The 122,870-nt window shown below is 46.3% G+C and overlaps 4 protein-coding genes across 4 annotated transcripts; 2 read left to right on the forward strand and 2 right to left on the reverse strand.

The window, feature by feature from the left end:
* Positions 1–22,233: 22,233 nt before the first annotated feature.
* On the forward strand, positions 22,234–57,756 carry SORD (sorbitol dehydrogenase). The gene is made up of 9 exons (XM_060149155.1): positions 22,234–22,515; positions 32,774–32,807; positions 36,691–36,855; positions 44,080–44,239; positions 48,696–48,814; positions 51,654–51,719; positions 52,687–52,862; positions 56,430–56,551; positions 57,470–57,756. Exons 1-9 carry the CDS (start codon positions 22,234–22,236, stop codon positions 57,633–57,635), a joined length of 1,290 nt encoding a protein of 429 aa, XP_060005138.1. The 3' UTR covers positions 57,636–57,756.
* Positions 57,757–88,575: 30,819 nt separating this feature from the next.
* On the reverse strand, positions 88,576–107,123 carry LOC132520419 (dual oxidase 2). The gene is made up of 33 exons (XM_060149170.1): positions 107,054–107,123; positions 106,677–106,766; positions 106,261–106,425; positions 105,475–105,662; positions 105,119–105,320; positions 104,854–105,020; positions 104,414–104,474; positions 104,170–104,266; positions 103,636–103,726; positions 103,259–103,361; positions 102,609–102,772; positions 101,899–102,074; positions 101,579–101,697; positions 101,079–101,216; positions 100,743–100,856; positions 100,343–100,545; positions 99,862–100,047; positions 98,845–99,070; positions 98,673–98,766; positions 96,886–97,073; positions 96,295–96,364; positions 95,787–95,870; positions 95,083–95,261; positions 94,695–94,925; positions 94,435–94,534; positions 93,680–93,729; positions 93,261–93,388; positions 92,856–93,009; positions 91,346–91,578; positions 90,961–91,119; positions 90,454–90,609; positions 90,175–90,303; positions 88,576–89,898 (listed from the first exon to the last, which is right to left on the reverse strand). Exons 1-33 carry the CDS (start codon positions 107,121–107,123, stop codon positions 89,776–89,778), a joined length of 4,638 nt encoding a protein of 1,545 aa, XP_060005153.1. The 3' UTR covers positions 88,576–89,775.
* An 885-nt stretch (positions 107,124–108,008) lies between these two features.
* LOC132520408 (dual oxidase maturation factor 2-like) lies at positions 108,009–111,744 on the forward strand. Its single transcript, XM_060149162.1, has 6 exons — positions 108,009–108,392; positions 109,460–109,517; positions 109,812–109,946; positions 110,206–110,419; positions 110,778–110,992; positions 111,349–111,744. The coding sequence occupies exons 1-6, from the start codon at positions 108,246–108,248 to the stop codon at positions 111,540–111,542; spliced, it is 963 nt and encodes a 320-aa protein (XP_060005145.1). The 5' UTR covers positions 108,009–108,245; the 3' UTR covers positions 111,543–111,744.
* LOC132528433 (dual oxidase maturation factor 1-like) lies at positions 111,564–115,995 on the reverse strand. The gene is given in 10 exon segments (XM_060164302.1): positions 111,564–111,637; positions 112,797–112,969; positions 112,971–113,034; positions 113,737–113,925; positions 113,928–113,947; positions 114,197–114,387; positions 114,389–114,411; positions 114,666–114,803; positions 115,472–115,529; positions 115,849–115,995. Coding segments are annotated over 10 exon segments (1,077 nt in total).
* Positions 115,996–122,870: the final 6,875 nt, after the last annotated feature.

The raw sequence follows: 122,870 nt of genomic DNA on the forward strand, positions 1-122,870 counted from the left end.
ATGAGATAAATTTGACCAAATTTATGCCAGTAAGTTTGAAGATTTAAAAGAACTGTCTAGGGCTTCCCTGGTGGCACAGTGGTTGAGAGTCCGCCTGCTGATGCAGGGGACATGGGTTCGTGCCCCGGTCCGGGAAGATCCCACATGCCGCGGAGCGGCTGGGCCCGTGAGCCATGGCCACTGAGCCTGCGCGTCCTGAGCCTTGCTCCGCAACGGGAGAGGCCACAACAGTGAGAGGCCCACGTACCGCAAAAAAAAAAGAACTGTCTAAATTCCTAGGAAATATATTTACTAAAACTGACACACAGAAAAGAGGAAATCTGATTAGTCTTATAACTATAAAAAATATGAATTTATAAGATAAAAAACTTCCTACAGCCCCATGAGTTACTAGTGTTGTGATCTTGCCAAGCTATGTACCTGTTTCCCCATATGAGAAATGAAGATAATAACATAATGTCATAGGTAACACTGTGAGGATTAAATGAGATAATGCCTGTAAAAACACTTTGCCCATGGCCTAGTAGTTGTCACCTGCTCAGTGTAAGCTAGCCATTGAGTCTCCTTTACAGCTCTGGGTGTGTATCACTGAATGCAAAAACGTGCTCTGCAGGTGCCCTAGTATGCGTGTTCTGAAAGGTAAAAGGGCCTGGTCTCTCTTTTTCTGAAGTAAAAGTGGTTGGGGGCACTAGATGCATTTGAAATTTTAAAATAAAATTGAAAGTAAATCAGTTTTGTCCTTAAATCAGATTCTTTCTGCTTTCCTTTTGTACACCTGCCTCAGTGTACAATTTTTCCTGCCACTGTGGGTGCAACTTATATTTGTGTGCAGAACTGCCTACACACCTCCAGGCATGAATCTCGACTTTAGTGGCTTGGAATAGGCTGTCAGAACTTGTAATTTATACTCCAACCCAGTCAATGGCTGTTTCCATTCTTCTTCTGTCTCCCAGGCTGTTGTCTGATTCTTGTTCTTACTGCTCCTTGATCTCCGGGCATTCAGTACTTTCTAGCTAAAATATCGCCCACGTCACATAAAGTTCTTTTTGCCTTATCTGATCTCTACTCATACTTTGTCACTCTGGGGCTTTGCTCAGATCTGGTTGTGTAACATTCTTTAGGAGATTTCCCTTTCCTTGGTCGGAGGGCTCTTCATACCTCTAGTCCCTGCCTCCGCCGCTCTGAGTTTGTGACACAGACTTACCTCACCACCTGGAATTCCCAGCTTTGCTCCCTCTCCAGGCGAGTTCTTCTTTGCAGCATTGCCTTCTTAAACAAGAGTTTAAGAAGGAGGTGTTTATATGTCAATCCCAATGTCCCAATTTATCCCTCCCTCTCACCGCACCGCACCCCCCACCCGTAACCATAGGTTTGTTTTCTACATCTGTGACTCTATTTCTGTCTTGTAAATAACAAGATTGTAAATCAACTATATTCCAATAAAAAATTTTTTAAAAAAAAGAAGAAAGGGGCTTCCCTGGTGGTGCAGCGGTTGGGAGTCCGCCTGCCGAGGCAGGGGACACGGGTTCGTGCCCCGGTCCGGGAAGACCCCACATGCCGCGGAGCGGCTGGGCCCGTGAGCCATGGCCGCTGGGCCTGTGTGTCCGGAACCTGTGTCCGCAATGGGGGAGGCCACAGCAGTGAGAGGCCTGCGTACCGCAAAAAAAAAAAAAAAAAAGAAGAAGGACCTCTGGAGCCCTAACCCCTCTAATGGGTTTTTTTTCTCTGCCACCCTGTGATTTCTTCCACCCTGCTCTTTGGAGTCCATTTCATTTCCTTGTCTTAATTAGTCTCTTCACCATACCTCCTCTGCATTGTGTTTCTTCCCATCTGTCAAATTTTTAAAGCTGTTTCTTTCCCTCCCTCCATTCCAACTGTTCAAATCCTGTCCTACCTTCAAGTATCATCTCAAAGGATAAGTCTGAATGAAGCTTTTGCAAGTGCCTCTTCTTACCCCCTCTCCCCACAGGACTATTTATTCTACTTATAGAACTTAGTTTACTCAATCTAAAATTATAATTATTTGTGTATAATTATTGTATATAATTATTTGTGCTCTCTACTAGATACTTAGGGACTTGAGGGCAAGGATATTTTTTACTCATCTTTGCAGCTCCCAAAGCACCCAGCATGGTGCCTGGAACATGGGAGCTGTTCAGGGACTATTTGTTAAATTGAATTCATGAATATGAGACCCCAGAGGATAAAGGCAAGTGTTTCCCTCAGTTTTCAGGCTGAGACCAACAGTGCCCTGAGTGGCTTCATTGTTTAATCAGGAAATGGGTTGTATGAATCTGGAGGTCCCAGATGAAACGAAGGCTTCCATAAAGCATGTTCATCAATCTTGTAAGAATTGTCTCATTCATTCATCAACAAACACCTATTGAGACTAAGTGCTAAACCTAGTGAAGAGAGATTACAGGGAATAGGAAAAATGCCATTAAGACATTAGTAATCTTGTTTAGAAGTTTGAAACATAAACATCTGACTGTAAGGCAAAGTGAAATAGGTACTATAATAAAGTATAGACCAAATTCTCTGAGAACATTAGTCCTTGATTTCAGGAGGGGGAAGGTAGGGGGACACTGGAATAGATGATGATGGCTCAGAAGACGAGCAGCTTTGTTTTTCCTATTGGACTCATAGCATCAGCGTGACAACAAGGCCCCTGAACTTTTCTGGCTCACCCCTCAAATCCCTGCACCTGATGGGAATAGGAGGTAAGAATAGGAAGGAGGAAGCAAGTCAGGTTACTCTAGACCTGAGCCGTCTAATACAGTAGCCACCAGCCAGATGTTGCTACTACTGGACGCTTGAAATGTGGCTAGTCTGAATTGAGATGTACCTAAGTATAAAATATTCAGTGGATTTTGAAAATTTAGTACAAAGAATTAATTTTATATTGATTACATGTTGAAAATAATATTTTGAATATATTGGGTCAAATACAATATATTCTTAAAATTAATTTCACCTGTTTCTTTTTACCTTTTTTTTTTTTTTTTTTTTTGCTGTACACGGGCCTCTCGCTGTTGTGGCCTCTCCCGTCTTCCCGGACTGGGACATGAACCCGTGTCTCCTGCATCGGCAGGTGGACTCTCAACCACTGCGCCACCAGGGAAGCCCTCTTTTTACCTTTTTAATGTGACTACTTGACAATTTAAAATTAGATACAGCAGGACTTCCCTGGTGGCGCAGTGGTTAAGAATCCGCCTGCCAATGCAGGGGACACAGGTTTGAGCCCTGGTCTGGGAAGATCCCACATGCCGCGCAACTAAGCCCGTGGGCCACAGCTACTGAGCCTGTGCTCTAGAGCCTGTGAGCCACAACTACTGAGCCCTTGAGCCACAACTACTGAAACCCACGCGCCTAGAGCCAGTGCTCCGCAACGAAGAGAAGCCACCGCATTGAGAAGCCTGTGCACCACAATGAAGCATTGCCCCTGCTTGCTGCAACTAGAGAAAGCCCGCGCACAGCAACGAAGACCCAATGCAGCCAAAAATAAAATTAATTAATGAATTAATTAAATAAAAAAATAGATACAGGGTTTGCATTATACTTCTTTTGGGCAGCACTGTTCTGAAGTCTGTTCCCCAGGTTCAGGGAACCTAGAAAATTTGGAAAACACATAGACAGATTTTGATACTGAACCAGGACCCAGGCCCAGTGGTATTTACCATTCCTGACCTGGATCCAAACCCTCAGGGACTTCAGTCATCACTTAGGTCTGGGCTGGGGCAGAGTTAGGCCACAGATGGGAAAGTTGGTTCTCTCCCTACTGCATTTCCTTGTGACTAAGGTCACAGGGACAAACATGACAGGGAGTTGGTTTCTCTTCTGTGTTTCTTTCAAGCAGCTTCCTTGAAGTTTCTGAAAGGCAAAGATAAGGGGCTGGTCTGGTGGAGTCTTCCATAATAACAACAAGGCCTTTGATCATTAATCAGTTAGGTTGGTATACTGCTTGCCCAAGGTGAGGGTGGCACTTATATCAAATTGCTCACTGTTCTTTAAAGAACTTTAAGATGATATGCATTACTAAAATAAAACCCTGAGGGTGTGAGAACAACAAAGTCTTAGTGGAGGAGCTTCAGCCCTTGATAACACAGTAAAGCTACCCATCATGGGCATCTAGGTTCCCAAGTGCCCTACCCTACCCTACTGCTTTTACCCTTTGGTTCTGATCTCCCACAGCCCTCTGACTAATGCTTTCAGATTCTGCCCACCACCCTTAATATTCTCTCCAAGGTATTCCCTGTGCCAGGAATAGTTTCCTGTTTCCCTTAGGCCCCACTATTTCATGATCCATTTTTAAAAATGAGATGAAACTACCACATGGATTCTTTTTGTTTTAATTAAGCTCTTTTGTAAGAAATAAGGATTAATAGTCCAGCTCAAGTAATAGGAGTTTTTTGGGTTTTTTTTGCGGTACGCGGGCCTCTCACTGTTGTGGCCTCTCCTGTAGCGGAGCACAGGCTCCAGACGTGCAGGCTCAACAGCCATGGCTCACGGGCCCTGCGTCCGCTGCATCGGCAGGCGGACTCTCAACCACTGTGCCACCAGGGAAGCCCAGGAGTTTATTTTAAGGTGGCATGTAGCAATAAGGAAGATAGGCGAACCATGGAAATCCAAGAACAGGGAATCTTCTGGGTGCAAGATGGCTCTAGGAATCTCAGTGACAGGAGTTAATAGATCTTCACTGTACTGTTCTTCTGTTTGTGACTCATCTACTAAGACTTTGCTTATTAGGGGAATTACCACCTCTCCTGACTTCATCAGCATCCATTCGATATCTCCTCTTGACCTCACTACTCTTGTATACTCATAGTTTCTGTTTCGTCATAACTTAGCCCTACTCAAGAACCACAACTTGCTTCTGGCCCCACAACTTCCTCCCTCTTTATGTCTTTTTAGCTTCAGTTCCTGCCCCTAATTTCTTGATTCTCTTCTTACTTCCCATTTCAGATTGTAGAGAGCAACCTGCTGCCACCTTACTTTTTAGGCAGAACTTTCTCCACTAAGCTACATCATTAGTATCTGATCAGCCTGTGGATCTAGCTGACTTTGGGGAATTGGGTGCCCACACGTGGTCCAATCAACTGTGGACCAACTAGGCTGCCCAAGTTCTTTCTCAACAAGGGCTGTAAGTATACCAGTCACCATGATTGCCGTGTCCAAGATACTTTCACTTATGTCATCTCATTTTAATCCTTATAATAATCCTGACAATAGATACCATCCTATTTTCTATAGATGAAGAATCTAGGGAACAGAGAGATTAACTAAGGCAAAGTCAGCATGCAATCTTAAATCTGCCATCAGAAATCACCATGCAGAAGCCTCAAGGAAGCATGTTAAGTGAATTCTCTTGAAACAAAATTACAAGGCAGAGAGATGTCAGAGGTTGGACAGCACTACTGCTGCCCTCTGTTCCTCCCACAACTGCATAAAGGACAGGTTTTCCTAGGAGAACTAACCCATGGTTAGTGTGTGTGTGTGGTGGGGGGGCATCCTGTGCATTCAAACCCGGGATATTACTTAGAATAAAGCCTGATGGATAAAGTCTAAGACAGATCCGTCTTATACCATAATCCACCTTAAGGTAAATAGTAAATACAGATGTAATGTAAAAATCCAGATTTACAAAACAAGTCAATGAAAATATAATTTTTTTTCCTGTTTCAAATTCTTTCCACCTTATTCTGGACCCTGGGTTATGGGATTGGTGTAGGAGTGGTGTGAGGGAAGCCCTAGGCTTAAGGCCCTTCAGATTTCTCCCTATCCCAGAATAAAAGTCAGGAAGATTCTGCACATGTGAGTACAGGGTGAGTGTAGTGGGACAAACTGAGGGTGGTAAATCAGTAAGTATCTACTTACTAATACACTTCTCCCTGACAGATGAGGAGATGGGAAAAGGTGAGAGTTGGGTGAAATAATATAAGGGAAGCCTTTAGAATAATGCCTGGCTGTATTAGTTTACTATGGCTGCTGTAATAAATTACCACAAACTTACTCACTTAAAACAACACAGATTTGGGAGTGACATCACCAAGATGGAGTAGGAGATTCCTGCCTCCATTCCCCGACAAAGATCAACAATTAGACAGCTATCCATGAATAAACACAGCTCTGGAGAGCTCTGGAGTCCACTTAAGACTACTGAACAAAACACTTGAGAATAACCACACGAAAAGGGAAGGAAGACAGCTTCATTTGTCTGCATGAACCCATCACCCAAGCTAGCATTGCTCAGCACCAAGACAGAACTCTCCAGCTAGGACTCACCAGGAAAGGAAGAACAGGGTGAGCAACCAGCTTCTGCAGCCTTTTGGGGAATCACATGAAGGACCTGCTTCAGTTCACTCCACTCAGAGACTGGCAAAGCTGAGATGTATAAAGATGGCTAGGAATAGGGAAGAAAAGTGGGGATTCCAGTAGCAGTCATGCAGTCAGAGCAACCACAGTTCCCAGGTCACCCCTGCTCCACAGGTGACCCCAACAGCTTTCAACACTGAAGAAACCAACAGCCCCAACATCTGCTGGGGATCCCCTGCAGATTTCACTGGCTTTTGTTCACAGGTAGTTGCATTTGCTAATGCCAGCTTCCTGAGTCCCTCCCCTTGCCCGCTGGAGCCCGGGAAGTACCCTGGCAGCCGGTCCAGGCCTCTGCAGCACATGAATGCAAGACGCCAAGCTAGACCTCTGCAGCTGACCCCTGCCACTGTGCATGCACTTGGGGATAGCCCCTCCATCTGTGTACTTGCATGCCACTGGCCTGACGCCTGTCACCAGACTCCACTATTTTATGGATGTCCATGAGGAGACTATGCAGCCAACGGACAGCACACCAATGACTTGGGACCATGCAGCTGCTTGTGGGCCTGGATCAGGCCCTGTCTTCTGTCACTGGCCTTCACCACAACACTCATCTGCAGCTAGCCCCTCCAACTGCGTACCTGTGTGCCCTTGGTCCAATCCCAGGTGGGCTCCACTGCCATGTGCCCACGGTGAGACCCAGCAGCCATGGTAGTGCACACAGACAGCCAGAGCCCCTGCAGGTGTCAGTGTGTACACAGTTGGCCCTGGCCCTTGCTGCCTGCCCTGGTCACAACCACTACATGTGTGTTTAATTACCCCCTGCCACTACAGGCACCAGCAGCTGGCCCCCACAGCTGACTGTGTGCATACTATCAGCTCCAGCCATCACTGCTGCTTGCCCTGGTCCATAGCTGCTGGATCTGGAGGCACTGCTGAGACCCCAACAGCCCTTGCAGTCTCTGCGGACTCCCAACAGCCTTTGTCAAGGGCCATGCAGTTGTAGATGATGTGGACCCCAATGGCCTGAGTCAGTGAGTCACCATGACCCCCAGACCAGGTACCACCAAAGGGAATTCATCACCACTAGGCCTGCCTTATAAGAAATGCTGGAAGAAGTTCTTCAAGCTGAAATGAAAGGATGCTAACTAGTGTCAGGAAAATATATGAAAATAAACATCATACTGGTAAAGGCAAGCATATAGTCGGATTCAGAATACTCTAATACTATAATATGGTGGTATGTTGACCACTTTAATATAAAGGTTGAAGGACAAAAGTATTAAAAATAGCTATAAGTACAATAATTTGTTAGTGGATACATGATATAAAAGATGTATAGGGCTTCCCTGGTGGCGCAGTGGCTGAGAATCTGCCTGCCAATGCAGGGGACATGGGTTTGAGCCCTGGTCTGGGAGGATCCCACATGCCGTGGAGCAACTGGGCCTGTGAGCCACAACTACTGAGCCTGCACGTCTGGAGCCTGTGTTCCGCAACAAGAGAGGCCGCAATAGTGAGAGGCCTGCGCACCGCGATGAAGAGTGGCCCCCACTTGCCGCAACTAGAGAAAGCCCTTGCACAGAAACGAAGACCCAACACAGCCAAAAATAAATAATTAATTAATTAAAAAAAAAAAGATGTATAGTGTGACATCAAAAACCATAAAACATAAAATGGGAATAAAAGGGTATAGTTTTTGCATATGATTGAAGTTTAGTTATCATCAGCTTAAAATGGACTGTAATATTTATGTTTCAAGGAAGCCTCAGGGTAACCACAAAACAAAAACCTATAATAGTTACACACAAGATAAGGAGAAGGGAACCAAGTATACCACTATGGAAAATCATCAATTCATAAAGGAAGACAGCAAGAGAGGAAGAAAGAAACTTCATAACAGCCAGAAAACAATGAATAACATGGCAATAGTAAGTCCTTTCTTATCAATAATTACTTTAAATGGATTAAGTGCTGCAATAAAAAGGCGTAGAGTGAATGGATGAAAAAACAAGATCTACCTATATGCTCCCTATAAGAGACTTGCTTCAGCTTCAAGGACACACATAGGCTCAAAGTGAAGGGATGGAAAAAGATATTCCATGCAAGTGGAAATGAGGAGAACAGGGGTAGCTATACTTATATCAGACAAAAGAGAATTTAAGTCAAAAACTATAACAAGTGACAAGGTCATTATATAATGATAAAGAGGTCAATTCATCAAGAGGATATAACAGTTGTAAATATATACATGCCCAATATTGGAGCACCTAAATATATTAAGCAAATACTAACACATCTGCAGGGAAGAATGGACAACAATACAGTAACAGTAAAGGACTTATATACCTCACTTTCAACAATGAATAGATCATTCAGGGGCTTCCCTGGTGGCACAGTGGTTAAGAATCCGCCTGCCAATGCAGGGGACACGGGTTCGCTCCCTGGTCCAGGAAGATCCCACATGCCGCAGAGCAACTAAGCCTGTGCGCCACAACTACTGAGCCTGCGCTCTAGAGCCCATGAGCCACAAATACTGAGCCCACATGCTGCAACTACTGAAGCCCGTGCACTCTGGGGCCTGCGTGCCGCAGCTGCTGAGACTGTGTTCTGCAACTACTGAAGCACATGCACCTAGAGCCCGTGCTCCACAACAAGAGAAGCCACCGCAATTAGAAGCCTGCGCACCGCAACAAAGAGTAGCCGCCACTTGCCGCAACTAGAGAAAGCCCATGCACAGCAACGAAGACCCAACAGAGCCAAAAATACATTAAAAAAATTTTTTAAATAGATCATTCAGACAGAAAATCAATAAGGAAACATTGGACTTGAACTATATTTTAGACCAAGTGAACATAGAGGACATGTATAGAACAATCCATCCAGTAGCAACAGAATGCACATTCATTTCAAGCACACTTGGAACATTCTCCAAGATCATACGTTAGGTCACAGAACAAGTCTCATCAAACTAAAAAAGACTGAAACTATACCAACTATCTTTTCCAACTGCAATGGTATGAAACTAGAAATAATAGGAGGAAACTGGAAAATTCACAAATACATGGAAATTAAATAAGAGTCCTGAACAACCAGTGGGTCAAAGATAAAATCAAAAGGGAAATCAAAAGATAAATTGAAATGAACACAGAATGCCAAAACTTATGAGATGCAGCAAAAGCAGTGCAAAGAGGAAAGTTTATAGGCATAAATGCCCACATTAAGAAAAAAGAAAGATCTCAAATAAACAATCTAACTTTATACCTCAAGGAACTAGAAAAAGAAAAACAAACTAAACCCACAGTTAGCAAAAGGAAGGAGATAACAAAGATCAGAGCAGAAATAAGTGAAATAGAGAATAGAAAAACAATAGAAAAGATCAACAAAAATGAGTTGTTTTTTATTTTAAAAGATAAACATAACTGGGAATTCCCTGGCGGTCAACTGGTTATGACTATGCACTTTCACTGCTGAGGGCACAGGTTTAACCCCTGGTCAGGGAATTAAGATCCCACAAGCTGTGCAGTGCAGCAAAAAAAAAAAAAAAAAAGGATAAACAAAACTGAGAAACCTTTAGCTAGATTTACCGAGAAAAAAAGAGAGAGGACTCAAATAAATTGAACTATAAAAGGAAAATGAGACACTGCAACTGATACCACAGAAATACAAAGGATCATAAGAGACTACTATGAAAAATTATACACCAACAAATTGGATAACTTAGGAGAAATGGATAAATTCTTAGGAATATGCAATCTACCAAGTCTGAATCATGAAGAAATAGAAAATCTGAATAGACCAATAACAAGTAAGGGAACTGAATCAGTAGTCGAAACCTCCCAACAAAGAAAAGCCTAGGACCAGATGGCTTCACAGGTGAATTCTTCCAAACATTCAAAAAAGAATTAATAACCTTCTCAAAATCTTCCAAAAACTTGAAGAAGGGGGTACACTTCCAAACTCATTTTACAAGGCTTACATTACTATGATGTCAAAACCAGATAAAGACATTACAGGAGGGAATTCCCTGGCGGTCCAGTGGTTAGGACTCTGGGCTTTCACTCCCGGGGCCCAGGTTCGATCCCTGGTTGGGGAACTAAGATCCCCCAAGCCGCACGGACAAATTAAGAAAAAAAAAAAAAAGACATTACAGGATATGAAACCTATAGACCAATATCCCTACAGACCAGTTGAATATAGATGCAAAACTTCTCAACAAGATACTAGCAAACCAAATTCAACAGCATATTAAACATAAGGCAAATCAAAATGAATAAGTTTTGGAGATCTTAATATACAGCTTGGTGACTACAGCAAGTAACTTGAAGTATACTTGAAAGTTGCTATGAGAGTAGAGCTTTAATGTTCTCACTATAACAACAACAAAATGGTAATTATATGAGCTAAAGGATGAGCTAAAGCTGAATTAACCCTATTGTGGTAAACATCTCATAATATAAACATGTATCAAATCATCACATTGTACACCTTAAACTTACACAGTGTTATATGCCAATTACATCTCAATAAAGCTGGAAAAAAACACCAACACCAACACACATTTATTCTCTTACAGTTCTGAAGGTCAGTAGTATGAAATCAGTTTCTCTGGGCCAAAATCAAGGTGTCTGCAATGCCACACTTCCTCCCGAGGCTCTATGGAAGAATCTATGCCCTCATCTTTTCCAGGATCTAGAGCTGTATCTTTGGTGGCACATTCCTCCATTCTGAAAGCCAGCAGTGTAACATATTGCTTCAGTCCTCACACTGATGGTAAAATCTCCCTCGACTTCCCTCTCTTAAGGACACCTACAATTACATTTACTGTCTACCAATTTAATCCAGGATAATTTCCCCCATCTCAAAATCCTCAGTTTAATCACATCTGCAAAGTCTGTTTGCCATATGAAGTAACATCCACAGGTTCCAGGGATTAGCACCTGGATATATTTGGGGGCCATTATTCAGCCTGCCACATTGGCATAAAGTAAATGCTTAAGAAACATTAGCTATTATTATTACTGTGCTAAGCACTTCATAATGTATTACCTCATTTAATCCTCAGTACAACCCTATGAGGTAGAAACTATATTTATCCCTATCTTACAGAGAAGAGGTTTGAGAGCTTATATAGTTCCTAAAATCAAATGGTAAGTGGAATTCCAATGCAAGAGACTAACTCCAGAGCCCATGCTCTTGGCTTCTATCACAGGCTGGCTTTGAGGAGCATTTCTATTACTCCTCTTGCAATAACAGTGACGCTCCAGCCTACTTTTCTATTTGAGTCATTTGAGTTGATGCATATTTTCTTGGGGAAGGGAGATCCTTCCCCATGGACTGTCATCTTTTTCAGGACAAGGGAGTCTGTCATGCACCTTGTCTTGTGGTTGGTGCTCTGCATGTACTGAAAACAAATCAATGCTGATGTAACTGCTAAAGCTGGAGACCATGAAGATAATTAAGTGCAAACAATACTGATCAAACAGAACAAAATCTACATCCTTATTGTGCCACCCTTAGAAGCTGACATAGTGATGGAGGGAGTTGAAACTGAGAAGTTTATTTTCATCTTCTAAAAGTCAGCAGGTATATTGGTGTCTGGGACATGTAGAAATTAGAACAACCACTCTTCAGGAAAACATCTTCTCATTTTGTTCTATGAAGAATACATAGTGGTTTTGTAAAAAATAAGTTTATTTATTTTTGGCTGCGTTGGGTCTTCATTGTTGCGGCAGGCTTTCTGTACTTGCAGTGAGCAGGGGCTACTCTTCGTTGTGGTGTGCGGGCTTCTCATTGCAGTGGCTTCTCGTTGCAGAGCATGGGCTCTAGGCACGTGGGCTTCAGTAGTTGTGGCGCATGGGCTTAGTTGTTCCGTGGCATGTGGGATCTTCCCGGACCGGGGCCGGAACCCGTGTCCCCTTCATTGGCAGGCAGATTCTTAACCACTACACCACCAGGGAAGTCCTACATGGTGTTTTGTTAATGCAGCATGTTCTGGTCTCTCTGGCATGTTGCGACTGTGGTTAACTCAGTATAGCATGGGGCTGGGTAGGAGATGGACATCGTTCAACAGAAGACGGTCAAACCAGGAAATGAACTATGAAGAAAGAGGTATCCACAAGATCAACGTGATAAGTATTCTGAGTGACAGTGGGGAAAAGCACTGTGTGAAGGAGAAGAAAGGTAATGGAAGTATGTGATGTTGGAACTGCATTCTCAGGAGATAATGAAACATGAAGAAAGAGAAGAAAAGAGAGGCTTAGAACTAGGCAATGAGAAGGAGAAAGAGCTTGGTTAATACAAGATTTTTATCTAAAACATTAGAGAAGGAACCAGCAGTGACTATATAAAAATTAATAATCCTGTTTTCCTTCAGAAGGGGTAAGGGCTGGTTAGTATTTTGTAACTCTGAAAAATCATCATCACAACCTTGTCTTTGATGAATCATGTAGCAGCCACCCCAGAAACCTGGATCACCAAAGCCTCCTCTTCCCTCCTTATTTTCATGTAACTTGAGTAGATTGGGGTGGGAGGAAAAGATGGAAACTACAAACAGTAACCAAGTATCCTCACCAGCAACTCCAAGGCACTAGGGGAAGTGAGGTGGACAAGGTCCTGGTCTAGGATGTTTAGATTTCCACCCATACAGCTCTAAGGGAGTTGATTGGATACACTGTTGGCTCACCAGTACCTCCCCTTCCTGTGGGCAAATCTGTGTGGAAGTCAAAACGTCACCAGAAGATGGTTTCAGAAGCATGAAACCAGGGAGTGGGGGAGGGGATGGTTCCAGTGGCTGATGCCAGCCTGCTTTGTGGCCTGATGCCTCTACATCTGTCATGGGGCTGTCCCATCTATAGAGACTGGCTCCTCATACTTTCAGGTCAGGAAACTATCTTTCTAGGGTGTTTTTGGAAACAAAGTACCCCTTCTGCTGGCACATTTTTTTTTCTTCTCACATTACTACGCAACTGATTTAGATTCAAATTTAACCTAATCCAGTCCCATCCTATTTTTCTGAAATGACAGTATACCCATGTCACTTTAATTTGATCTGGGTGAGACTCATCTATTACACATTCACAAATAATCCCTTTGTCTGTGTCGTTTCTCCTGGTGTCTGATCTCATCCCTTTTATCTGGATCTTATTGATTTTATCCTAAATTCGAGGATACACTGGGATGTCAACCCAACATACTGTCCATATAAGTACTGTCTCATTGATTCCACAAATGATCATTATGGAGTAGTGTTATTCTCATTTTAGAGCTGAAAAAACTGACTCTGGGACTTGTCCAAACGTGTCCAAAATAACATAACTGGTAAATTATAGAATTGTGACTCCATTGCAGATAAGTCTGATTTCAAAGTTCAGCCTCTTCCTACATAATATGAAGTAACTATGAAAAATGACTGTGAAAAGTCAAGCTTCCAAACTGACATTTCAATTGGAAATTTACTATTATGTTGCCTGGTGACAACATCTTATACCACGTAAACAGTGGTTCAAACCTGACTGCATATCAACTCATGTTGAGCTTTTAAGAACCACACATGCTTTTAATGTATTATTGAAATTAAATTTGCTAATATTTTGTTCAGTATTTTTGCATCTATATTTATGAGAGAGATTGGCCTGTAATTTTCCTTTCTTGTAATGTCCTTGTCTGATTTGGGTATTAAGGTTATGCTGGCCTCATAAAACAAATTAGAAAGGGTTCCCTCTTTTTTTATTGCCTGTGTTTGGAAAATGTTATCTATACTATTTGTACCATTTGTACTTTACACAGATTTTCTTTTTGGTCTAATATATGGTCAGTTTTTGTGACTTATTTATAGATACTTAAAGGAAAGTGTATTTTCTTTTAGAAAATGTTATCTATGTTATTAATTATGCATTTTAGACCAAAGTCTTTAAGGCTCCTACTACTGTGTTTCTGTTTTTCCTTGTATATCCTGTGGTTTTATGATTTAATTAATATTCATGTTGATGCTATATTTTTTGGTACATATATTCATAACTTTGTAAACTTAATGTGAATTGCATTCTTTATCATTATAAATGACTATTATTTGTCACCTTTAACACCTGTTTGTCCTGATGTTAACCTTGCCTGATGTTAAAATTACAACCTCTGCTTTCTTCTTGTTTGCAATTGCAAAGATTTCTAAATTATTTTGTTTTGGATCCCTTGTATATGGAATAAAATTGGATTTTGCTTTGATTCAGTAAATTTCTTTTATTTTAGTAAATTATTTTGGTCCATGTATATTTATCAAATTGACATATAGTTAGTCTTAGTTCTGTCACATTATTTGATATGACGCCTTCTATTCATAGATTCTTTAAAAACTCTGAAAATGTGGTATGTGTTTTTATTTTTCTGAAAATTTGGAAAGCTTATATTTTTGTTTCAGTGGGTGTCTTTATAACTTATACACCTAATCTTCATTTCTTAGTCATTATTTTATCAATTCCCTAATTTGAACAAATAATAAAATTAGTATATTTTCTTTCTTTTAATTAATTTATTTTATTATTTATTTGGCTGCATCAGGTCTTAGTTGCAGCACATGTGATCTTCAGTGCAGCATGCAGGATCTTTTTTTGTTGTGGTGTGTAGGCTGTTTGTTGTGGCACGTGGGCTTCTCTCTTGTTGTGGCATGTGGGGTCCAAAGAGCACAGCCTCAATAGTTGTGGCGTGCAGACTCTCTATTTGTGGCGTGTGGGCTTAGTTGCCCCGTGGCATGTGGGATCTTAGTTCCCTGACCAGGGATCAAACCCATGTCCCCTGCATTAGAAGGCAGATTCTTAACCACTGGACCACCAGGGAAGTCCCTGAAATTAGTATATTTTCTTTTCTTCTCCTTCTCCTGCCCTCTATAGCCCTTTTCTTTTTGCCATAGTTTTCTCATTCATCACTCGGTTGGCTTAAGTTCATCTTCTAGTAGTTACTTCAAGAAAGGCTCATGGAAACAATATTTCTTGAGTTCTTGCATGTTCAAAAGTGTCTCACTATGCCTTTTTGGGTAAACCACAGTTGGCTGGGTATAAAATATATGGGCGACACTTACTTTCCTTGAGGACTTCCTAGGCATTGCTTCTAGCAATGAATATTTCTATGGAAATGTCTAAGCTAAGCCTGAAATTTTCCCCCCTTTTAAATGACTTGATTATTTGCCTAGGTGCAAAAGGATTCTTTATTTATCTGTGAGACCAAGTAACTGCTTCTCAGAGTTGACCTTTCCATGTTAACTTTAACTTGGATATGGTGTGATCTTTGTAGATTCAAATGTTCTTTTATTTTTGGAACATATTCTTGAATTATACATTGAAATGATTTTCTGTTCTGTTATTTTGGTTTTCTTTATCAGGAAATCCATTATGCAACTATTGGATCTCTTTTGCCTATCTTTCATATCTATCATTTAAGCTTTAATCCCTTTAAACTTCTCATTTCCATTTCATTTTGCTTACTGTCCTCAATCCTGTCCTCTATGTCCTTTGCTGTGTTTTTGGCAGGGTCTTTCTCCTTTGTGATACTTCCAATTTTGCTTTCTTTCTTTTTTTTTTTTAATTTATGTTCTTGTTTTATTCTACTTTCCTTCCTGAGGTCTTCCAGCTCACATTTCATTTCTTTCTAATATTTCAGGATTGCTTCCCTGAGCTTTTCATCTCTGCTTTATGCTGTTTTCTTATAAAGGCAAGTGCATTATTAAATTTCCCTTCATCTTTACTTTTAAATTTTTATTTCTGGAAAAGTTACAAGTACAATACAAAGTACTTTATTTCCTAACCCATGGAGTATAAATTGCCAACATGATGCCCCCTCAAAATTAGGATATTAACATTGATATATAGTATTACTATCAGCTAACCCTCAGACCTCATTCAGATTTTACCAGTTGTCCCAATAATGTCCTTTATAGCAAAAGGATCCAATTCAGAATCCTGTGTTGCATTTAAGTGGCATATCTTTTTAGTTTCCCTCAGTCTGAAATATTTCCTCAGGCTTTCTTTGACTTCCATGACATTGACATGTTTAAAGATTAAAGACCAGTTATTGTAGGATGTTGCTTAGTTTGGTCTTGTCTAATGCTTTCTCATTATTAGATTCATTTCATGCATTTTGGGCATGAATATCTCAGTAGTAATGCTACTACTAATGTTTTCTTCTCATTGTGTCCTATCAAGTGGTACAGAATTGCAATTTGCCCCATTCCTTATGGTACCAACTTTGATCACTTGATTAAGGTGATATATGCCAGTCTTCTCCATTATAAAGTTACTCTTTTCCCTGTATAATTAATTAACACTTTGTGGGTAAGTGCTTTGGATTATGTAACTACCCATTCTTTGTCAAACTTTCAAAGTGTTAATTTTTATCATTATGGAGTTGTGGTTTCCTATTTTATTCAATGGGTTATGATCTGTTACTATTATTATTTATTTTTATGCTCAATTTTTCTCTAATTTGACCAGTAGAAGTGTCTTCAGTCTGGCTTCTGTGACCTTTAATATATTTCATCATTCTTGGAATACTTCCTTACTTTCTGCCACAACAAGTTCACAGGTTCATCCTGTATGTTCCTTTCTCAGCATACTTTTCCTTTCTCAGCCCTAGATTAAGTCATTTCTTCAAGGAGACCTAGTTTCTGTTAGTGGAGAATGGTATTTAGAAGCCAAGATTTGGTGTTACATGTGCTTTTTGCTGTTGAGTATCACTGTTCCCAAGCTCTTTCAGTAGACAGAACTATGGAGTGTGTGTGTACACATACAGATATTTATATTTATTTGTCTGTCTGTATTGAAAACCATAAGTTCACACTGATCTCTTCAATTTTATCCAACACCACACAGGGTTCATTCTGTTTTTCTCTCTTTCTGTATTTGTTTTTGTTGTTGTTTTTTTGGCCACGCCACACGGCTTGCGGGATCTTAGCTCCCCAACCAGGGACTGAACCTGTGCCCTCAGCAGTGAAAGCCCAGAGTCCTAACCACTGGACCTCCAGGGAATTCCCTCTCTTTCCATACTTGTAACTTCCTTCTCTAACAGTGAAACCTTTCTCCCATCATCCTTGATATATTTACTTATTTGCCCCCTCACCAAAGCACATGCTGTCCCCAACTTACCCAGGCTCCCACACCCCACACTGGTTCCTCCTCATGGTCATCCTCTTCATCATACTCAGTCTCCCTCACCTCACCCTGAGCTGTGCTCCCCCCAGATGGACTCCTCCTCACCTTTCTAGGGCTTTGACACTCCATGTTACTACCACTCCCCTGTGAGGATGCCCTTCTCATCCCACTCAAGCTGCCACCCCCTCATTTACCCCCTCCTTACCTCCAGTGTGTAGTATGTCCACATTAGATGCCCTCAGTTTTATGACAAACTCTTCTATCACAAGTTTCATTTGCCCCCCAACAATATTTTTCTGGTGAATGTTCTTTTCATTTTTTCCCTTTCCTTTTTTCCTGTATGATGTTTGTATAGTTCCTATTACAATCCTTTATGGATAAGTAATTTCTGAATGAAGTAAATTATTCCTGACCAGCTATTTGTAGACATGACATGAAGGAAGAGGACAAGGCTAAGTTCTAGGCTAACAGGAATTTCCCCTATGACCCAGATTGTCTATAAGAGCTCTTTTAGCTCCTACTTCTCCCAGCCACAAAGATAGGCAGCTGTTGAGATGTTTATAACAGAACCTACCAGTTCTTTCCCATTGCCTCCTTGTCAACAGGATTCCTTATTCAACCCATCTTCTCTGATTCTCAGAACCAAACCAGTTCTGGAGCTTCCACCACTAAGCTATGCTCCCTGTTCTTGCTGCAAAATGGACTTTGTACCTTAAAGTGAACTCCTCACCTTAGAGAAGTATAATTTTCCAGCTTTTTCCCTGAGGTCTTCAGCCACAGACATTCTCACATTTCTTCTTGCACTTCTGCATTTTTAACAATGTGAAACACTGGAAGACCTATATATACCCCTGGGTTGGGTCCCCTTGCTCAATGTGGCCCTCCCCCACTGCTGACATTTAATGATGGTCTCCTCCCCCTTGAGGATTCCATGTGTGTGGTTCCTTCAGCAGGGAATATACACTCTCTCCTTTGTCTCACTGCTGTGACTACCTAATTCTTTCAAGTACAGCTTATACATCACTGTCTTGGAGCAAACTTTCCTTGCTTTCAAGCTAGACTGAGTTTCCCTGTTACACACTTTTGTGGTATGCTTACCTTTTTCTTCATAGCTTTTACCATTATTATGGATGAGTCATTACTTTTGTGATTATCTATTTAATAGCTTCCCCTCCCTAAAGTGGGGATTGTGTTTGTCTTGTTCATTGTCTCCCGAACACCTTGTACCTGGCATGTCGTAGATATTTATTACATATTTACTGAATGAATGGATGAATGATCCCAACCTATTATGGCTCCTATTCCCATCTTTGCACTAAAACCATTTTCCATGATCACCAATAACTTCCTTGTTGCTAAATCCACGAGATACTTTTTGGTTTCTACCTTGACTTCTCGTTAAGTATTCAACAGTTGGCCACTTCCTTCTTAAAACACTGCCTTTTCCTATTAGGGCTTCACTAATTCTCAGGATCCTTTGCTGGTCCCTCTTTCTTTTCCTCATCCCTCAGTGTTGGATGCTCAAAACTTAGACCTGAGCTGTCTCTTTTTTCATGCTACACCCTCTCACTATGTTATCTCGTTTCTCTTATTGCTTTAAATATAGTCTATATATCAGTGATTCCAAATTTAGTCTAGACTTTTCAAGCCTAGACTTTCCCAGACCCTTATATTAAACATGCCCTTATATCACGTGGTCATTTCACCTGGATGTCTCATAGGCATCTCAGACTTGGCCTATCCAAAATTACCTGCCTGATCTTTCTCCCAAACCTTCTCCTCCCTCAGTGCTGTCTATATCAGATAATTATATCTCATCCCTCCAGTTAATCATGTCAGAAATCTGAGAGTAGACCTTTCCACTACATTCTCCTCAACTTCTATAAGCCAATCCCCTACCAAGTCCCATGGAACCTACCTCAAAAATAAATCTATCCTCTTCACTCCATCTCTACTTCTACCATTTGTCTAAGTCCAAGTTATCATCCTCAGCTGACATGTGGGAGTAACCTTTAACTCCACGTCCGCTTGCTTGCACTCTTCTGTGCCAGCAGCACGGCCACCACTACCACCAAGCGCCTCTCTCCCCTGGATAGTTCTAGATTAAAATTCCTGCCCTCTTAGTTCCTTTTTCTAACCCTTCTTAATCCTTTCTTGAGATCTGCTAAAGGCAGGTATATTACTAGTTCCTTGGGGAAGCCCATTAATCTCATCCATTACATATGGATTTTACTAGTTTAACTCTCATTGGTAACCTTATTTCCAAGGTCTACAGGAAACCTCATGGTTTCTTTTTGGGTTTTTTTTGTTGTTGTTGTTTCTTTCTTTCTTTTGTTATAAATAGCCAGGTTTGAGTAATTGAATAGTTGATGACCAAATGGAGAAATCCGGAAATCAGAGTTTTATAACTGTTCTGATCTTTGGAACACTAAGGCGCCTTAGCACACTGATTTTTCTTGTTGGTATACTGTGTAAAATTCCAGATCTGAAGTAACCCTGTATCAGTGATAGGATGTTCCGTGGGCTAATGTGTCCCTTTTTCTGGATATGTGCCCCCAGAAGATATGCATCCTGTGATTTAATTTTTTAATTCCAAATACGTTTTCACAGCAGAATTTTACCGACAAGTTGTTGAAGTTATATTCAGTGGAGAGAGTGCCTAAAAGTGCCGTACTGTTTGGGAAAGTTAGGCAGAAGCCCAGAGAAGCTGTGCTAAGCAGGCCACCAGCAAAGGCAAAGCCAGCATTTTATCCCTTATTCAGTAAAATGCCTAAAAAACCTGTTGCTCACCATTGTGGATGCTGGTCTCTGTTAGGAAATTATGTAGAAATATCACAAGTTTAAATACTATAATAACAACTTGCTTTTTTGTTTTAAAAATGTCAGTTTCTTAAGAATCCTTATCAACTCACCATGTTAATTTTTCTATAAAGGGCCCTAGTCATAGAATATATTTTTGAAGGTATCTCCTGCCCTTCCAAATCTCTTGGTCCTCAGCCAACAACCTTCAAGAGAGTTTCAAAGTCCTATTGCTCAGGAGAAAACAAATACCACTCCAAGTGTGGCAGTTGTGTCATTATTTTAGTGACTCTTGCTTTGGTTCTGGTGTTCTGTTTTCTTAATTTAAAACTCAAGAAGTGTCTACTTCAAGTAGCCCTCAGCTCTTAAGCCATTCCTGGGGCTTTCTCCATCTTCAGCTTTCATTGGAAACACATTCTGGGAGACTGTGATGAAACTCCTCAAGACAAGGAGGGGAGGCTGAATTTTAAATTCAGGTGCATGAGCGAAGGCAGGCAACTCCTAGTCAGTCATCTCTCCGAGGCCTGCTCAGGAGCTGAGCGTAGGAACAACCTGGGGAACAAGCCAAGCACAGCCACACCTTGTGGGAGGTGTCTCAAAGCAAAAACAGGACTAACTCTGCAAGTCCCCTGCAAAATCCATCCCACTGCCTGTTATACCTTGTAATACGCCCCCGCTCCCCCCGCCACTTCCCTTTTTGTCGTTATTGGCATTCCAGAGCTTGATCCATGTTCATCATCCAAAAAACAATTTTGTTTTTGAGATCCTACACTGTACAGAACACTTTACCAGGTTCTGTTTAAGAAATGAGGCCTGGGACTTCCCTGGTGGTCCAGTGGCTAAGACTCTGTGCTTCCAGTGCAGGGGTCCCGGTTTCGATACCTGGTCAGGAAACTAGATCCCATATGCTGCAACTAAGAGTTCACATACCGTGACTAAAGATCCCACATGCTGAAACTAAGACCCGGGGCAGCCAAATAAGTAAATAAATAAATAAAATATTAAAAAAAAAGAAAAGAAAGAAAGATATGAGGCCTTAGCCTCAGTGGTCTTCCAGTGCATCTTCGGAAGGGATGAGTACTGGTGAAAATACAGGCTGTGTCCCATATGTGAGGCCTGCAGTAGGTGCCGCACTGAGACATCTTCAAGGCATGAGGTGCTGGGGAAGGTGTCCAGGAGGAGGTCAGAGGATCTGGTAGAGTGTCTGGAGGAGGAGGAAAGGCTGTAGGGAATGAAATCCCTACACTGTCTTCAAAGTCTGAAAAGGAGGGTGGGGCCTTTGCAGACTTAGGCCTTTCTAGAGGGCAGCTCACTCCCCTTAGAGTAAAACTTCACTATTTGTTGAAGGGGAGAGAGGCTTCAAGAAAAAATCTGGGCAGAAATCCTGCTTCTAATATAAGAAGCAGAGCTGGTTAAGAGAAAGTGGCTCACAGATTTCATTTCACAGCTCCTTTACACTGATGTGTCAGGCCTGTGGGATGACGCACCAACTCGTTCATTCACTTCTGGTGCCAGGCACTTTGTGGATGCTGGGGACATGGGGCCAACATGGACACTGCATCAATGCAGGGCCTGTTTCCCACTTGTAGACCGTGCCCCACCTGCAGCCTCAGCATTATCAATGCTAATAATAGGCCTCAGCTGCGACTAGACTTTACTGCATCAAAATCTCGGTGCTGGTCCTGAGAAACTGCCCCACATTGCCCATCCCCCTTATTCTGCAGCTAAAGTTTCAGGACTCTGGTCTGGGGGGGGTTGCCTCTGCAGACTACTTTCAGGGCAGATTGGACCCCTTGGATGTGAGATAGACAAACAGTGCAGGTGGATCTGGGTTGGCCTTTGCCACCCCTCCCTACCCCTCCCCACCCACTCCCTACTCCCTCCCTACACTCTCTACCCCTCCTTACCCCCTCCTCCCCAGCCCCCGGCCCCCCTCTCCCAATCCCCTACCCCCAATCCCCCACCCCACGCCCTTCCCTGGCTTGCCATGGGGAGGGAGCAGGGCAGTCCCGCCCCGCCCCGCCCCTCCACGCAAGCCCCGCCCCGGCTGTCAGGGACTAGGAAACCCCGCCCCGGGCCGGGCGCGCGCTCCCAGGCAAAGCCCAGCCTACCGCCCCTTATCCCCAGCTCTGCACGGGGTCGCCAACCGAACCACCTCAAGAGCTGCGGATTGCAGCCTCGGCGGACCCAAGAGGTAGAGAGCGACATGGCGGCGGCCAAGCCCGAGAACCTCTCCCTGGTGGTACACGGACCCGGAGACCTGCGCTTGGTAAAACTGGAATGGGAGTGGGAAGTCTTGCCCGTTCCTGCCCTATTCACTTCCAAGCGCAGCCGCGGTCTGAGCTGGCCAATTCCAGCGCGGTGCGGGCCCCACACTGCGCGCCCAGGCCGCCCAGATAGGATCTGGTTACCATGTTGGGGGGAGGGGCACGGTAGGCGGTTAGTTTTAAGGTGCTAAGAGCAGGGTTCTTGTCGCGTGGCCTTCTGGAACCGAGCCCAGTGGCCGGCACGTGGCCAGAACCCAGGAAGGTTGCAAAATGATTGAAGCCTTCTCCCTCCTTTGCCAGCTGCAGATTCATAGTCCAGCCTCTTGTCATTGCACTTTGCAGAAGAGATACCAGAGAGGCTGCCTGGTTTAGAGGACACGTACTGAACTTCTCTGAGTAGACAGTGCAGGGCAGAAAGGGGGGCCATAGGGACATTTAAAAGCTGTGGAACTCGTATTTAATCTTTCATGCTTGGGGCTGATAAAACCTCCTTTGCAGGATTATTATGATCAGCGGAGTACCTAGCACTTAATAGATACTCAGAAAGTGCGAGCTCCTTCCACTTTCCTGCCAGCACAGGCCTCCATCTCCAAGACTCTTGGTGTTCGCCATGCCTGTTCCAGATTTCTGGATCTTTGATAGTCTTCATGTTCTAAAGCTCCTTTCCTCCTTACCTCCCGTAGTCCACATTTGGTTCATGTTCCAGCCATTTTCCTTCCTGATGCTGCTCCCCTGTCCCTTTAAGAGCATTATGTGTGTGTCTTCTCCACTCCAGATCCTGCCTCTGCTCAGTGGCTCATGGGGCCAAAGTTCTGGGAGCTGCAGAGTCAGCCCTGTGGTTGTGCCAGGGCTCCCTTGACAGAGCCCTTCGCAGGCGGGCCTGGGCAGTGGGTATGTGGGACCAGTGCCGGCCATCTCTGCTGTTCCCTAGCACTTCCTTCCCCCTCACAGAGAACATGCGCCAGGGTCTAGATTGGAGAGACTCAGAAAAGTATCCAGATTAGCAGTTCTTGACTGTTTGAGAATCTGTGGTCTCTCTCCCCACAGAATGCAAACAGATGGAGTTTGGCAGCAGTTTCAGAGAGTTCATGGACTTCCTTTAAGCCTCTCCTTCATAGACCCTCTAGAGGTCTCTGAACCCCAGACTAAGAACTCCTGCCCAGAGCCAACTCATCATTTCCTCAGCTGGGAAAGTGCCATCTCCAAGCTGACAGGCTTCATTAGTTAACAGAGCCCAGAAAAGAACCCAGAAGTTCAGACTCCCATTCCAGTGTTCTTTCTACTCCCCTTGGAGCTTCCACCCAAGGTCCTGAATTAAAGTGACACTATTAGTTTTTATTGCTGCAAATGCCAGATGGTATTATGAAGAAAGGAAAGTGGTACAGCTCTACACAGCTTACAGAGTGATTTCAAGCTCAGTCCTGCATTCTACAAACATTTACTAGATGAGAGGGTGCCTGCCATGTGCCAAGCACTGGGCTGGGGGTCCAGAGAGGAGGAGGAGAACACAGCCCCTACCCCCAAGCTGCTCTAGGGAGTCAGACAGATGCTGTAAACAATAAAACTGTGTGAGGGTTTTGATGGAGCATAGAGAGTAAAGGCCTCACAGGGTGCCCTTGGCCCAGGGTAGAGGCTCTGGAAGAGATGGATGCTACTTAGCTGTTTCTTGGACGGAAACTGGGGGTCATTCATGTAAGTGGAAGAGCAAGTGCAAACTAAGTGAAGTACAAAATCGCAAGTCTTGTTTACCGGTCCTGTAAATAGTGTGATGCACTGAATGCACCGGTGGTGAAGCTGGAGAGGTAGATAGGCCCTGCCTCTCCATCTGCTCAGGGCCTGCCTGAAAGTCATGTACCTAATAATGAGCAGAACTGTAATTACAACCCCAGTATCTGCTTTACCTTAATTCCTAAACTCAGGCTCTCCCACTGCTCAGCCACTGTTTATGTGGCTCAGTAGAACAAAGCCTTGAATAAAGAAGAGGGAGGGTGGGGAGGCTCACCTACAGTTGGTCTTTTCAGCTGTGCCTTAGAATCCCCTCCTGACTGAATTAGGGGCTGGGTTGGGGTGAGTGTATCCTAAAGAGATGAGAATGTGATAGGCTGGAGAATGTAGCTTATGGTTGTGGGATGTGTACGCTAACTGGGTGAAAGGGTTCATTCAGGGTGGATTCAGGAGGACCCCAGCTCTGTTGGAGGTGATGGGGTTCATTTACTAGACAAAGGAGAGTAGATTAAAATGATGAGATCAGGCTTGAATTTAAGATGTCTCTGGGACAGGACATTTTGGGGTCTCTGAGAAATTACCTTGGTTCTAGGGATCTGGAGACACTTGTAACCCAACACAGACCCTTCTGGCCCTCACCACTCCTTCCTGAGCATGGTCGTCCCCCAGCGCCTCCATAGGGAACTCCCTGGTAGGGTATCTCTGCCCTTGCACCCCCTTCCTTAAAGCAAATAGGCTAAGTGGTTTGGGGTTGAAATGGAGTTAGACCTGGGCCACTTGAAACTTGTCCCCTACCTACCAGGAAGGAAATCTGACACCCAGCCTTCCTCCTACCTGCCTGTGGAGAAGGCAGGATTCCCTTTTCTTTCTCCAAGCTGTGGCTGCAGGGAAGGAAAAATTAAACTCCTTCACTACTAGGTAGCTAGTGATCACCACAGTCCCAGCAAGGGCGGAGGCAGTGCCCCGTGGCCTGGGGACTTGGGCCTGCACAGTGGTTTGGGCCTTGGGGCATTTATAAGTTGGGTGGTAAATCAGAGAGGGTGGGAGTGTATATACACATGTATATACTGAGAGACTGTCCATTTCTTTATATCATTCCTTATCATGAGGACTTAGGACTCCTATATCCCCTCTTCCCCACACACACACCATTTTAAATAGAGAACGTGTGGACTTTTAAGGAGCAGTGGAAGAGGCGACCAAGCTGATGCATAGAGACGAACAGCCTATCAGCAAACAGTGTCAGCTGGCTGAGATCTCTTCAAATGGAAACAGTAACGAGGTCACAAGCCAGGTTGGGGCCAGAGTGGAGTTTAGCCCCAGCTCTACTGCTTCTGGTTGTATGACTTGCCAAATTACTTTCTGCTTCAGTTTTCTGTCTGTATGATGGGGATGATAGTAGTACTCACCTCTGGGTTGTGTGAGGATTAGATAGTATCGGGGAGTAAGAAATTTTCCTCTACCCTTCTAGGTTCTTCTGGCAGGTCTAAGAATTAAATTGACATGAGACAGGGGAAAAACAAAAATTTATTAACATGTATACATGGGAGAGGCCCAGGAAAACTGAGAAAGTTGCCAAAATGTCCAAAGCCCTCACCCTAAATACCATCCTCAGCTAAAGAGAAAAGAAGATGTTGAGGGCGGGGAGAGTCACTTATGGGAGGTTGCCAGGAAAAGCACAGAAAACAAGGGTAAGGTTGTTATACAGTTTTAAGTCATTGCCTTCTCCACTGATGAGTTTCTAGAGATTAGGTCATACTCCTCTTTTTGGTACTTTGAGGGAGACACCCTTATAAGTGGAGATTTCCCTTACAAATCTGTCACTTGGGTTTTCCGAGCTTTTCCCAAATCTGCTGTTTCTTAAAAAAAATAGCCAGCTTAAAATAATTAATATGCCCTAGAGACATATTTTGGGATGGCAAATTCTGCTCCCCTACAGAATTCTCTCTCTGAATTACTAGTTCATAGAGTTGGGATATCAAATAGTCAAATTAGTTTTTCTTTGAAGAAGCTGTTTGATGGGATAGTTTGTGCTTCACAAAGTATCAGAGATGAAGGACCAATTTTATTTTTATTTCCTGTTGGCCATGGACCAATATGTTTGTACCAACATTTGGATGCTGCAGCAATGTCAGAATGCTGTAAACATTTCTAAATGCTCCTATCAATTTCTGTGCATATTGCATCACCTATCAGGGCCAGTCCATGGAGCATACTGAGTACACGTTATCTCCCTTATTCTTGATGGCCAGCTCTATCCGATTCCAGGCATCTGGACAGGGAGAACAGGAGCAGCGAGGTGGACACCATGCAGGGGATGTAGTCACATTTTTGTTTTATGATTAGCTGCATGAGAAGAGAACAAGTTAAAGGGAAAAGAATCATTTCAGAGTGATGGGTTAATGTTGTTTAATTACAAAGGGCAGAGAAAATAGTGTGTCAGCATCAAGTTTAAACATTAATCAGAGTACCATGAAGATATTTCTTAGAGGTTTTGCTCTGTGAGGAAATGTATTATGCCAGGTGTCAAAAGAATTGCTTTGAATCTGTAATGATATTTCAAAAAGTAAGATAATTCTGTATCTGTAATACAGCACATTCAAGGCATCCCCTTCTTGCATATACACATTGCTGTTAAGATTTTGGGTGAGGAGGAGGGGATTGTAGAAAGAGGAATGGTCCTAAATGTCAGGTCTCTCCCTGGTTTTGCTACTAGTAGACAGAGCTGCTTGCTTCTATAGAATCAAATTAAAGGGCCCTGAAAGGCTTCAAGGAAAAGCTGGGTTAAACTGGGAGATTACTGTGAGTGAGGAAATGCAGGCCACTTAACCCTTTAATACCTGAGCTAGACTTATAAGTCAGAGGCAGTTGAGGCTGAAAACAGAATCTAAAACTCCTTCAGAAAAAGAGAAAACTAGGTAGTAGCAAATAGCCTAAAGAAATGCCTCTTTCACTTTCATCTTAATTATGTTTCAACAATAAAACAAAACCCAACCAGATAAACAATAGGCAGTTAAATCCAGCAAATACTGCCATCTCTGCCAACTCCTGTGGAAGGGCAGTGCCTTTGTCTGCAAAAGGCCAAGATGTAGAAAGCTAACATTTTCCCCTAAAAGCAGGAGGAACAGTAAACAATACCACAAATAGGATTTTAACATTTTATGTAATAAGTCCCAGCACTACTAAGAGACCTGGTAAAAGTAACCCTGTTCTGTGGGGAAAACTAGAATTATGGATGGATGTGGGGAAAATTTCTTTTAAAATTGCATGATAGAGAAATTACGGAGGAAAAATACGTACTCATGTATACCGTATTGGCGTCCACTTGTTAAGTCTTTTAGTGTGGCTGTTAAAGCTGGCAGTTTTCCCCAAACCAGATTTACAAGAAGAACATTAATTGTTGGAGAAAATATGGTTGGATTTTGTGAAGTGATATTCAGCTCAATAATGTTTTAGAAATGTAAATGTTCAGTTACATAGACCTGAACACAATGAGCACTTAATCAGTGATACTAATAGGCTAGAGCATCCAACCAAGCTCAGAGTCTTCATATTTTCGCTTTAAATAAAGAAGCATCTAATAGGTTCATGTATAGTTATGTTCATACATTTTGAATTAGGAGGAATTTTTTTATAGTTTATTTATCACAGCTGAGAAATAATCCTTTAACCATCCCATAGGGATTCAATTGTAGGTGCTGGGGAAACTCAGGAGAGGAAGGATGGTGAGGATAGGGAAGGCTTTTTTCAGGAAGTCATTGTTTCTCTCCATGTTCGTGATTCATGTTCATGAGTCTCTGTCCCTGACCCATGCCTGATCCCCAGTCCCAGGAGTACAGCGACCTATTGGACAACCCCACCTGGATGTCCCCCGACACCACAATCCCAACACACCCAAACCTAAAATCTCCCTGAGTTCCCACAGGAATTAGAAAGTCATTCTAGATGTCTCCCTTCCCCTCACTTCCCACCTCCTGTGCCATCTCAGTGAAGAAGGAGGGGAATCGGCCAGTGGAGAAATGGCCCCCTTGAGGTGAGGGAGTGAGTGTGCGGTGGTTTGGGAATTGCAGGAGGTTTGCAAGGAGGCAGGTAGCCCGCAAAATGAGGGGTTTAGGATTTTGCAGGGCCACTGGGCACTTTAAATGAATTTGCATTTTAGAAAGATTGTTATCAGCAGGAGGCTGGTTGGAGCCCAGAGAGCCTGGGCTGGAGGCTGGAGACTGGCTCAGTGAACTTTGGGAGAGTGTCTGACCCTTCTACTTTGACCCCGAGTTTGCCAGGACAGGACCAATGCGGCTAGAACAAAGCCTTTTAGGATAAAGTGGCCAAATGGGAAACCTTTGGATTTTCCTCCCACCTTCAAAACACCCTTCAAGCCCTGAAGGGAGGGGGAAAGTTGAGGAGGGAGGGAAGCAAAAGTAAGATTGTCTGCTCCGCTCTCCTTAAGGGTGTAGGGCAGCCAGCCAACAGGTTGACAGGAGACCTGGCAGGCAGAGCAGGTGGCAAAGGTGGGCTGCAAGGACCTAGGGCAAAACTGGCCGCTTTCTCCTAGCCCTGCCTGTTGTCCCTTACTCTAAGGCAGGGAGTATGGCTTTTACACTCAACTGATAGAATCAAGCCTAAAAACACTGCTGGAATCCTACTTGACTTTCTTCTGAATTCCAGCCTTTTAAGGAGCAGTCAAGTTCTCTTAATATAGACGTGAAAACAAGAGAAATACAGCTTTTCCCCAAAACAATTTTTAAAAACTACCCTTTTCAAGAGGAAACGGTCAGGGTTGTCCAGAGCTGGTTCAACCGTATTGTGAGCTGATTATACAGAAAGGATTTTGATTTTATTTCTTTTATAATAAGAGCTAATTTATTTACTGTGAGTCGGGCACTGTTTTTGTTTTGTTTTGGCCGTGCTGCATGGCTTGTGGGATCTTAGTTCCCTGACCAGGTATTGAACCCTGGCCCTTGGCAGTGAGAGCGAGGAATCCTAACCAGTGGACTGGTGGGGAATTCCCAAGGGCACTCTATTTTATGATTATCTTCATTATACAGGGGAGGAAATTGAAGGCACAAAGAGGTTATGTAACTGCCCCGAGGTCACACAGCTCCTGGAGGGGAGCCTGGGTTTCAGCACAGACAGCGATTCCAGAGTCTGAGTTCTTCACCACTGTACCAGCTATGTTGTCTGGAGGAGGGAAAGGGCATCTTCTAATTTCTCCTCATGTTGAGGCCATTGCTGCAATCCAGGCAAGATGTACTGAGGGTGTGAACTCAGATGTGCAGCTGGAAGTTGAGGAAAGGGGGCCAATAGTGTATATTCAGGAAATATATATTTAAGCTAATTTGAGAAAATATATTTAGGAAAGGCAAGATAACATTTAGGATGTGAGAGGCACTTGAGATGATTCTGTGTTCCCACAGAGAGTTCTTTCTGAAGTATTTCCGTGATTTATTTGTGGTGGTGGTGCTGGTGGTGGGGAGACCTGAAGGTCATGGAAAGGAGAATATGTAAGTTAAGTATTTCAGTGAAAAATGCTGTAAAACTTACATAACTCAGTAAAGAACGATTACTCAACTCCTCTTTATCCCCTTGTCACTATCACTCACAGAAAGATAAGAAATCCTGTTCAGGAAACTATGAATATGCCTGATTACAAAACCTTTGGGAATGAAGAAAGGGGGCAGGGGGTTAAAAGTGAAAGTTCCCGATCTCAGAGGAGCTAAGAAATTTTGATACATGAAAAATAGGATAAATGAAAGAATATCACCACCGTAATCTGAGACAGAAAAGGAGATTAAGTAAACAGGATTTAGCCAACATCATACCAAGGAACCATAAATGAAAAGCAGGGTTTTTTTAGTAACCATGCTGTAATAACTTTTGAAGACCTTGTGAGCCCTGCAGCCACGCTTAGGATAATATTTACAAACTTAGAGACTGGTCTTAACATGGTCTAGTGCTTAGGTGGCATGTCTCCTGCAGAGAAGGGAGACAGGAGCCAAGCTGAGCTGTAAGGGTGATTAGAATCAACAAGAAAGAGAAAAAAAAGTTGGTTTTCAGGGAGAGGTATTTAAGTTCTCCATAATGTGTGTTCTGCTACTAAGGAAAAACCAGGTTATCGGCACAGCACCCTCTGGTGTCCAGGAGAGACGCTGCAGCTTTGCCCAGGTGGTAAGGGCAAAGTTGGTCAGCTCCGTTAATTCCAACAGACATTTACAGTAGTAATCTCTAGTGACCCAAGGGCAACTTGGTGTCCCCAACTGTGGCTTTGAGTTTGGATCTTACCACCTTTCCACCCCAAATGGGGTGTTTGGGCCTGGCCTGGTTGGAGCCAAGGATGTGAAGAGTATGCTGTGGAATTCCCAGTGCCCGGGAAGCTGCCTACTAGTGTCTTTAGGGGGCTATGAGGGTGGGGGAGAGTACAGTTCCATGTTTGAAACAAAAGGCCTTACTTACTCTTTAGTTTCAATTTAACCTGCAATTTAAAATTTTACTCTGTGTAACAGAAGCAGAACTTTACACAGCAGTCCCTGATACTGTGTAATGCCAGACGTGGAACCAGCAATTTTGAGAAAGGTTTTGGTGACAGCCAGCTATCCGGAGTTGCCGGTCCTAGATGGATTCCCTCCTTCCCTCCCTCCTTTCCTTCCTTCCTTCTTTCCTCTCCGCCTTCCAAATTTATTAAGAGATGAAAAAGCTGCCTCTTGACCCCACGTGATGCTGCTTTGGATGCAGCTCCATCATTTACTACCTTAGTGTTACTATAGACAAATTGCTAAATCTCCCCATTCCTCAGCCTCATCATACAAAAAATGGGGTAATAATAAAGGCACTACATAGGATTGTCCTACGGATGAGCTGAGGTGATGCATACACAGCACTTAGCACAGGACCTGACAAAAGGAAGTTGGTCAGTGTTAGCTAATCAGCATTAGCATTATCCCTTTGACCTTTGTTTCACTGGAGACAGGGAGTTCAGATAAGCATTGAGCTGTTACAACAGAAAGGGCTGGTAATCTCCAATGAGCAAGAACCTCAGACTTCCTGTGGAAATACTGTTATGGAGGGTGATTATTTAACCAGTGCAAGCCCCCCAGGTTTGGAGCAGGGCACTGTACCTGGTGCCAGAGATGGAAGGCATAGTCTTTGGTAACTAGGTACTTATCTTGCTAGCAAAATAGCCCTAGGATTATTATTATTTTTTTATATTGGAGTATAGCCGATTGACATGTTGTGATAGTTTCAGGTGCACAGCAGAGCGACTCAGCCATACCTATAGATGTATCCATTCTCCCCCAAACTCCCATCCCATCCAGGCTGCCACATAACACTGAGCAGAGTTCCCTGTGCTATACAGTAGGTCCTTGTTGGTTAACCATTTTAGTGTACATGTCGATCTCAAACTCCCTAACTATCCCTTCCCAGCCCTACGATTATTTACTGCTACCCATAAAAGTATCTGGGGGAGGCCTTCTGAAGGAGGCAAGGTTTGAGCAGTGCTTCCTCCCAGAGCAGTGTGCATTAGGCCCAGTTCCAAAATACTCATCCCCTGATTGACTTTCCTTACATCACCACTGAAGGAGAAAAGGCAGATTCTACCTTGGGGGTGCAGTGGGATGCAGTGAGGCAGACTTGGGAGTCAGACACACCTGGGATTAGACCTGGTTTATCCACTCTGGCCATATGACCTTGACCAAGTTATTTAACTTCCTAGCCTCAGGTTTCTCATCTACAAATGGTGGCCATGTGCCATGATGTATGTAAAGCCCAGTAGACTGTCTGGCACAGTATGTACAGTGAACACTTTTTTACATCCCTTCTCCCTCTTCTTGCTTGGCTGCCTTCAAAGAATTAATAAAATGAACACTTGGATTTGGCTACTCACTGCCTTTCCTCCCTGTCACCAGGAATTTCCTAGCCAGTTGGCAGTGGGAAAAAAGCTTGGTAAATTATCATCATCCTCATCATAAATAGCTGTGAACACTAGATTGCTTTTTAACTCGGTGAGAGTGGGCAAAATGCAGGTCCTATGTGTTCCCAAGGGGCCTCTAAAACACCACATGGGAGGTTTTGGAAGAGAGTAAGTAACAACTATTGGTCTGTGCACTGATGTGAATGAGCGGAGCACACACACTTTCTCCAACCTGTCTAGAGACAAAAACCCTCCTGTGCAACTGCCAGAAACACCTCATCCTTGCCCTGTATGAGTTTGCCAGACCAAACAGATCAGTATTTAAGGATATATTTTCCACATTCCATATTAGAGACCCAGAAGCATCCTTTCTCCCAGGGTGTGCAAGTAGTATACTTTTTCTTGGTCCACGGCAAATTGCACCAGTGGGTGGGATGAGGTCAGAAGTTAGAGTCAGCAGTATTCAGGGTAGCCCCTCAGGCATCCACCCAGCAGCAGTATGGTCTGAGTCTGTGTTAATTATAAGAAGAATTATTTGAATGAAACTTTAATTTAAAAAAAGATTGAAAATGTTCATAAGGTAAAGTTGTTGTGCATACTAAATGGTTTTTCTATTTTGTTTCCTTTAGGAGAACTATCCTATCCCTGAACCAGGCCCAAATGGTAGGTCCTGGGAATACTTGCCTTATATTTTATTGTTCCTTATTGTTTACCCTGGAGACACATGTGCATTGCTCATTTAGCCCTCTTTTCCTACTGTTTATTACTTAAAAGCCTCCATTAAAAACTATGCTTTTGGGCTTCCCTGGTGACGCAGTGGTTGAGAGTACGTCTGCCGATGCAGGGGACACAGGTTTGTGCCCCGGTCCGGGAAGATCCCACATGCCGCGGAGCGGCTGGGCCCGTGAGTCATGGCTGCTGAGCCTGCACGTCTGGAACCTGTGCTCCGCAACAGGAGAGGCCACAACAGTGAGAGGCCCGGATACTGCAAAAAACAAAAACAAAAAAAAACTATGCTTTTGTTAGGCTTTCAACGTAGTCCATTGTCCCCAGCGTGACTGGATAGATTCAATCTGGCTGCTACATGAAATAAAAGAAACAGTGGTAGAACCAAGAGAGTTACCGTATCAAACTGCTGACTTCTCCCAAAGAGTTTTTGGCATAAAATTCTTCAATTTATGGACCAAAGGCAGAATTGTTCCTGTTTTGAACTAATGACAGAGTTACTCTGTCCTCTTTAAGCCAGAGGTTGGCTTATATTTGTGTGGCTTATATTTGGGTGGCTGAATCATGTCCTAACCCTAATCCAAACTTTGAAATGGAGTGAGTCTATAGATCTTAATCTTTTAATTACAAAAGGGAACACCCAGGAAGGTCCAGGAAGACCAGGACCTTCTGTCCAGTGGGGATGGGAGGGGCTCCATGCAGTCCTACCCTACTACCCTAATCAACCAGGAGCAGAAATCGGGTGAGCACACTGGGGCAGGGTTCCCTTCACCTTTGCTCCACTCCTTCTGGCCGAACCTGCTGAGCTGAGCTGACATGCACGTTTCCTGTACTTTTGGAGGTCATGCCACCCTCTTAGCTATGGCAGATCACAACTGACAGTTCTCTAATTCCTTCCATCTCTGGAGTCCCACAGCAGGAAGTGAGGCTGGTGGTAAGGGGCAAAGTGTCTATAGATAGCTCATCCCACACCCAGCCACTCGATTCTCTTTCTGTCCTTGATGAGTTGGGGGTGTGCTTCCCCACCTTGTCCCACCTTACCCCAGAACTGTGGCTTCTGTGTGAACATCAGATTGAAGGCAGCTTTCTTAGAGCCTCTAGAGCTTTGCTACTCAAAGACCAGTTGGGTTACTGATCTATAGCAATAAGAATACAGACAATAGCTGTTTCTATCAGTGTTTACCAAGTAATGTATATTTAAGGCTCAGTGTTTTTACTGAGATATTACATTCAGAGAAGTGAAAGAGACACTTCATTGTGTTCTGAAAAGTTGGTGTGGATTCCAGAGGTGGCAAAAAAAAGGGGTGTGTGTGGCTGTTTTGGATCCAAAGGATCCTTTACTGTTTCTCTCTCTGGAGCAGCATTCTTCTCTCTTTCTTGCCGTCCTTGAATTGGAAGGGGAAATGATGGTAAATTTCAGCTAGAGTTCTAGCAACTCAAATTTAATCTCTTATTATAAATTGGTAACTTCACAAGAGGAAACTCTGAGGTAATTTTCCTAACTTGGATGACTTTTCCCTACCTTTGAACTCAGGATCCACCCTGCTACTTCTTACTCTGTTCACCAAAGCCAAGGATGAAGGAAGTTCTACAGAGCCACACCTGTTGGATCTCCCATGGTTTGTGGCAAGGGCAGTGTGTAAGACATCTGAGTGCAGAGCAGAGCTTTGGGTATCTTTGTCTTTCTAAGGCAGAACTTTTTCTCAGGGAGATATTTTGTAATGTGGTAAACTCAGTCAGACTAGACCAGTAATCCTTTGGGATTTAATTCAGCAAAGGGGCTCAGTAGCATCATTATTGTAAACTTGGAAAACTGACAAAAACAATATCACCAAATCTCACTGTATTCAAAGCTGTGAAGGAGAAATGCCAGTTGAAATCTTTGGATGGTTTAAATTAAAGGTGCACTTTTGAACAAAATAACAGGCATGAAGAACTCAGCCTGATAGCACACAAAGTATTGGCAAGCCTAGATTGTGCCAACCTCTCATGAATGGTTAAGAATCAAGCATAGCATATTAATTGTCTGGAAACAGTTATCTCCTAGAAAACAGTTTTTTTCTCTTAGGTAGTTGACACACTTCTTCCTACTAATAATATCTTTCATTCGGTACTAATCAGAGTTCTCCAGAGAAACAGAACTGAGAGAAAAGTTATTATTTATATTTATTTATATATAGATTTACTTTGATATAGAGAGAGACAGGGTGGGGGAAGCTGCCTAGTCTGAAATTTGTAGAGATAACCAGCAGGTTGAAACTTCAGGTAAGTCTTGTGGAGAATTCCATCTCCTTCAGGAAACCTCAGAATTCTTTTAAGCCCTTCAACTGATTGGAGGAGGCTTATCCACAGTGTGGAGGGTAATCTGCTTTACTCAGAATCTACTGGTCTAAATGTTTGTTTTATTGAGGTATAATTGACATATAACGTTATATTAGCTTCAGGTGCACAACATAATGATTTGATATCTGTATATATTGTGACGTGATCACCACAATGTCTAGTTAACATTTGTCATCACAAATAGTTACAAATTTCTTTACCTGTGATGAGGACTTTTTTTTTTTTGGCTGCATTGTGCGGCATGTGGGATTTTAGTTCCCCGACCAGGGTTGAACCCGTGCCCCCTGCACTGGGAGTGCAGAGTCTTAAACATTGGACCGCCAGGGAAGTCCCAACGAGAACTTTTAAGATCTATTCTCTTAGCAACTTTCAAATATGCGACACAGTATTATTAACTATAGTCACTATGCTGTATATTACCTCCCTATGACTGATTTATTTTATAACTGGAAGTTTGTTCCCTTTGACCTCCTTCACCCATTTCACCCACCCTCCACTCCCTGCCTCTGGCAACCACCGTTTTCTGTATCTATGGAGCTTGGTACGTTTTTGTTTTGTTTTGGTTTGGGTTTTGGTTTTAGATTCTGCATATAAGTGAGATCATAAGGTATTTGTCTTTCTCTGACTTACTCACTTAGCATAATGCTCTCAAGGTCCATCCATGTTGTTGCTTTTTTTTTTCTTTTTTTTTAAAATTTATTTATTTATTTATTTATTTTTGGCTGCATTGGGTCTTAGTTGCTGTGCACGGGCTTTCTCTAGTTGCAGCAAGCAGGGGCTACTCTTCGTTGCGGTGCGCGGGCTTCTCATTGCGGTGGCTTCTCTTGTTGAGGAGCATGGGCTCTAGGTGCGTGGGCTTCAGTAGTTGTGGCTCGCGGGCTGTAGAGTGCAGGCTCAGTAGTTGTGGCACACAGGCTTAGTTGCTCCGCAGCATGTGGGATCTTCCCAGACCAGCACTCGAACCTGTGTCCCCTGCATTGGCAGGTGGATTCTTAACCACTGCACCACCAGGGAAGTCCCAAGATTTCCTTTTCTTATGACTAATAGTCCATTGTGTATATATGCCACATTTACTTTGTCCATTCATCCATCAGTGGACCCTTAGATTGTTTCCATATCTTGACTATTGTAAAGCTGCAATGAACATGGATGTGCTTAAATGTTAATCACATCTAAAAAACACCTTCACAGCAACATCTAGCATTTGACCAAACAACTGGGCACTGTATCCAAGCCAAGCTGATGCATAGAATTCACCCTCACATGCAATTATTTTGCTCTGTGGAAGCTTTCTTGCCTTACAAGACTTAATCAAGGTTGCTGTTTAGCTTGTTTTTCTCTGTGATCTAAATCTTGTACCTGGCCTTTGAAACCAAGCCCTCTCCTTCATCCAGAGGAAAAACTCCAGGGTGCCTCAGAGGGACAGAGAGGTCCTTCCCTCCCTCACTTGTTTTTTCCTTCTCCTTTATTTTATCAGAGGTGCTGCTGAAGATGCATTCTGTTGGAATCTGCGGCTCAGATGTCCACTACTGGCAGCATGGTCGAATTGGAGATTTTGTTGTGAAAAAGCCAATGGTGCTGGGGCATGAAGCCTCAGGAACAGTCGTAAAAGTGGGATCATTGGTCAAACACCTAAAACCAGGTCAGCAAAGCCCTTCAGCCAATGGATTTGTTTATTCATTCAACAAAAATATCTGTACGTGATTTCTCAGGGTCAGGCCCTCTGTTAAACACTGGGGATACAGCAGTGAACAAGACAGTCTCAGTTCCTACACACATGGATCTTATGTTCCGCAGGAGAAGGCAGCTGGGACAGACAGTAAATTAATCAAAATTGTGTTGAGGGCAGCAGAGGAGAATACAGGGTGCGATCAGTGTATACTACCCTCCAGACGCCTGGCTTGTCTGAGGAAGGACAATTAGTTCAACACCTGAAGGCAAGTAAGAAATAAGCCAAGTAAAGGGGAGGGGAAAAACGTTCCAGCCACAGGAACGACAGAATGCCTCTACATGCTAAGAACCAGGGCCTTCTATGCAGCATTGATCTTATTGGATGACTGGGAAACCACCAATATTTTTCTAGATTTGCTTAATTCAGGGAGGAATTCTCAGCTGTGGCAGATTGTGATGTTCCCCAACTCAGTGAATTAAATCCAAGCTGTCTTAGAATAGCCAGCTGTTGACTTTAACCTTCCTTTCCTGATGAGGCCACTTAATAGCCTGGGGATGATGGATTATTTGGGGGAAGGAGGGAGTTCTCAGGAGGTGCCGTCCTGTGTTATAAGGCTCTCTGAGCCTGGCTGCATGGTGAGGGATCCACTAGCTCTGAAGAAGCTAGACATGTGTCTCATTTGGGAATGTTAAGTCAGGCCCTTCATTTGTCATCAGTGAAGTCGAGAAAGCCCCTGAAGTTTTGCAGGGTTATCCCAAAATGGAAGGTTCATAGCTTCCAACAGCCACTGATTGGTTCTTACCTGTGGGACAAGGTCTCTAAATATAAGTCGTAATAGGAAGTGGGCTTCTCTAAATTTAAGTTATAACAAGCGCTTAATCAGCATCTACAATGGGTCCAGCTTTGTGCCCAGTGCTTTGGAGGATATAGAAAATTGAGAAGGTATGATCCCTGGATGCTTCAGTTTAGTTGAGGAGACCAGATATCAGGATATACATAAATACTTATATACATAAAAACCTATATATATATACATGTGATTATTTTAAGTTGCTGATCTCTTAAGTTTAAATGCATTTTAACAATCCTTCATTTTTACTCCCCCAATCCAATGTTCAATGTTTTCAACATCATATTTTACATATTTTTGTTTTGTGTATCCCTTAATTTCTCATTATGGATATAGATGATTTTACTACTTTTGTCTTTTAACCTTCCTCCTATCTTTATGAGTGATTGATCTACTATCTTTACTGTATATTTGCCTTTAACAATAACATTTTTCCTTTCATAATTTTCAAATTTCTAGTTGTGGTTTTATTTTCCACTTAATGAAGTCCCTGTAACATTTCTTGTAAAGCCATTTTAGTAGTGCTGAACTCTTTTAGCTTTTGCTTGTTTGGAAGACTCTTGATCTCTGTTTCAAATCTGAATGATAGTCTTGCCAGGTAGAATATTCTTATTCCTGGTTGTAGATTTTTCCCTTTCATTACTTTCAATATATCGTGTCACTCCTCTCTGGTCTGCAGAGTTTCTGCTGAAAAGTCAGCTAGCTGATAGTTTCATAGGAGTTCCCTTGTATGTCACTAGTTCCTTTTCTCTTTAAGTTTTGCTTTGGGTTGATCTTGTTTGAGAGTCTGTACTTTCTGGACCTGCATATCTGTTTCCTTTCCCATGTTAAGGAAGTTTTCAGCTATCATTTATTCAAATAAGTTCTCTGCCTTTTTCTCTCTCTCTTCTTTTTCGAGGACCTTTATAATGTGAATGTTAGTATGCTTGATGTTCCAGAGATCTCTTAAACTATCCTTGTTTTTTAAAATAAATAAATAAATTTATTTATTTATTTATTTTGGGCTGCATTGGGTCTTCATTGATGCACAGGGGCTTTCTCTAGTTGTGGCGAGTGGGGGCTACTCTTTGTTGCGGTGCATGGGCTTCTCATTGCAGTGGTTTCTCTTGTTGCGGAGCACAGCCTCTAGGCATACAGGCTCAGTAGTTGTGGCTCGTGGGCTCTAGAGCGCAGGCCCAGTAGCTGTGGCACACGGGCTTAGTTGCTCCACAGCATGTGGGATCTTCCCGGACCAGGGCTCGAACCTGTGTCCCCTGCATTGGAAGGCAGATTCTTAACCACTGTGCCACCTGGAAAGTCCCAAACTATCCTTTTTTTAAAGAATTTTTTTTTCTTCTACTACTCTGTCTTCCAGCTCACTGATCCATTCCTCTGTATCATCTAATTTGTTGATTACTTCTAGTGTTTTTTGGTTTTGTTTTGTTTTCTTTTTGGTGGAAAGGAAAGCTTGCTTTATTTTGGATGCGGGCAACCAAGGTGCGGGGAGGGGGGGGGAGGGCGGACGCCTGTCCAAAGGCCGACTCCTCCCTCTGACAATCAGTTGGCTACAGCTTTTATAGACAGAGGGAGGGGGCTACATGCAAAAACAGCACAGTCGGCTCTGACAGTCATCTTGAAACTAATCATGAGGTGGTCTGATCAGGGTCATCTTGATTTAAGTACATTTAGGCTTCAGTTCCAGGGTCGGTTTGTTCCCATTTCCTTGAAGCCAGTTCTCGGAGTTGTGGCAGCTTATGTCATGGCTTCAGTCTGGTCATCATGTAGTTAATATTTTCCACCTGGAAGGGGGTTTCAGTATCTATAAGACAGCTCACAGGATATGGCTCAGAATATTACCTATAGCCCTTGAGAAGGAACTAAAGTTCCTTGAGTATGCTTAATGACTAAATTATTATTATTTGTTCTCCTTTGACTGTTTTCCTTTGTTTCTGCATTTTCTCACTTCTCTCATTAAACTTATTCTTTGGCTGAAGTTTTTCCACAGACCAAAGGTAGGCTGAGGACATGGGGAGAAGGACCATAGTAGGGTCCTGCTCTGTTTCAACATTGTCAGATCATATTAAAAAATGTTGTCTATAGGGAACCCCTTTTAAAATATAAATATTTAAATAGATTACAAATAAAAATATATAAAACGTTAGCATGCACACACTACTCAAGAGAAAGCCAGTGACTATATTAATATCATAAAACATGTAATTCAGAGCAAAGAATATTACAAGGGATAAAGAGAAGTATTACAAAAATTCACCAGAAAGACATAATAATTCTATATTGATGTACCTAGCAGTAAAACTTCAAAATATACCAAGGAAAGACTTACAGAATGAAAGGAGAAATAGACACGTCTATATTTATAGTTGGAGACTTCAGTATTCCTCTCTAAAAAACTGATAAAACAGGAAGATGGAAAAATCAGAAAGGATACGGAACACCTGAATAATACTAAAGTCAACTTGACCTAATTGCCATTTTTAGAACATACCACCTAAAAGCAACAGAATGCACATTTTTTTTCAAGTACACATAGAACATTCACCATGATAGAACATGTTTTGGGAAATAAAACCTCAACAAATTTAGAAGAATTTAAGTCATACAAAATACATTTTCTGATCATAATGGAATTAAACTAGAAATCAATAACAGAAGGATATCTGGAAAACTCCCAAATATGTGGAAGTTAAATGACACTCATCTAAATAAACCACATGTCTAAGAAGAAGTCACTAAGTAAACTAAAAGAAATTTTTTTGAAATGAAAGGTAATAAAAAAACAATGACAGTTGTGGGATGTGACTAAAGTAGTGTCTGGGAGAAGTTTATAGCATTCAATTCTTATATTAAAAATAAGAAAAGTCCCAACTCAGTGATGAATACTTCCACCTCTTTTCCTACATGAAAATAAAAGTCAGATGGAGTAGTAAATAACTTTATTCAGAAAGGCAAATCTTCTAAAACTATTATAAGGAAATTTGGGAGGGAGCTCAAGGGAAGATTGTAGGGGTACAGCACAGTTTTTGATTTTCCATATTACCCTGCTAGTGTTGGAGAGTCTCCTGCAGAGGCAGGGGGCGGCTGTGGCTCACCGCGGGGACAAGGACACTGGCAGCAGAAGTTCTGGAAAGTACTCCTTGGCGTGAGCCCTCCCAGAGTCCGCCATTAGCCCCACCAGAGTCTCTAGTGTATTTATTTTTAATTTCAGTTATTGTATTCTTCAGCTCTGTTTGGTTCTTCTTTATATTTTCTAACTCTTTGTTAAACTTCTCACTGTGTTCATCCATTCGTCTCCCAAGTTCATTGAGCAACTTTATGATCATTACCTTGAGCTAACTCTTTATTGGGTAGATGCTTATCTCCACTTCACTTAGTTCTTCTGAGGTTTTATCTTGTTCCTTTGTTTAGAACATAATCTTCTATCGCCTCATTTTGCCCAATTCTGTTTTTATTCCTATACATTAGTTAGATCAGTTTCATTTCCCAATCTTAGAGAATTAGACTGATGTAGGAGATATACTGTGGGGCCAGCAGCACGCTCCCTCTGGTCACCAGAGGGATGTCATCTATGTGGGCAGCATGGGGCCTTCTGTTGTGGCATGCTGACTACTGTGGGTTGGTGGGTCTGGTTCCTGGCCTAGTTGGCGGCCATGCCCTGCTTTGTGCCAAGGCTGCCAGCCACTGGTAGCTGAGGCTGAGTCCTGGCATGGCTGGCCGTGCAGCCTGTGGGGTCCTGGGACTGGTTCTGACTGGTTGATGGGCACGTAAGCCCTTTGCACTAATAGGCAAGAGGGAGAACTCCAAAATGGCACTTGTTAGCACCAGTGTTCTTGTGGTAGAACAGGCTCCCCCAAATTGCTGCCGCCACCATCTATGCTCCCAGAAGGAGTCCCATTACCTCCTGCCTCTCTGGGAAGCTCTCCAAGATTAGCAAGTGGTTCTGACCCAGCTGCCTTTTAAATTACTGCCTCTGGGCTTCCCTGGTGGCGCAGTGGTTGAGAGTCCGCCTGCCGATGCAGGGGACACGGGTTCGTGCCCCGGTCCAGGAAGATCCCACATGCCTCGGAGCACCTGGGCCTGTGAGCCATGGCCGCTGAGCCTGCACATCCGGAGCCTGTGCTCCGCAACGGGAGAGGCCACAACAGTGAGAGGCCCGCGTACCACCAAAAAAAAAAAAAAAAAAAAAGTTACTGCTTCTGTGCTGGGTCTCAGTGTGTGAGATTTTGTGAGTGCCCTTTAATAGCGAAGTCTCTGTTTCCTACAGCCCCCTCTGGCTCTCTTGTACAAAAGTCTTGTTGGCCATCAAAGCAGATGTTTTGGGGATTCGTCTTCCCAGTGTATGACCCCTGGGCTGGGGAGCCCGATGTGGGGCTCTGACCTTGGATTCTCTTGGAGGAGAACCTCTGCATTTGTAATTATTCTCCTGTTTGTGGGTTGCCTACCCAGAGGTGTGGGTCTTGACTATACTGTATCTCTGCCCCTCCTACCCATCTGTTGTAGTTCCTTCTTCATATCTTTAGTTGTGGAAAATCTTTTCTGCTAGCTCTCATTGATAGTTACTCTGTAAATGTAATTTTGGTGTGCCTATGGGAGATGGTGAGCTTAGGTTCTTCTTACTCTGCCATCTTGGTCACATCCTCCTGCCTTTTTATCTTATTATTTGAATTTCCTCTGTGATACTACCAGCTCAGATAATTATAACAATGATAAATTCAATAAAGATTGTTATTAATGCTACTATATATTACTACTACTACAATCACCATCAATACTGGTACTTTTAATGTGTACTTACTACATACCAGGACTACACTATCCAGTAAGTCCTTTGAACACAAAAGACTTATAAAAATAGCTTAACATGTCTCTGCTTGGTGAAGGGCAGACCTCTCACAGGTTCTTCTCAGGCTCCTAACACAGTCCTCAGGCACAGGTGGGCCCTAACTCTGTTAGTACGCCCTCTGGGGGTGGGGTGGGGATTGGCTGGGAAGGGACTTGAAGGAATGAAATTTCTGAGGTAGTGTTAATGTTCTTTGTCTTGATGGGAGTTTACATTACACAAGTGAATGCCTTTATCAGCTTCGTCTAATGATCTACTTAATATTTGTGCATTTTGTCAGCATCTAAACTTTACCTTAATAAGGAACCATAAACAAGTTTTGAAGTCTAATGATATGCAAGCTGAAGTATAATGATAGGAAGCTGAGTGATGTGTACCCATGTGTGCAACCTACTTTGAAATGCATTAGAAAAGAAGATGAATTGATGGATGGAAGAGAGATGGATAGATGGGATGGATATGTGATAAAGTGAATGTAGCTAATTTTTTTTTTTTTTAAGTACCAAGGATCTTTATTCTCAGGGCTGATATTGAATCTGTGGTTGCAGGTAATATGTCACTATTTTGAGAATAAAATTTCTCGTTATCTTCATTCTTTGCAAGTCTTCAGCCACAAAGTTACACATTATTCTCATAACAAGATAAGTGAATCAGGCTAGAAGGGATTAAGGAGGTACACTGATGATGATAAAAGCAAAGGGGAGCAAACACTTCTACAAGCATATTGTCCCAGTTACCTTGAAGGTTAAGTTTCAGATTAATCTGTAGCTAAATGTTAATTGAAGAAACCAAGTTGAGAACATCTGGGTGCTCACCATACAGTTCTTTCAACTTTGCTGTACATTTGAAAATTTTCATACTAAGAAGATGCAAGAGCCAATTCTAAAGCTGGGTTTCCAAGTGGGCGTAGTGAGACACAGAATAGAAGTACAATAGAGCTGGCCATTCACAAACCTGAAAGTTACTCTGCTGTACCCGAGTCTGAGGCCTCTGTGGGTCATTTGCCTTAGTGGTTCTGCTAACCAGGAATCAGTTATTGTCTAGGAGACTGAACATAAAACATGCCATCATTATGACTCCCTTCAGCATATTATCAAAACAGGTGAAGAAAAAAATGCCTGCAAATTCTACACACTAGCCACCTCTTTCACAGCAGTTTGAAATGGGAACTAAACCTGGCTTGATGGGACTGGTTGTGTGTTTCCCAAGCTGGGAGGTGGCTGTGGAGCTGGAGGGGCAAGTTGGCTTGTTCCATGAGCCAATAAAAGAGCAGGCAGGCCAAACTAGCCTGTGAAGAGGCGGACTGGTCATTTTCTTCCAGAGTGTATGTGCTGCGTTTGGTATTTCCTTTGCAGGCACTAATGGGCTGGGCTTGCCTGGCGTACCCTGGGTCCCCAGTGGGGAAGGAGGCTCATTCGGCCAGATTCCCCTGCTGGCATCTGTCCATGAGCACGTGTCTCTTCACAGCATCTGCCTGTGCCCCTGCCTGTGTGTTTTTTTCCCCCAGGTGATCGTGTTGCCATCGAGCCTGGTGCTCCCCGAGAAGCTGATGAATTCTGCAAGATTGGCCGATACAATCTGTCACCAACCATCTTCTTCTGTGCCACGCCCCCTGATGACGGGAACCTCTGCCGGTTCTACAAGCACAATGCTAACTTCTGCTACAAGTTAGTGCCCATGGCCCAGCTGTGCCACCTGGGACCTCTTCTCCAATGTTTGTTTGGTGCTCTTCTAGTTTCCTATAGTGGTTTCTTCATTCTTTTTAGCTCGTAATTCTAAACATGAGGCATCCCTTGGCAGGCCTGCCCTTCTTGGAGGCATTGAGGGAGGGTAGCCTGACTAGGGCTAAGACTGACTCACAGTGCTTGCTTTTTAGTCTTTCACTCTAACTTTCCCTCACCTAGAGCCATAATAGAAAACCATTGCTGAAATCACTCACTCCTCTCCAGCCATCTTGGAGATAATTTATTGTAGTTGTCCTCCATTATTGGTTTCCACTGCAGCGACGAGAAAGAGATCTTGTAACAGTAGAAACCTTGGCAACAACTAGGATTTACTGTGGCGTGGAGCCAGGGCAATTTGAGCTTTGGGACCCTGGATCCACTGCCTCCTAGTGAGTGACTTTGAGGAAATGACTTAACCTTCTTCTGCTTCAGTCTCTTTTTTTTTTTTGCGGTATGCGGGCCCCTCTCAATGTTGTGGCCTCTCCCGTTGCAGAGCACAGGCTCTGGACGCACAGGCTCAGCGGCCATGGCTCACGGGCCCAGCCACTCCACGGCATGTGGGATCTTCCCCCGGACTGGGGCATGAACCTGTGTCCCCTGCATCGGCAGGTGGACTCTCAACCACTGCGCCACCAGGGAAGCCCTGCTTCAGTCTCTTTTAATCACTTGGAGATTAAATAAGGCAATGCACATAAAGTCACAATTATTGTTTGTTTTTTTATTTATTTTTGGTTGCGTTGGGTCTTCGTTGCTGTGCGTGGGCTTTCTCTAGTTGTGTCGAGCGGGAACCACTCTTCGTTGCAGTGCATGGGCTTCTCATTGTGGTGGCTTCTCTTGTTGTGGAGCACTGGCTCTAGGCGCATGGGCTTCAGTAGTTGTGGCACGCAGGCTCAGTAGTTGTGGCACACGGGCTTAGTTGTTCTGCGGCATGTGGGATCTTCCCGGACCAGGGCTCGAACCCTTGTCCCCTGCATTGGCAGATGGATTCCTAACCACTGTGCCACCAGGGATGTCCCCACAATTATTGTTACTACGTGCCTGGTCTTGTGCTAATAAGTGCTTTGCGTGTCTTATTTAACTTTCATAACTGTAATGGCGAGGTGGGCACCAGTATTACAGTATTGTGTGAGAGTCAGCAGAGGCAGGAGAAGGCTAACTGGCTAATTGGCTTGAACACAGAACAGAACCAGGAGTCAAGCTGGGGTGGCTGTGATTCTCAAGCTCCTGCCCTGTGCTCACTACCCTACCTCAACTCTCAAAGTGATTTGGGGAAGTTGTGTCTGGCAGAAGCAGAGGGCTATACCTTCTGCATGGGCCCCAGCCCATGGAGCTCTGGGATGCTGCTTTCCTTCTGAACCGACCAGGCACATTTTCCTCCTACCCCAGCCTGGCCCCGGCAGTGACTCTTTTGGCTAGGATGGGGCTTGTCTTTGAAGTCCAGGTGCCAGTCACAGGGGCAGTCTGACAGATCTGAGTTTTCTAGTGTCTACTGGAGGCCTTGAGAGGAGTCACAGGCCAGGGACCTCGTGATGAGTTTAAGTCAGCACTCTAGGAGAGAGCAGTTTACCTACACAGAGTCCACCTTTGGGCAAGTGGTTCTTGAATCTTCCCACTTTTTCTGGGTCCTTTCCAAGTCAAAGTGGCAAACAAGTGTTTCGTGGAAGGCAGAAGAGCATGGCGGTAAAACTTGAGACTAACCACTGGTCTCTCCCATTTGCCAACTGTGTGACCTTGAACAAGATACTTAAACTTTGTAACCTCCGTCTCCTGTGCAATGGAAATAATAGCATCGCCATGATGAAATGTGTAGAATTAGTGATGTGATTCAGTGGGAAAAGCATATCGAGTACTCAGCACGATGCCTGGCACTGAAGAGGAGCTCAGTAAACAGTGCCATGATGTGTCATAGCTATGGCCTTGTATCTGGTGGATGTTACCGGGATAGGCCCGAAAAGGAGCCTTGCACTGGGAATCGGGGTCGGGGGGCGGGGGCGCAAGTGGTTTGCAGGGAATGGTGTGGGAGGAAGTGTTCTGGTTGGCAATGGCAAGGGGAGGGCTGTGGAGGGCCTCTAGGGGACATGCGACCCCTACCTTTCCTCTTCTCCTGGGGTACTTTGTATCTATGTCCTCAGCCCAGCCCTGGATCTACACCCTTCTCTCTGGTTTCTCTTTGTGCAGATTTGTACACTGCCACACCTTCTTTATTTTCCGACCCACCTTATTTTCTTTCTGTCTTCCTTCTTCCCCCTTGGCTTCTTGATCATTCTTTTTTTTTTTTTTTTGCGGTACGCGGGCCTCTCTCCCGTTGCGGAGCACAGGCTCAGCGGCCATGGCTCACAGGCCCAGCCGCTCCATGACATGTGGGATCTTCCCGGACCGGGGCACGAACCCATGTCCCCTGCATCGGCAGGTGGACTCTCAACCACTGCGCCACCAGGGAAGCCCTTGATCATTCTTTAACCCTTTTTCCTATTTCCTGGATCCCATTGTGAAAACCACCAAGTTGCTTTGCCATTTTCTGGTGTTTATAAAATCATGAACAATTAGGGCCGGGAAGAAACTCATCCCCTTTCCCTTAACCTCCACTGAACAAGGTTGGGGAAGGAGGACCCAGTAACTCTCCCCAGGTCAGTGGCAAAAGGGCTGGACCCCAGGACTCTGGCAACGGCTGCATGTGTGATAAGGCAGCATCTGCCTAATCAGTGGAATAATCTCCCACGTAACAATCCTCTCTCATCACCATCCCCAATCCCATTTCTCCCTGGTATTCTTATTCCAAAGGGAAGTCAGAGCAAAAGATGAGAGGAGCACACAGTTCCTGACCACAGGCCACCCTCTGTTTAGCCCCAGCACCAGCTTTGGGGGAGGCCCAAATGTGAAGAGGCAGGGCTGTTGGAGAGAGTGTGTGTGACTGGGGGTCCTTGAGAGAGTTTGGGAATCTTCATTATTTCACTTCAAACTCTTCCCCCTTATTTGGAATTGATGGGGTAGGTTTGGTGGGTAGAAGGGATGACGACAACAGTCAGAGCAAGAGAGTGGATTGGCGTGTGGGAAATGATATGAGAGAAGCAGAGGGGAGGGGAGATAAAAGGGGTGGTGGGCACCAGTCAGGCCGAATGCAGGCCTTGTTATTTATTCTGTGGAGGATCAGGAACAGAAGGATCATGGGGATCAGCACATGGTTTGGCTGCCACTTTTTTCTCTTTTTGGAACTTGAGGGTTTTCACGTTCTTGCATGTGGAGGTTGTGGATGTGCTGAATAAATACTGGGCAGTGGGGAGGTAGCACAAGTTAGATATTAACTACGGAGCTGCTTGTACCGAGAGGCAGCTGATGTGGGACAGGCAGAGGATATGGAATCAGGACATCTGGGTTTAAGTCTTGCTCTTCTGCTCACTAGCCTTGTAACCTTGGGCAGGTCGCTCAATGTCTTCAGCTTCAGTTCTGCTTCTGTAGAATAAAGGTTAAAACAAAGCCTGTCCGGGAATTCCCTGGTAGTCCAGTGGTTAGGACTCGACTTTCACTGCCAAGGGCCTGGGTTCAATCCCTGGTCTGGGAACTACGATTCTGCAAGCCTTGTGGCCAAAAAAAAAAAACCAACAACAACAACAAAGCCTGCCCTTCCTGCCTGACAAGTTCATGGTGATGATTAAATGAGATATGGAGGAGAAAGCTCTCTAAATCTGTAAAGCATTATGCAAATATTTGCTGCCTTCATCAGTGGGATGGTTAAGAGGGTCAAGGTGCCAGTGGACAGGGAAGTGAAAACCAAGAACCCAGTGGCAAAGGTAACACAGCATTTAATCTGCTTAACCAATCCAGGGACAGCCAGGCAGCTGCTGCTATCAGATATGGTTCTTCTGAAGTGTGTACTATGGGAGACAACGTACAGAGTGAAGTCAGCTTCTAATCACTGTTTCGCAAAGCTGCTGATAGTCTGGATTGTTTGCTTAAACGAAACCAGAAAGGTTATAAATTTGAGAAGCAGATGAAATGCTGGAATGGTGTTAAGTTAAACCCTTGTGAAATGAACTTTTCATTTATGAATGACAGCCACACCACACTTTATCTTGGATAGCATTTTCAGGGGGGAGCAGTATGATATGGGCTCTGGAATCAGACATATCTGGCCTCCAGTTCAAACCCTTTAAGCCTCTCAGTACTCACTGGTTTTGAATTTTTGGAGCAAGTCATTTAATCCTCCAAGGCTTGGTTTCCTCGTCTGTAAAATGGGAATAATAATATCTACCACAGAACTATTCTGAGGATTTACATGAGTGAATGTATATAAATTGCTTAGCACATTGCCCAGCACATAAATTAAATCTCAATAAATATTAGCTATTGTTATTGCTGTTAACCCGGAGGGACTAACTAAGTGTGTTGAATGACTCCTCAGACTTCCTGACAATGTCACCTTTGAGGAAGGGGCCCTGATTGAGCCACTGTCTGTGGGGATCCATGCCTGCCGGCGAGCTGGAGTCACCCTGGGGCACAAGGTCTTTGTGTGCGGAGCTGGTAAGAAACAGATGACACCCTGGTTGTGAGTTCATTAAAGGGGAATGTGGGGATCCCTCTGCCCATTTCATTCTCCCTCCAAGGGCTGAAATTGGTCATAGAATCTTTCCGGGTTAGGGAGGATCACAGTGTCCCATTCCTTCAATGACACGCACTTTGCTAGATAAATATCTGCAGGCATGGTAGTAACCAATGTTATTTCCTAGGCAACATAACCCTTTTGTTCACTTAAAGAATGCAATTTGGGATTATTTTTCAACCCTTGACAGGAAACTAGGGAAATATTTTTGGTAGTAAAGGGAAGGGCAACTTTTGGACTTTCAAATCATCCTGGAGAACTGGTCTCCTGGTCCTTCCAGAATGAGGCGGCCCATGCTTATGACCAGCAGAAGGAGTGGGGTCCAGCCCACTGTGAGTCAGCACTCTGCCCACATTGGCTTGCAGCTAGCTGCCTTCTTCCTCCCCTGCTTCCAGTCGCTTGAACAAGCCTAGCAGCCTCAGACTGAATCATCTAGGCTTCTAACTGCTTCTGGTGACCCAAACAACATGCTTCACTCCTTGTGGGTGTGATCTGGTATTCCTCATACACTTTTATTTTTTTATGGAGGTATAACTGACGTATAACATTATATTAGTTTCAGGTGTACAACATAATGATTTGATATTTGTATATATTGCAAAATGATCACCACAGTAAATCTAGCTAACATGTCATCACACAGTTATAAAATTTTTTTCTTATGATAAGAACTTTAAGATCTATTCTCTTAGCAACTTTCATATATGCAATACAGTATTAACTATAGTCACCATGCTGTACATTAGATAACCAGGACTTATTTATTTTATAACTGGAAGTTTGTACCTTTTGACCCTCTTCATCCATTTCACCGCTGCCACCACCACCTCTGGCAATCAATCTATTCTCCATATCTATGAGCTCAGCTCCATATCTATTCTTCATATCTATGGAATATTTTATACACACACACACACACACACACACACACACACACACACACAAACACACACACACCACATTTTCTCTGCCTATTCATCCATTGGTGAACACTTAGGTGGCTTCCATGTCTGGGCTATTGTAAATAATGCTGCAGTGAATATGGGGGTGGAGATAACATTTTGAGTAAGTTTTTATTTTCTTTGGATAAAATTCCACTTCTGAATAGAAGTAGAATTACTGGATCATTTTTGAGGAATCTCCACACTGTTTTCTGTAGTGTCTGTACCAATTTACATTCCCACCAACAGTGCATAGGGGTTTCCTTTTCTCTGCATCCTCACCAATAATTGTTACTTGTTGTCTTTTTGATAATAGCCATGCTAACAGGTGTACAGTGATATCTCTTTGTGGTATTGATTTACATTTCTCTGATTAGTGGTGTCAAGCATAGTTTCATGTTTATTTTGGCAATCTGTATATATTCTTTGGAAAAATGTCTAGTCATGTCCTCTGCTCAATTTTCAATCAGATTGCTTTTTGCTATTGAGTTGTGCAAGTTCTTATATATATTTTGGATATTAACCCATATCAAATATATGATTTGCAAATATTTTTCTCCTACTCAACATGTTGCCTTTTTCATTTTGTTGATGTTTCCTTTGCTGTGCAGAAGCTTTTTAGTTTGATACAGTCCCACTTGTTTATTTTTGCTTTTATTGCCTTTGCTTTTGGTGTCAAATCCAAAAACTCAAGACTGATGTCAAGGAGCTTACTGCCTATGTTTTCTTCTAGGAGTTTTATGGTTTCAGGTCTTATATTCAAGTCATTAATCCATTTTGAGTTAATCCTCATACACTTTGTGACTGATTTTCTTTGGCAGGGCCAAATAAGTGACTACAGGGCTTCCTAAGCAGGGTGATGGGTATAGAAGATTTGCCTCAATGAGCCAGCAGACTGTAGGATTCACGTGACAGATTTTTTAAAAAAAAAACTCTGCATAAGTAATACTTTTTTGCCATAGAAAAAGAAGTTAAATCATACATACCACATACATACCACACCTGCACGCATGTGCACTCACACAACCCATCAGCCTGAGAGAACCACTGTTAACATTTTGGTGTAGAATATTTCAGTTTGGTTTTTGTTTTTGTTTGTTTAATTCATGAGATCATCCTGAATATGCTTCATTTTACCTACTCTTTCAAAAAATTAATATACTGTGAACATTTTTCTATGTCATTAGGTAAAAGAGTTAGACATAATTTTTAATAGCTGTTTGGTATCCTTCTGTAGTTTACTTAACTAATCAGCCCTTTGTTGGTTATTTCAGGTATTTCTCAGTGTTTTGCTTTCTGGGCGAACTCACTAAATTATTCTCAAGGGGAGTGTCCGAAAAGCAAGTCCTCAAAGATATTCTGCATAGCCTTATTTGTGGTCTGGTTTTTGTGTTAAAACCATCTAGTGTGCCTATAAAGTGGGGAAGCAGGTGGTCTTTGGGCTGATTCTCAGGCACCTGGACATCCTGGAGCTGCCTGAGCAGCTGGGTCAACCTAGGACACCCTCCAAGGTGGTCCTCAGAGGGCACCTGAAAGGACACGTCTCACCTTGGGGAGGCATGTTGGGTTCTAAGAAGGTAGGGGGTCAAAGAGAGAACAGGAGCCCAGCACTGGGAGCAGATTCCAGGTAGAGGACAATCCCTCATGCACTCATTTACTCATGCATTCAACAAACAGTTGTTAAGGTCTCACTATATGTTAGGCACTGGGATAGATGCTAGAGGTACTCAAAAGATACAGTTCCTGTCCATGGCCTAGACAAGGGGGAGAGCTGGTGTTTGATATTTCACAAATGTCTCCTATTTCTTGCTTTATTTAGGGCCAATTGGACTGGTCAGTTTGCTCGTGGCCAAAGCAATGGGTGCATCTCAAGTGGTGGTGACTGGTAAGGTTTTCTTCTTTTTAAATCTCCTTGGGATAGAAGCAGCTGGGCCTACAGTTTTGGAGCAGGGGCATGAGACCTGTTCCCTTCCTGGTGTAGTGGGTTTCTAACGAGGCTCCTGCTCTTTTCTTCTGGGTTCCAGGGTTGAAAAGCCCACCCAGGAGATGACCAAGTCAGGGCTGAGGAGGAGACTCTTTTGAAGCTCCTGGGAGAGGGTGGCTGCTGCAGAGAAGAGGACCTGGCTCTTTATGTGTGGACCTCAGATGCTTATACTGCCCACCTGGTCCTAAGAAGAGTTTCAGCCCTTGGGTTGTTTGACCAAGCTCAGAGGGTGTGTGTGCGTGTGTGTGTGTGATGTGGTGTTAGTGGGGTATGTGATGTGTTTATAAGAGGATGTTTATGTGTGAGGTATGTGGTATGAGTGAGACACTCATGTGTGTGTGAGGAGAGGTTCTCTGACAGGACATGTGGGTATGTGTGTGTGGAGCAGCATGGTATGATGGAAGCGTGTGGGGTATAGAAGGGTGCGTGTGTGTGGAGAAGGTATCTGTGAGAGAGAATGTGTGTGTGTATAATGTATCTGAGAGTGTTTGTATGTATGAGGAGAGGTTATATGTGAGAGTGTATGAGTGAGCATGTAGAGTTGTGTGGTGTATGGGGTGTTGGGGATATATGAGGGGAGTGGGGATGCAGAAGGGTGTCATTGCGTGTTTTGTGTGAGAAGGTGAGAGAGTATGTGTGTAGCTGTGTAGAGCTGTGTGGTGTGTATGGGGATGTAGAAGGATGTGGATGTTTGAGAAGTTATCTAAGAGATTATGTGTGAGGGTGTGTTTAGAGAGTGTGTGTGTTGGGCTCAGCGACACCATCACTACACCAGAGCTTCCTTGCCATTGGAATCTGCACCTTCATTTTTTCTCCCTAATCCACCATCCAGTTTCTCAGTTTGAAAGAAACTTTTGTTCAACTTTAGATCTGTCAGCCTCTCGGTTGTCTAAAGCCAAGGAAGTTGGAGCTGATTTCCTCCTCCAGATCTCCAACGAGAGCCCGCAGGAAATTGCCAATAAAGTGGAAGGCCTGCTGGGGTGCAAGCCTGAAGTTACCATCGAGTGCACAGGGGTGGAGACCTCCATCCAGGCGGGCATATACGTGAGTGGAATAAGGGTAGCTAAGCTGGTAGGCAGCTTCAGGGAATCAGCCCAGGGTAGTGAACCAAGTAGGATTCCTAGGATCAAGCTTCTCCACTGATTTGCTGTGTTGACCACCCCTCCCCCCACCAGGTAATTCCTTGATAACTGCTCTCTTATCTCTCTTGTGGAGGTAGTGACATTTCCCTAACACCTTCATTGGGTTATTGTGAACTTCAAACTAGGTAACAGATATACATGGGCCTTGAAAGATGTTAAGTGACCCATATCTTTAGGATGGGATTTCTGTTATGATCACATCTGTGATCATGAAAATAGTGCTCCTGGTAAAAAAAAAAAATCAACAGAAGGAACAAGGAAGCATGCCTTAGTTGAGTGTGGGAAATCCCTATCTTGCTTTATTGAGGAAAACAGTAGTCTTTGAGTCATTGATACAAACTAACAGTCGTTAATTCAGCTAGTCACAAAGGTGAGGTGATATTTCAGTATCACGGTTGTCTACTACTGTCCTTTCCCAGAATTAGGAACAGATAAGCTGCCAATACCTGAGTTACCCCTCAGCAACCCACCAGTAATTTATGGGATGTTGAAGGGGGAGGGGCAGGGAGGAGTAAAATTGAGAAATCAAAGTATGAGGAAAAGAAGGAAGAAAAGAATAAGAACTAGATTCCAAGCTCTACCGTGGGCCGTGTCCTCTGCTGTGTGCTTTATAAACATGATGCCTAATCTGTATAATAGCCCTGAAAATGAGTTCTCGTTTTCCACATTTTACAAGGAGAGCGGCCCAGTGACTCGCCTTGAGCACACTGCTCCAGTGCCTGGGCTTTCCTTACTCCATCTGGCTCCTCTGGAGAGGAAGGGATAGAGGGGACAAGGAACCAGTGCTAGGGTGGGAGGGGCTGGGCTGGGGAGAGCATCGGTAGCTGCCACTGCTGGGCACTCCTGCCCTGTCTCCCAAAGCAGCACATGCTTCTTCCTTCCTTCTGAGTCACAGCCAGTGACACACAAGGGCACTGTCCACCGTGCAAGACATTCTGGGAAAACCTGATCCCTCGAGCTGTGTGGCACGGCCCTCAAGCCTGGCACACCCAGGCAGAGCTGCCTTCCCCTCCTCCTACCAAGATGCATATGGCACCGGGGGCCAAGGAAGCAGCGGGAGAGGCAGGAGCAGGTGCCACTTTTGCCCTAACCTTGTTCCAGCTGGAATCAGCCAGCTCTCTGCTCCACTGTCCGAGACAGTCAGTGGTCACCACGTGGGAAGGGGCAAAGAGAAACCAAAACCCAGAGGGCGATGGATGTGTGTGTGATCAGTGGAGCTATGTTCAACCCATGGCAGGTCTTGGGTTCCTGCCTCGTGCCTGGCTTTGTGCCAGACACCTTGAGGGCTTGACCAGTAAGGTGTGTCTACTGTTTTCAAGTTGTCAGCAGGTCAGTGACCCCCACTCAAGAGAGAGGCAGTAAAAGACATGGCTTCCTAGTACAAGTTCTTCCTTCTTCTTGTGCCCTGGCTGGAGGGCATCTGAGAACAAGTTGATATCTCCAACTATTGATGGTGGGGGCCCAGTTGCCAGGCTACCTGAGGTGGGCGTGGAGGTAAATGTGACACAAGGGCCTTCACCAGCCTGAAGCCGGTGCCTGTCCTGAGTGGGGAGTGGAGCATCATGCATGACAGGTGCTGTAGAATGCTACAGTTCACTCTGCCAAGGGGCAGGTTAGGCAGAGGCACCTTATGGACATACCTGAGAGTCACCTTTCTGCCATGTGATGTCTAGATAATGTTCGTGAGGAGACATAGCAAATGCTTAGGGTAGAATTGATGTCATCTCCTTGGTGTGGAAGTCACAACAACAAAACAGTGGTCTGAGATTTCCTTTGCCTGTGGTCAATAAGCTACTGGCCTCCTGGCAGCCTGGGATGACCAGTTTGGAAGAGGTTCCTCTTCCTCCTTACCAGGTGGAGAGGAAGTGCTGAATGGGCAGCAGTTTTCCTGGAAAATTTCTTAGTGTATTCTGTGGCTCCCTCACGATTCTGAACACCTCCCCCAACACTTTTCCAATGAGGACAGCAATGTTTTTCAGTTGTGAGATACCCTCCCCCTTACTGACAGTGTTTATATGTCACAGGTGATTTGTAAGTGACTGTGCTTCAATAAAAACGTTGAGCCCATCCTAGTGCCAGCCACTGTGACTGTCACCCCTAAGAGCCCTGCTGAGGGGGAGGCATCGTCCTGTTCTCACACATGAGGAACCCATGGCTGACAGAGCACCGTCTAGGGTCCCAGAGCTCAAAAGTACAAATGCTGGGAGTCACCTCCACACTACAGCCCTCTCTCCAGGGTGTATCCTTCCCCTCGGAGGTAGAAGCTGTGATGTTTGCTGTCTTACTGCTCCATTGCTCAGCACTTAGAATGGTCCCAGTAAGTGCTTTCTGCTGTTAACTGTAATGAAAACTTAGCATGAATGAATTGCCCATTTTTCTGTCCCTCACATCATCGAGCACAATGACCCCCCAAAATCTCTGGAGCAGGCCTAGCACTCATGTGAAGTTATGTGAAGATTGTTGGGGAAAATTTTGCTCTCTGCCCACTCAAAGAGGAAACTGATGAATCCATTATGACCGATACCATTGGGAGAATGTCTCTGGAACAAAAATTTCTAATTGCCAGCGTGCACATATAAGGCAGTTTTTAAACCACAGAAGTCCTATAGCCCTCCCCATTGGTATAGTGCTTGGTAGTTGTTTTTTTTTAACCAAGAAGGTGGTCCGTTAGAGGTTTGGCACTCTGTCTTGTGGGGAGCACTCTGGAGGAGGAAGTGGCTGACACCAACGTCTGGTACTGAATTGGTAAAGCTTTTTTTTCCCTTAATTATTATTTATTTTATTTTTGCTGCGTTGCGTCTTTGTTGTCTCACGCGCGCTTCTCTCTGGTTGCGGCGAGACGGGGCTACTCTTCGTTGCGGTGTGCGGGCTTCTCATTGCGGTGGCTTCTCTTGTTGTGGAGTACGGGCTCTAGGCACGTGGGCTTCAGTTGTTGTGGCACTTGGGCTCAGTAGTTGTGGCTCACAGGCTCTAGATCACAGGCTCAGTAGTTGTGGCCCATGGGCTTAGTTGCTCCGCGGCATGTGGGATCTTCCCGGACCAGGGCTCGAACCCGTGTCCCCTGCATTGGCAGGCAGATTCTTAACCACTGCGCCACCAGAGATGCCCCCTGAATTAGTAAACATTTGAAAGATGCTCAGTGGCTGCTGAAGGGTCAGCGATGGTTGTAGGGGAGATTCTCATTGCTCTCTGGAGAACCTTTGCTGTTTCCTGGGATGTTGTGGACAGCAGAAGATGCTCCCACTGTGCCTCCACTGGTAAGTGTATTGTTTCAGGATCTTTAAAGGAGACATTGTCTACTCTGCTGCTCTGTTGAGTTTGGTTAACATGCTGAAGAGTCCAGCAGTATAGAAAGAGTCATACTCTGAAATTTTTGGATACTTACCTGTTTGTATGGCAACAGTGCTACTGTGAGTGGGGTCTGCATTTTCTCATCTTCTTGGTTTTCTTGTTCTTACCTCTTCTTCAGGCCACTCAATCTGGTGGGACGCTGGTGCTTGTGGGGCTGGGCTCTGAGATGACCAGTGTGCCCCTAGTGCACGCAGCTACCAGGGAGGTGGACATCAAGGGTGTGTTTCGATACTGCAACACGTGAGTATGTTGTGGGTGAGCCAGGGTGGCGAGTGGCCAGCAAGTCCAGGGAAGGCCCTAGGTGGCCTCTGGGACCAAGAGTCTCTGCCTGTTTATTCATGAGGGGCACTCCCTGGCCACACTGACATCCATGTGTTATGATAAGGATCCAAATATAGAGCACTCCCTTGTGGTTAAAGAATGGGAGGGCAGAGCTGAGAGGGCTGTAGGGAAAGAGGGAGGGAGCGGGATTTTGAAACATGCTCTTCTTGGGTGTCTGCCACTCATTGTCTAGGCCCTCTCTTTTCCATTTCTTTAAGTGGCCAGATCTCCATTTTCCCCCTTTAAAGGGAAGAAGGAGAGAAACAGGACAACCGCAAGAACTCAAGTTCCTTGGTTCTCACTCCAGATCCCCAGGTCCCACCCTGGGAAGTGAGAGGGTCTTAATAAATCCCACCTCATGTTCTGTGGGTCCATCCTCTCCCCTGCTGGGGCACTCTGTCCAGGACCACCTTCCCCACCAGTGGCCCTTTCTCCCATCTTTAGAGTCTGTAACCATTCCCTCAGCAGAGTGCTAGTTTTCCAATAAACTCTGCCAAGCCAAGCTGCTAAAGGGTATGATTGGATCATCCTGGGTTTCCCCACTGGAGGCTTATCTGCCTTTTCACAGTGGCTTCCATATGCCTTATGCCTTCATGCCAAAGGAATTCTAGGCTTCATGGCAGACATTGCAGACGGACAGGGGACATTTGGGAACAGACTCTGTACTCCTGAATTATAAGTCATAAGATCCTTTCTCCATTGTTGGCCTGTAGAAGTGACCTTGCAGAACCACAGAGCTACAAACAAATGTGGCCAAACTTATCTTGTGCTGGGTAGTTTTGGGGACCTCCTTCTTTCCTCCTGAAGGTTGAGTGTGATGCTTGTGATTTTTTCCAGGTGGCCGATGGCGATTTCAATGCTTGCATCCAAGTCTGTGAATGTAAAGCCCTTGGTAACCCATCGGTTTCCTCTGGAGAAAGCTCTGGAGGCCTTTGAAACATCCAAAAAGGGATTGGGGTTGAAAGTCATGATCAAGTGCGACCCCAAGGACCAGAATCCATGATATGAATTGGGCTCTGTCCTTGTCCCCACTCTCAGCATCTTGGGGTTGAGTGGTTGGCTGGGCAGTGGTGGAAGTTTCTTTTGAGTAGTAAGAATAATTAAAATAATTCATTATAAAAAGAGAGGCTTACACAGAGGAGTTGGTGTGCCTTAAAAACACAAGTAGGGGGACTTCCCTGGTGGCGCACTAGTTAAGAATCTGCCTGCCAATGCAGGGGACAGGGGTTCAAGCCCTGGTCCGGGAAGATCCCACATGCTGCAGAGCAACTAAGCCCGTGCACCGCAACTACTGAGCCTGCGCTCTAGAGCCCACGAGCCACAACTATTGAGCCCGCATGCCACAACTACTGAAGCCCACGCACCTAGAGCCCGTGCTCCGCAACAAGAGAAGCCACCGCAATGAGAAGCCCGCGCACCACAATGAAGAGTAGCCCCCACTCTCCACAACTAGAGAAAGCCTGCGCACAGCAGCGAAGACCCAACGCAGCCAAAAAATAAATAAAAACAAAACAAAACAAAACAAAAAACCCACAAGTAGGGAGGGACTTCCCTGGCAGCACAGTGGTTAAGAATCCGCCTGCCAGTGTAGGGGACATGGGTTCAATCCCTGGTCTGGGAAGATCCCACATGCTGCAGAGCAACTAAGCCCGTGCACCGCAACTACTGAGCCTGTGCTCTAGAGCCCACAAACTACAACTACTGAGCCCATGTGCTGCAACTACTGAAGCCCATGTGCCTAGAGCCCGTGCTCCACAACAAGAGAAGCCACTGCAATGAGAAGCCCATGCACTGCAACAAAGAGTAGCCCCCACTCACCGCAACTAGAGAAAAGCCCGTGTGCAGCAACAGAGACCCAGTGCAGCCAAAATAAATAAATAAATAAATTATTACTTTAAAAAAGAAACACACAGGTAGGGAGAATTTGGGAGAACTTGTAGCCAAAATGACCTGTTCGTGCTGATCAAAGTTCGGCAAGTAGAGCAGAGCTTGGCAGGTAGGTGCCAGGACTCCCCTTCTTCCTGGAGTGCCTGGAAGTTGTGTAAGGAGAGAAATCTACCCATTGGGTTCCTGGTTCTACTGTGACTGTGGCCAGATGGGGGATGAGGGCTCAGTTATGAAGAGACCATTTGCAACTTTATCAAGACTTAACTGGCCCAGAACCTGATTTTCACAAAAATCTGCAGCTCAGGGTTGGGGATGAAAGGTTGTGAACAGTTTTACTTTAGGATACAGTGCTTCTAGACATAAGTGCTATTTGGTATGATGATAAAAGAATAAGGGACTCTAGGATAATTTAAAAACCAAGCAAATAAAACTGAAATCCCATGTGAGATACAGCTAGCTTGCATCCCTCAAATGTAGAAGTAGACAAGGAACTTTTCAGCGCTGCTTGAAGAATTGCCTCTTCAACTCTTGAGAATTCTATGTGACTTATTTTGCAAGGTGAAGAATTGCCTTCCTAACGCGCCACACCCCCACTCTTCTGCACATTCAGAGGCAGCCACTGCAGGCTCCTTTGTCACTAGGCAACCAGGAGGCGCCTACGTAAGGACAGCCACAGGGAATCCCCGTGGGAGACCTTAAATCACGCTTCTGACTAGCCCAGGAGGTTTTGGTCAGTATATCTGTCTTACCCACCCCACAGGGTTAGCATGCCCTCCTAGGCTCAAAGCTCACTGATGATTATTAGACAATCTGTTTAGTTCTGGTCATTATGAGCGAAAAACCTTTTCCCTTCTCAGAGCCAGTTAAGGGTCTTTGTACCTTTCTGTCGTTTGAATGATAGTTCCAACCTTGTCTATTTTAATCATGGGGTTTTCCTGGGTAAGATTTGGATCCAAATCACATCATGCCATTTGTGACTTTGAGATTACTAGTCAAGAATGAGGATATAGTAGCTGTGACATGACTTGGGCTACAGTCTAATCCCTCATTTCTGCCGGGGGTGGAGGGTGAGTTTGAAGAGGTTCTGGTTTTCTTGTGACCAGGGAAGGCTGTAACCAGTGCCTGGGATTCCTCAAATTGGTTTGGGTAACAAATTCTGCTTGTAGTACTCGACTGCTGCCACCATTTGTGGCCCTGTTTAGGGAGGAATCACTTAGGTTACCCATTTCACAAAAGGAAGCATCTGGGATTTTTGAGAGTGATGCATTTTCTGCATCAAGTACAATTTTCACTGACTGTTGAAATTTTACTTTAATGATCTCTAATCCTCACAGCAAGCCAAATATAATTATTTTACCACTAAGGAAATAGAGAAATCAAGTAACTTGCTCAAGGTCACACACTGCTTTTCTTTTCTCATGTTATCTTTGGAGGAGGGTGGGATCTTGAGTCCACACACAACACAAATACACACTCAGGAGCCACACTGCTTCCTTCTCTGAGTCCTGTTTAGGTAGGGCCAAACTTGCCAGCTCCCTTTTCTTGAAACTCTTTCCAGCTCAGTGATGCCCAAAGTTCCTTGAATGTGGAATGAGACAGACTCTTCCCTTTCTAGATTGGAAGTCTTCCAATAGAAATGCCCCTGAAGGAGGTGGACTCACTATGTTAAATTCACAAGTAGCCACTCTCCCTCTGATTGTGATTTGGTGGAGCGAGGAAGCCACTGAGCCTGAAAAAGAGGAGTTGCAGTGGGGACTCCTGGAAAGGTAGGGCTATCAAGGACAAAAAACATGTGACACATTTCACAATGGTGATTGGATCTTCTAAGTCAGTGTCTTGGAGCTTCCACTCCCTGGCCTGTTAAATGGGCTTCATGATACCTCCATGAGGGCAATTACAAAGAGTGAATGGGCTGATTGAAAACAGCAGTTCAGGGAACACTCCATTTCCAAATCCCTCCACGCTCTCAACCTACTGTGATGTTTCACAGCTTCCCAAGCACGGGCAGAGATCATGGTTGGTGGAAGAGGGAGTGGTGTGGGTGAGCTGCCAGCAAGTCCTCCAGGTGGCGAGAGGGCCCAAGTCTGTGGCACTGAGCCGGCCCTGGGGCTCCCCCACCTCTGCATTCTTGTTGAAATGTTCCCTCCACTGTTTGGAAGGGGCTGCAGGAAGCCCAGTAATTCAGTTCTCTCGCTACCTCCACTGAGTGTTCAGTAAGTGTTGATTCAGTGAATCAGTTCCGGAAACAAGAATATGAATTCCCCACGAGCTCTCCAAGCTTGGGTGGCTTTGCCGGCCTTTGTGTGCTCTGTCACTCACGTGTGGCAGCAGTCAGTACTGAGGACCCCACCCAGCCAGCACTCCCAGCTTGGGTGGAGAGCTGGGAAGAAGAATCCTGCAGGCAGAGGGGAGGCTGCCCCACAGATGTCAAAGGAGAGAGGGGACACAGCTCCAGCCACTTCCTCTTGCCATTCACATTTGGCTACAGTGGATGTTGATATGAAGTCACTTCTGGATCCCCAGTCCCTGGTCCTCAGGCCATCCCAGTCTCATTTCTGTGTAGCACAGTCCTACCTCTTCCTTCCTGGTTCCTATTTTGCTCCCATTGGGAGAGCAAAGGAGGCCCATGGGAACTTGGTTGGGCCAGAGGTTAGGAGTGGGGGAGACAGATAGGATTTATTGGATATTTGCCTTTTCCCAGAACTGTCCTCTGCACATGATCTAAGTCTGAGTTTGGAGTACAGAAGCCAAAATATAGGACCCACATCCCTGGGTAGTAGGCAGGTCTCCAACTTCGCTGTCTGCCTCCACACACTGAGGTCCTTGAGGGCTCAGGGAGGGCAGCAGTGAAGTGGTTTGGCCAGGAGCTCATCACCCAAGGGAAGTGCCTCGAAGACACCAGAGGTACTCTGGTGCAGCCACTGCTGTAGTGAAGCAGCATATCAATACTCCGACGGCCTCCGCTTCTCACTCCTGGCTTTCCTCTCTTAAAGCCTTGGCTGAGTCAGATACTTAGTTCCTTCCTTGGGCACCTGAAAGTGGTACAGGATGTATGCAAGGTGTTCCTGCCAAGAGGTTTCTTAGTGGATCTCACCATCCGTGGGAGCTTCTTGGGGGTGACGGGTTGGAGAGAAGCCTCTGTCCTCTGGGCTCTTAGGTATGATCATCAGGGGGTTTGCACACCCAGAGCTGGGCCTGGGGAGGTCTGGCCCCATCAGTGACTTGCCTGTGTGTGATCACCAGTTGGCCTTTCTGTGGTACATGTAGGACTGCAGGCAGAGGCACAGCCTGGCTGCGGGTGGGGGAGCCCAGCAGTTCATCCATAGTGAGGAGGGAGCTGTGGGAAGAAGGTGGGCCTGGGCCAAAGGTGGGCCTATTCTGGGTCTAGCACCACTGAGGCACAGTGGTGGAGTAGCTCCCTTGGGGCCAGCTCCAGGCTTCAGGTGGGTGATGCTGAAGTCCCGTGGGTCCTGCCCTGACCTCACAGCTCTGTATGCACTGGACTGCCAGCTACAGGCACCCTTGGGTTCTCCAGTCCAGGGCACCTCTCACACAGCCCTGTCTCAGCTCCTCCTCCCTGGCAGGAATCCCAAGAGGCTCCTTGGGTCAGCTGTTTGCAGTGCCCTAGTCACTAGGAGATGACGGTGACTGAACTTTCCCTTATCACACAAGGTTGTACATTGATAAGAAAATAAAGTCAGATAAGTAAAAAAAAAAGAAAACCAGCCATATGTGTTCTCCAAGGATGCTAATAAGTTGGAGTACTTCCTTCCAACTCCCCACCCCCTGCATTTCTATACATATAAAACATGTACGTGTATTTATAATCAGAAATGGCAATATATTTTACTTACTTTTTTATCCCATTTTCACCCATAACAGACAAGGACTTTTTTAACCATCACAATTCTCATTAATGAAATTAACAATTTCTTCAAATCATCTAACACCCAATAAATCGAACTGCAACTTTCCCTAGTTATTTAAAAAAAAAAAAAAAAGACCTTTTCCACTTGGTTTGCCTGAGTCAGGATCCAGACACATTGCACGTGGTTGATATGTCTTTTTTTTTAACTTTTGGGTTTTTTTTAGTGAGTTGGTCTCTTTTTTTTTAATTTTTTTTTATTTTTTGGCTGCACTGGGTCTTCGTTGCTGTGTGCGGGCTTTCTCTAGTTGCAGCGAGTGGGAGCTACTCTTCGTTGCGGTGTGCGGGCTTCTCATTGTGGTGGCTTCTCTTGTTGTGGAGCACAGGCTCTAGGCACGCGGGCTTCAGTAGTTGTGGCACGCAGGCTCAGTAGTTGTGGCTTGTGGGATCTAGAGAGCAGGCTCAGTAGTTGTGGTGCACGGGCTTAGTCGCTCAGCGGCACGTGGGATCTTCCTGGACGGGGGATTGAACCCGTGTCCCCTGCATTGGCAGGTGGATTCTTAACCACTGCACCACCAGGGAAGTCCAACCATTATTTTTACTGAGGTATAGTTAATTTGCAATTGTTGTGTTAGTTCCAGGTGTACAGCAAAGTGATTCAGTTTTATATAAATTCTTTTTCAGATTGTTTTCCATTATAGGTTATTACAAGATATTGAGGGACTTCCCTGGAGGTGCAGTGGTTAAGACTCTGTGCTTCCAATGCAGGGGGCCCGGGTTTGATCCCTGGTCAGGGAACTAGATCCCACATGCATGCCGCAACTAAGAGTTAGCATTCCACACTAAGGAGCCCATGAACCACAACTAAGGAGCCTGCCTGCCGTAACAAAGACCCAGCACAACCAAATAAATAAATTAAATATTTTAAAAATTATTTTTAAAGGTTTAAAATTTTTTATTTATTTTAATTTATTTTGGGCTGCTTTGGGTCTTCGTTGCTGCGTGCGGGCTTTCTCTAGTTGCAGCAAACGGGGGCTACTCTTCGTTGGGTGCGTGGGCTTCTCATTGCAGTGGCTTCTCTTGTTGCAGAGCACGGGGTCTAGGTGCATGGGCTTCAGTAGTTGTGGCACAAGGGCTCAGTAGTTGTGGCTTACAGGCTCTAGAGCACAGGTTCAGTAGTTGTGGCGCACAGGCTTAGCTACTCTGTGGCTTGTTGGGTCTTCCCGGACCAGGGCTCGAACCCGTATCCCCTGCATTGGCAGGCAGATTCTTAACCACTGTGACACCAGGGAAGTCCCAAAAAAACTACTAAAAAAAAAAGAGAGATTGAATATAGTTCCTGTGCCATACAGTACGTCCCTGCTGTCCATCTACTCCATATACAGTGGTGTGTTTATGTCAGTCTCAAGCTCGCAATTCATCTCACCTCCCCACACCCTGCCATCCCCACTGGTAACCATAAGTTTGCTTTCCATGTCTTTGAGTCTATTTCTGTTTTGTAGATATGTTTTGTAAGTCTCTCTTAATCTCTTATAGTTCCCCCTCCATTTTTGTTTAAATGCCATTGTTTTTTCTTTTTTTGGCCACACCATGTGGCTTGCAGGACCTAATTTCCCCTACCAGGGATTAAACCTGGGGCCCAAGCAATGAGAGGACCGAGTCCTAACCACTGGACCACCAGGGAATTCCCTAAATACCATCCATTATTATGTTGACAAAAGTGGGTCATTTGTCCTCCATACTGTTTTGCATTTGTTTTCATTAATCAATTTTTTTCACTTAATAAATTATTAAATTCCTTCTATGTCAGTAATTGTACACATCATAATTTTCTTTTTTTCTTCCAGTTTTATTGAGATATAATTGACATACAGCACCGTATAAGTTTAAGGTGTACAGCATAATGATTTGACTTACATACCTCATAAAATGGTTACCAGAATAAGTTTAGTGAACATCCATCATCGCATATAGATAAAAAAGGAATGGAAAAAAATTTTTTCTATTCCTTTTTACTTTTTTTTTTAACATCTTTATTGGAGTAGAAGAAATTATTTTGTCCTTGTGATGAGAATTCAAAATTTACTTTCTTAACAACTTTCATATATAATATACAGCAGTGTTAATTATATTTATCATGTTGCACCTTCCATCCCAAGGTACTTATTTATCTGATAACTGGAAGTTTGTACCTTTTGACTGCCTTTATCTTATCCAACTCCCTCTCCCCCAAACACCTGCCTCTGGTAACCACAAATCTCATCTCTTTTTCTATGAGTTTGCTTTTGAAGTATAATTGATCTACAACACTATTTTAGTTCTCGTTACACAGCATAGTGTTTCTATATTTCTATACATTTCAAAATAATCACCATGATTTCTAGGTATGATCTATCACCATACAAAGATATTAAGTAATTATTGACTATATTGATAGTTGCTGTACATTTCGTACCGTGACACATTTATTTTTTCAACTGAAAGTGTATACCTCTTAATCTCCCTCAACTATTTCTCTTCATCCCCCACCACCCTCCATTCTGGCAGCCACCTGTTTGTTCTCTGTATCTGTGACTCTGTTTCTGTTTTGTTATGTTTGTTCATTTGTTTTGTTTTTTTAGATTCCACAGATAAGTGAAATCATACAGTATTTGTCTTTCTCTGTCTGACTTATTTCACTTAGCATAATACCCTCTAGTTCCATCCATTTTGTTGCAAATGGCAAGATTTCATTCTTTTTTATGGCCAAGTAATATTCCATTGTATGTACATTCCACAACTTCTTTATCCATTTAACTATGGATAGGCACTTAGGTTGCTTCCATATCTTGGATATTGAAAACAATGCTGCATTGAACATAAGGGTGCATATATCTTTTCGAATTAGTTTTTGTTTGTTTGTTTTCTTGGAATAAGTACCCAGGAGTGGAATTGTTGGATTGCATGGTAGTTCTATTTTTAATTTTGGGGAGAATCTTCATACTGTTTTGCATAGTTGCTGTATCAATTTACATTCCCACCAACAGTTCACAGAGGTTCCCCTTTCTCCACATCCTCCCCAGCACTTGTTATTTGTTGCCTTTTTGTTAATACCCATTCTGACAAATATGAGGTAATATCTCATGGTGGATTTCATTTGCATTTCTCTGATGATTAGTGATGTTGAGTATTTTTTCATATGTCTATTAGCCATCTATATGTCTTCTTTGGGAAAAATGTCTATTCAGATCCTCTGCCCATTTTAAATCAGGTTGTTTCTTTTTTTGATGATGAATTGTATGTGTTCTTTATATATTTTGGATATTAGATCCTTATCAGATATATTGTTTGCAAATATCTTCTCCCATTCAGTAGGTGGCTTTTTCATTTTGTTGGTGGTTTCCTTTGCTGTCCAAAAGCTTTTTAGTTTGATGCAGCCCCATTTGTTTATTTTTGCTGTAGCTTCCCTTGCCTGATGAGCTGTATCCATAAAAAGAATATTACTAAGATTGATGTCAAAGAGCATACTGCCTATATTTTCTTCTATAAGTTTTATGGTTTCATTTTTACATTTAAGTCTTTAATCCATTTTGAATTTTTTTTTGTGAACAGTGTGAGAAAGTAGTCCAGTATGATTATTTTGCATGCAGCTGTCCAGTTTTGCCAGTACCATTTATTGAAGAGGCTTCCTTTTCCCCACTTTATATGCTTGTCTCCTTTGTCATAGATTAGTTGCCCATATAAGAGTAAGTTCATTTCTGGGCTCTTTATACTGTTCCATTGATCTATGTGTCCTTTTTTGTGCCACCATACTGTTTAGATATTTTTTATTATTTTTTTAATTGAGATATAATTGACATATATAGAAATTATATTATTTAATCAAAGGATATAAATACTTTTATGGCTTTTGGAATCTTGTGATAAATTCATTTTGTCAGTTAGTACTGGTGTCAAGGTGAGAATGTATATCAGACTCACAACATTATTCTTTTTTAGCATAAGGCATTATAATTCTTTAAAAATATCACTAATTAAACAGACCAATACTTAATTTCTGTTTCTTTAAATGTTAGTAGTGTTGAACTTTTTTACATTTTGTTTTCAATATAACTTTTTTTTATCACTAGGAAGTAAATCACTTTTTATTTATTTTTTAATTGTTTACAATGACAGATAATTTATTATTCAACAAAAACTGAGGCATAAGGACTCAAGAAATTAACAGAAAATATTTCATAAGACACCATACTGTTTTGATGACTGTAGCTTTCCAGTATAATTTGAAATCAGGGAGTGTAATACCTCCAGATTTGTTCTTCTTTCTCAAGATTCTTTTGGCTATTCAGAGTCTCTCATGTTTCCATACAAACTTTAAATTTGTTCTAGTTCTGTGAAAAATGCCATTGGTATTTTGATAGGGATTGCATTGAATCTGTAGATTGCCTTGGGTAGTAGGGTCATTTTCACAATATTACTTCTTCCAATCCATGAGCATGGTATATCTTTCCATCTGTGTTGTCTTCAATTTCTTTCATCATTGTCTTACAGTTTTCTGAGTACAGGTCTTTTATTTCCTTGGTTAGATTTATTCCTAGTTATTTTATTATTTTTGATGCAATGATAAATGGGATTGTATTCTTTTTTTAAATAAATGTATTTATTTATTTAATTTTTGGCTACGTTGGGTCTTCATTGCTGCATGAGGGCTTTCTCTAGTTGCGGCAAGCAGGGGCTACTCTTCGATGCAGTGAACGGGTTTATCATTGCAGTGGCTTCTCTTGTTGCGGAACACAGGCTTTAGGCATGCAGGCTTCAGTAGTTGTGGCGCATGGGCTCAGCAGTTGTGACTCGTGGGCTCTAGAGCGCAGGCTCAGTAGTTGTGGTGCATGGGCTTAGCTGCTCTGTGGCATGTTGGATCCTCACGGACCAGGGATCGAACCCATGTCCCCTGCATTGGCAGGCAGATTCTTAACCACTGCGCCACCGGGGAAGTCCCTGTCTTCGTAATTTCTCTTTCTGATAGTTCATTGTTTTTTTTGTGTGTTTTTTTTTTTACATCTTTATTGGGGTATAATTGTTTTACAATGGTGTGTTAGTTTCTTCTTTATAACAAAGTGAATCAGTTATACATATACAAATGTTCCCATATCTCTTCCCTCTTGCGTCTCCCTCCCTCCCACCCTCCCTATCCCACCCCTCCAGGCGGTCACAAAGCACCGAGCTGATATCCCTGTGCCATGCGGCTGCTTCCCACTAGCTATCTACCTTGTGTTTGTTAGTGTATCTATGTCCATGCCTCGCTCTCGCCCTGTCACAGCTCACCCTTCCCCCTCCCCATATCCTCAAGTCCGTTCTCCAGTAGGTCTGTGTCTTTATTCCTGTCTTACCCCTAGGTTCTTCATGACATTTTTTTTCTTAAATTCAATATATATGTGTTAGCATACAGTATTTGTCTTTTTCTTTCTGACTTACTTCACTCTGTATGACAGACTCTAGGTCTATCCACCTCATTACAAATAGCTCAATTTCATTTCTTTTTATGGCTGAGTAATATTCCATTGTATATATGTGCCACATCTTCTTTATCCATTCATCCAATGATGGGCATTTAGGTTGTTTCCATCTCCGGGCTATTGTAAATAGAGCTGCAATGAACATTTTGGTACATGACTCTTTTTGAATTTTGGTTTTCTCAGGGTATATGATAGTTCATTGTTAGCATATAGAAACACAACAAATTTCTTTATATTAATTTTGTATCCTGCAACTTTATCGAATTTATTGATGAGTTCTAGTAGTTTTTTGGTGGTGTCTTTAGGATTTTCTATGTATAGTATCATGTCATCTGCAAACAGTGACAGTTTTAATTCTTCCTTTCCAACTTGGATTCCTTTTATTTTTTTCTTGTCTGATTGCTGTGGCTAGGACTTCCAATACTATGTTGAATAAAAGTGGCAAAAATGGGCATCCTTATCTTTTCCTAATTTATAGGAAAACTTTTCAACTTTTCACAGTTGAGTATGATATTAGCTGCGGGCTTCTCATATATGGCCTTTATTATGTTGAGTTATGTTCCCTCTATACCTACTTTTTTGAGAGTTTTATTAAATGATGTTGAATTTTTTTCAAATGCTTTTTCTGCTCTGTTGAGATGATTATATGATGTTTATTCTTCAGTATGCTAATGTGGTGTATCACATTGATTGATTTGTGGATGTTGAATCCTCCTTGCATCCCTGGAATAAATCTCACTTGGGCATGATGTATGATCCTTTTAATGTATTGTTGAATTTGTTTTCTAATATTTTGTTGAGGACTTTTGCATCTATGCTCATCAGTGATACTGGCCTATAATCTTCTTTTTTGTGATATCTTTGTCTGGTTTTGGTATCAAGGTGATACTGGCCTGAGTTCAGAACCATTCCTTCCTCTGCAATTTTTTGGAATAGTTTGAGGATAGGTGTTAACTATTTTCTAAATGTTGGGAGAATTCACCCATGAAGCCATCTGGTCCTGGACTTTTGTTTGTTGGGAGTTTTCTTTTCTTTTTTTTTTAAATTACTGATTCAATATCATTACTGGTAATTGGTCTGCTCATGTTTTCTATTTCTTCCTGATTCAGTCTTGGAAAATTGTACATTTCTAGGAATGTATCCATTTCTTCTAGGGAGTTCAATTATATTGGCATATAATTGTTTGAAGTAGTCTCTTGTGATCCTTTGTATATCCGTGGTGTCAGCTGTAACTTCTCTTTCATTTCTGATTTATTTGAGCCCTCTTTTTTTCTTGATGAGTCTGACCAAAAGTTTATCAATTTGGGTTATCTTTTCAAAGAATCAGCTCTTAGTTTTATTGGTCTTTTGTATTTTTAAAATTCTCTATTTCATTTATTTCTGCTCTGAGCTTTATGATTTCCTTCCTTCTACTGACTATGGGTTTTATTTGTTCTGCTTTTTCTACTTCCTTTTGGTGTAATGTTTGGTTGTTTATTTGAAATTTTTCTTGTCTTCTTCCCTCTTAAAACTATTTTTGCTGAATCCCATAGATTTTGGATTACTGTTTTTTCATTTTCATTTGTCTACAGGTAGTTTTTTTATTTCCTCTTTGATTTTTTCAGTTGGTTGTTTTTTTCTCATTGGTTGTTTTGTTTAGCCTCTATGTGTCTATATTTCTGCAGTTGTTTTTTTAATTGAAGTATAGTTGATTTAAAATGTGTTTGTTTCATGTGTACAGCAAAGTGATTCAATTATATATATATTTCAAAGTCTTTTCCCTTATAGGGTATTATAAAATACTGAGTATAGTTAGTTCCCTGTGCTATACAGTAGGTCCTTGTTGGTTATCTATTTTATATATAGTAGTGTGTATATGTTAATCCCAAACTCCTAGTTTATCCCTCCTCCCACCCTTCCCCAGAGGTTTTGTGGGGTTTTTTGTTGTTGTTTTTTGTTTGTTCATTTGTTTTGTGTTGTAGTCTCTTAGCATTTTGGTTAGAAAAGATGATTGATAAGATTTCAGTCTAAAATTTACTGAGACTTGTTTTGTGACCTAGCATGTGATCCCTCCTGGAGAATGTTCCATGTGCACTTGAAAAGGATGTGTGTTGTGCTGCTTTTGGATAGAATGTTCTATGTATATCTATTACATTCATCTGGCCTAATGTGTTGTTTAAGGTTTCCTTGTTGATTTTCTGTCTGGATCATCTGTCCATTTATGTAAGTGGGGTGTTAATGTCCCCTCCTATGATGGTGTTACTATCAAATTCTCCCTTTATATCTTTTAATATTTGCTTTTATGCATTTAGGTACTCCTATGTTGGTTGCATATGTATTTACAATTGTTATATCTTCTTGATGGATTGATCCTTTATCATTATGTAATATCCTTCTTTGTGTTTGGTACAGTCTTTGTTTTAAAGTCTATTATTTCTGATATAAGTATTGCTACCCTGGCTCTTTTCATTTCCATTTGCATGGAATACCTTTTTCCTTCCCCTCACTTTCAGTCTGTGTGTCTTTAGATCTGAACTAAGTCTTTTGTATGAAGCATATATATATGTGTCATGCTTTTGTAGCCATTCATCCACTCTGTGCCTTTTGATTGGATCGTTTAGTCCGTTTACATTTAAAGTAATTACTGATAGGTATGTACTTGTTGCCACTTTTGTTAATTGTTTCCTGATTGTTTTTGTAATTCATTTTTGTTCCTTTCTTCTTCTTTTGCTCTCTTCCCTTTTGATTTGATGACTATCTTTAGTATTATGTTTGGATTCCTTTCTCTTTTTTGTATGTGTATGTATTGTAGATTTTTGGTTTATGGTTACCAAGGGATTTATATTTAACAGTCTATATACCCCCATCTATCTATCTATCTATCATCTATCTATCAGTCTATCTGATTTTTTTTTTTTTTTTTTTGCGGTACGCGGGCCTCTAACTGTCGTGTCCTCTCCCATTGTGGAGCACAGACTCCGGACGTGCAAGCTCAGCGGCCAAGCTCAGCAGCCCAGCTGCTCCACGGCATGTGGGATCTTCCCGGACTGGGGCACGAACCCATGTGCCCTGCATCGGCAGGTGGACTCTCAACCACTGCGCCACCAGGGAAGCCCTGATTATTTTTTTTAAGTTACTGATCTGTTAAGTTGAAGTTCACACACATTTTTAACAATCCTGCATTATTACTCTCCACCCCTCATGTTTACTGTTTTTGACATCATATTTTACATCTTTTTGTTTTGTGTATCCCTTAACTGCTTCTGTGGATATAGACAATTTTACTACTTTTGTCTTTTAACCATCCTACTAACTTTATAAGTGATCTAATACCTTTACTGTAAATTTGCTTTTACTAATGAGCTTTTTCCTTTTGTAATTTTCATATTTCTAGTTGTGGCCTTTTCTTTTTCACTTAGGTAAGTCCCTTTAACTTTTCTTGTAAAGTTTGTTCCATGGTGCTGAACTCTTTTAGCTTTACTTTTGGTCTCTCCTTCAAATCTGAATGATAGCTTTGCTGTGTAGAGTATTCTTGCTTATAGGTTTTTCCCTTTCATTACTTTCAATATATGGTGCCACTCCCTTTTGGCCTACAGAGTTTCTGCTGAAAAGTCAGCTGATATCCTATGAGAGTTCCCTTGTATGTCACTAATTGTTTTTCCCTTGCTGCTTTTATGATTCTCTCTTTATATTTAATTGTTGCCATTTTAGTTATAATGTGTCTTGGCTTGGGCCTCTTTGCATTGATCCTACTTGGGACTCTCTGTGATTCCTGGACCTGGCTGTCTGTTTTCTTTTTTAGTTTAGGGGAATTTTTAGCTATTACATCTTCAAATATGTTCTCTGCCTCTCTCACTCTTCTCTTTCTTGGACCCTTATAATGCAAATGTTAGTATGCTTTATGTTGTCCCAGAGGTCTCTTAAAACTGTCCTTACTTTTTAAGATTCCTTTTTCTGTTCAGGTTGAGTGATTTCCACTACTTTGTCTTCCAGTTTGCTGATCTGTCCCTCTATATCATCTAATCTACTGTTGATTTCTTCTACTGTATTTTTAAAATTTCAGTTATTGTATTCTTCAGCTCTGGTTCTTCTTTATATTTTCTAACTCTTTGTTAAACTTTTCAGTGTGTTTATCCATTCTTCTCCTCACTTCTTTGAGTATCTTTTAATTATGACCTTGAACTCTTTATCAGGTAGGTTGCTTATCTCCACTTCACTTAGTTCTTATCCTGGGGTTTTATCTTGTTCCTTCATTTGGAACACATTCCTCTCTTGCCTCATTTTGGCTAATTCACTGTTTTTATTTCTATGTATTTGGTAGGTTGGTTGTGTGTCCCAATCTTGGAGAAGTGGCCTTTTGTAGGAGACATCCTTGGTGTCCCAGCAGTGCACTCCCCTCTGGTCACCAGAGCTGTACTCTCTAGCTGTACTCTATGGGTCCTTAGGCTAACTAATATGGGTGGTCTGATAGGTGTTGCTGGCCTTTAGTCCAGTTGGCTACTGTGCCCTGCCTTGTGCGGAGGCTGCCAACTGTTAGTGAATGGATCCGGGTCATGAATCAACTGGCTGTGGAGCCCCAGGGAGTCCCAGGGCTAGTGCTGGCCCACTGATTGGAGGAGCCGGGTCCTGAGGTGGTGGCTGGTTGCAGGGCCAGGTATCCCAGATCTAGTGTCAACCTGCTGGTGGGCAGGGCCAATTCCTGACATGGCTAGCTGCAGGGTCTGGGATGTCCCAGTGCTGATATTGGCCCACTGGTGAGTGGGACTGGATACTGGAATGGCTGGCTGAGTAGCCCAAGGTGTCTCAGAGCTGGTGTCAGCCTGCTGGTGGGTGAGGTTTATCCTGGGGCTAGTGTGGGTCCACTGGTGGGCAGAGTTGGGTCCCACGGTCCCTGACTGCATGGCCCCGCAGGTCCCAGAGTTGGTGTTGGCTCACTGGTGGGTGGGGCCTGATCCCAATGGCTTCCTGCAGGGTCCCAGTGGTCCCAGGTCTAGTGCTAGTGCACTGGAGGGTGGGTCCAGGTTCTAGTCCCTCTGGTGTGTGGGGCTGGCACTAATAAGCTAGAGGGAGGATTCAAAAATGGCGCTTGCCAGCACCAGTGTCCTCATGGTAGAATGAGCTCCCCAAAATTGCTGCCGCCAATATGTTCCCAGTTGCCTCCTGCCTTTCTAGGAGGCTCTTTCCAAAATCAGCAGTTGGGTCTGACCCAGGCTTCTTTCAAATTACTGCTTTTGCCCTGGGTCTTGGAGCATGTGAGATTTTTGTGTGCCCTTTCAGAGTGGAGTCTCTATTTCCTCCAGCTTTCCTGAAAGTAAGCCCTGCTGGCCTTCAAAGCCAAATGTTCTAGGGACTTGTCTTTTCCATGCAGAACCCCCAGGATGGGGAGCCTGATGTGGGGTTCCCCCTGCTTCTTGGGGAGAGCCTCTGCAATTGTAATTATCCTCCCATTTGTGGGTCATCCATTGGGAGGTATGGGACTTGACTATACTGCATCTCTGCTCCTCCTACCCATCTTGCTGTGATTCCTTCTTTATATCTTTAGTTGTAGATCTTTTCTGCTAGTCTTCAGGTCTTTCTCATTAATAGTTGCTCTGTAAATACTTGTAATTTTGGTGTGCCTGTGGGAGAAGGTAAGCTCAGGGTCTTCCTACTCCACCGTCTTGGCCACTCCCATAACTACGTCACACATCATCATTTTATATCACCATATCCCACTGTATGGATATACCATTATTTATAAAGCAAATCACAGTAGTTTGGATATTTGGGTAGTCTACAGGGTTTGGGGCTTAAGATAAAGTTGCAATGACTATCCTTGTACATGCATTTTTGTACTTCTGACTTATTCTTTCATGAAGTTATGTTTTATAATGACAATAGCTGGATTGAAGAGTATACACATTTTAAAGGTGACTTGGTTAGACAAGAAAACAAAATATTGAGACTATCTACGAAAATCTGAGATTGGGTGTGCCCCGGTCCATGTTCAATGTGGGAGGACGCTGGGGAGTGGGAGAGCTTTCAGAGATGGGGCCATGAAGCCACTGGCTCTCTGGCTTCAGGCCAACCCTGGGAAAGCTGGAGGCTTCAGCCTCACCATCTATAACTTGGACAGGTCACCATTTCTTCAGGCATTAGTGTTCTTATTAGTAAACTCAGTGGTTGCTTCTAGTAGGACATGAGAACAAACAGCCCCTGTAAAGGGCTGGCATAGGATTCATGGGGAACTGTGGCTGGATTACTGTGGAGCAGTGGACCCCATAAAAAAACTTATACTGGAAGTCATTAGGAGGAAGTGAGGGTGGTGTATATAGAATGTTCCTTTTTGCCTCTGGCTTCTCTTATATATTCAAATCAATGTGGTATAGAATGAATTGGAATAGTTAATAAGATGCAAATCTTGGATTCTCAGACCCTAGAGATGGACAGTTTGTAATACTCTTAAGGAATTTCTGAGCGAGTGATTAAAATACAATCGTCATATTGCTATTTTAATCTCTTGTCACATATATATTTAATGCTCTGCTTATATAGCTTAACAATGTAGATTTTCAAGTGTGTTTGCATATTTTTTTTAACATTTTTATTGAAGAATAATTGCTTTACAATGGTGTGTTACTTTCTCCTTTATAAAAAAGTGAATCAGCTATACATATACATATATCCCCATATCTCCTCCCTCTTGCGTCTCCCTCCCACCCTCCCTATCCCACCCCTCTAGGTGATCTCCCTGTGCTATGCGGCTGCTTCCCACTCGTTATGTATTTTACATTTGGTAGTGTATATATGTCCATGCCACTCTCTCACTTAGTCCCAGCTTACCCATCCCACTCCCCATGTCCTCAAGTCCATTCTCTACGTCTGCGTCTTTATTCCTGTCCTGCCCCTAGGTTCTTCAGAACCTTTTTTTCTTTTAGATTCCATATATATGTGTCAGCATACGGTATTTGTTTTTCTCTCTCTGACTTACTTCACTCTGTATGACAGACTCTAGGTCCATTAACCTCACTACAAATAACTCAGCTCTGCTTCTTTTTTATGGCTGAGTAATATTCCATTGTATATATGTACCACATCTTCTTTGTCCATTCATCTGTCGATGGACACTTAGGTTGCTTCCATGTCCTGGCTATTGTAAATAGTGCTGCAATGAACATTGTGGTACATGTATCTTTTTGAATTATGGTTTTCTCAGGGTATATGGCCAGTAGTGGGATTGCTGGGTCATATGGTAATTTCATTTTTAGTTTTTTTAAGGAACCTCCATACTGTTCTCCATAGTGGCTATATCAATTTACATTCCCACCAACAGTGCAAGAGGGTTCCCTTTTCTCCACACCCTCTCCAGCATTTATTGTTTCTAGATTTTTTGATGATGGCCATCTGACCGCTGTGAGGTGATACCTCATTGTAGTTTTGATTTGCATTTCTCTAATGATTCGTGATGTTGAGTATCCTTTCATGTGTTTGTTGGCAATCTGTATATCTTCTTTGGAGAAATGTCTATTTAGGTCTTCTGACCATTTTTAGATTGGGTTGTTTTTTTTTTGTAATTGAGCTACATGAGGTGCTTGTAAATTTTGGAGATTAATCCTTTGTCAGTTGCTTCATTTGGAAATATTTTCTCCCATTCTGAGGGTTGTCTTTTCACCTTGTTTATGGTTTCCTTTGCTGTGCAAAAGCTTTTAAGTTTCATTAGGTCCCATTTGTTTATTTTTGTTTTTATTTCCATTTCTCTAGGAAGTGGGTCAAAAAGGATCTTGCTGTGATTTATGTCATAGAGTGTTCTGCCCATGTTTTCCTCTAACAGTTTTATAGTGTCTGGCCTTACATTTAGGTCTTTAATCCATTTTGAGTTTATTTTTGTGTATGCTGTTAGGGAGTGTTCTAATTTCATTCTTTTACATGTAGCTGTCCAGTTTTCCCAGCACCACTTATTGAAGAGGCTGTCTTTTCTCCACTGTATATTCTTGCCCCCTTTATCAAAGATAAGGTGACCATATGTGTGTGGGTGTATCTCTGGGCTTTCTATCCTGTTCCATTGATCTATATTTCTGTTTTTGTGCCAGTACCATACTGCCTTGATTACTGTAGCTTTGTAGTATAGTCTGAAGTCAGGGAGCCTTATTCCTCCAGCTCCATTTTTCTTTCTCAAGATTGCTTTGGCTATTCGGGGTCTTTTGTGTTTCCATGCAAATTGTGAAATATTTTGTTCTAGTTCTGTGAAAAATGCCAGTGGTAGTTTGATAGCATTTGCTACTATTTTGTTGAGGATTTTTGCATCTGTGTTCATCGGTGATATTGTCCTGTAGTTTTCTTTCTTTGTGACATCTTTGTCTGGTTTTGGTATCAGGGTGATGGTGGCCTCATAGAATGAGTTTGGGAGTGTTTCTCCCTCTGCTATATTTTGGAAGAGTTTGAAAAGGATAGGTGTTAGCTCTTCTCTAAATGTTTGATAGAATTAGCCTGTGAAGCCATCTGGTCCTGGGCTTTTGTTTGTTGGAAGATTTTTAATCACAGTCTCAATTTCAGTGCTTGTGATTGGTCTGTTTATATTTTCTATTTCTTCCTGGTTTAGTCTCGGAAGGTTGTGCTTTTCTAAGAATCTGTCCATTTCTTCCAGGTTGTCCATTTTATTGGCATAGAGTTGCTTGTAGTAATCTCTCATGATCCTTCGTATTTCTACAGTGTCAGTTGTTACTTCTCCGTTTTCATTTCTAATTCTATTGATTTGAGTCTTCTCTCTTTTTTTCTTGATGAGTCTGGATAATGGTTTATCAATTTTGTTTATCTTCTCAAAGAACCAAGTTTTAGTTTTATTGATCTTTGGTATTGTTTCCTTCATTTCATTTTCATTATTTCTAATCTGATATTTATGATTTCTTTCCTTCTGCTAACTCTGGGTTTTGTTTGTTTGTTTGTTCTTCTTTCTCTAATTGCTTTAGGCATAAGGTTAGGTTGTTTATTTGAGATGTTTCTTGTTTCTTGAGGTAAGATTATATTGCTATAAACTTCCCTCTTAGAACTGATTTTGCTGCATCCCATAGACTTTGGGTTGTCGTGTTTTCATTGTCATCTGTTTCTAGGTATTTTTTGATTTCCTCTTTGATTTCTTCAGTGATCTCTTGGTTATTTAGTAGTGTATTGTTTAGCCTCCATGTGTTTGTATTTTTTACAGATTTTTTTCCTGTAATTGATATCTAGTCTCATAGCGTTGTGGTCAGAAAATTTACTTGATATAATTTCAGTTTCCTTAAATTTACCAAGGCTTGATTTGTGACCCAAGATATGACCTATTCTGGACAATGTTCCATGAGCACTTGAGAAGAAAACATATTCTGTTATTTTTGGATGGAATGTCCTAGAAATATTAATTAAGTCCATCTTGTTTCATGCATCATTTAAAGCTTGTGTTTCCTTATTTATTTTCATTTTGGATGATCTGTCCATTGGTGAAAGTGGGGTGTTAAAGTCCCATACTATTATTGTGCTGCTGTTGATTTTCCCTTTTATGACTGTTAGCATTTATTTGCCTTATATATTGAGGTGCTCCTATGTTGGATGCATAAATATTTACAATTGTTATATCTTCTTCTTGGACTGATCCCTTGATCATTAGGTACTGTCCTTCTTTGTCTCTTGTAATAGTCTTTATTTAAAGTCTATTGTGTCTGGTATGACAATTGCTAGTCCAGCTTTCTTTTCATTTCCATTTGCATGGAATATCTTTTCCCATCCCCTCACTTTCAGTGTGTATGTGTCCCTAGGTCTGAATGGGTCTCTTGTAGACAGCATATATACGGGTCTTGTTTTTGTATCCATTCAGCCAGTCTATTTCTTTTTGTTAGAGCATTTAATCCATTTACATTTAAGGTAGTTATTGATATGTATGTTCCTATTCCCATTTTCTTAATTGTTTTGGGTTTGTTATTGTAGGTCTTTTCCTTCTCTTGTGTTTCCTGCCTAGAGAAGTTCCTTTGGCATTTGTTGTAAAGCTGGTTTGGTGGTGCTGAATTCTCTTAGCTTTTGCTTGTCTGTAAAGGTTTTAATTTCTCTGTCGATTCTGAATGAGATCCTTGCTGGGTAGAGTAATCTTGGTTGTAGGTTTTTCCCTTTCATCACCTTAAATATGTCCTGCCACTCCCTTCTGGCTTGCAGAGTTTCTGCTGAAAGATCAGCTGTTAACCTTATGGGGATTCCCTTGTATGTTATTTGTTGTTTTTCCCTTGCTGCTTTTAATATGTTTTCTTTGTATCTAATTTTTGACAGTTTGATTAATATGTGTCTTGGCATGTTTCTCCTTGGATTTATCCTGTATGGGACTCTCTGCGCTTCCTGGACTTGACTGACTATTTCCTTTCCGATATTAGGGAAGTTTTCAACTATAATCTCTTCAAATATTTTCTCAGTCCCTTTCTTTTTCTCTTCTTCTTCTGGGACCCCTATAATTCAAATATTGGTCTGTTTAATGTTGTCCCAGAGGTCTCTGAGACTGTCCTCAGTTCTTTTCATTCTTTTTTCTTTATTCTGCTCTGTGGTAGTTATTGGCACTATTTTATCTTCCAGGTCACTTATCCATTCTTCTGCCTCAGTTATTCTCTATTGAGTCCTTCTAGAGAATTTTTAATTTCATTTATTGTGTTTTTCATCATTGTTTGTTTGCTCTTTATTTCTTCTAGGTACTTATTAAATGTTTCTTTTACTTCTCCATTCTATTTCCAAGATTTTGGACCATCTATACTATCATTACTCTGAATTCTTTTTCAGGTAGATGGCCTAGTTCCTCTTCATTTGTTTGGCCTGGTGGGTTTTTACCCTTGCTCCTTCATCTGCTGTGTGTTTCTCTGTCTTCTCATTTTGCTTAACTTACTGTGTTTGGGGTCTCCTTTTCGCAGGTGCAGGTTCGTAGTTCGGGTTGTTTTTGGTGCCTGCCCCCAGTGGCTAAGGTTGGTTCAGTGGGTTGTGTAGGCTTCCTGGTGGAGGGAACTGGTTTCTGTGTTCTGTTGGATGAGGCTGGATCTTGTCTTCCTCATGGGCAGGACAGTGTCTTGTGGTGTGTTTTGGGATGTCTGTGACCTTATGATTTTAGGCAGCCTTTCTGCTAATGGGTGGGGTTGTGTTCCTGTCTTGCTAGTTGTTTGGCATAGGGTGTCTAGCGCTGTAGCTTGCTGGTCGTTGCGTAGAGCTGGGTCTTAGTGTTGAGATGGAGATCTCTGGGAGAGCTTTTACCGTTTGATATTACGTGGAGCTGGGAGGTCTCTGGTGTACAAGTGTCCTGAACTCAGCTCTCCCACCTCAGAGGCACAGGCCTGACACCTGGTCAGAGTACCAAGACCCTGTCAGCTACACGGCTAGGTACGTGGAGAGTTTCTTGCCTTTTGGGAAGTCTGAGATCTTCTGCCAGCATTCAGTAAGTGTTCTGTAGGAGTTGTTCCACATGTAGATGTATTTCTGATCTATTTGTGGGGAGGAAGGTGATCTCCACGTCTTACTCCTCCACCATCTTGAAGGTCTCTCATGCTTGCATATTTGTGCCATGTGCTTTCAGGAACACGAAAGTTAATCATCTCCCTTGTTACCCATTATATGGGATGAGATAGGGCTACCAACATTGACAGTCTCAAGGACTGATGATTCTAAGGGACTTCTGGATAAACTGTTATCAGTAAGCAGAATGAAGCACAACATATGACCTTAGAGGGAGTGAATGAGGAAAAAGCTCAGAGAAGAAGGAACTAGTAATCTAGGGCAGGGTGAAGAAAGTGACTCAGCTGTGACCTTTGTAGACTGGGGCTGCTTGTTCTGGGGAAAAAGAGCTGAGCTTTCAGTACAGCACAGGGACAGACAGGCTCTAGTCAGAGCTCTCCTGAGCACCCTGGACTTGGCTTCCCCTGCTACCACATACAAAATTTCCACATCTTGCTGTACACCCAAAAAAACTGGAACCTGAGGAACACCATTGCTCTGTTTACTGGTCCCTAAACCCATACTGCCTTTCCCAGAATAGGGTTCCAAAGGGAGTGAATCTTCCAGGGGTAAGACAGACATTGCTGAGGTGGTTGGCTGAGGAAGAGTATTCTGTCCATCCAACATGCATCTTGTCATTGGCCTGACTAGAGGAAAAGCTCTCCTGCATTTGGAAGAGGCAATAAAGGAAGAGGCCAGTGGGGTGTTTGGACATCTTGGGCTCCCTATAGTAAGAAAGAGGTAGGTACACGTTAGGCTACTCCATTTTCTTATGACTTTGAGCGACTCAAATTCTTCAAGCGTCAGCTTCCTCATTCTTTAAGTGGGAAAGATAATATCTACCTCAGTGTTGTCACAGGGGCAGAATAAAGAGATTTTTAAGTCCTTAGCATGGTGAATAGCACCGTGATTATGCTCAGTAAGTGCTTGTACCCCTGCCCCTTCCTCACTAAACCTCTCTTCAGGTGGTAAGTGAGCAGAGTGGATGATCCCCAAGACTTTTCTAGCTCTGAGCCTCGAGTCTGCAAAGGTGCTTCAAAGAAGTTCTCAGGGTGACAGGAAAGGCTCAGCCTGTCCATGACTCAGTAGCCTCTGCTTTTCCATAAACCTGTCAGGGCAAGGGAGCTAGCACCAGAGGTAGACGTGGAGGCCAGGCAGGTAGGAGAAGTGGGGACCAGGAATTGCTCTCAGGAGCTCCCTGTTATCTGCCTGCACTGCTCTGCCCCTGTGACCACCCAGAGGAGCCCCTGCACCCAGGAGCCCTAAGTAAGTGATTGGACCCTGCTGGACAGGGCCTCCCTGAGGCCATGGCTGTGCCTCACACCTACATTATGGAGGTATCCCTCAGTGGCTGGTGCAGTGCCTGGCATACACAGAGGGAGCTCTGGAAATGTCTGTAGCCTGATAAGCAGCCTGATCTTACTCTCAGCTCTGAGCCATTGCCTTCTTGCCAATCAGCCTGAGCTAACCCCAGAGCAGCTGGAAGTGCTCAGCATGATTCACTGTGGAAACCCGTCAGAGACAGCCTGGGGTCCAAATAAGATGGGGCAACCAAGCTGGATCTCACTGGGGGACAAGGAGTGAGACCAGCTGCCCCCTTCAGACCTCTTTGGCTTTAAGGGGGCTTGTGGGGGACCCTGTGGTATGATAAGAACAACTCTGGGCCAGAGGCAGAATCCTAGGTTCTGGGCCCAGCCCCCCACTAATTTTAGTAGAGCCATTTAATTTGTGTGTGTTCTTGGGCATCTGTGATGGGGACAGTAAAACCTCTCTCAGTAACGTCATCTGTACAGTAGGATACTAAGCTGCTGTGAAAAAGAATGAGGGAATAATCATAACAGCTAACCTCTGAGTGCTAACTACGGACCAGGCCCTTTTCTGAGAATGCTAGATATCTTAACTCATTTCACCCTCACAACAACCCCATGGGATTAGTATTTCCCCCATTTTAAAGCTGAGAAAACTGAGGTACAGAGATTAAATAATTGCTCCAGATGCCCCCCCCATACATACATATGTTTGAGTATGTGTGGGAAAATTGTCTAGTAGGATAGACACCAAACTGTTAATAGTAGTTAACTCTGGAGGAGAGGATTTGGGGGTTTTGTGGTGTTTGAGGGTAGGGGAACCCGAGGACTTTCATTTTTTTACTGTATAAATTCCTCTATTGATCGAAAAAAGTTTTTACCATTATCATTTAAGAAATTTAAGAAAATGAATAAGGATGTCAAAACTCACTGTAGCTTTCAGACTCAAATGCAGAAGTGCATAAGCAGTGGCACAGGCTCCCAAGGCAGAGGACACTCTCCATTCCCAGAAATCCTTTGGCTGCAGCCAGTTCCCAGGAGCAGGGAGAGGAAAGGAGCCACCCAAGCTCAATTACAACCTCAACCCTCACCCCTAGAAGACCCCTGGCAGCCTGGGCAGGGTGATCTGTTACATCATGGGCCCAAGGATCACTTGTGAAGTCTCAGGACTATGGGGTGGAACCACTGGCTCTGAGAAGTGAGCTGTTTGCATCCTTGAGCTATCTCTTGGTCTTCTTAAGTAAATCATGTGCTTTATCTGATGACTAGGGGAGTAACCTCTCATAGCTGGGCAGTCATTGGCAGTCCTCCCTTTAGTTCTGCATGCCTGCATCTTTTGGTCTTAGCCGTGTTTTGTGGACTCCATGACACTGAGTTCTATTTTTGAATCGAGTCAAGGCCCTTTCCATTTTCAGAAGAATTCAGCTAGTACTCATTTATGCCTCTGATTATGGTGTCTGTCTTTCGTTATCCCTTGGACCTGCCTTGGTTACATAATTCTTTTGCTTCCATTCTCCCATATTTGATTTCTGTAGAGGACTTTGTGTTTTCTGGATCCTTTTAAGTTAGGTCAGAGGAGAACATTACCTCATCTTTCTAGCTTTTAAAACTGGTTTTTACCTTAAAAACCTTTAACGGAATGCTTTTTATCATTCCTGCTATTAATTTCTATGAACAATTAAGTTATATTTTAATCTTGCTTTAGAGAATTGTGGATTTAAGTGTTTCCTCCCCAGTCTTACTCAGCCCTTGGTATTATATAGCTGTCGAAAAAACCCTGTCAAACCTCCCTATTTACTCCCCTAGTGGTTCTCATGATATCGTATCTGATACACCATTTAATGAGACCTCATGCTGTTAAACAGGACCTCAGTTAAGTCTTTCAGATCATATTCCATTTGGTTATGTAGTTTACTGAACTACTCCCTTCCCATTGGACATCCAGATTATGGCTTCCTCATAGGGTTGCTGAGAGAATTGAGAAAGCATATTAGGGAACTAGTCCTGGGCCTGACTCAGAGGGGAACTCCATTTCTTTGTCTGCTGAACCCCTCCTTCAGCCATTCCAGGTAATGGCATTCCTGTCCCCCAGAAAACAGCCGTAACTGCCTCCCCTCCTCATCTGGGGGCCATTGCATCACATCCTCAAAAGTCTGTGCCTTCCAAGAGTGTCAGCCTCTCCTAAACCCAGACCAGGTAAGACTCTTGTTTCTTATAAAGTGATGTCATAAGGTGACAATCCTTCATTGGGGTCACTGACACTGATGACGTAGCCATATCACACTGGATGTCAGCAGATCCGAAGGTAATAGGAATTCAGAGATGTTCTTTCCTTATGAAGATGCCATCTTTAGGAAGGTCTGATTGTGAAAGGGGAATATAGCTCAAGTCTGGACCAGTAGAATGTGGACTCCAGCCCAGAGATAAGTTTGTACAATTGACCTTTATCCTTCAAGGTTTAGCTCCTTCCTCCAGAGACGTTTCCTGAACTCCCTCACGGCTCACCCACTCATCTTGGCATTTAATCAATTACTTATTGTGTAATGTAACTTATGCACCAAAAAGCCCGCGAGAATCTGCTCTGTGCCCGGCACTCTGCTAGGCAGTGGAGAAACAACAGTGAAACAGCAAGGGCCCAGGCCCTACCCTCTAGAAGCTTACAGCATAACAGGAAAGACGGACCTTGAACAAGCACTGTGCTTGCAAGTGTGATGAATTACTGCACTTTTTCCCCAGAGCTGGGCTAATTTTCCACTCCCAGAGGGCTGGGATATATTGGGTTGGCCAAAAAGTGCCTCCGGTTTTTAAGTAAACATAAAAGACACATTTTCCATTTTCACTAAGAACTTTATTGAACAACGTATTCACCCTTTTGTTCCACTACCTTCTGCCATTTTTCAGGCAACTTCATAATTCTGTCTTCCCAAGATTTTTTATCTCTTTGAGCAAAGAACTGTTCCAGGTGCCTTTTATAGTCTTCCAGGGAATTGAAATTTTTTTCATTAAGAGAATTTTATAAAGACTGAAACAAATGGAAATCCAGAGGTGCAATGTCTGGTGAATGTGGAGGATGAATCAGAACTTCCCAGGCAAGCTGTAACAATTTTTGCCTGGTGATCAAAGAAACATGTGATCTTGCCATTATCCTAATGGAATTGGATAATTGCAATTAATTAATTAATTGATAGTTACAATTAATTGTTTGGTTTTCTGGAAGGAGCTCATAATAGAGGATTCCCTTCCAGTCCCACCATGTATACAATGTCACCGTCTTTGGATAAAGACTGGCCTTTGGTGTGGTTGGTGGTGGTTCATTTTGCTTGCCCCACGATCTCTTCCATTCCACATTATTGTACAGTATCCACTTTTCATCACCTGTCACAATTTGTTTTAAAAACGGAACATTTTCATTACATTTCAGTAGAGAATTACGTGTGGAAATAGTCAAGGTTTTTTTCGCTTAACTTATGTGGAACCCAAACATCATTAACATAACCAGGCTGGTGCAAATGATTTTCAGTGCTTGCTTTGGATATTTTGAGTATGTTGGTTATCTCCGGCGTGGTATAACGTTGATTGTTCTTAATTAATGTCTCCATTTTGTCGCTATCAACTTCAGCTGGTCTACCTGACCATGGAGCATTGTCCAGCGAGAAATCTCCAGCATGGAACTTCACAAACCACTTTTGACACGTTCAATCCATCACAGCACCTTCTCCATACACTACACAAATCTTTTTTTGCGTTTTTACCTTTCTTGAAATAATAAAGCAAAATATGCTGAAAAATGTTGCTTTTTTCCTTCCATCTTCAATATTAAAATGGCTACACAAAAATTCACCAATTTTGATGTCTTTTTTTTAAATGCACGCTGACATGACAGCTGTCACATACAATCTAACAAAATTGTTTCAAATGAAGTTAAAGACAACTAAGTGCTACTAGAGCCATCTTATGGAAAAAACGGAATGAGCCTTTTGGCCAACCCAACATCTTGCATTCCTTTTGAGTCCTGTGGGCTCTAACGTGACCTGTCACAGCACTTGCTCAATAAATACTATTTGAATAATTAACAATGAGAAACAGATTATGAAAATGTTTGTTTCTTTTCTTAATTTAGGTATAATTGACATATAACATTTATATTAGTTTCAGGTGTGCAATGTAATGATCCAGTATCGTGAGATCACCACAGTAAGTCTAATTAATATCTGTCACCTTATATAGTTACAAAATTTTTTTCTTGTAATGAGAACTTTAAAAATCTACTCTCTTAGCAACTTTCAAGTATGCAATACAGTATTATTAACTAGAGTCGCCACGCTATAGTTTGCTTCTTGATTGCCTTCTCTTTCTATACCATTAGAGGCACCAGGATGGAAAGAGCAGAGATTCTGAGATTTCATGGGACCTGGCTTCAAATCCTGGTTTTACTTGTTACTTCTTGGATGTTTATGGGCAATTTGCTCTCTGAGCCTCAGGTGCCTTCTCTGTAAAATGAAAGCAACAATACCTTCTCCAAAGAGTTATTGTGAAGATTAAATGAGGCAATTTATGTAAATGTGGTATAGGATCTAAAACACATACAAATTTTTAAATGTTCGTTTCCTTCCCCTAGCCAATTGAACCTTGGATGGGAGGCCAAAGAAGCTGTTTTCCTAATATAGGACTTGCATTCATTTAGGATAATGAGTGCAGAGGGGAACAGTAAAATTTTAGGTCTGGATGGGGTCTTAGCCTAATCCCTTTATTTTCTTGGTGAGGAAATTGAGGCCCAGAGAACTCAGGTGATTTCCCTAGGGTCGCACAATGATTTTAGTAGTAGGGCTGGAAACAGAACCCAGGTCCCGACCCAGCATCCAGTGCATTTTGGGCAGTTTCTCCTAGAATTTTATTGCCAGTCTCTCAATCTCAGAAAAGGGAATGCCTTCATGTTACAGTTCATCTGAAGTCTCCTTCCAGGGAGGAAGATAATTCCTGAGAAGTCAGCTGGAGAAGTTCCCAGACCCTTTACAACTTCCTGGAGACTGGGTGGGAAGGTGGTCAGCTCTCCTTGTTGCATTCCAGGAAAGACCAGGATAGAGTGACTTCCAGATGATCTGGGGGCCTGATGTCCCTAGAGGATAAGGCAGGCCTCCTCCTCCCCCTTCCTGGGGAGATGGGAAGGGAAGGGAGCAGTCAGCACAGGACAGTCAGAACACGCCACTTAGCATCACTCAAGCCCCAAACACTCCAAACTCCTCAGAATATGGAGCTCTGCCTCCTGGAACCTCAATTTCTCTTAATAACAATAATAACGATGACAACAACAATAATATTATGAAGTGCCAGGCACAGTTAAAGGCTATCATACATTATCTTTGCCTGCACACTTGCAGCCTGTTTTTGAGAGGCAAGATAAAGCAGTAGTTAAGGGCTTGGTCTCTGATTAAAACTTTCTGGGCTCAAATCTAGACCTCTCAACTTACATTCTGGGCAATATTGGGCAAGTTATTTAAGCCTTCTTTGTGCTTCAGCTTCCTTATCTATAAAATGGGAAGAATGGTAATATCTACTGCATAGGTTGTTCTAAAGATTAAGTGAGTTAATACATATGAAGCATTCACAATAGCACTGGCCACACAGCAAGCTCTGTGTGCATTAGTTGTTAATATCTTAAGAGTCACTTCAGGGGCCTTCCCTTAATCATCTTATCTAAAGGGTCCCCTTTAGTGACTCACTATCAGATTATTGTTTTATTATTTTCAAAGTTCTTTATCATGATCTGGAATTATCTTCCTTTTTTTCTTTTACTTGTTTCTTGTCTGTTTGCTCCCACTAGCAGGTAAGTTTCATGGGAGCAGGACCTCGCCTGGGATCGAATAGACGCTCAGCACACATTTGTTGAATTGAATTGAATTATATCATTGGGGTCTTCCCAAACTCCTGGAAGCAGATACTCCTGTTATTCCCCCCTTTATGAAGAAGCAACATGAGGCACTGAGAGCTCCTTTGTTTGCTCAGGGTCACCCAGCTGGTGGCCCAGTTTGACTCAGGTCAAACCCAGTTTGACTCAAGAGCCCTCACTCTTTTTTATATATATATATTTATTTATTATTTCTGGCTGTGTTGTCAAGAGCCCTCACTCTTAATGATTATGCTGGATTGGCTCCTCTTACTCAAAAATTCTTAGCAAGTGGGTGGGAAGGTTGCCACATCTTATCAACTTTCTCCCCTCTCAAATGGTGCTGGATCTGGAAAGTTCGAAAAAAAGACAAAGAGCTAGCCTTCACTTCTTTCTTCTACAGCTCGGTCTCAGCACCTCCCCATCCTTGTGCACTCCCTTCCCACCAGACCCTGAAGCCCTTCCATCCAGTCTCATCCTCATCTTCTCCATCTCCAATCCTATCTCCATCTAATCCCACCAGATTCCTTTTCCATCCCTGTTCCATTCTCATCCGCGTTCCTATGTCTATGAGGCAGGGCTTGGGTTGGGCTCTGTCCTAAGGCCTGAGACCTATATTTGTGACCTGGAGTAGAAAAGGTTTGCTTTCTTTCTCAGTGTCAACATAACAGTGTCCGTGAAGTTTTTCTGAGTCACCTTTCCCTAGTCCTCTTTTTATGAGACATTTTGTGGCCTCCCACGTTTACATATTTTCCAGAGTCTAACCTCTCCCCTGTACCCATTTGTGCAGTGACTTCATTTTCTCAGTCCAAAGGCATATCACCTGCTGGCTGCCTGATCTTCCCTTTCGATCCACTTCCCAAGAAGACTTGGCTACAAAGTTCCAGGAAGGGTGGGGCCCACTGAGGTTTTGGTGAATGACCAGGCTGAAAACACTTCTATCCTCTCTGCAAGTCCTTGACTTTTATCACAGCAACAGGTGGGTTTCTGGAAATTGAGCAAGATTGGATAGCAGTCAGATCATATGAATGTATGCTTATAGCTGATATCTAGAACTTGGCTGGGGTTTGGAGTCAACGCCAGGCAGCCTAAGAGCCACCCGAGGCTACTCAGGATCATGATGGCACATCCTTCTGTCCAGCTGGACAGGCAATTGACATTGTCTGGGCTCTGGGAAAAAGTGATCATGGAGTCTTCAGGAGACCCTCACTCAGGCTCAGAAATGGTAGGGAGGATAGGGCTGAGTAGAGAATATTATGGACAGTCATGACAGCCATGTTAACAATATCATCTGGTCTAGCAAGGGTAGATGAATTAGGATGAGACAGATAAATATTTTGAGTGGTCTTTAGAAAGGAACAAGGAAGGAATTGATGGGCCAGATTTGGGAATACAGCTAAGGCTGAGACTTAAGGGGCTGGAGTTTGGGATTAGTGACTGGTTGTAGACCCAGTGAGGGGCAGGAGGGCTGGAGGCCTGGAGGCCTGATGCTGTTAGGAAATAGGTAGATTAATAATCAAAATACATTGCAATTGTATAATATATTCTCATAAATTTTCTCATCTGTATAATTTTCTGGGCCAGTATCACTATCTGTCTTCCTAATACCCACACAGACATTTTAATACATGAGAAAACAGGCTCAGAGAAGTTGAGGGATTTTCCTCGGTAGCTACATATAGGCAAAGTTGGCACTCGTATCCAGGTCTCCTAGCTCCTGATCTGGTGCTCTTCCAGTTCTGTCACAGAGATTCCTTCAGTACAGAGGGTAGGGAGCTAAAGGCATCTGACCTGTCAGAAGAGGTAGAGTATGACCAATGAGGACAGAAGCCTGGGGCAGGAATGTGGAGATGGCCTGAAACTCTCCCTGCCACAGATCCTATTGGCTGGAGGACGCTATTACCCAGCAATTTTACTCCTAGATACATACCCAAGAGGAATGAGTGCATTATGTTCACCAAAAGATAAGTCCTAAGAAAGTTCATAGCAGCTTTATTCATAATTATCAAAAACCAGAAACAATCTAAATGTCTATTAACAGAAGATTGGATAAACTGTGGTAATCTCTACAATGGAATACGACACATCAATAAAAAGGAACAAACTACTGATATATACAACATGGATGAATCACAGAGACATTGTGCTAAGTAAAACAAGCCAGTTTCAAAAGAGTACATTCAGTATGACCAAATGAATCTGGAGTAATAACAAAAAATCACATCTGTGGTTGCTTCTAAGGCTTGGGGAGACTGACTGGAAGGGGTACAGGGAAGTTTCTGGGTGATGGAAATGTTCTATATCTTGATTTGGGTAGTAGTAACATATGTAGTACATGGTAACTTTAAGATTTGTACACTTTATGCAAATTATACCTTTTGTTTTTTTTAAATTACAGCTTAGCTTTTGAGGAAAGAGCCAGTTGAAGAAGGAAAAGGAAGGGTCTTAAAGAGTATGGAGGTGATGTCCCAGATTGGCTCCTGTGGAAGGTGACCAACTGCCCTGATTTGCCTGGGACCGAGGGGTTTCCTAGGACAAGAGACTTTCAGTGCCAAGACTGGGAGAGTCCTGGGCAAACTGGGACAGTTGGTCATCCAAGTCCTGTGGAGGAGGGGAGCTGAGTGGGAACTCTGAATGATTGGCAGAAAGGCTGGACTCCCTTGGTACCAGAGCTGAGGGGCTGCTCCAGCAGGCTAAGAGAAGGGCCAGCCAAGAGGTGAGGGCAGCGGGCGTTGCTGGTTGCTCCTCAGGGTTCCTGATCCTCTCAGAGCAGGAATGGGTTGGGGGGTAGAGCTGGAGGGAAAAGGCCTCGGAGACTGAATTGAGGCAGGCAGGCCATCCAGGTTTAGCATCGCAACTTCTGAGCTGGGCTCTGAGGAGATTCTCACTCTGAACCCTCTCTTCACACCAGGTGTCCCCACCCTGTCCTCCCTCAAATGCCTAGGCCAAGAAAATACCAAAGCAATACATTGATTTTCTGGAAGGAAAACAGACATGGGGACCTATCAGAGGAAAATGCGGTTGTATCTCTTCACCTCCATAGTTGTCACAAGGCAGGGACTGTCCCCTCCCCACTTTGTCTGCCACAGCCTGCTGTGGCTTAAGCTAGAAGGGTCTCCTCTATCTTCTCAGAGCCTGGGACAGATGGGGCAATGAGGGAGAGGCTCTTCCAGCTCTCCAGCTGATGCCTGAGGTGAATTCTGACAGAAACTGCTGGCAGGGCTGGTCCACGGAGGGATCAGGAACCAGGGAGGGAGGGCTCAGAAGTTCTCATAGTGGTGCACAAAGTGGGCCTGGTCCTTCCTGTTGATGAGCTGACAGGCCTTCTCTACATTCTTGGTCATTCCTGGAGGGCCGCAGCTAAACACCCCAATCTTCCTCACCTGTCAAGTGTGTGTGGGGGCAGTGGTTGCAGAGAATCAGAGGCCTGTGGGCTTCCTCCCCAGGAGGGAGCTGCTTCTCAAGCCTGGCTGGAATGACCAGGCCATTGACCCCAGGCCCTGAGAAGGCGGCTTGAGTTGGGGAGGCAGGGGGTGGGGTTTGAAGCCCTTCTCCAATGCTTGACCCCATCCTGAGGTCCTCTGCTCAGTACCCAGCTGCAGGCTGCTTGAGGGCCAGGAAGTCCTGGCAGGGGAAGGATGGGTCGGGGTGGGACTGACCTTTGGGTGGACCTCCTGCAGAGAGTCGAAGAAGGGTTCGAAGGGGGGTCGGCCAAAGTGGGTGATGGAGCGCAAGCCCGTGAACAGACTCCGGTTCAGCACCTTCTGGAAGTGCCGCTCACAGATGTACTGGGGGAGGGAGTAGAGGAGGAAGGTCACAGCCAGGCAGAGCCAGGGTCAGCTCCTAGTCCAGATGGCGGTCCACCCACCTGCCTTGGCCATCCTTACCCTCAACCCACATACCCACTGAGCTACCCTGCCTGGCCGGCCCTGACGTACCAGCATGGTGGTCCTGAGGTCAAACTTCTCAGCCAGCTGGGTGATGTAGATGTGCACGGACACCAGGTCCTGGTGGTCATTCTCCTCCACCTCCCGGATGATGTCAGCCAGCCACTCAAACTGCCGCTGGGTCCGTGTCACCCAGATGAAGTAGATCTGGGGACACACAACTAAAGCTCTGATTCAGCTCAGCTCAAGATTCGTCTGCCCAGATGCTTATACTGAGATGGTGGGAAGCCCTGGACCCCCCACAGGCACCAAACCTCTGGCAGGACCCACAGGCCTGATCCAAGGCTTCTTAGCCACAGATCCCAGCAGAGGCTCTTCTGGCTACACCTCCTACCCTCCCTCAAATGTTTGCCATCTGGGCAACTGGGTATGAATGGTCCCAGCAGAACCAGTTGCCTAGGAGCCAGGGACTTTTTATCATGCTACTCTGCTGGGATGTGGGGACACAATCAGGCTGTCTGTCCCCATTTCTTTGAAGAATGGGAGAGGGACACTCACCTTTTTACAGAGCATTTGGCTGCCTAAGGATGACTTGAAGACCAGGTCTTTGAGGATGGAGGCAAAGGGGGTGACCCCAATGCCCCCTCCCACCAGCACGGACACCTCAAACTTATGCCACTCCTGGTGGCCCTCTCCAAATGGTCCATCGAGGTACAGCTGCCAACAGAAGAGGAAGATGAGATGAGCTTGGCCCTTCCCCAGCTCTGAGGTTAGAAATGGGGGGGGGGGGCGGGGAGGACCGGGAGAACTAGTTTCTTTGAGGCACCCCAGCCCTCTCCCAGTCTGGCTTTGGGGTGGCTGGAGCATCTTATCCCAAGGTCGGAGAGGGTGGGGACCTTCTATCAATGCCAGAACCCCAAAAGTGGCTACCAGTGATGAGCACCTTTGGATGTTTGGCACAGCTGTCGCCCGTCGGGGGTGAGTAGATCTCCCTGAGGCGGGTGGTCCAGGGCCCTGCTGCCCGGATGTGCAGGCTAAGCGTGTCCTCGTGGGGCGCAGAAGTCAGGGTGAAGGGGTGGTACTCGTTGGTCCCCAGAGCCAGGCAGGCGATCCGCACCCACTGTCCTGACTTGTACTCAAAGTCTTGGGGCCGCTGGAACTCAAGGTGGGTCACTCCTGGGGGTCATGGGCAGGGAGGGGCAGGGATCAGAGGGCTTGCTCCTGGTACCTGAGGACTGGCAGGTACCCTGTCCTCTCCACACACCTGAGGCACAGGGAGTAGTAACATGATCTGAGCGAGTATGGCTTCTGGGGCTGGGAGTTGGAGGGCGCCCTCCTCTGTTTCCTGGGTAACTCAAGAGCTGGGCTTCTCTGCTCTCCTGTTCCAGCCCCTCCCCTCCTCTTTGCTGCTTCTTCCCACTAAGGGCCCAGGCCTGATACCACTGTCCTGGATACCAGCCTACTAGGTCAGGGGACCTCAGGCTCCCCAGGTACCATCTCAGTGTTTGCCAAACCTCCACCATATGAGGGTTACCTTTATGGTGGGCCATATCAGCACACCTGCTGCACTATCATTTATCTAACATTTTTCTTTAAATTGACTTACTTTTTCAATTCAATTTACCTTGAGAAGAACATTTAGGTCACTAAGGTGAGTAGAAAACCAGCATCATGTGCTCTATCTAGCTCCAGAGGCTGTGCTCTATCTAGCTCCAGAGTCCAAGCTCTTAACCAATACCCTACATTGCCTTGCCTAAGTATCATGTGGTCTAAACAGAAGGTACCATGTTTTATCAAATTTTAGCTGGATACTGTTTGTTGCCTGACCACAGCTGAGCCTCAGGCTTGTTCTCTCTTTGTGGAAAAAGGAGATTCGCAAGTACTGGAGGATGCAGAAGGCATGCTAATACCATGCTGAGACTTTGTTCTTAAATAATCTTGATTGAAATACAGTTGAAGTGAGGTTAATTTTCTTACTATGTGAGTCCTGAAGGTTAGCTGGCCCCTTGTCACTTAAGTCATCTTCCACCACCCTTTACATTGATGTGAATCCCCACTCTGGCCAACATTGACTATCAACAACAGACTCTTGCAGTCTGGGCCATTTATCTGTCTCTGAAGAGAGGTTATTCTGAGTGAAGGAATGGGAGAGGGGTGGGTATGGTTCCCCACCCTGCAGCCAGGCCACACAAGCGCGGGTCTTTCTTGTCCTTAAACCCCTCTGAATGCACTTTCAGCCTCCTCTTCTCATAGTCACTTCTCACTGTCTGTAAGTCCTCCTGGGAACTAAGCACAGCTCTTTTGGGGGCTGTAGTTCCATCAGGAAAGCTGCAGGGGTCCCTGAGAGGCTAACAGAGGCAGCAATGGGATGAGGAGGCCTGGGGAGCTGTCTTCCCACGTCCCATGAGTTGACCTCCAATGCTGCCCACCGAGGGTCAGGCCAGGCCTGGTACCTGAAGGCAGCAGTTCTGCTTTCACCACGCCTATCTCCACCTTCTTCCGGCTCAGGCTCACCAGCTTGTCCCCCACATAGATAAGTGCTGGCACCAGGAAGTAGATGTGGAAACGGGGCAGTTGGATCAGAGCGAAGCTGCCGTGAATGATGAGCTGGAGACATGGCCAGTCAGTATAGCTCAGGCCCAGCTGGCCCCCTTCCTGCACCCACCCTACCCAGATACTTCCTGCCTGGGCCCCGGGCCTGGGCAGGGTAGGTGGGGCTGGCATAGGCTCCATAGGCTGTGGTCTCGGGTCTGGGGTCTCGGTCTGAGATCTCGCGTCCAATTCACCCTGCTCCCTCCCCACATCATGAGTGCTCATCTCTGCCTTGTGGCCTGGCCCTGCCCAGAGAAGTCCCTCACCAGCACGTAGAGCAGAATGTAGAGGTGGTGGGTCAGCCAGAAGCCCCGGAAGCTGCGGCGCCGGAAGTGGTGGGAGGCGAAGACGTACATGATGGCGAGAACCAGGAGCAGGAGCACCCCTGTCATACCTGGGGGCAGCGGGGACAGGGTCAGAGAGCCCCTGGCCTCGGGACCTCAGCCTGGGCTGAGAATGCCAGAGGGCATTTCCCCATTCCGCTCTTCTTCCCTGACCTCTCTCATCCCTCCCTGGCTCCCAGAACAGCTTGCCCAAAGAAGCTGGAGCTGAGGCTTGTGCTGGAGGCTGCAAAGGGATCCTATGACCACTATAGACAAGTGTGTATTCATGGGAAGATGAGGGAGGACAAAAGCAAAAGTCCTCAGACAGAAACCCCAGACTCCACATACAGTCTACTCTTTACCTGGGACTGTCTGGAAGAACCACCAGTAGAACTTCTGGGGAAGCTTGGACCTGTAGGACAAAGACACCCAGAGCCTCAGGCTGGGGCAGGAGGGGCTCCACCACTGTTGCAATGTGACTCTGTTCCTGACGGCCTTGAATGCGGAGGTTACTGGGCCTCAACCCAGATGGCCAAGGGTCCTTCCAAAGAATATGGCACCCAGCTTCCTGCAGTTCCACCCTCTGATCTCAAAGCAATTCTTCCTCCTGTGTTATCTTGAATTCTCCTACTACAGCTGACCTTTGCTTCCTTGAAGTGCTGGTTCATATTCTGTAAGCTCCATGAGGTCAGGGAGCTTACCTCCATGCTCTATCCCTATGCTCAAACAATGCCCAGCACAGAGTAAATGCTCAATAAATAGTTGTTGAACGACTGCATGTATCTTGGCATCCCTACTCTTTGGCTCCTGGATGGACACACAGGACGTATTCCACAAATATTTGCCCAGTGAATGGACAGTAGGCTGAGATAGCAAGCTATGTGTCAGGTACACGTGAGAAAGAGGCTCCGACTTCATCTCCCAAACTCCTTTCCTGGCCAATTACGGCCTGCTTCCTTCCTGAGGGCAAGGAAGTCATCTCTCAGCTTCCCCAAGGATGCTAGCTTCTCGCCCTCACTTAGTGAGAGAGTGGAGGGTCTAGGGCCATCTACCTCTTTTCTGTTGTACCCTGAGGCCTGCCCCAGGATTCCCAAGGGGGACCCTCCCCAAAACTGACCCATCATTCACAAAGACGCTGGGGAAGATGCAGGCCAGCAGGCTGAGGGGGCTGACTGAGAAGATGTAGACATTCACCACGTGGCCAGCACTGTGCAAAACTGAAAGAGACACATCCTGTTAGAGACGCCTCCAGGGCCAACTCTACCTCCAGCCCCGAGGAGAACAGGAAGTATAAGTAGCTCCAGTCTCCCCACTGCCTCCCCCACAGCTCGACCCAGGGGACTGCAGCAGTGGCGAGCGTGCCCAGGAGCCACATACTGGCCAGGACGACAGCAGCCATGGCGATCCAGCGATGGAAGTCCACGGCGGCATCGAAGGGCACGTAGCGGTTGAGGAAGGTCTCTCGCAGGAAGGTGATGAGGTTGCGGCACATGGTGAGCAGGATGTAGGAGAACATGAAGGAGACGCTGGCCGCCGTGCCCCGCGACAGGATGATGCCCACGAGGGTGGTCTCTGCAATGCCCGAGGGTGGCGAGGCAAAGGCATAGTCTGGGGGCACAGTGGGGGTGGATCAGCACAGCACAGAAGCCTGGACCCCAGTCAGAACAGCTGGGCTCCCCTATCCAGAGGCCTGAGGATCAAGAATAACAACCAGAAGGCTCTCACGTCTCCCCTCCCACTGCCCACAACCTGGAACGCTCCTTACAGTAAGCACGCTCCACAAACAGTCCGGCACAGATGGCTGAGAAGATTGCCACGACCACGATGTGCCGCCGGTAGTTCTCCACGAAGCGCTTGTACTGCTGCAGCTTCTGGGCCAGGAAGCCCCGCTGCATCTTCTCCTGCAGCGCCTCTGTGTATAGCCGGGGAGGGGGCACCACTGCCCTGCAGCAATGGGAGGCAGGTGGCCCGAGATCAGGGCACCCTGTACTCCCCTAAATGCCACCCTATGAAGGAGACCTGGTGATCTGGTAGCGGTCAGGATGGGCCACAACAGATGAAAGAAAAAGCTTTTGGAGGGTAGAATCCACTCTGCCAAGCCTTTACCTCTCAGCTTTATTTGCCCTCTCCACCCACTCCTCCATCTCCCCATGACTCCATCTCCACCTCCTCCTCTCTGTTCTGTGCTTCCTTCTTCCTGCTCCCTGCACAGGCCTCACTGCTGTGCCCAAAGCAGGCAGGAGCCAGGAGACCCCTCACTGCCTGGTGTTGCATCCGAGTGCCAGGCCCCCTGCCTGAAGATTAGGGTGCAGAGGTTGAAGAGTCATTAACTCAATAGCCTGCCAATCCGGTCAGGGACACCTGGAATGAGTCTCAGGATGGTTCCTTGTGTGTGGGGGTGTGCGCAGACCAGAGACCCTGAAACTTCTCCCCATGTCTCCTTGGGTCAAGGGTCTGGGAAACACTTACTTTTTGCCAAACCTCTTCTTCAACCCAGGGCCCTCCAACTCTGGGGCTTCTGAGACAGGGAGCCCCACTCCCTGAGGGCAAGAACTGAGAAGAGAAAAATGGGTTTCATTCTCCCCTTGTCTTTGCAGCCAGGAGAAGAACTGCCAAGTCAGAGTTGGGGCTGGTGTGGGAGGGGAGAGATCCTGGGACTCATTTCTGTCCACAGAACCTGCCCATAAAACCGGTCAGAAAGAAGCCAGGCAGAAGGCAAGACAGAAGGAATGAACATGATCTGATCACATGTTCTGTAGAATGATTCTGTCCTGGAGGGGCAGGGAGAGAGCCAGGCTCCTGAGCAGTAAGGGGTTATGTGTGTGAGGCAGCTGGAACTTGGGCTAGAACAACCGTGCGCTGAAAGCTACTTTCAGAGCAAATGTCTGGCCCAGGGGCTGATTCCACCAGCCCTACTCCTTCATTTCTCTGCAGGGGACCCAGCCGGGGCACCTCCCAGTGCCCCATTCCCACTCACCGTTCCCCAGAAGTCCGAGTGATGAATGACACTCGACAGCTGACGTTTGGTTTAAGAATGTCTCCAGTACCTGGGGAGGACAAGAAGCTGGACGGGCTTCCCCACGAGGGAGGAGACTGTCCTAGGAAGGCTGCCGTGGCACTTGCCAGTGACTTGGTCATGTCCCCATCTCTTTCCCCAGCCTTGCTCCCCTCACTGCCCACACTGAGCACCCACTGTACACAGGGCGGCAGCCACTGCTAGACAATGTGGCAACTGAGTGCAATTAGAAAAGGGGCCCCCCTCCAGGCGGATGCAACCCTGTAGGTCCTTTGTGTAGAGAAAATAGGGCCTCTTCCTCTGGCCAGACACACCCCAGACCAATGCACATGGTTGGTGTGTAGAATGTAGGCTGGACTTCAGCCTGCCCTGACCCCTCAGTGGGTATCTTTGTGCATAAATTGCACAGGTGTATGTGATGCCCTTGATTACACGTGCCTGGCTCTCTACTAGGCATCAAGGACTAAAAGAGAAATAAGACCTGAGTGCTATGCACCAGGAACTCTCATTTTGAAGACACGCCCATTCCTGACGCCTTCCAAACTCACACACCTCCACCTCCACCCTTGACGCAGAGCTGGGTGCCGCGGAGCTCGTTGTAATGGTCCCGCAGCATGAAGTGGAAGTCCTCCCACGTCAGCTCCTGCTTGTCCTGGAAGCCCGACTCCCGGAACATGGACTCCACCACCTCAGCCAGCTGGGCCTTGGACAGGCAGTTGTTGGAGATCTCGATGAAGGACCTGGGCAGGGGGAGGGAGGAGAGACGAACGCAGCCTGTCACCCGGCAAGGTCAGGTTCAGGCAGGTGCTGGGTGGGGTGTGTCCCAGCCTATCTAATGTGGTTACCAGTGACCCAGGAAATGGCACTGAGAAGGTGTTCATCCAGCCTGCTGCTGACGCTAAGCTGGGTGGGGTGGCCAAGGGCTCAAAAGGCAGAACAAAATTCAAAGTGACCTTGACCAGTTAAAGAAAGCAGTCCCCAAACAGGGGGGCACCTACAGCTGGAATGAATGTCCACTTAGTGTAGGGACTTGTCCAGGTGTGCCATGGCTCTCTCATGTGGCAGGCTCTTACGTTGATACCTCCCACACCACCACTGGGCACCCCGTTCGTGGTCCAGCGGGGGGTTGGGAGAGGAGATGTAGCTGCACTGGCTGCTGCTTCCTTGTGCCAACAGCCTGGGGCATAGGCAGGAGTATCTCCGCACCCAATGTGACAGCACCCACAGTGGCAGCTACAGTCGCCATAACTCTTTTCTTAGACTGTGCTTTGGGACAAAAGCAAACAAACATGCAAGTTTGTGTGAGTCCAGCAGAAAAAGACCTTTGTGTGCACGGCACAGCAAGCACTGCCATCACATTAAAAAACACATCATCCCACTGGCTCAGGGTGAGACTGAGCAAGAGCCACACTGAGTACAGGCCAAGGAGGTGGACCTCAGCCCCTGGGGGCAGAGACCGTCTCCTAGAGGGTCCTGCAGCAGCACGCCCAGCGAGGGACAACTGCAATGCGCCTCGCCCTAGCCCTTTCAGAAGCCCATGTCCAGTTGTGGTATCTGGACTGTAAAGAATGTGGCAGTTAAGGTGAAAGCTGAAAGCAATGAGGAGGCTTACAGGGGTAGAAGAGTTAAAAGGGTCTGGGCTGTTCTACGCATTCTGTTTATTCATTTACTTATTTGTTTCATCTGATTCAGTTAACTATGTATTGAATGCCTGCTATGTGCCAATCACAGTGCGGAGGAGGGGATTCAGCAGGGAACAAAGAGAGATATGAACCCTGTCCTTATAGAGCTGTAGGCAGCTGTGGAGCACGGTCTTCAGGAATAAGCCTGTGAGCTCAAAACTGGTCTTTATCGGCACACCACAACCAGAAATGGCTTAAGAAGCAGGAAGAGAGAAGGGTTGGAATATAGAAGAACTTTCCATGTTTCTCCTCCTGCCTGTCATGGTGGTTAATACTGGCAGTAACCCAGGGCATCCGTCCTCCATGATTCATTATCTCACTGTGTAAAGCACAGCATTTGAAGAGTTAGCAAAGACCCAAAGGCATCCAGAAGGGGTTAGCGGGCTTTGTTACTGGTCATCTTGATGTTGGTTGTCTTTTGTAACTAGGGAGAATTTTCTGGTGGTGTTGGCACTGCAAATACAGACTCTCCTGGAGGCAGGGGCCTGGCCAGATAAACTTCTGAAGCTGGATGCTCTGAGCGTCTAGGATATAGTACCTAGGCCACCTCTCAGTGTAGATGGACTCATAACCTCCTCGCCTACCCTCCTCTGACCTGACCTGTTTTCCTGTTTAAAATATCAGGAAGTCTCAGGACTGGAGGGGCCCACCCCATACCGCATCATGGTAAAGAACTCGTCCTTGGAGAGGAAGCCATTCCCATCAAGGTCATACATGGTGAACATCAAGCGGGACTTGTCCTCTGGGGAGCCTGGCAAGACATAGGGGATGCCCGTCAACTCTCTGCTGAAAGACACCTGACTCCTGGGATGGTCCACCATCCCCCTACCTTTCATGAAGACCACCAGGACGTCCAGGAACTCCCGGAAGGACAGGTAGCCATTGCCGTCCTTGTCGGCCAGAGAAAACATGGACTCCACAAACATGTCCTGGGGCTTGAGGCCCAGGGACTCGGCAAACTCGGCCCGGCTCAGCTCACACGTCAGGGCCTCCCGCACCTTCTGTGACGAATCCAGGGGCAGGGTCCTGGCGTCTGCCTGGTCGATGTCCAGCACCTGCACTCGGGCAGCAGCAGAGGGAAGGAGAGAAGGAGGTGAGGCTGGAAGCAGTTCAGTGACCTCTCACATCTCCCCAAAGTCCAGCTCAGAAAGGGTGAGTCCTGGTGGCTGCTCACGGTCATTAGATAAACTTCTGACTTGGGCTTCTGCTTTCCTGCAGAGGGGGTGACTGTAGCAGGGGATGGGGTGGGAATGGGGAGGGGCACAGTTTGGGAATGCAAAGTGAGAGAGCCTACGCTGGGGACAGAAGCGGCAGCAGACGTTAAGTGGACAGGGAGGAAGGGGCTAAAGATACATTCTCTTGTCAATTCAGACAGGGCTGTCATGTGCCTGATTTTAAAAGTCATATACATGTAACTACCATTTGTTAAATGCCTATAACGAAGCAAGCACTTGGGCTAAACCCTGTACGTAGAACCGTGTTTATCAAACTTTAGAGTGAATCAGAAGCCTCTGGTGGGCTTGTGGGCCCCAACCCCAGAGTTCCTGATTTCCTAGGTCTTGGGGAAGGGCCTGAGGACTTGAATTTCTAACAAATTCCCAGATGAGCCTGCTGCTGCTGGTCCAGGGGCCACACTTTGAGAACCACTGATGTAGACCATCTCCCTGAATCCTCACAGCAACCTAGAGGGATGGATCCTATTTTAATCACTGTTTCATAGATGAGGAAACTGAAATCTCCAGCCCGCAGAGCAGAAGCTTAGATCACCCCACATAGGGTCCTGTCCAGCCCAGGGTCCCTTCAACCCCTGGGCCCGGTCCTGCCTCCAAAAGGCACAGTCAGGCACCTGGGCAAAGAGGTGTCTGAAGAAGACCTCCAGGATGCGCCCCCGCTGCTGCTTGGTCACAGCCTTCCTGAACAGCTCGTTCTCACTCATCTCAGCCACATCAAGGCCCAGAGTCCAGCTCTCACAGAAGCCCTGCAGCTGCTGCACGAAGGTGCCTCGCTCTTCCTCGGAGTTAAACAGCATCACCTGGTGGGAGGAAGGCTCAAGCTTCTGGTTCAGCCTCCCCTCAGAGGGTCTTGGGTTGGGGGATGGAGAAAAAAGCTGTCCCCCATTCCATCCCGGCTGGGGCCAGGTGAGAGGCTCAAAGGGGATCAGAGGGAGAGTGTGGTGGGGCTGGGGACCTCTGAAAGGAGTGTCTCCTCCCAGCATCAGCCTTCACAACTGAGCTCTGTAGCTGAGGACGGGGTGGCCGGAGAGGACTTGCCGTGAGAGGGGAGATGTGCGAGGGCAGCCCAAGCTGGGGAGGCAGGATGGGCCATACCAGGTCATACTCCTTGGGGATCTTGAGCAGCAGGGTGCGGCGTCCGCTGTTGCTGGACAGGATGAGGTGGACCTGCTGCGGGGGCCTCAGCTGGATGGTGCGGAGCACAGAGAGACGCCTGTCCAGGACCTGCAGACGCCTGTCTGGGAGCAGCTGGATGGTGATGGGATAGCTCCTCTCCCTGGGTCCCGGCCACTCCATCGCTAGGGAAGGGACAATGGGGCAGAGTGGTTCAGCAGAGGTCCCCAGGCCCCTGCCCTCAGGCTAGCTCCACTCTGCCAGTCTGAGCAGGCACCCCCAAAGCCTGGCTCTCTCCCCACATCTGTAACCTGGTTCTTTCTCCCAGCACCGCCCCCCCATCTGTCCCCTTCCCTCTTCCCGCCCCTTGGCCCCATCTCACCTGACATTCCATCTTTGGCTGCTTCTTTCTTCACACTCTCTCTGCCTTTCTTTTGTAGCTTCTTGAGCTCTTGGCCCCGGAAATAGGCCACAACCCCAGAGATAAGCAGGCTCACTGAAGGGGGTCAGAAGGAGACACTGGGTGGGGGGGGCACGGCCCCGCCTACAGCTTCACTGAGGCTTTGGCTGCCGCCCCTCCCTTCCCAAGGCCCCTTGAGCCTGGCTTCAAATGTACCTAGGAGCTAGCCTTACAGGCCAGCAGGTAATGAGGGGCAGGGACAGTCTGTGAGGAGGAGGGGAGCCAGAAGAGAAATGGGCGAAGGGGTAAAGGGCTCACCTAGGGGGAGACAGCACAGAGCCACGATGGTGATGCCAAAACCAGGACCACTGCCCTCGAAGAAATGAGTCACAGTCAGGGGCACACAGGGGGACAAGCCTTCACTTGTGAGCTGCCGGGGCTGAGGGCAGGGTGCACCTGAGGGAAAGACACAGAAGATCTCAGGGCCTGAGGATCCCACTCCTTGGCCAGGCAGCCTTCCCTTCTGTCCTGTAAAGGACCAGGTACCCACTCTCTCCCAAACCCTCCTCCCTGGAACTTGTTCCCATCAAAAATTCCTCTTCCACATCCCATCTCTCAGCATCTATCCCAACTTGACCACAAGGTTCAGCCTGCAAACCAGTCTAGTCTCTACTGGGGGAGGTGGCCTAATGCAGGCCTCCCAGACCAACACAGAAGGAGCTGCCTGGTGCCCAGCTCCCTGGACAGCACCAAGTGATCCCCACACAACCTCTGTCTCTTCTCTGCCACCATTGCTTGTGTTCTCCCAGGCCACCCACCTTGTTGCCAAATAAAGACATTGGGCTGCAGGGCACTATGGTTCACGCTGGTGACAGCCACCAGCACGTCCCGAAGAGTGGTGTTTCTGATTTCTGCAATTTCCTCCGTGGAGAATAGCCTAAGTTAGAGAAAGCCAGGAATTGTTGGGATGGGAAGGGGACACAGGTCTCCAGCAAACTCAGGCCCAGGGACCCAGATGAGAAAAGAGATCGAGAGGGGTTGGGGAGGGGTGCTGGGACATCTGGGTGCTGTTTACAGGCAGAGGGTCTGGGGCCCAGGCCGAGGTAGAGTCTGAAGTGGGAACCCAGGCAGGCCTCACCCATTCCTGCTGTTCTCAAACCAGTAGCGGTCGCCATCCCGCAGTCGCACAAACTGATCGAGGACGATGGTGCTGAAGAGGGGTCCAGGGCCCCCATGGCTCTCCAGGAGCCCCCCAGGGAGTAGCTCCAGCCGGGACACGTCCTGGTTGTACAGGGCGGCTATGGCCTCCAGCACCTGGGGCCACACAGGAAGTGAGGAGCGTGTGAGCGTGGATACGGTTTTGTGTTGGGAGGGCAGCCACTATTGCCCCATCCCTCAAACACAGGACCCCATCAGCTGCCTGGCTTGCTGCTCAGGCCTGAGGAAGTGTCCTCTATCTAGGCAGCACTCCTCAGGTGGTGACAAGTCTGGTGGGAGGACCAGTGTGTCACTACCCAGACCGCCTATCCCCAGTGATCAGCAGCTTCAGGGTCACCCAACTCATGGGGCGAGATCCTGCAGGAATAGGACAATGGCACCCAACCCAGGGGCCACTCTGCAGTAATGGTACAATGCAGTGGTGAGGATACTCTGGAATCAGATGGCTGAATTTAAATCCTGCTTCCAAGACTGACTTACCAATTATGTCATCAGTAAAATGGCGATAATTATGGTCTCTACTCTGTAACATTCTTGACATAGATTAAATGTGTTACATGTGTAAAGGACTTAGAACAGTATCACCACAAGAAAGTTTTAGCTGCCATTATCATCATCACTATTCCTGACCTGACGGTCCACGGTGGTGTTGAGGTCACTCCAGCTCCCTGGGGTCTCCAGCCCCAAGGCCTGTCGGGCTTGGCTATAGCTGGGCAGCCCCATATCTCGGCCACGTTGGATGCTGCTGGCCACATAGTCAGTGCGGGAGAACTTGCCAGGGCCAGGCCAGTAATCTGAGGAGGAGAGAGGACCAGGCTCTAGGCTCAGTCCCTCTAACCCTTCTTCGCCCAGCAGCCTTGAATTGGGCTGTTGGCATTACCCACACTCAGCACTCCTCGACATGTGCCCTGCCTTGGTGCAGGGTCACTGTCATCATGTGTGACCAGGGGCAATTTTTCTGGCAAAACTCTTCCCCTAAGACTCAGGACTGTTCTAGTCACCAAGCAGTAAATTCCCCGTCCCACCTCCTTAACCTCAGCATAGGGCTGGACAAAAACCTTTAGCGACCTAAGCACCAGAGATTGTGGTGCCACCCTTCCCCCACACCCTCAGATGTTGGTAATTTAGAATAAAGCTTGTTTTCTTCTAATGGCTGTTTGCTGTGTGTTTATCTATGTTCCTGCTTTATAGGTACCCTAGGTCTGCCTGATGCTTAACCCAGAAGGGTCCCCAGGCTCCCGGACCTCTGGGCCCTCATCCCCTCTGCCTCCAGTGCTTACCCCTCAGATCTTCAACCACTATGTTGTCCTCCCGCTCCGAAATCTGGGAGGCCATTCCCAGCAGCAGATGATTCACTGCATCGGCACTGTTCAGATTGGGGTTCTGGAATAAAACAACACATTCAAGGTAGGTTCTCAGGCCCCTCCCTAAAGCCAGGTCCTTCTCAGGACCACTGCAGCACCTCAGGATAAAGGGCCCTTGGCCAGTCCTAGACTCTCTTGAGCTGTTGTCCCCAGATAATTTTCTGATCACTCTACCCTTCAACTCCTACCACCCTGGAGCTGCAACACCTAAGAACTGGAATTGTTGCTTTTCCCAGCCTGTGTGATGAGACTGACCTTGACCCACCTCCCCTTGCCCCTGACCCCAGGCTGACCTCCCGAATCCAGTAGCTGTTGCAGACTCTGAGAGCTGGGGAGCTGCCAAAACCCTCATTCAGGACCATCTGGAAATGACAGCTGGTGTTTCTGAAATGGGGAATCAAGGATGCAGTAAGAGAATTCAGAGAAGTTGAGGTGGAGTTGAGTGGGGCGATGGATTCAGAGGCGGCCTGGCCAGTACTAAGAGGTGTCCTCGGAACTTCCTTGAACATGGCAGGGGTTTGGCAATGAGTGCGGATTGAAGGTAGAGGTTGCTCTTTGTCCACACAGGGTAGGAAGGGAAGGAGAGAAGAGAGTGACCCAGCTGCTGGACAAATCCTGCTCTCAACAACTGAAGTTCAGCCATTAGGAGGAAATGGGGAGATTTTCCTGTTAAGACTGAACTTCCTACCCCAGGGTGCTGTTTCAGGGCACCAAATTCTGCTTCTTTTCCCCCATGAAACTGTAGGGGTGTAAAAAAGGCCCCAGGCCCACAAGACCACTAATTCTTCACCTCTGCCAGTGTGATGCTCAGCCAGACCCTCCCTCACCTCATGTAGACGCCAGGGGGCACCATGGTGGAGAAGAACTGCTCAGAGGCCACCAGGAACTCCGGAGAGATGCTGGGGTCCAGGAAAGGGCGGTACTCTGTCCACAGGGGTAAGAAGAGAAATAGGCTCTTTACCCTCACACACTCGTCACACGAACCCACCTGTCTTCTTTGTCCTATGGATCCTGACCCCCTCCCCCTCCCCAAACCCCTCCTCAGCCCAGGTGTTCCCCAAACTCCCTCACCTGTGTAATTCGGCGGTGCTTGCTGCAGGAAGCTGGGCAGCCACTCATACATCGCGATGTTCTGAGGGTCAAGAGAGGGGGAAATGGGAGGTCAGCGCTGGAGCAGCCAGGCCAGGAAGGATCTGAGCTCAAGGAAGGCTTAGGTGTGAGACGAGGACCAGGCAGGGCAGTCACGGGAGAGACACTCAAACAGGAGAGGGGAGGAGGTTCCCGTTGCCCACGAGGAACGAGGGCAGGGGGGAGGGGCAGCTAAATAACAATCACGAGAAAACCTCTGGTATAACTAGCGCTTTGCCTCCTTATCACTCTCAGGGGCTTTCCCTAGACGGTAGCTGTCTGGGGAGGGGTGTTTCTGGGTGGGCTTGTCCAAGGAGGAGGGCTCTGCGGGGCAGCGGAGTCTCCCGGGGACAAGGACGTGGGGGCAGGGCCGCGCGACCGACCTGGTAGGTGGCGATGACCCTCTTGCGCGCGTGCTGGAACAGCTCCTCGTCCCCCCAGAGCGGGTGCTGGCGGGCCAGCCTCTGCGCCCACAGGTTGTGGTAGCGGAACCAGAGCAGGCCCAGCGCCTGCAGGAAGGGCTCGCGGTTCCCTCGCTCCGCCCCGAAGGCTGCCCGCGCGGTGGGGACACAGGGGAGGAGTTGAGCGCGGGTGGGCCCGAGGGGGGCGCACCTCGTCGGCCCCAAGCCCGCGCCCCCGCCGCCTCACCGTACAGCCCCCGGGGCCCGCGCCGTCCCGTGGCGGGGTCGGGCGCCGTCCACATGCGCAGCGGGTCCTGCGCGTTCCGGGGGAAGGCGGGGTCGGGCCCCGACGCCAGCTGCCCACCGGAGAAGCTGCGCAGCTCGTCGCTCCAGGAGTGCGAGGAGCCATAGATGGCGCTGCCGTCCAGCCAGCCCGTCGCCTCGTTGGTCTGCGGGGACAGCGGGAGGCTGAGCCGGGGGTCGGGTGGCCGAGGCGGCTCAGGGCGGGCGAGGGCCGGGCGGCCGTTGCGGGTGGTGGGAGCCTCTCCACAGCTGCCTCAGGTCCCGCCCCACCCCCCACCCCCAGCCGCCTTCCCCGCCCACCAGGTCCCGGGGGTTGCTGGGGCTCTGTCCGGTCTCGGGGTCCCAGCGGCTCCTCTGGAAGGGCAGCACCACGTCCCCGCTCTGGTCGCGATCGAACACGGGGTCTCCGGGCGGGATGTGGATGTTGAGGAACTCGGCTGGGCAGCCAGGCTTTTCCACGCTCACCAGGTCCGAGAGCACGTGGTAGCCTGCGGGCGTCGGGGGGCAAACTGGTGAGAATTGCTACTCCCCACCGCCAAGGCTGACGCCAATTTCTGAAGAGCCTAAAGGCAGATGTTCCAAGGCAAATTCCGCGCCACCAGCTCTAAAACATTTTTCTAATTTGCAAAGTGGGGTTATAGTACCCTCCTCGCCCACCCCATAATGTTGTTGGGAGAATCAAAATAATATAATTAATGTAAGGGCTCCCCCAAGCCAGTCCCCCTCTCCTAACAGATCCTGCCTCTCCCTCCCTCTTCGGGGGAAAGAAGATATAATCACAACAGGAGAGGGGCGGTAGTGGAATCAGCTTCTAAGAGCTATAATGAGGGTTAGTGGCACTCCTGGGTTTGTAGTCAGTGATAAGAGAAAGATTAGGAGAGCAAATACCCCCGAATCAACACCCCCAAATCCCTCCAAGAGGAAGAAAGGCTTGAAGTGAGGCTTGGTGGGGAGAGGAAGTGGTTCGGGGTCTTGTATCGGTCTCCTGTGGACTTGCAGAGAGGCCTCAGGGCCCCTCTCCCCAGGCTCTGAGCTGAGCGCCAGGTCAACCCTCACCGAAGACGCGTTCTCCCACTTTGCTCTCACCGAAGAAGACCCCCAGCACTGTGCGATTGCGGCTGGATGACAGCCCATCTTTGCCCCGCATGGCGGCGTTGCTGAGTCGGCGCGGGTTGGGCAGCAGCGGCTCCCCCAGAGCCTGATACACGCCGTCCGCGTAATTAGCAGGTACAAGGCGCCGCAGTCGGGAGCCTGTGGGAAGCAGGGAGCCGGGCTCTGTCTGAGCACTCCGTCTCCAACAAGCCCACGAAACTTGCTCTACTCCTCCCTCCAACTCCCCACTCCCACTGACGAGACCCCTTCTTCTGTCCCCAGGGGTGTACAGGAATTCGCGGCGCAGGCAGCCGGGCGGCTGGCGGCTCGCTCTCTCGGCTTCTCCGCGCCGGGTCTCCCGCGACCCTGCCCTCCACTAGCCGTTCTCCACCCCAGACCACGGGACGCACCGGCAGCGCCACGCTCGTGGTGCCTCAGGTTGTTGAACCAGCCGTCATAGCGCTGCACTTCCCAGGTCAGCGAGACTGAGTCCTGGCCTCCTGTGGGTCAGAGGGTGGTCCACTCAGTGCTAGCCTCCCTGCGACCCCTCTGGGACCCGACGGCCTCGGCCCGTGCTTCTCCAGACCGCCGAGCGCCCCCAACCCGACCCAAGTGGCGATACTAGCCCGGCGTCTAGGCTGCGCCAGGAAGTTTCCCATCTGGCTGAGCCGCTCAGCCATCTCACCCGATCTTCCAGCCTCAGGAAGCCGCTTGCCTGCACGTCTCCCTTCCCCAACTCCCAAGGGAAACTGGGAGACATCCCGAACTAGGGGCGCCTGGTACTTACCCGCTGGGTCCAGGAGTGCAGTCAGCAGAGCTCCCAGGAGCACCAGGGCCTCTGGCCTTGCACGGACCATGCTGACCCTGTGGCCAAAAGGGTGGGAGGTGGTACATAGAGACACGGAGCAGGCGTCCCCCACACCGACAGTTGGCACAGGAGGAGGAGGCACCAGCCGTGTCCACTTCTGGATCGAAGCTTTTAGAAACGTCACCAAGTACCCGCACCTGCGGGGCACTTTTTTAAACGCATAAGCAGCCCTCAAGGCAGTGACACTGGTCCCCACCCTCCACCCCGTGGAAGAACTAACCCCGATCACACACAGGAACCCGGGAGGCACAAATCCTCTGGGGTTTGTCAGTCCCTGGCAGGACTTTACCTCCAGCCTCCCAGGTCCCGAACAAAGCCTCGAGTCCTACCCCTCAGGAACTGCTTCTCCTAGAGGAGGCAGGGAAAGGAACGTGGCTAGTGAGCTGGGAATCTGGAACCTGCAGTCCCTCGTACCCCTCAGTGAATGCCTGTGCATGGACATGAGGGATGGGAAGATCAGGTCCCAAGTCCCACTCAGACCTCTGGCTTAGGGCCCCCATCGGGGTCAGAAGTCTTCTTTTTCTTGGAATCTTTGCTTCTCTGCTCTGCTCTCTGCCTCTCCCCCACCACTCCTCCCCAGCTCCGCAGATCCTCAGCCTCCCCGGCTTCATTCTCACCCTCCTCTCTGGGTCCTCTGAGGCCAGCTGTGCAGGTGTCCACTCAGGCCAGACCAGCACCAGATGTGAGCATCTGGACTGGAATTCACCCTCTTGCTATGCAGGTGGGGCTCCTCTCATTTGCATAGCAACCTCCGCCTCTCATTTGCATGACCTTATCCCTCTGGGACCTGGCTGCAAAGCCCCGACATGGCTCGGCACGCTGCCCAGGCTGCTATAAAAAGGATTTCAGGTCTTGTGCGACTTCCAAACGCAGAGTGAACACGCAGAGCTGGCCCTCCCACCTACCTAACTCCGTCCCGGCCAACCCAGAGCGTCTGAGGGCAGCTAGCTTCTGCGCTTCCTTAGGGGCAAGCCGAGGCACTCAGACTTGACTTGTCTATTGAGTCCAGTCCTCGCACGCAGGGAACGGGGTAAAGGGAAGTGGGATCCGGGCTCGGACGCCAGTGACCGCTCTCCCCGTTGGAACAGACCCAGCTCGGCCGGGTTGCAGCATGACTCTGTGGAACGGTGTGCTGCCCTTCTACCCTCAGCCCCGGCATGCCGCCGGCATCAGCGTCCCGCTACTCATTGTCATTCTGGTGTTCTTGGCCTTGGCTGCCAGCTTCCTACTCATCTTGCCCGGGATTCGTGGCCACTCGGTAAGGGGGTACTAGAAGTTTAGGTCTGGGGGTGGAGGGCGTCAAGGATAGCATGTCTCTGGAGGATAGGACAGTTAAGACGGCGGCAAGATCTTCCATGCACTGAAGCACTGAACCAGACAGGTGGAGCATAGGCAGAAGTCTGGCCCAGCAAGCACCCCTTCCCAAGGTTAGGGAGAGGTCCCATACAAGACATCCGGAGGCTGACCCCAGCTGGAACATTCAGGAGGCTGCTGCAGAGAGTGGGTGCCCAGTCCAGTAATCCTGGTGCCGATTCTAGTCTTCACATGCTGCAGGGGTCTCCTGCCTCTCCTCAGGCTGCACCTCCACTCCCATCCCACTCCCATCCCGACCTCAGGTGATGACCTTCTGGCCAAGAGGACAGAAACCAGCAACTCATACTGCTGTGTTTCACCTGTGCACTGGGTTGAGTCATGTGTGTGGGACAGAGATATCGCCACAGAAATTTCTTCCAAGTTGTAGCAGACTGGGCACTTTTTCTTAGATTCCCTCCTCTCCCAGAGCCTAAGTTGTCTGTTTCTCAAGTCTAGGAGGACCTAGCCTCCCTGAGTCTTGTGTTTGTTTTCTGGGAAACTGGCACACCTAGCAATATCTGAGAGGTTGTGTTCGCACCTCCTCTACTTGGTGACCAGACCTTGAGGCCTCCCTCTCCTGAGGGAGGTGACCGCTGCCTGCCTAGCACTTCTGGACTCACTGAGCCTCATCATGGCAGTGACCCAAGCAGGAGGTGGGACCAGGGCTGAAGAGGAAAGGGGATGAAGGTGGTGGGAGAGCAGCAGATAGAGACAGCCCAGTTGCAGGGTGGACTGGAAAATGGGGCTGGGAGGCAGAATCATGCAGCCAGCAAACATTAGAAAATGCCAGTGGCTCAGAGGGACTTGCATGACTTGCCTTCAGCCTTTAAAGGTCAGGAATGTAACTGGGAAAAGTGGGCAAGAGAGGGAAGTTGCAGAAGCACTAAAGGCCCGGGTGGCATGGGGTCAATGGAGAGCTTGGGGACTCTGGTTGGGCAGTACCCAGGCCTGACCCGGTTCCTGTTCCTGCAGCGCTGGTTCTGGTTGGTGAGAGTTCTCCTCAGCCTGTTCATAGGAGCAGAAATTGTGGGTGAGTGTGTGATGCAGCGGAGGGGGAGAGGACCTGGGGTGAGGAAGGAGGTGGCCTGAGGGCACCTGGGAAAATGGAGAACTGGGGATGGGTTCCCGCTCCCTCTTCCCATTCTCTTTCTAGTGGGCTCCTTCTAGTGCCCACTCTTCCACCCTTACCGCGTATATCCCTTTGGACTCCTAGACCCCCCCATCTCTGTGCAGTGTCCCAACTCCCATCACCACCCTCCCAATCCCGTCTCCCCAATCTTCTCCCTAACCTTTCCCCTCCCCCACGGTTTGCCTCTCCCCACAGCGGTATGCTTCAGCACAGAATGGTCGGTGGGCAGAGTTAGCACCAATACATCCTACAAGGCCTTCAGTGCGGCACGCGTCCGAGCCCACGTCGGTCTATACGTGGGCCTGGCGGGCGTTAATGTTACACTCACAGGTGAGGAGCTGCGGCGAAGTGAACTCCTGAGGTTGACAGACACCATGGTTGGGGGTGTGTGGCAGGCAGGGGCAGCTGGAGGACCTGTGAGGACAGCTCCCACAAGCTCATATAGAATAGCTTTTGGCTCTCATTGATTTGTGTTTTCCCCAACCGCTGCCAAACCTATTTCTCTCAAGATTCTCACTCTCCTATCCGAATCCGCTTAGTTGCCCGGTCCTCGCTGTACGCAGCCGGGTGACGACGCCGCCCTCCGCAGGGAACCCAGTGCAGCAGTTGAACGAGACCATCGACTACAACGAGCAGTTCATTTGGCGGATCGGCGAAAACTATGCTGGGGCGTACACGGAGGCATTGCAGAAGGGGCTGCCGGATCCAGTTCTCTATCTGGCGGAGAAGTTCACTCCGAGCAGCCCCTGCGGGGTTTACCGCCAATACCGCTTGGCGGGACACTACGCCTTGGCCACGCTGTGGTGAGCGCGGAAAGAAGACACTTTGCGTACTTGCGCGCGCGCGTGCGTGTGTGTGGCGGGGGTCGGGGTGGGGGCATGTGAGCCGGAGGATGTGAGCTACAGTTACAGACCGACGCGCTTGGGGTGAGAGTTGCCGCCTCGCGAGCAGATGGTCACGAGGTCCGTACAGACCGTGGGAATCCGAAGAGACCCAGCAATGGCTGGGCGCCGGCTACTCCCCTCCAGTGTTTCCCTGCGCCTCCGCCATCCCAGCCCCGGGCTTTTGTTCTGGGGCCGGGAGGTAGGGGAGACGAGCCCGTGGGAACCCGAGCGGGCTGGGGGAATCCGGCTCACAGCTCCGCTGGTCCCCTCCCCGCAGGGTGGCGTTCTGCTTCTGGCTCCTCTCCAACGTGCTGCTCTCCATGCCGGCCCCGCACTACGGAGGCCTGGCTCTCCTGATCACCGGCGCCTTCGTACTCTTCTCCGTCTTCGCCTTCGCCTCCATCTCCAGCGTGTCTCTCTGCCAGCTCCGCCTTGGCTCCTCCGAGCTCACCACTCACTACGGTGCCGCCTTTTGGATCACACTGGCCACGGGTGAGGACCGAGGGAACCGGCCCCCGGGTGTCTGGGGGCAGAGACGAGATTTATCCCAGCGTGCGCTTTCCGGTTTGCATAATGAGTTCACATATATTATCTAATTTGCCCCTCTCAGTAGTTCGTAGAGGCAGGCACTGTTGTGCCTATTTTACAGAGGAGGGGAAGGGAGTTCGGAAGGGTTCGGTATCTTGCCCCAGTGGCGTGCGAACCCGTGTATCATGTATGCCATATTAGAGGTCTTTCCGTGGTGCGTGTGTCTGGGGAAGAAACGCAAATACCTCCAATAGATGGAGTCGGGCGGCCGGGTTCTGGAGCCCTGACCGCCCTCTTTACCCGCGACTGCGCTAACACAGGCATCCTGTGCCTCCTCCTCGGAGTTGCGGTGCTGAGTCTCCACTACGCTCGGACCAGCGCTCTTCGCACCTTCTTGGATGGAAGCGTCAAGGGCCTCGAAAGTCAGGCGAAAGGGAGCTCTTCTCTCATCCTCAACAACCCACTGCATAAGCAGTTCTGGGGCTCAGACTTAACCATCAGTACTAACCTGTGAAAGGGACTCAACCTCGGACTCCTACTCTGCCTTGGTCCCCCGCAGGCCGGGGAGCAGTGCCCACCGGGCCTGGGGAGCTCCGGGAGGGCACTGCGCTGGGGGCGCGGGGGGAAAGGGCCAGTGGCCTCAGATGTGCCGCCTGCACCCGGGAAAGAGTCTCCCAGCGTGAGCTGTAAATAAACTTTCTTCTTTTTTTCTTAAACTTTCTCCCATTATTTTCCATGGCTTTTCAAGGCTTTTCGGGATACGAGCTCTGGGGAGACTTCCCTGGGTTGGAGGCAGCCTAGTACACTCTTTCTCTGCTTTGCCACAGACACCGGATTCTCTGTGTCTGAAGAATGCAGAGTAACCCGGGAAAGGGTCTGGGAGAGGGTGCCCTCTAGTGAGCCCAGAGAAGAACAATCAGAGCCTGCATCTTCCTGAGCTACCCCAAGTGGATGGTAGCAGTGACCAGGCAGGTCATTCCCCCACACCTCCACCCCCGCTGGCCCTGTGGGATCCCCCTCCCCTGGCCCAGATGAGGGGGCTAAGAAGAAATGGCATTTTGGAGTTTATTCACTAGCTTCACTTTATTCATTAAAGGGGTGGTGTCTGAGGGCCGAGGTAAATGTCAGCAAGGCCTAAAGCTGTAAACCCCGGGATTTTTTGTTTGTTTGTTTTAGGTCCTTGGCAAGTCCTACAGTCTTATTTGGCAGATTTGAGAACTGAAGCTCAGAGAGAATGGGGCACAATCGGTTAATATTAGGTCTAGAACAAGAAGTTTGGTCTCTCCTCCCTCGCAGTACGTTCATTGTACCAAGAGATCACACAAGCTGGGGAAGTGAAGGGAGAACAAAAGGGAGCCAGGAAAAAGGAAAACAAGAGATGCAGAGGGATGAGAGGGAACATGGGAGAATCGCACTGTGAGCCCCCCGTACACGTTTGTCATCATGTGGGTGGAGCTGGGTTTCAGTAAATGGCACCTCGAAGAGGCAAAGCCCCAAGGGAGGGCAGGGTAGCTGGGCAGAAGAAGGGGCAGCCCCTGCTTGGTCTCATCACGCATGGCAGCAGGGTTTATGGCAGCCCCAACATCTGCCTTAGGGCTTTTTGTTTTGTTTCATGTTTTAACATCAATAGGTAGAGCCTCTTTTCCTACTCCACCTACACATTGGGGCTGGGAACCTGATACAACCCATCCTGCAGGCAGTTCTGGTGGTGTTTTGGAGGGGGAGTTCCAGTGAAGTCTGGAGCCAGATTGGAAGTCCGGGTGGCCACCAGGGAGATGAACTTTCCAGGGCAAGTCAGACTCCTCACAGGGCACCTCAGAGGAAGCCTCTGACAGAGGAATGTCCTGGGGCTCGAGACTCTCAGCTGTGGACCTGTAGCGAGGGCTCAGGAGTCCCCCTTCCTCAGGATCCCACTCCAGGACAGGGTCCTTTCCCACAGTGGCTGAAGAAAGCCTGCAGCCTGTGGGCCACCACCATGGCCAGGCCCAGCAGCACACAGAGCAGGCCTGGGGATGAGGCAACAAGTATCCCACCTTAGTGATAGTAACACCTTCCCAAGGACATCTTCTGCTAAGAGCATTAGAATCCCTCTTAAGGGAAGCCTATATCGTCCCTGCTTCAGGGCAACTTAGGCTCCGAGAAGTGACTGGCATAGGGTCATATGGCTGGTGTGGCTCTGTTGCTCTGAGTTTTTGGACTCTAAACCCAGTGCTCCTTCAATTACATCCCAGGAGAGAGAGAGAGAGAGAGAGAGAGAGAGAACTCTGAAAACAGAGAAACCCTGGGGGGAGGGCAGGACACAGTGGGACAGGAGAGGACAATAAAACTGCAGGGCAATTTAAGGCTATGTGAAATAGGCACAGAGAAGTGTTCTAGGAATGGGGGACACAGAGAAGAGTGTTTGGGGGAAGGGGGGACATGAGATCGTAAGATCTGGGGAAGAGCTGGGTGAACAGAGAGTTAAGGGATGAGGGACATGACAGAGACAGAGATAAGACACAGGGGAGTAGGGACATATGAGGAGGGAGGGGCTGTGGGTCTGAGAAGGGGAAACCCAGCGATGAGGGATCTAAGACGGAGGGGGCTCTAAAGAGGGGAAAGGTCCCCAGAAGTGCCTCTCGGTCCCTGGAGGCAGACGCTCAACCCCACGGACCTGACGGGCCCCAGCCCTGAGTCCTCCCATCCCTGCCTTCAGGATTGGGCCTCACCTGTGGTCAATGTGATCCAGTAGGCAGGCCCACGGTGAGTGTGCAGTGTGGCAGTGCCCAAGCGTAGGGGACAGGGCAGGGTGAGTGACATGGCCGTGGAGAAGAAGAGCAGTCCCAACAGCTGGAAGACACCCGTGGCCAGCAGCACGTGGCCACCGTAGACCAGCACAGGCATGGACAGCATCACAGCAGCCAGCAGAGGAATGCCACCCTGGAGAGCCAGGGGAAGGCTGGCCCAGGCACCTCTACCTTGTTTGGGGTGAACTTCTACCTGGAGGGGCCCAGGTGGAGGACACCCCAAAGAGGTGAGGTAGGGATTCCTGCCTGTGGGCTTCCCAACCAAGCACCGTGGTGACTGGTGCCAGACTGTCCCACTAGGGGTCTCCACATGAGTGGGGGAGAGATGGGTAGGAACCCCACTCCTGGGTCTAGGCCAGCAGGGCCTCCGTCCCACCCTCACCACAGTGTGGCCGGGGTGTAGTGTCCCGCCAGGCGGTACTGGCCATGCAGGCCACACGGGCTGTGTGGGGTGAACTTCTCGGCCAGGTAGAGCACGGGGTCTGGCAGCCCCTTCTCCAATGCCTTGGCATACTCCTCGGCATAGTTCTCCCCCAGGCGCCAGGTGGACTCCTTGTTGTAATAGCCGGTCTCCATTCAGCTGCTGCATTGGGGTCCCTGGGGAATGGAGCAGCTGTGCCCAGCAGGGACCCGAGGGCCAGAGTGGGTATTTACCTGGGCAGAGGCTTATCACACTGGAAGAGGACCAGGCTCTGGTCTCAAGTGAGAGAAGGCAGCTTCTGAGGCCTGAGAACTTCCCTTCCTACCTCCCCCGGCCCGGATCCTAGAGCTCTTTAGACCACACCCAACATAGATCCCAAAGCCGCAGAGCAGAGGCTTTCCCTTCCTCCCAGGCAAGAGCCCCCCCTCACCTGTGAGCGTGATGTTGACTCCTCCCAGCCCAATCTGCAGCAGCCCAACAGCGGTGCTGATGCATTCCGAACTGAAGGCCTTGTATGATGTGTTGGTGCTGACCTGGCCCACAGACCACTCAGAACTGAAATTCATGGCTGGGGTTGGGGAGTTTGATGTTCAGGAACGCAGGGAGGTCTGGGCATTGCTGGGTTAGTCAGAGGGAGAGCTGCAAGGGGACCATGTCAGTTTTGCTCATAGTTGTGTATCCATTAACCCGCCTAGGACCTGGCTCATGGTAAGTTTGCCAACAATAGGTATGGGATGAATAAATGAATAAATGGGTCAGAATCTAATATCTCCCCTGGTCATAATCCTCTTCCCCCTGTCCTCCCTTCCTGCCCCCATATAGGGAGAACTACTCAAGCAGCTGGGGCAGGAAACATTAACATAATAAACCATGCTGGGCAAACACAGAGAGCTTCAACATAGAGACTTTCTGTGTTTCCTATCGCCTAATCCCCAAAGCAAAGCAAGCAGCCCTCCACCGTTCCCTCCCTCCAGCCTCCGCAGACCCTGTCCCCAAAGGCATTCATTTTGACCTGCTTTCCTCTGAATAAATATGTTAGGAAGGTTGGAGAGATGCATCCAGGAGGCTTGCACCTGTCAGGGCAAAGGTAGATGTGAGGGGATAAGGCCAGGGTGAGGGAGGCGTGCAGGCAGGGAGGTCTAGAAGCCCACCCTGAAGCAGAGCCTCTGTGAGGGAGCCAGGATAGAAGAGATGGGATGCAGGCAGCTGCCCAAGTCAGCTACACTCCACACTCACCCAGGATCACAGCTCCAATGAATAAGCTGGTCACTACTCGCAGGATCCGGAACAGCCTTTGCATCACAGGGTGGGCGGGTTTAGGATGGAGCACCCTCCTTCCAAATCCACCCTTTCTCTTTCCAGACTCGGGAAGGGTGTTCTAGAACTGAGGTCCCTTGGTCACCAGAGATCAAAGTGCCTGGCCCATAATAGATACTCAGTAATTATCTGTTGAATCAATGAGCAGGGAGCTCTCTGCTGGGAGGGTGGGTGACGCTTTCTCGGGACTAGAATCTCTTTCCTGAATCTGATTGTAATCAGAAAGTCTGGCCCCCTCACCTCGAGGCCGAGGTCTCTCTGGGGCTGGGGTCTCCAGGGCTGGTTTTGTTTCTCACCATCTTGCCCCGAATGCCTGGCAGGATGATGATGAAGGTGACCAGTGAAGTCATAAAGATGGTGATGATGACGGCCAAGGTGGTGACCATTGGGAAGTTCGGCTCGGGGCCAGCGTAGAAGGGGAATGTGTGTCCCAAAGCAGCCATTCTGGTGGGGTTGTTCAGGGGAGGCGGATGCTCTACAACAACAGGTGTTTACTGAGTGCCCTCTATGTGCCACACACTGTCCTTGGGGCCAGAGATCCGGTAGAGAATAAACCACACCCTTCTTCTCTGGTGCTCACCAGACGCCACTGTTACTGCCATTTCCGCTACCCCTCAGCCATCCATCTCCACGTGTTTTTAGCTGTGAGAGAATAAGGATCTTGGCAATCAGTCTCTGTCACTCCATGCTCCCTTGCTAACCCCCAGGTCCCCTAAACCAGTGCCACCACTAACCCTCCAGGCTTCTCTGCTTCCTCTGGGACTGTCTTAAGAAACGTAATTCTCTTTTATCTCCCTCAGGCCTCCAGCACAAGCAGACGGATCACAGAACATGGAAAGAGCTATATTTTCTGTCAAGAGAAGGCATAAGGCTGAAAGATGGTACAGATACAAAAAGGTTGGCTTTCCTCCTCACTCCCCAAAGAACAAAGACAAGATAGCTCTGCTAAGTATATAATCCAACTACATCATCAGAGGGCTGATTCCCAGACCTGGCACTGCCCAGGCTGGTCTGACAAGCTTTCTTGGGCACCCTGGCTCCTGTTCTGGCAGCTCGAGAGCAATCGAGCTGAACTGAGCTCACCTCAATAGGCACTGAAGGAGCCTGCCCTCCACTAGGGCACAGTGCTGGGGCCAGATGTCCTTCTACCCCACACATCATCAACAGCAGCCTTCCTCCTTGATTTAAGTTCCTAGGCTTCATTTCAGGTCAAACCCTGGCTTAGCTCTTTTCTGTCTGTCCCCTGATCTCAGAGCTATTTTGGCTCTAGTTTGTCTCTTTGCAGACAGGATATTGGGGAAATGGCACCTAAATTTACTGTGCTTTGTTAAATCCAGACAGAATGATTGCAAGACATGCCATTATTTTAAGTACCACACAGAAAGAAAGAGGAAAAAACACTGCCAATTAAACAATGACAGCCATCGCTGGTAAAACACACCTCAATTTCAGAGATGTCAAAATGTGAAAAAAAAATGCATCTTACAATCAACGAACCCAGCTCTGCTCATTTCCCTGTGTATAATCTGTACTGGGGCCTTGGTACCCAGCAGGCTCTGTAAGTTACAGTCTGACCAGGTAGTGTCTTGTTAAGTGATACAGTGAAAGAATAAGCTTAGAAGTTTAGCAGCTCTGTGTTTGAATTCTGCCTTTGCCTCTTCAAGTTACAGAGACTTGGGTGTATTTTAAAAATAGGGATGATGATGATAATGTTTACTTCATAGGGTCATTGTGAATATGAAACAAGATTGTGTCTGTAAAGTGTTAAGAATAGTACCTGGAACAGAATAATATTAATAAATGGAAGCTACCAGATTGGGAAGGAGGGGACATTTCATTACTCCATTTCTCTCTTTCACCAATCCTTCTTGATGGGAACCCTGGGCAGGAATCAGTTCTGGGTCTAGTTCCGGTTCTTCACTGACTGATTTTTTTTTCTTTAATTTAAAAATTTTTTTGGCCACACTGCACGGCGTGTGGGATCTAGATTCCCAGACCAGGGATTGAACCTGCACCCCTGCATTGGAATCCTGGGGTCTTAACCATTGGACCGACAGGAAAGTCCCATTCACTGACTGACTTTATAACTGGACAGGCAAATGACAACCTCCCTGTTTCTTGGCTTCCTCCTCTACAGTTGGATATGATGATCTCCAGGACCCATTCTAGTTCTAAATTCTGTGATTCTCTATGACACATCGGAGCTCCCAACCTCTCTCTCTCCTTCTAGGCTGGCCACCTCCTGGTGCTGTCTCTGGGGAGTAGCATGGTATCAGGCAAAGACAAAGAGACAGTTTAAATGTTTATTCTGTCTTTGGGGCAAGAGAAATAAACGCTGTCTCAGTTTTAACATGAAGTTTTGCTTTTTTCCCTTAACTCTTCAACTCTCCCATTCCAGAGGAATGTGTATCTCCTTTCTTCTTGGGCTCTGACTCCAATCCTGCCTGCCTTCACCACCACCTTTCTCATCAGTTCTCCCCCTTTCTCTTGGTGACTTTTCAGCTTCTCTTTCTCTGCTGGCTCTTTCTCTCAAGGATATGCTTACATTTCTCCCATCTTAAGAACACAAAGAAAAGGAACTCTTTCTCTTGACCTTTTGGGTCCCCTCCAGCTACTATCTTATGCCACTCTCTCCCTTTCACAGCCAGCCTTTTGGGAAGAAGAATAGTCTATGTATGTCCACTGCCTTATTTCCTCAGTGAATCTGGCTTCTTCCCATCCCCAACTTCTCTCCTTTAGGTTACCAAGCGCTAAATCTAAAGGGAAAATTTCACTTTTCCTCATTCTTGATCTCTCTGTAGTAATTCCTCTTTCTTCAGGCTTCCTCCCTGGGCCTCAATGACACCATGTTCTCCTGGGTCTCCTGCCTTTGGCCAACCCTTCTGTGGCTCCTTTGCTAGTTCTTTCTCCCCTCTTAAACATTTATGCTCCCTAGGATTCTGTCTTGACGCTCTTCTTCCAGCACTCTTCATGATTCCCTCGGCAAGTTCATCCATTCCCATGGCCGATGCTTCTCAAATCTATGTCTCCACGTAGACCCCCTACTTGGGCTCCAAACACAAAAGGGCCAGCTATCCTCTGGACATTTCACTTGGCTGTTCCACGGATGCCTTGGATTTAACAGGTCCCAAACTGAATTCACGGTCTCCACTCTGCTTTTTCTTCTGTTTTATTTGTCTCTTTGGTGGCATCACCACCTCACCAATCAAATAAGCCAGAGAGCTGAACCATCTTACCTCCTAAATATTTCTTGAAACCACCCAGGCATTTCCTTCCCTACTGCCTCTGCCCTAATTCAGCCTCATCCTATCTGGCCCAGTGCCACAACAATTCTTCTAACAAGCAAATATAATCATTTCACTTCTTTGCTCTGGGTTAAATCTAATCTTCTCACCATCACATGCAAAGTCCTTTGTGATCTGGTCCCACCTGCACTTCCATCTCCATCTTTTGTGCAATCTAATCTCTAGCCATACTAAACTACTGGCCTCTCCCTGAATCTGACGCGCTCTTTCAAGCCTTCGTGCCTTTGTATATGCTATTTCCTCTGTCTGGAATGCTCGTACTCCCATGGCAAACTCTTCACCCATCAAGTCTCAGCTTGTGTTACCACCTCTGTGAAGTTTCCTCTGACGTCATCAGGCCAGTGTAGATGTTCCCACCTCTAATTTTCTGACTGCATTTTGAACATACCTTCACAATCACAATAATTACACTGCACTCTAACTGTCTGAACGTTTAGAACCCATTAGCTTCTAATCTCCTAAAGGGCGACGACTTTGTCTTTCCATTTTTGCATCCCCTGCATGCAGCATATACTTACCAATCAGTCTGTGGATGGAATGGATGAATATATGAACGAACGGGTCCCTATCCCTGCTAGAGGCATCTTCTGTTTTGCACACCAGAGGGAGCTGTGCTCCCTCACTGCCCTCTATCATAATCATTCAACATTAACTATCACCAACATAGGGCTAAGGACTGGACAGGAAGGGATTTGACCAACCCTGTCAATTTTTAGTGCTTTCACAAAATTTTCAGAAAGCCTCTTCCAACAGCTGGAGTCTCCAAAGCATGAATGTTCATGTTTAATTAAATCTGAAACATAAATTTCAACTCCAGCTGAAGATAAGTAAGAATCTGAGGATTAAATTATTTTGTAAAATATGTGATAATATTTATTTTATTTTATTGTTTATTTATTTATTTGGCTGCGCCGGGTCTTAGTTGCGGCATGTGGGATCTTTTTAGTTGCAGCATGCAGGCTCTTAGTTGTGGCATGCATGTGGGATCTAGTTCCCTGACCAGGCATCAAACCCGGGCCCCCTGCATTGGGAGCGTGGAGTCTTAACCACTGGACCACCAAGGAAGTCCCAATGATGCTTATTTTAAAGCAGATATTTATTGGTCTAAGAATTTTTTATTTATGACACCTAGACTGAAGCCGTTACAATTTTGATGGAAGGCTATATGATTTAGGAAAGGCTATAAAATGTAGAATATCTTGGTTAATATAGGAAGATAAAGCAAGTCTGAATACATAGTATTCAAGTAAGAGTAAATGTTATATGCTGGAATTTCAAAAACAAATATTTGCAACATAGGCAAATAATAAAGGTGCAATGTATTTTGATCAGGGTCATGTATTAGCATTATTCCTGCATTTATTTCAAAGAGAGGTTATAAAATATTTTATAAGAATGGCTCATCTCTATTAACATGATGATTCAAAGAACACTAACAAAAGGGTTTCTGTATCTTAAGCACAGAAGAACATGTTAACTTATCTCCAATTCTCCAAAACATTAAAATTGACTAAAGCAAAAAGACAGTTGGTGAATAAAATTTACCTTAATTCCTTCTTGTTCAGTTTAATGAATTAGGTCTTCTTTAATCTACATTGCCCAATTTAAAGTTAATTTTTATTGACCCTGATCCTAATTTGGTTTTAATTATTAAGCTAAGAGGCCTCCTGCATGAAGAGGTGGGACTGAAATGAAAAGTTCCCACACCCAATAATCCTGCTTTTCTTACAAAGCTTGTAGTTTTCCTTGGGAACATCTTCCTCCCTGGCTTGCCAAGGAGGGTCCGACAGTAGAATTTTTCTAATCTGAGAGAAATCTCATGTCAATCTTCACTCCACCACTTCTCCCCTAGCTGACTACCATGATTGTTATATTGATATAAATACATACTAATATAAATAAGCACAGAATATAGTCAGACATACACCTGCAGGTTCATATAAACAGAAATACAGACACAAGAAGGAAGGAGTTCCCAGTAACAGACCTCTAGACACAAAAACGCTGCATCAGAGGCTCCTGTGACAAAACTGAGGTGCTTTCTCACAGGGTGGGCCAATCCCTACACTTTGGGGGTTCTCCTTTCTCACCTGGCCTGGAGAGGTAAGGGACACCTTTTCCCTTACTGAACTCCCTTGAAATACTAAAGCATTTCTCATACTCAGTTGCATTTCAGATACAGTTACCCATTCCTTACCTACCACAGGAGAAGTGGGGTTCCTGTGTGTGTATGAGGGATGGCCAAGAAATAAGGCTACAATCTTTTAAGGAAATATAGCCTAGTACAAGCTCCAGACTTCAGCATTCAAAGTTCTTATGTACTTTCTTAATGCTCTGTGGCCTCTGGTAACTTCACAGGGATTTCTTCCTGAAGTCTTCCCCTGACTGCCTTCCCCTTCTTCTAGAACCCATAAAGACTACTAATTCTCTACAAAGGGGGAGTGGGTGACATTCCTGGAGTTGCCAAGAGCTCTTATTGGTGATACAGACCTACTAGAATGTGATGGTTTATTTCTCTGGTTAGGGTGGACCCCATTCAAAGTTTACGGCTCTGGATGGCTAAGAGGACCCTGTCCAGAACTCCTGTCCCAGTCTCTTTTCTTCAAGAAGGTGTGTGGGCGTGTGTATGTGTGCTTTTGCACCAAAGTGGGAGTTAAGTGGAGAAAGAGAACAAGATCTGAAAAGCACGTTGGGGTAGGAACCCCTAATAAGGGCTGTGGTGTGTGAGGAGCCTTGGGGTGCTGAATCACGCCAGTCAAACTATCTAGACTCCAGTTAAGCAGAGATAAACCTTGGGACCTTATTAAGTTTGTTGTTGTTGTTTTGTTTGTTTGCCTGTTCTTAGTTTCTCACCATACTTTGTTTTTGAACTCCCACTAGATCTGAACTTGGTCTGGGAGGATGCAGGAAGTGCGCCTCTAGGGGCCGGGGCGGGGACAACACTTCAAGGTACCCTCCAAAACCCACCCGGACCGCACAGACCCCAGCAGGCGCATCCCCGCCACTCAAACCCGGACCGCTGTTTCCTACCTTCGCCTCTTCTAAACACTGCGTGCCTCGCAGCACGCGCAGCTCTCCTCCTCGTGGTGGAATCTCACACGCAGCGCCCCCAGGGATGGGATAGAGAAGGAACTAGGTCTGGACGTTCTGTCGCCCAAAGCGCACGCCCTTTCTCCTGGCGGGGCTCTCTTCCACCCCCCACTCTTCTAACTCACTTAAGTACTAGACTATGACCAGACAAACCAGGTCCGGGATGCTTTCCCGCCCTTCCCCCAGCCCCCCACTCCAAATAGCCTCAACCTACTCAGACCGCACCCGCGGCTCTGAGGCGCTGCGCCCGCGCCCACCCAGCCTGGGATAGAAAAAGGACGGGTGCACGAGAACCGTGTCCTACGCAGCCATCCCTCGGACCCCTGCTTCTCCTCGCCCCTTGCCCACAACCCAGGGCAGTTCTAGTACAAACCTAGCGATGCAATCCGGGGTCCGGCAGGGCGCGGGAGGCGCTCGAGGGCGGTGAGACCCCCGAAATCTCACGAGGACCTCCGGGGGGTGGGTGTTACCACGGACTCTTAAAGGGTCTTAGGACGGATGCCTTGCTCGAACGCGTGGCCTGGTCTGCAGGCGCTGACCAATCCTCTTGGTCTTAGAGCCCAGATCCGCCCGCGTGGAGAGGATTTGGGGGACGCCTCCCCCGTCTCCTCGCACCCTCTCTCCCTCTTCTGCCCTCTCCCCAGCCCCAGCAGACCGGTAGAGGCGGACTTGCCCTTTTCGCCGTTCACTCGGCCGCATTAGCCGAGCCTCGCCACGGACTGGACATCTACCCCATCTGAGCCTTGCGAACCCGTGCGGTCTCACCTTGCGTGCCTGGGTCCCCTCGGAGCCCCTCGGCGGTTCCAGGCGCGCCCGCTTTTTTCCGCTCCACTCCACCCCGCCCCGCCCCGCCCCGCCTCGCCCCGCCTGAGAACTGGGACGTGTGGTCCCTTCTTCACCCCCCAGCCCCGGCAGCCCCCGCA

This window comes from Lagenorhynchus albirostris, chromosome 1, assembly GCF_949774975.1.
Source record: "Lagenorhynchus albirostris chromosome 1, mLagAlb1.1, whole genome shotgun sequence".
Taxonomy (NCBI): Eukaryota; Metazoa; Chordata; class Mammalia; order Artiodactyla; family Delphinidae; genus Lagenorhynchus; species Lagenorhynchus albirostris.

What these genes read in the sequence shown, in the direction of transcription:
- SORD (XM_060149155.1), top strand. Translation starts at nt 22,234, where the DNA reads ATGGGGAGGGAGCAGGGCAGTCCCGCCCCGCCCCGCCCCTCCACGCAA. An exon ending in GGTCTTTGTGTGCGGAGCTG is followed by an intron (nt 48,815 to 51,653) that starts GTAAGAAACAGA and finishes TGCTTTATTTAG; the next exon opens with GGCCAATTGGACTGGTCAGT. An exon ending in GTGTTTCGATACTGCAACAC is followed by an intron (nt 56,552 to 57,469) that starts GTGAGTATGTTG and finishes GATTTTTTCCAG; the next exon opens with GTGGCCGATGGCGATTTCAA.
- LOC132520419 (XM_060149170.1), bottom strand. Translation starts at nt 107,123, where the DNA reads ATGGTCCGTGCAAGGCCAGAGGCCCTGGTGCTCCTGGGAGCTCTGCTG. An exon ending in CGGGCCCCGGGGGCTGTACG is followed by an intron (nt 105,021 to 105,118) that starts GTGAGGCGGCGG and finishes CCGCGCGGGCAG; the next exon opens with CCTTCGGGGCGGAGCGAGGG. An exon ending in CCCCCTGGCGTCTACATGAG is followed by an intron (nt 103,727 to 104,169) that starts GTGAGGGAGGGT and finishes TCCCCATTTCAG; the next exon opens with AAACACCAGCTGTCATTTCC.
- LOC132520408 (XM_060149162.1), top strand. Translation starts at nt 108,246, where the DNA reads ATGACTCTGTGGAACGGTGTGCTGCCCTTCTACCCTCAGCCCCGGCAT. An exon ending in CGTTAATGTTACACTCACAG is followed by an intron (nt 109,947 to 110,205) that starts GTGAGGAGCTGC and finishes CGCCCTCCGCAG; the next exon opens with GGAACCCAGTGCAGCAGTTG. An exon ending in TACGCCTTGGCCACGCTGTG is followed by an intron (nt 110,420 to 110,777) that starts GTGAGCGCGGAA and finishes CCCTCCCCGCAG; the next exon opens with GGTGGCGTTCTGCTTCTGGC.